The sequence below is a fragment of the Nilaparvata lugens genome, chromosome 5, assembly GCF_014356525.2.
Source record: "Nilaparvata lugens isolate BPH chromosome 5, ASM1435652v1, whole genome shotgun sequence".
Lineage (NCBI taxonomy): Eukaryota > Metazoa > Arthropoda > Insecta > Hemiptera > Delphacidae > Nilaparvata > Nilaparvata lugens.
Window position 1 is genome coordinate 3,199,933 of NC_052508.1, and position 118,619 is coordinate 3,318,551.

Genomic DNA, 118,619 nt, shown 5'->3' on the forward strand with positions numbered 1-118,619 from the left:
TGATCAATTATTCAGTAACTATAGGCCAATTCTTTTCAATCATTAACATATCCTACTACGAAAATGAGACTTCATTCATTCAATTGAATCATGAAATGGGATCTTGAAACAGAAAAGGGCAAGTGGTTCCATGAAAAGTAATAAATTTTCATCCATCACTACTTGATGTGATTAATGAGAAGTAAATTATGATTTTTTTAATATAAGAGTCATCTACTATTCACTATCTTGATCTCCAGCAGAGTAGACAATGAGAAGCTAAGTCTACATAGCAATAAATATTACATAATCATTATTTCACATTATTTTTTACGGACATGGTTTAGCAATCTCATAGAATTCTAGACCTTTCTCATAGACCTAAGCCATTCATTGAAGATGTGAAGGTGGCATACTGAGATACATTCATGTTGCACACTATACGTAGGTACCTATACAGAGTGATTCACCTCTAACTGTTGTAGCAATGCAATGTAAACACTGCAGCAATGTAGTATCGGTTAATATTTTCAAATGTTAACAGCAATTTGATCAGTTTAGAATATTTATTATATCATTTATATTATATGGTGAAATTCACTTTCAATTCGATTTAGTTGCTTAGGAGCGATGGTGCCATCCATAATATAGGTACTATACAGAAACTAGTTTATAACAGAAACTAGATCCAGAAACTAGTTTATAAATTTGAATTTGATGCGCTTCCCGCCTTTCTTTGCAGCTTCATTTTCCAATTTGATTTTAGAGTGAGAAAGTGTGTTATCGAATGAAATATTCATTTTATAATCAATTTTGAAAAATATCTTATTTGCATTAATCTATCTACATTCTTCAAGTTTTAATAACTTGAAAATGATAAAGTACTCAACAGCTGTTTCTATGCTTTATATCAATGAAGCTGTGAACAATCTTGAACAGACGACAGAACAATACGCATTTTCTGCGTATTCAATATTGTGTTGTTAAATTTTTAGCATCTCTTTTATGCTAGTTTTAAACAATGATCAAGTAAAAAAGTTAAATAGTAGTAGCAAAATAATATCGTTCATAATATCAGTAGTTACCATTTTTTATCGTTTTCATGCCTTAGCAAATTATGGCTTTGACAGTGAGTATGTTGTTTTGAAGGTTTTGTTATTTATAACCTTACTACTGTATGAAATGAGGTTCCGATTCAAATTTATGCAGATTATTTAAAGCATTGTTGTAGTTTTTCTTTGATTCTGCGTTTGTTTTTTTTTTTGGCTGCAATACTTTTTAGAAATTTTACCAGTTTGTACAAAAATGATAATAATTATATTACAATACATCCTTATGCATTCATTTGTTAACTTTTGAGGTCTCCAGTCTTTTGAAACTTATTGCCTACTGGACAATTCTGTCCTTCATCTTTCAAAATTAAATTTTCAAGCAAGCTTTATCAATTGAAAACTTTTCTATCTTTGGGGGCACTTTAGTAGTATATGGGCCGCGGAGTCTAGCATTGAGACCTAAGCTACATAGATCGATAGAGGAGGTCAAGACGAGATCAACCATGTATAACATTCTTGTCGATTTCCAAGGATTGGGTAAAAAACATGGCGAAAAGTTCAAAATTTTTATATCAATTTTTATTTTTTATAATTTTCTTATGGCTACTATAGGGTTTAAAATGGTGCAATCTTATGTAAAATTTGGCGAAAAATTCAATGAAACCGGTTTCAAGTTTGTAACTCCTTTAGTTTTTGAGATATTGCAAAAAATATGCAGAAAATTGCAAATTTTTTGCTTTAAATGAGGTTAACCTGTTTTCATGGTGATTAATAGGTATTTTAAACTATTGGATTTAGTAAAATCATGAATTCTAAGAAAAAATGTTTAGTCACTTGATAGCCTAAAGTTAAAATTGTTCCGAGATATTTGGGAAAATAAAAAAAATTGCACACTCAATACTTTTCAATTTTCATATTTAATAATTTTTTACTAATTTTAGTGACTATCGAATTGGCTAAATCTCATTTAGATTTTTGGAGGGAATCTATTGAAATAGATTTGAGTTTAGAAAATTGTATAAATTATCAAGATATTTGGAAAAAATGCAAGAAAATTTAGTATTTTAGCTGTAGAAGAGTTCAATATGTTTGCATAGGCATAGTGCAGACCGATATCGAAGATCACATTCTATTCAGCTTCAATGCAAATCAGAAGCTTTAAAAGATTGTGAAAATAATTGAAACAAACAAAGCTTTTTGTAACCTAAACTTTTCCTAACCTGAGCTTTTTCCTAATCTAAGCTTTTCCTAACCTAATCTTTCCCTAACCTAAGCTTTTCCCGACCCTAGCTTCTCCAATCCTAAGCTTACCCCCATCTAAGCTTTTCCTAACCTAGGCTTTTTCTGATCCAAGCTTCTCCTAATCTAAGCTTTCCCCCAACCTAATCTTTACCTAACCTAAGCTTTTTCTGAACTAAGCTTTTCCTAACCCAAGCTTAACCTAATCTAAGCTTCTCCTAATCTAAGCTTTCCCTAACCTAAGCCTCCCTTAACCTAAGCTTTCCCCAACCTAATATTGTCCTGATTCAAGGTTCTCCTAACCTAAGCTTTCCCTAACCCAAGCTTTTTTCCAATCTAAGATTTTTCCCTAACCTAAGCTTTCCTGACCATAGCGTCACCTAACCTAATCTCTTCCTGACCTAGGCTTTCCCTAACCCAAGCTTTTCCTGACCCTAACTTCTTCTAACCTAAGCTTTCCCCAATCCAAGCATTTCCCAACCTAAGCTTTTCTCTAATCTAAGCTTTTCCTAATCAAAGCTTCTCTTAACCTAAGCTTTTCCTAACCTAAGATTATCTTAGGTAGCAAATAATGGAGTTGTAATATTTTTATTTGCCCAAATATCTTGAACAATTTTGAGTTTAGACTATCAAGTGACTGAATTTTTTTCTTTAGAATTTATTATTCTACTAAATCCAATTGTTTTAAATACCTATCAATCACCATAAAAACAGGTTAACATCTTTTGAAGCCAAAATTTGTACTTTTTTGCTCTTTTTTCTGCAATATCTCAAAAACTACGGAAGTTATGAACCTGAAAACGGTTTCAGTGGATTTCTCGTCTTATTTTACATTAGATTGCACTTGCAGTTTGAAACCTATTGTAGCCATAAAAAAATTATAAAAAATAAAAATTGATGTAAAAATTTTGAACTTTCCGACATGTTTTTTTCACCCAATCCTTGGAAATCGACAAGAAATGTTATACATCGTTGATCTCGTCTTGACCTCCTCTATCGATCTATGGAGGTCCCAATGTTAGATTCCGCGGCCCATATACTAAAGTGCAGCCCAACGGATTTTTCCGCTCTCAAATAGCAGCATGCATTGTATCTTATTGGAACATTGTTTCTGATCGTTACAGAACGCATAGCTTCTACGCTTGTTCTCTACCATGGAATCCCACTTCTACAGACCTATTTCTGTTATCCCAGTTTTTTCCTTGATCTTTGAAACATCTGGAATTCTGGTGGAACTCTTTGATACTAATAAGTTTTCATCTAATCTGCAGCATGGTATCAGAGAGAATAAGTCGACTGTGACAGCAGTTTCAGAATTTGTCAGAAGGATTCAAGTAGTTTTTGAAGAAATCAACTGTCTGTTTATGATACTAAGTGACTTGAATAAAGCATTTGACTTCTAAAGCATATCTAATGAAATAGTGATTGGTGGTGCAGTTTCTTCGAACCCTGTCTTATCCAAATGATCGAAGGCCGGTCATATCTATTGGAGAAACGAATTCAAGGGATCTGACTATAGATCATGGCGTCCTTACCCACAGGGTTCGGGACCTCTATTATACTGATTACAATCAATGACCTTGACACAAAGATTGGTTTGTGCACTCAGTCGCAGTCAGGCCACCAGCACTCACAGTGTGTCTCTTCTTGGATTCATCATCGATCCAAAGCTTACCTGAGAGTGTCATATTGAGAGCATCTGTAAGAGACAGTCATGAGTCACCTATTTGCTTAAGAAGTTGACACAGTTTGTGAGCAGACCCTACTTGCTGGTGGTGTACCATGCTTTTTCCACAGCATCCTGAGCTGTGGGGTCACGCTTCTGCATGTGGAGATGTGTTGAAGCTGCAAAATAGGGTCATTCGTATTATTAGTATTACCTTCAGTGGCTTCCTGGATCATTGTAGACCTCTCTCCCAGTCCACAGGTGTAATGACCATCTACAGTCATCACAGTCATATATTTGTGTACAATGTTTGTGAGAGGAATTCTTGGAAAATTCAACACAATGAGTGGCTTCCATGGTCACAACTCTAGAAGTAGAGGACTTATAGATGTGCTATACTGCCGTTTGTCAAAGATCCGTGATGTATTTTACATTGGCCTTGCGGATCTTCAATAAGCTAACAGTGGATTTGAAGAGGTTTAACATACCAGCATTCAACTCAAGACTTGAGTGTTGGCTTAGGAGAAAGCAATTTTATTCCATTTAGGAATATTTTCTTGTTTAATCTATGCTGCCATCTCGATGGTTGTAATGTGAAAGTAATAGATTATTTATTTAATCAATGAGAATTACTCAACTTACAGAAAAGTACCACAGGCTTATACACCCAAAACGGTTCCAATTCTAATTTATACAACAGTCCAAATGTAGCTAGGTTATGTGTCACTCAACATTCTTCAATTACACACTCAATTTAAAATTCAGAACACACAAAAATCATTTTTAAATTAAAAAAAATACTTCTAAATTGAATTGAATCAATCACATTTAATTAGAAAATTCCAAACTTTGGAAAAAATATAGAATTTTGAGATCGAAAGTCAAACAAACTATTTAGAACTATTGGTGAAGAGAAAGGTAATTCAGGTAATAATTGTATAGTGTTCCCCGTAAGAGGCTTTGCGTTCTGTAATAAAAATAAAAGCGCGTCCATTCTCCCGTACAGTTAAGGGCTTTGTCCATTCCATTTCAAAAAAGGCTGATTCAAATTGAAATTTAATCTAATAATCTGCTTCTGAATAGGGATCCAATAATAATAATTTCTCTGGTCGAGGGTTCAACACGATCAGAGGAGTTTATTCAGAATAAATACATGTTAATTACACAAAGCATATTCCGTAAGCTACGATTATTTACAAACAATATAGTATTTATTTAGCGTATGGCAGATATACAACACATATAAAGCCCATATAATGCCTACATATACACAGAATATTCCTAATTTCTTTGGATGTTGTGTAGTTTTTGGTCAGGAGAACATAAGTTTGTCTGACCGCCAAATTATTTGCTAGGATATTTAGCGTTAACCAATGAGCATCATTTGATAGTATTGATACAATAGATTGATTATTTGCTGATTTGAGGAAATGTGGCCCCCATTTTATATGAATATGTGTCGGGATGCCACCATTTTTATGTAGTTTGAGTTTTTATGCAAAAATATAGTAAAGCCACATCTTGCAAATCATTAGATGTTGATAAAAACATAATATAAATACACAAATTTAAAAAATAAAATTAATAACCTATGATGTAGAAATTTTAATACCAATTTGTAGCTATGTCAAAACTCTATTTGTTAAATGTATAATAATAGTCCTACTGCAGTTTTGGAAACGTTCAGTCAGAGTAAGTGATCAAATTTTGAAAAAAGCTGCTGGTATGTGGTCTTACTTATCTTATTGCTCAAATAAGAGGCGTGCACCTGCTACCTCTGGTAACCACTTGAAAAGCCGATACTACCAAATTAATATTATTGATGAGTTTGAAATCGACCGTTTTTCATAGACACCGATTTAGCGTCGACAATAATTGCTAAAACCTAGAGTAAAGTCCTGTAACAAGCAAAATGCTCCTGTTATTACTCTGAGAGTGAAGAGGAAGCCGAAGCAGATGTCTTACACCTCCAATTAATCAGGCAGAATACAGCCAAACGCAAGCTCAGATGATCTAATGACCCCCACGATCTCACCCTCTAGGAATCGCTTCACTTATAACGCCTCAATGCAACAAAACACACCACGTGAAAGGTGGAAGTTGGTCAGATCTGTGTGTATTGACAAAACTAGAACTCATAAGCCTAATGTGATTGAAATGTCATCATTTTTAATTTACAGTACAATATTTATTAAATAGTCTACAATTTTCTGTTTGAAGTATTCATGATTACGTGGGCAGGAAACATGATTAATAGATTTATATTCTAGCTTGTACTAATGATGTTGTACGTTGTACCACATTCATTAGAAGCTAGAATTTATTTCATCTGCTGATGATGAAAATAATACTTGAAAAGTGAGGAATCATTTCAAATCTTTCAAGTCCAACCTGTTATATGATACAGTACCTTTTCAATATGTGTCTTGCGAGCTACACATTCTTTTGTACTCTTTATTTATTTTGTATTTTTGTGTATTTAAACTATGTAAAATGTGCAAAGAATGAATAAATTGAATTGAATTGAATTGAATATTCAAAATTCGACAAAACGTTTTTACAATAGCCTTTGCAGTAGTTGGCTCCACCCAGTTTTTAAAGTAATTTGCAATAATTGATAATAATTTTACGTTCTTTTTGTAACTTCTATCTTCAATGCACGTTTCCTATTCATGATTACGTTTGAGAATGTTCTTAGATATTGCCTGATGATTTAAAGTTGATCTTAATACCTTTGTCAATGTAGTTTTTGAATATAGTAACGTATGTAGGCCTACTAGTTTTCGCAAAATTATTTTGTTAATAATGTGCTATTTTTCAGGAGATAGCTAAAACAGTTCTCAAAGGCTTATGTGATAGTTTGAAAGGAACTATCACAATATTTTATCTAGACAAACATATTAAAGATAGTAGAACGCAGCACAACTCTCCTTCCAGAAATCTCAATCTTGCTCACCTTAGAATTAGCAGTAGACAGTCGCTTGTCACGTCAAAAGTCGAGTAAGTAATTATCAAAAACAAATTAATTTAATTTTACTAGTGTTTCTTTATCTATTGATCAAAGCACTCAATGTAACCCACCTACTTTAGTCCAAACCAACCCTCCTTTAGTTCCTATCTTCACACTCTCAGCCAAGTTTATCTAGTTGTCATCATATAGGATTTGCTTCCCTTTCAAGCATGGATATCTATAAAAAAAATTAATCAGAAAACAAATTAAATCGCTCTCAATTGATGTAGTAATAAGTTGAATTGCATACTTTGAATAATGCATAGTGATGTTAACATTTACCTGCATTCATAAATAATCCGGTTACTCTTCATGGAAGGAAGCTAGTAACTTAGTAGACTAGCCTACTGTAAAGCTGTAGTCGTTGTAGCCTACTCAAAATCAAACATTTCTTATGTCACTTTTTTTAATTCATGCTTATTTTTAGATAATATATTTTCTTGAATAATTTATATCGTAATTTATTTATTTATTACATACCACAATCACAATATAAAATAAAGTTCCAACGAAATTTAGAAAAGCTAAGAAAGTGGGTCTGTCATATTTTTTGTGTAAGTATGATTTCTCCATTTGCCCAATTTTGTAAATTAGTATCACAAAGTATAGCAAATTGATTTAAAGCCATCACCCAATTCTTAATAGATATTGTCCATTTCTAGAGGCATTTGTCAACGCCAAAAAGATTATTTTCTGAATCGATTTGTCATCCGGAAACACTCCTTTATTTTTAATATATTGTTGGCAATGTTAACATTATAGATAATACCACATTCCATCATATTAACCATATATATATATATATATTATATATATATATATAATATATATATATATATATATATATATATATATATATATATATACTGGCTAATTTATACTGGCTTATACACTTTTTCATAATAACTAACAATACAGCTAATCATTCAATCTATTTTATGAGTATGAACTGAAGAATTATTGAAAAATATAGAGATAAAATGAAATTTGAATTACAATGAATATAATATTATCTTTCATCTTCTGGAATCGTATTTTGGACACATAATGATTGAATACCCTTAGGGATTCTAGTTGGCGTTTCTTGTCTTTCAGAAATGATTCCTCATTCAATCTCTTCTCCTTTCCAATTTCCATAATTGTTGAATGATTTGAAATGATTTTTCTCCAGGGAACCGAAAATACTATGGAGGACATTTCAATGTTGCCTTTTGAATGGAGGAGTGTTCTGGTTGAGTCTGATTATGTTCGAGTACTTACTTCTACCAACTCTCCAACACATGCTTTTGTATTTAGAATTCAACAACTCCAGTAATATTTGGGAGATTACAAAACTATGCTTGAATTGGACTTTCGGAATGATTTGGGTATTGCCATTATTTATATTGAGCAAAGTTATCAACAGTTTGTGGTTCCAGGTAAGGATTGTTTTGTATTCATTCTCACTATTTGTATTATCAATATATTGAATTTGTTAGATCACTTTTCAAGTTATTTGTTGATCTATGAATTAAGATAATTCGATTTATGTAGCGCAACTTACTGCAACAATTACGTTTAAGTCAGAATAAATGTTTAAATAAAACTACAGTATCATACAGAAATATTGCACCAGTTTCATTGTCGATATTATGAGTAATCATGTCATGTTTTGGTACTCTAAAAATTAGGTTCTTTATTTCATTGTCAATTTTTACTTTCCTTGCCCTATTACCATAGGTAAGGAAAGTATTGCTTTCCAAAAAAAATTAAGGTACCCCAATTTCAAGTTTTCTATACGTTTCAAGGTCCCCTGAGCCCAAAAACATGATTTTTGGGTATTGGTCTGTGTGTGTGTATGTGTGTGTGTGTGTGTATGTGTGTGTGTGTGTGTGTATGTGTGTGTGTGTGTGTATGTGGTGTGTGTGTGTGTGTGTATGTCTGTGAACACGATAACTCCATTCCTAATTAACCGATTGACTTGAAATTTTAAACTTAAGGTCCTTATACCATGGGGACCCGACAATAAGAAATTCAATAAAATTCAATTCAAGATGGCGGAAAAAATGGCGGATAATTACTAAAAAACCATGTTTTTCACGTTTTTCTCGAAAATGGCTCTAACGATTTTCTTCAAATTTATACCATGGATAGCTATTTATAAGCCCTATCAACTGACATGAGTCTCATTTCTGGAAAAATTCCAGGAGCTCCGTAATATTATTGAGAAAAATGACGGATAATCACTAAAAAACCATGTTTTTCACGGTTTTCTCGAAAACGGCTCTAACGATTTTCTCCAAATTTATACCATGGATAGCTATTCATAAGCCCTATCAACTGACATGAGTCTCATTTCTGGAAAAATTCCAGGAGCTCCGTAATATTATTGAGAAAAATGGCGGATAATCACTAAAAAACCATGTTTTTCACGGTTTTCTCGAAAACGGCTCTAATGATTTTCTTCAAATTTATACCATGGATAGCTATTTACAAGCCCTATCAACTGACATGAGCCTCATTTCTAGGAAAATTGCAGGAGCTGCGTAATATTCTCGAGAAAAAAGGCGAATAATTACTGAAAAACCATGTTTTTCACGATTTTCTCAAAATTTACTCGACTGATTTATTTAAAATTCATACTCTGTATAGTTATTTATCAGCTCCATCAACTGGCATGAGTCTCCTTTCTGGGAAACTAATGGGGGGGTTCACCCCATCCTTCAGAAATGGACTTTGTAACCTCCTTCTCGTGCATGTGGTAGGTAGGTAGAGCAGTCTATAAAAATAACACATAGTCGAGATATTTCATCTGTAGAACAGCTGTTTTGACGATTTTTAAAAAATCATCGGATTTCACAATTTACACAAAGGAAAAAGTACTCTGAAAACTATTATATACACACATATACAGTAGTCTGATCGTAGTTTCAAATAATTATGTTGCCGCCAATCGTCATTATGTTATTTCTCTAAATTATTGTCGTTTAAGAATGAGGCTCCCAGTTTAATGAGCAAGGAAAGTTGTGTGAGTGTACCACACCAGATTTTTTCATTTGAATTTAGAAATGTTCGTTTTTGGTCACAATTAGATTGGACTCGTTTTTGTGTGCTCAGAAACTTCACTAGAAAAGAAACCATGAAATACTGTAATTTAGAAATTAGTAAAATGATCTAACATTTTATTCACAGTCTATATAGATTGCGGTCATTTCACTGTACTTCAAATTATAATATTAAATTCTTTCTAGATCATCTTATAATGTTTTTTTTTCAGGATATTGCAGATTCAGCCTACAGGTTTAGTAGAGGTAGACCAACACAGACATTCAGTGTCAGTAAATTAGTAGCCGACAATCTATTTAGTATAATGATACAAACGTTCTTCCTAGTCCAGGTGAGATATATTCCTCTAAATTCTTATACGGATAGCTAGTAGTGCTGGTTTTTTATCAACATAGGTTCCGGTACGTAATTTTTTATGGGGGAGGGGGGCGAAGCATTTTTAGATGAGGAGTCTGCCCCTGAACAATTTTTCTATTTAGCCTTGAAAAGGATGCTTTGAAGCTAATGGATCACTACTTATTCAGTAGTTACACAATTATGTTTTTATTTTTTGTCTCAAGAGGTGCCGGTAGCGCATACCGTCACAATAACATCACTGCTAGTGCTGTTAGTATATCAACAATAAAATGTATACAGTATATCATATTGAAAGTTTATAACAACAGTTTGTTTTTTATCAAATTAAATAAAAAAACGCACCTCTAATTTGATTCGTAGCTGAATAATGAAGCAGTGGCATTTCTATATCTATAATAAAACAAAAATATATCTTACAGCCTACAATCGTTGATCGCACACAGTGACAATTGTGGCGTCCACTAGACCTGGCCATTAGTGAAGGCTTCTAAACTTGCGTCAATAGTCCCTGTGTAGTGGCGTTTTACAATTATTGGCAGCTACTAGTGGACGCCATTATTGCTCCTGTGTGCAGAGTACTAAAGGATTACAATTATTGCGAGAGACTAAAATCTGGTCACGCTTATATTGACTTGATTTTCCGTTGCCGAGTGCTTGAGTTTCAAGACCAATTGAACAGCATTATATTCCTAACTTCAAATTTGAGATCTACAGTATTAGCTCAATATTTACTATTTGTATATATTTTATTAATTAAGTCATCCATTAATCTGTCTGCAATCTTGTCCATTCTATCTGTAATTTGCAAAACCCATGGACACCAATCTGAAAAGCAAACAGTCCTACTATGCATCAAGGAAGCAATTCTTTTCACTCTCATTACGATGATATCTAATTACTAGTGGCACTACTATTAACTTATCGTGCTCTACTCTATGTTTCAGTGTATGCTTGTCAGTAAAATACCACATTCATTGATATCGCTAGTACTATTTCACGTTCATATGAGTCTGCTGTATTCCTTGTATTCATTTGAATACAAATGGTACAACATGGGATGGGAACTTCACAAGAGGCTGACCTACATTGAGAATAACTGGTCCTACTTTCTTGGCTTCGGACTTCCATTATCTGTATTTACCGCAATTCCTTCGTCTTACTTGATAAGGTAACTACTATTTAATTATCATCATCATCATCTTGAAATATTAGTAGGCTATAATAATAATATTATACTATTATATGACTTTTGCTAGTGAAGCAACCCAAAGTGTTTCCATCTCCAAATCATTCTAAAAGTATGGAAAATACAGGTATTTAGAACCTGCTTTAGATTATACTTGACTTAATTCTTTTTCTGCGAAAAACTATCAACATCAACATAAAGGTATTTAAATTTAAGATTTGATATAGTGTGGATAATCTTCAAAATCGTTTTGCAAAAACATTTTGCAGGATTCTTTTTCTTCATAACACTTGACATTCTCAGGGCTTCACTATGTATGAGGGTCATTTTTTTAACCTTCGATTCTACATAAATAAAAGAATAATTCTTTCACTTAAAGTTACTTACACTTATGATTATTCTTCAACATAATGCCGTGGTATGGCATTTGCCATACCAGTCGGCAGCCTACCAAAACCCTCTCCATAAAATGCTGCCGCCAAATGACGGCAGATTTCTTGGGCTATGACGTTGTTTTGGAGCTCCTCGTTAGTTTGCAAGCTCTGCTCTCAAAGTCATGGTATGGTGTTTGGAAAAAAGGTATAAGTTTATACTAAGTCGTGGCTAAGTCGGGTTTGTATGGTGTGTGATCGAGTAGACTATCCACATTTGATTTTCTAAAGAAGCAGTTTAGTTGCACCAGCACTGGTGAGGCCCGAGTTGTCATGGATCACAACGATTCCGGAAGTCATTTCAATCGACGTTTTTAATTTTCTGACACCACTCAGAACGTTTTCTGTGTAAACTTGAATAATACTTAGTTGAATTGATCCTGTACTATTGCTTTTTGCTTGCAAAAACGAATAATAATAAGTATTTTTTTCTTGTTATCAACTCGATTTTGTATTGTTTTTATTTTAGATCGGATTTTTTGCGACTCCCACCAGCGGTCAAAGACTTTTCTTTTTGCTGGTGGTGCCTGAAAAAGTTTTTAGTTTTTAGTTCTCGGTAGTTAATTTTATTTTATTTTCTTGTAATAAGTGTTGATTTATAAACTTTGATTTGTTGTATTGTTAAATTCTGGCAATAAAGAATTGAATTGAATTAAAAATCCAAAAAAATCACATTATAGAAAAAAAACTAGCACTTGGCGGGAGGCTCAATTGAGGCGACCATGTATCGGGATCTATAACTCGACAAAAATTGACGATCTGACCGCACCAATCACAGGGCGTTTGGTGAGGATGACAAGCTTTTCAGCTATGTGGAAATCACCACCCTACCGCATGTATGTCTTATGATATGTGATCAGCAATGAAAAAATGACCCTCGTACATACCAGCAAATTTTCTTCTGCTGCAAATTGTTTTCAGTTTTTCTTATGAGTGTGCAGTAGCAGTTGGCCATATTTAATTGATATCCCACAAGATCAATGTAATTTGTTTGGAACACATATCACCGTTATTTATGGTCGGAATTCACGTACTATGCGTCATTGGAATAGTTATTTGTGCAACTAGTGCGCAAAGTGACAGTTTGCTGCACCGAAAGAAACGTTTACGCACGAGCCGCAGGCGAGTGCGGAATAATGGTTTCTTGAGTGCAGCAAACGAACTTTGCGCACGTATTTCACATTAAATTTTTCCTACAGTTACCATTGAATATGAAAAGTGGGTGATTATGGGTAAAATTCCCTGAAATCCATAAATTGTTTTTCTGTGTAATTTTATCAATAATAAAAACCTTAATTTATTTAAAATTAAATAATAATAATTAAATTAATCAAGTCACATAATGGCAAGGCAACGCCGTTCTCCACTGCCATATTATAACGTAGACCTCACTAAACCACAGTGTTACCAACTTAATTTTGATTTTCCTGCACCGGTGCTCCATATAACCTACTAACTATTTTGCATTGTCATGCTGCAAATCTGGAGTACGCAAAGTAATACTTTGCGCACTAGAGCGGAAAAGTGATTCTTTGCAGCCTGCAATCAGTGCAGAAATGGTCACTTTTCAAGGTATCTGTAGGAAAATATAATTATTAAATTCTTCAGTGTATGAGATCGTTACTTTTTTAATTTCAAACTGCTTTGATAAATTGAAACAAAAATAAACTTTCTAGAGATTATTTGTTTAGAGGTTTTGAAAGGAATATTTGAAAAAAGCACATACCCTGCTACATTAAATACTTTACCCAATAAGATTTTTTTTCAAGAAGTTCCAATGTAAACTGTTGAAGTGTTTTTTTCCAAAAATAATGCGTGATCTGACTGTTTTTACATTGGTCTTAAGGGACTTGCATTCAATATACAATTCATGGTGACGACTGCTACCGCGCACTCTTAATCTAAATTAGTTTGCAGCTGACCAAGCTAAAGATATAATTCTATCGAAAGCCATCCATTTAACGGAATACATAGTAAAAATATCGGGTATTTAATGTTTCATTCAGATATTTACTACATATTTGATGAGTTTGATAATCCTATTCGTTCCTCAGCTAAGGGGAAAGGAATATTAACTGATTTTAACCAGACTATGATCTTATGGAAAATCTCAATACTACATCTATATCATTATTTTCATTCCAATAATATATCTCTGAATACTGTCATACCAGAGTGAAAATATACCATAATAAATTTGCCACCAAAATTGAGTACACAAGTACGGTACCATAAGTACCGTATGTTTATTTAGAAAATAACACAATAAATATGACAATAACAATAAAATCACTTTGCTTATATGGGCTACTTGATTCAAATAAAAACAAAATATAAAAAACTTTTAGTACCCTTTGAAAAAAGGGTAATATTTTAAAAATATATATATACAATATTAATATTATATATTATTCTTAATTTTCATATTTTGTTTTTATTTGGACACTAAAAATATACATCAGTGATAACCCATGTTCAGTCTAGTTGGAAGTGTTTCATAATTTGTTGAGATTGACTTGTGATTTTGCAGTGGATGCGTGTTCTCAATGCTGTTTCCTCTTTTCATCATCAGCGCCAATGAGGCTGAACCTGTTACGAATGTTTTGTAAGTTTATAATTTCCGTACTAGTGAATTTTCCTGTTTCATTGATTATTCAATCACCAATCTAGATTTTTCTATTTGCATAAAATTAATGCCCGTTCTCAATGCAATCCACCTCGTAAGCCTTTGATGATAGAGAATCGAATTTGGTTTCAAATTGTGGACCAGGATTTTCCTTTCACGTGCATCAAATTAAATTAAGAATAAATGGTTGTGAAATCAGTTAGGTAAGTTTAGAGAAGCTAAAGATTTCAAGAAATTCATCCTCTCTCCAGAGTTGAAACCATTTTTGAATCGAACAGAGTGGTTAAAGACAAATTTGAATTATAATAGAATTGTAGAGGATTTTATCCTCTATAAACCCTGTAGTCTCAAATTTGTCTTCATCCACTCTATGGATGAGATGAATTTCTTTAATTCTTCGGCTTCTTTAATCTTACCTAACTAATTTCAAAACTATTTATTCTCAATTTAATTAAATGCACAGAAAGGAGAACTGCTGGTCCACAATTTGAGACCAAATTCAATTTTTCATCATCAAGGGCTTCCGAAATGGATGGCATTGAGAACAGAAAAAACTACTTTTGATAATAGTTTTACCGAAAACACCTGTTGTTGTTAGTATTACTCAAATGGGCATCTAGAGCGAACAACTTACATCGTGCACATTAAGGCCAGTTTCACACGGCAGAGACCTCGCTCCTGGAATATCATATTACGGAAGATCATATTTCATATTTTGCAGCTCTCCTGTACTTTCACATGGGGATCTTACGAATAAACCGACAGATCTAACAACTCCGCCGACGTTTGCTCAAAGTATATGACTCATCACTTTTTCTCAAAGTCTAACTTCCTTAAAAATATAGATAGAAGATTTCTGATTTCGGATTTGGATTCAGCGACCCCAAATTCTTTAAAGCGTAAGTCCCATTTTCAAAATACCCGAAACAAGGGAGTTATAGCTGTTTTTAATATAGCTTTCCATTATCATATGATTATATAGTACGTACTAAGATAATAATACTCCTGCCTCACAAAGGGACAGGCAAAGGTTTTAAGAAGTTTTTGAACACCTGAGAAATTTATACATAAACATTTTTAATTTTTAAAAGTTCTAGTTTTCCAAAAAAATATTGAACTATGAAAAGATGAATCCAAATATGAAATCATAAATCATCTCCACTCATCACCCAATAAAATAGGAGGAAATGAATGTTGTACAGTAAAATTCACTGAATTTCAATTGTCATTCAACAATCCAATTTATCAGGTTCAAATCGTTGAATATCACTTCAAATTCCCAGCAATTATTGACTATTTCTTTTTACAATCAGAAAAATCTATTATGAACATACAGTATAAACATTGTGCTGATCTGAATCGATCTATGGTAATAATAGGAATTGAAAGAATAGAAAATGTCATGGCATTCCAAGTAGTGATGTCTGTGTATTAGAACTGCTGAGTTGATAATGCATACTGAAAAAAGTCATGAATAGCTCAGACCAACCTGGCCTGTGATGAACCTGTATAAACAATTCATAGAATTCTTAGAATTCATAGGAACGGTAAAAAAATCAATTTTACGAAAATCGATGTACATGTAACTGGATTTAGAGATCAATACGATAATGCTCTCTATCACAATTTAATCATAGAAATGTTTAAGTGAAAACGTTGGGCGCAAAACTTCTGCCATGAGGAGACAAATAAATTTATGAAAAGCTTGATAGCTTGAATAGTGATCTGATATTTGTTACACGTTTTTATTCTAAGACATAATATTATGTCTTAGACTAATTTTTAATGTTTCTTCAATCGGCAGGAAAACTTTGGTTTTTCAAAGTTATCTTACTCCCTTATTTTGGGGTATTTTCAGAAATCAAGATAAATAACCTACCAAATTTCCTACACGAATACAGTGTTAAGTTGTATTATAATAGCTACAGTACTTACGTAGGTACTGTATAGTACAGTACCTGTTCGTTTTTACCGTATAATTATATGATAATAGAAAGCTTTATTAAAAACAGCCATAACTTCCTTGTTTTCGGATATTTTCGAAAACGGGACTTACGCTTTAAAGAATTTGGGGTCGCTGAATCCAAATCCGAAATCAGAAATCTTCTATCTATATTTTTAAGGAAGTTAGACTTTGAGAAAAAGTGATGAGTCATATACTTTGAGCAAACGTCGGCATAGTTGTTAGATCTTGCCTCTGCTTGCCTCGAGGGGAAAAGACGTGACAAAACGAGGTTCCTGGATAGGAGTCACCATGTGAAAGACACGATTTGACTCAATGTACTTCGACAAAAAAACGTGAACACTGTTCAGTGTTCAAGTTGCACGTCTCCTATCGTGTGAAAGAGGCCTAACTGGGAATTCAGGAATATAGGATACATGATTTTAAAGGGCTATCTTAAAGCTATAACTTATATACCGAACATTTTTCTGGAAAAACGGAAGCCTAATCTTTTATCAGACAAAATATAAAATTATGAGGTAAAATTTTCTGGCTTTGTATGGGAATAACTTCTTGAACAAAGGATATACGATGGAATGTTATATGCCATTAACTATTGTAGATTATTCTTCCTGAAAAGGATTAAATCAAAGTCAGATTGATATCATGTTGTTTATTTTTTCTTCGCTGCTCTATTTGAGGTAAAATTATTTTTCTATCATTATAAAATGTAATATTCCAGTGGTTTATTTATTTTTACTGGTTGTTTATTTCATGTTAAAAGCCTCTCGCTGATTTAGTGTAAGTGCATGCACGCCTCTCGCTGATTTAGTGTATGTGCATGCACGTTCAATCGTTTGTGGCCAGCCTTATGTGAGCATTGGGTCATTTTCTTACACGGAGGGACAACGTCGTCTCTGCTTGACTGAGCCTAAGGCTGGCCACTAACGACAGGACATGCATGATGAACATATGTGTACACTTTTCATGTCGCCATAACAGCGAAAAGCTTCGAACAAAATTTTATGAGGTTAGGTTTTTGTATCTTCGATTTTTTGTTGATTTTTTCTTCGCTGCTCTATTTGAAGTTGAACTATTTCTGTATCATTATTTGTAATTTACCAGTGGTTTACTTATTGTAATTGGTTATACAGAGTGTTTCAGAAGTAGTGTCGATCATTTTAGGGCAGGGGTTCCCAACAAAATTTTCCCAAGGACCCCCTCATCCATCTATTATATTTATGCGGACCCCCCTACTTCTTAAATGCACAGTAATAAAAATATCTTCATCTACCGCGATCTACCCCCCTCCCCAACAAACACTCTTAATAGTTAATAGCAGCTAATCTGATGAAATAACAGTGTGTTTGACTCTTGAAAATTCATAGTTCATAACTCAATTCGATAACGAGAAGAAGTTGACATTTCAAGAAAAATGTAGGTAGTTTTTAATAATTGATAATCATTATTTAAATTACGGTACGTTAGAATTAAAAAAACTTGAGATTTATATTTTTTGCGTGCATTGATCATAATAATTTTCGTGTTACTATTACTGTGAAATTATTGTTATTGTAAATCAGTACGGAAATTGTTTCACTAACTTGGTTTTGATATGGAGAATACGGTCCTTGTAAGTTACCTCAGCTCGAATAAGTTGCGGAAATGAAGAGTAGGTCCACTGTTCGTAATAATTATCATGATTTGTTCAATGAGATGAGTTGAATTTTTCCTTCAAGTTCATGATTCCTGAGATATCAGGCTTCATACTTGACACATTCACTTTAAAATCTGACCGCATGTCGAGTCGATTTCTAAACTTGTTTTTCATAAAACATATTGATGAAAATCATGCTTGTTCAGAACGGTAAGTCGTTGTAAAGGTAAGGATTAACCTCAATGCCTTTTCTCCAAGCTTTCATAGTTATTTCGTGCTGTTGCCCAAAATTCTACCAAAATCGAGTTACTATCAAATTGGTTTTTCATTTCACTAAAGCTGGATAAATCCACAATTTGATCTTTTTCGTTTTCTGTGAGCCCGCAAGTCTCACCTACGTATATCTTGACAGCAGAAGGGATTCTTAACCCAATTATCATCTGGGTCAGTTTCAGGAAAATATTCCCTAAAACTGATTGCTAAGCTGCGTGAATGTTCTGCTATTTTGCTCTTTATTTGATAAGTTAAATTTTCCTCAGAAGCCTCCACGGATTGCTTCAAAGTAGAGAAATTCGTGAATGATTTGTTTTCAAACTATTTTGCCCACATTCGGTACTTTTTCACCATAGCACTAATTTTATCTTCCACTTCAAAAATGTCAACATTTTCCCCCTACAAACTTTGATTCAGCCCATTCAAATGTTCAAAAACATCAGCTAGTTAAGCAACTGAGCAGAGCCAGGAAAAGTCTGTGAGCAAATCTGCGTACTTGGTTGGTATCGATGAGAAAAATACGAACCTCATCTCTATTCAATTTAAATTATACCGTACTTTCCCTAAATTTTCCTTTTATATGTTGCGGACCCCCACAACATGCCCCGCGGACCCCCAGGGGTTGGGAACCGCTGTTTCAGGGTATTGTTCCTGGATGATAGGAGACTACAAATGTCGTATTTCAAGTGTCCAAAACTCAGCGGTTATCCGCTCTAGCTGCCATTTTGTTTTTTCACTTTATTTTTATCTCAAGAACGAAATGTTCTATTGATCTGAAATTTGGCATAAATATTCATGCTATAAAGACTCTACTTTAAAAAATAAAATAGAAAATAGTCGATGTAGCCTACATATTCAAAATGGCGGTCATTTTAAATTTTTGATGGCAAATTTCACGAAAACCGTTCACTTTGTAACCCAAATTATCAAAATGAAGAAAACAATTTTTTCTACTTAAATTTCATCATTTTAATGTTATTTAAGTATGAAAATATGGTTTCCACTCATTTTCCCATCTTCATCCCTCAGGAATCAGGATGCGACATGTACGTCACATTGGGCTCCAATGGTGTAATTTCACAACCTAATAGAATGAACAGGAGAAAAAACAAGACATTTGCTAAAATACAAACTATTATTTATCACAGTCCTCAATATTTAATAAATTAACAATTTTCACTAAACATATCATGAATATACTTATATACAAAAAACAAGTCCTATATCCTAACAATATACATAACATCCAATTGGGAAATTCGTCAAAAAAATCTTATTCACTATGAGAATCAAAGGTTTATAGTACTTACTGTATTAAAATTCAATTTTCCAATCACCCCATTATAATAATTTTTACTACATACTTTATACAAAATAGCAAGTCATATATCCTAACAATATACATAACAATAAATATACTTAAAATTTAGTTTTTCAATCATCTCATTATAATGTTTTTACTACATACGTTTTACTATATCTATCACCTATTATCATAATTATTTACTACATAATTTACTGTACTACATCATTTTTTTAAATAAAATATTTTGAAGCATTTTTTCTCCACTGTCAGACACAGATGTACTTTACATTTTTCACAGTACATCTGGGTTTGAGAAGAAATGCAGACTTTACATCTCTTTCTTTCTTTGAGCATGTCAGGCAGATGCTCTACCCCATCTAACCTGACATCATCAATTGGTTTTTTTTGACAATCTTACGAGGGGGTTGAGATTGCCCAGCTTCATTATCCTGGCTTGGACGCCCTCTTTTTTTTTTGTTACAGAATGGCCACCTTCCGTCAGGGAAAAAGCAATATAGGATTGGAATTGTCTCAAAGAAAATGACTGCTTTACCCCACGCTGTTTGCAGTGGCGTCGATACAAGAGCCACACATTACAAACAGAAATACTGAAGCACCACAGAACTATTCGAATGTACCACTTTTTCGACCTAAGATTTTTCCTGTACAATTCAGTCAACATGTCCATGAGGGGTAGACCCTCCCATAAACTTGTTATACTCTGCTACTATGTTTGGCCTCTCAACATCAATAAATTTTTTCACTGAAGCACTGTAGCGCCTACATTTACCTACTGGCTCAGAGGACGTGAAGGATGACAACAAATGTATAGATTTCCTATCTATCCATCTACCTAGAGACAGATTTTCTCCTGTCTCTAGTCTCGAAACATACGAACCTCTACCCATTTTTTTCAACTCCTCTTCTGATTTCATTGAACAACCCCCCATTCGATTTGCTCGAATCGTTCCCACAAACAATATACCCCTTTCCTTCAGTTCTTTGGCTAAATTCAAGGATGAAAAACCAATTATCTGTGGCCACTTTGAAAAATTGATTTCTTGGTAGATTTTCTGTTAATTCAAGTACGATATTCCCTGAAAACCCAATCCCATAATCTTTGCAAGTGTTCTTGCCCACATATATTGAAAGTTATACATAATCCCTGACTCCCCCGCCCTGGTAAAAACTTTGTAACCCCACTTGTGAGGCTTATTTTTGACATACTGTTTTAAACTATGTCGCCCCTTGAAAGGAATAATCTGTTCGTCGATGCAATTATACTCCTCTGGAGGAATCTCCAGAAGAGCTTGTTTGATTTGTAATAGCAGAGGACGAACTTTGTATAGTTTATCATAATTTTAAAATCCAGGCTTGGGCATTTTTTGATTATCTGCTACATGAAAATAAGTCAACAGATCTTGAAATCTGTTGCGACTCATAGTGTCAGCTACAGGGAGGTATCGACACTCATGTGACCATGAAGATCGCATTGCCACGTTACCCATTTCTAACAAAATTACAATGAATTTTTTATATTCATGTTCAGTTGCATTAAGAATTTCGCCATCTTTTTGCATTGCATACATATTTGATTGATCAGTGATCAATCTGAAAACTTCATCGCTGAAAAACATCTGATGAGTGGGCTTATCTCATCAAGAGGGGGATCAGGAATGTTTCCTAACCATTGAGTATCAGGTGGAGTAAAGTCTGCCTTACGGAATTTCCAGTTATTTGATGGCTTACTTGGTCGCCTTTCGGTCTCACCACTTGTGGATGACTGCTCTATGCGTTTTCTCCTCCAAGTAGTTGTATGCTGCTCGGGAATTTGAGGTAGTTCTTCGACATCAAAACCCTGTAATTAAAAACACACAGTTTTTTGTTGAAAAAGTACAAATCCTGATGCATATTTTAGGATCAAAGAAAACACTTGTTCACTAGTAGGATTTTAGTTAGTAAATAAAGAGTTTTATTACAGAAACAAATATAAAATCTAGTCTTCTAGATTGTTGAACCCAACTAGATTCATTTATCTCATTCCAAATTATAAATTACTTGCATAAAATACACAAGAACACATAAAATATAATTGCCTATGGAATAATACAATAAATTGTAACTGTGATTCTGTCATTTCAAATTTTGAGTAGCCTACGTTACTGATTATAAAGTGCAGAAAGCGAATTCCAACAGTTTAAAAATTATTAGGTATTGATAAAACCAGAGAAAACTTCTGTGATAAAACTAAATGAAAGTCCAAGTAATAGATGATTTACAATAATCATTCCATCCTTATTTCTCTGCTCATTCAGCGCACATGAAACTTTCTACACCTAAAAGTTTTTTCAAACTACAAATATATTTAGGCTACAAGGAGAGATGAATGAATGATATTGATATATCTTACCTCTTCTTCCAATGTTTTTAGTTTTTGAAAATCATTTTCAACTTAATGAATCAATTTTCAAGCATCTTTTTCTTGTTCGCGTTTTGTAAATTTGCAATTTCATTCTCTGGTTCTTCTTCACCTTCCGATTCACTTCCTTCAGGAAAATCACCAAACTCCTCTACAAACTCTTTTTCAATTAAATTAACATAGTTTTGTAATTCAAATTTGCTAATAATATCATCCAGTGTGTACATAAACAAATTATTCCTACCTTACATAACTTAACCACGTTCCACAAACGAGTCAGACAGCTTTGCAATGTTTGTGATGTCCAATGTTACCAATACAGCCCAATGTAACGTGTGAGTAACATTCTGTTTCTTTTCAATTAAGAAATTATTGATCAAAGTAATTGGTTCAAGAATAATTGAAATGACAAAATAAATATTTTATTGTGATAAAATATTTCTTTCTTTTGTTTATGTTATTTTCAGTCCTGAAAGAAATTATAAAGTTGAACTTTTTAATCATATGCGAAAATTGGTATAAGAGCTGATAATCCAAAGGCAGTGGATGCAAATTGCTTTCTATCGGTGTATTTTGAAACTAGATGGTTGTAGCTTTCTCAGCACAGTGGGAAAGAGAAGGAAACATCTGATTATAATGAAATAGAAGCGTTTGAAACTATGCGACATGTACGTCGCACTTGGTTACAAAGGATTAACAGAAAATTTACAAAAGACAAAGTTAGTAAATTCTATCAAGATTTCAAGGATACCTTATTTATTAAGATTGGTCAAAGAATAACAGAGAAATTAGACCACTTTTTACCATTTAAACATCGATATTAAATTTTTTATTCCAATTGTATTTAAGATGAAGCTTTGAAACTCGGTATGGCTCCATAATATGGCCATACAGCTGATTTTACAATGTTTTTCAGATGATCTTGTTTGTCTTGTGCATTCATGCAGTAAGAAAAGAATCAATTTCTTTGTTATTCTTTGGCCAATCTTAATAAATAAGGTATCATTGAAATCTTGATAGAATTTGCTAACTTTTTGTATGTTGTAAATTTTCTGTAAAGTGAACGATTTTCGTGAAATTTGTCATCAAAGATTTAAAATGGCCGCCATTTTGGATAGGTACATTGACCTTTTTTATTTTACTTTTTAAATTTGAGTCTTAAAAGCTTAAATATTCATGCCAAATTTCAGATCAATACAACATTTCGTTCTTGAGATAAAAATTCCTAAGTGAAAAAAACAAAATGGATAAAATATTAAGGATAACCGCTGAGTTTTGGACACTTAAAATACGACATTTTTAGTCTCCTATCATCCAGGAACAATACCCTAAAATGTTCGACACTTCTTCTGAAACACCCTGTATATACGTGATACATGTGCATGTACACACATGCATGCCCAGCCTAAGGGAATCATCTACCATTTCCTTCTAATATTATTGCTTAGTTTGTATTCCAATTTACATTTCTACTGTACTCTGAGGATTCAAATAGAAATTAAATGCTCTTAAAATGAGAATCAATTAACATTTTCAAACATTTTTAATAGAGCCAGTACGTTCATAAAATATTAATTTAAGAAATTTAAGACAAACATTTTAATATTATTTTTTCAGTGATTTTAAGCTGCAGCTGTTCACACCAGTTATTTTAATATCGAATGGACTGTTCAACAGAACAATTGGCCCACGCCCTCAACTGTAGAGAAGACATTCAGGTGAAGAAGTCAGTCATCATTGCAATCATTATTTTTTATTTGATTCTTTTGAAAATTTTAAAACTTTTTTCCTGCATAAGGATAGTGGAGTACGAAGTTCTATGATCATGAAATATAAAGGGAAACGACAAAATTTGTATCACTGTTGCTTTGATCTGCATAAAAATTTAATCTATTTTGCCTAATACGTCTGTATTAGACAAATATTTTTGATTCATATTTAAAAATCGAACAAACTTCACAAGAAACGTAGGTACAAAATAAACTATGTTTTAACATTTCAACCGTGTTTTGGGAATAGTAGGGAAAAGACTGAAATTGTATTATCATTCACTTAACTTGTCGTATTGATATGCTTATTCTGTAAATTATATTTCCAATCAAAAGAACACTATTAATATTAATTACGAAAATGTGATAAATCAAATAATTATTAACTTTATTTACTACTACTGTAAATAGAAATGTAAATTATCGAACCAATAAGTGAACTGATTTGACAATGTTGCCTTAATTTTTCCTATTATATTTTGTAAAAAGTTGAAAAGACAAAGAAAGATATATTTTATTAATTTCATTTAGTTTTTAATTCAAATGTGTTTTGGGTTGTTGTAATGTTTGTGTTCGCACACTATAACGAATTTTGTAAATATAGACAATGTTTTACGGTAAACTATTGTATGGCAAACATTTTATTTTACCAATCCTATTTCCAATATTATTCCAACATGCAATACAGTATCATTCTGTACCATTTGAAAGTAAAAATATCACTTAGTTGAAATTATAATACTTTAAATATTGAAAATTGAGAAAGACCAACGTCTACTCAAAAAAGTATACATTCTATGCATATTAAATGTTCACACTGGTAGCCTAACTAAAAATAAGTTGCCTATTAAGAAGAAAACTTGACACTTGTTTGAACTAGTTACGTCCCTTGTTCATCAGTTCAATGTCTTCGGGATCATCATGCTTCTTGAATTGCTTATAATGATTTGTGGGCACGTCAACCAGCACCTTCACTCGGAATTTCTTGTAATAATTAGAAAAGTTTTTGAAATCATTTAGAAAATCCACGTCCTTCACTTTTTCTAAATAAATGCTGGTGTTTTCTCGTTTTGAAATAATTCTCTGAAAGTAAACAAACAATAGTATTAAACAGAAGTTTGACTAATACAACATTAGATTATTCAAGATCAACTTGAATAACTATAATTAAAAAAATATATGTAGGATTAAACTCTATAGTCCAGCCACTATATAGGCTACATTGGTGCATGCAATTTATATTGTAGTTCTGATTTTTTAATATATTATTTGGGTACATAAGAGAAGTCCAGAATCAATTTCTTCATGCAAAATTTCCTTGTGCTATATACAGAGTGGTCCACTTCATTTCAGTATTTCCTAGTGGAGAGGCGCGCTTATGGACACCTCAAGGATTCAAATTTCAAACACTTATAACTTTTGACACAATGCTCAGATTTCATCGTACTACACTTCATTCTTCCCGGCTCGTAAAGGCGGTCCAAAATCATGCATCATAAGTCAAATTCGGTTGAAAAATGGGAAATTTATTGTTGAGTGTACTTAAGCCACTTTTCCAATATACAAAAAATGGCCAGAGCAAATTTTTCTGTCCGATTACGAGATTTGGCAGAAATAGCTGAAAACTGGAAAATGAGCCGAAAATACGAGGTTTTTGGACCACCCTGTATATAGCACAAGGAAATTTTGCATGAAGAAATTGGTTCTGGACTTCTCTTATGTACCCAAATAATATATTAAAAATCTGGTGTGGCGCACTCACACAACTTTCCTTGCCGTTATGAAAATTTATCACCTGACGCTAGTGTTCACGCGCATCTCAAGTCTACTTATAAACAATGATCTAAACCAGCTGGTGACAGGACAATAACGCTGGGGACATACGAGGTCTGCTATCTGTTCATAGTGAGTCATTTAATAGAATCAACAGTTGCCAATAGTTTGCAATTGGATAATCACAATTTCTCGAATTTTGTGCTTATTTTCAATTTTAGGTGAAAATGTTACAGAACATTAATCGTAGAGATTTTCATGCTCAGTCTTTTCCACTCATTATTTTTTGTTTTAATTGTATCTGAAGCCTAATAATTGGGAATCTAAAATCAAAATTTGCATAGATGGGGCGGAGCTCCTGAAATTTTTACAGATATGGCACTTGTGGCAGTTGATAGAACTTATCAATGACTATTTTAGGTATAAATTTAATCAAAATCGTTGGAGCCGTTTTCGAGAAAATCGCGAAAACCCCTGTTTTTGACAACATTTTCTCCATTTTAGCCGCCATCTTGAATTGCATTTGATCGAAATTGTTCGTGTGCTTATATTGTAAGGACCTTAAGTTCCAAATTTCAAGTCATTCCGTTAACTGGGAGATGAGATATCGTTTACACAGACGCACATACACTCATACACACACACACACACACACACACACATACATACAGAACAATACCCAAAAACCACTTTTTTGGACTCAGGGGACCTTGAAACGTATAGAAATTCGGGTACCTTAATTTTTTTCGGAAAGCAATACTTTCCTTACCTATGGTAATAGGGCAAGGAAAGTAAAAAATCAGAACTACAATATAAATTGCATGCACACCCCCTTTTTTATGTCTATATTGACTGGACTACTAATATAACACTATTTTTCTTCAACATTATACGAATTAGAACTTTGATTGGTGACTGGCAACAACAAATCAGAACTAATCTGTCATTACAACTCAACTTGTGATTCGGAAATCACCTTGAATGCAGGCTACTCTATTTACAAAACACTCCCACATATGAAAAAATTGAGTGCATGTTGAATAATATAGGCACGAATTGAAGAATAACTCTTAGATTTATATTATTAAGCTTCTTTCAATGGTCTTGAAGATTTACAATCAATAATGAGATTATATTTTTCTGACTGAAACAGCAAAAAGGTGCATTTTTCAATAAATTATGGAAACTTTTATTGTATCTATAGATGTGATGATTATTATACAAAATATTAATACCATAAAGACAAACATTAATGAATAAATAGTGGGAAGAAATTTGAAGATTTTTCTGGAAAAAAATTCCATCCAGTGCATTTTGCTTCTGTCTAAGCCTAAGGGGTAAGTTACCGGTAGTTGAATAGTGAAATAAAAATCTGTTAAATAGTGAAAGGTTTTAATTCGTTTACCTCATTTTTTATGAATCCATTAACCGAATTATAGAATCTCTTGACAGTTTCCATGAATTCAGGACTAGGAGTGATTCCTTCTTCAACTAGTACTTTCAATACGAACAAAACGTAATTACAATCCCATTGTACGCAAGCTTGTTTCAACAAGCCTCCAAGGATTTCCACGTTTACTCTGAAAGAAAATTTTGTTTGAATAATTGATGAAAATTTACACAAGTTGAAGAATATGATGTGTTTCACTTTGTTGCTAATACATCATTGTTTAGTTTTCAATTAGACTTAATAGTGTTGAATACGTACCACTGGAATGGATACCATAATTGATTATTGAGTCTATAGTGAGGTCCAGGTTATAATGGCAGTGGAGAAAGATAGGAGATCAACGTTGCCGATCCTCTGTCTTGACAATGCCTTCTATAGAGTAGCTGATACAAGTTTATTGATGTAATATTAACTGTTCATTGTCATTTAAAATAATCATTTATTAAGCAAGAAATTATATTTTTCAATAATTTCATAATTAATTTTCATAATTGAGATGAAATATTTTGTTAATTCATTATTAATTCTGCATTGTTGAAAGACGATCTGGCAACAGAGAAAAGCGAAAAAGAGATAGCGCTATTCGCTCTGTTGAATGATAGACAAGGATAGCAATACCATTGCCAATCGAACACTGCCATTATAACGTCGACCTCATTATAGGTAGCCTACTTGAAAAAATAATGTAACAATTGATATTATTTTTCTAATCGGTTCTGGGCCCTCTCTCTTCTTTATCATTTCAATTAATGACATTGGTCTGAAAATGAACGCTTTGGTATATGTTGACGACACTACACTGATCAATAGAGGACGTGATGTACAGTTGCTGGGGCAAGCTGCTGATAGTTCTTTGAGGTCTGCTGAGAGATGGTTCAACCAAAACAAGTAGCTGCTGAACAAGGACAAGACACAGAAGCACAGGACAGGCTGGTCGAGTGGTTGAAACTGATGTGAAGTTGCTGGGTTTTTCCTTGAATACCAGAATAAGCTGGACAAGTCATATTGTCAATGTTTGCTCCAAGCTGTCCTGTGCGCTCTATCTTCTGCGAAAGTTGAAATCGGAAATTGGTGCCGGATACCTGCTTACTGTCTACTATGCCATGTTTCACAGCCATGTCTGTTATGGACTTCACCTGTGGGGTCACTCTGGACGACTTGGTGATGTGCTGCTTCTACAGAAAAAGGCTGTGCGAGTGCTGACGGGCAGTGACTACATGGTTCATTGCAGACCACTCTTCAAGAGGCAAAAATGCTTACTGTTGTAAATCAGTACATTCTTTAATGTCTGGTTCGCATCAGAGACAGAGCTAGGAGTGCTGATACTCGTGTTGAGATACATGGCTATGGAACCTGTCAGACTCACCTCATCAACATGCCAAGATGCCGTTTGGTAAGGACTCAGAGGAGTTATCCTTTCATTGCCTTCAAGATGTTTAATAAGCTGCCAGAGTGGGTCAAGGATAGTTGAAGTGATAGACAGTTCCGAGCAATTTTGAAATCACTCTTGGTGGAGCATCCATTCTATAGCCTGAGTGAATTTCTTGATAGTGAGATGACATTTTGATACTTTTTTGTGACATGTTTGTTTTATAAACCCTGACACAGTATAACCAGCAGCGCTGGTCAATGACTTAGAATAAAACTAAACTAAACTAATATATTTGAAAACACGATTTGACACTTATGACTTACGTGCAGGATGTCTTCAGCTGTCATGGCCACTTCAATAGAACAAAACATTTTCAGTTTCAAAAATTGCACTGTAAGATTTTTGTATCACGAGCAGCTGAACTTCGAGACAGACAATTTATTCTACTCAATATTCTCGAAAATGTCTTCTGTTAATGGCCAACATTGAGCTATTTGAGGAGCTGCACTTCAAGAATATTTTTCAAGAGTGATATAACCTAGAAATATATATTTCTTACCGGTATCCAACTTCATCGATGCTTTCTCTAAGTTCGATGGCCTCTTCTAAAGTTGTGCATGACAGAGACAAAACACCAAATGTTACAATATCAGGGCTCAAGTTATGTTGTCTTATCATTTTTAAAACAGCCTGGAACGAGAAGTCATGAATTAGATGAAACTTTTAACAAGTACTGTAATTTACATGCTTATATTTTGAGTAGGGGGGTTTAATTGATTCATAGAGTTCAATGCATTTTCTAGATATATTCAAATAAATTTTATGTTATTGAATGCTTGTGGATTTGCTTGTTGCAGTAAAATATATATTATTTATATAAACATTATACATAATAAATAATGATAACCATGAAATGCATAGGCCTACGGCACAAGCAAATCAAATCATTTATTGTCACACAACATTAAAATGTTAAATAAAACAACGTCATTAATAACACAGAAAACATCAGTTTAAAAATATATTACAAATAAATCTTCGACTTCATATAAACATTCATTGACCAGTACTTTTTTTTAAATATTTTCAGTAACTATTAAAGCTCATTCTTTTGATATTTTCAGGCAAAGCGTTATAAAGTTTTATTGACATGTATTGCCAGTTTTTTTGAGAACTTGTAAATTGACAATATTGAATAAGAAGACTAATAAATTGCCAAAAACCTCAGATTTATTGAAAGTTAGAAAGACCGGTTTTGGTTGTTAACACCATTGTCAATCTCTGTTTATCAGAGAAACCGAAACCGGTCTTTCTAACTTTCAATAAATCTGTGGTTTTTGACAATTTCTAATATAAATAATCACCACAATATCAACTTCTCAACTACACAAAAAATTGACAATACTTGACTTGACAATATTATGTAAAATCATCTGCTTGAGTAATTTTATAATGATGATAAATTCCTATATTTTTTACAATAAACAATAAAATACTGAAACTGAAAGTTTTCGCAATAATGATTGTGAGTTTCCATTATTTTTACTTATCCTACACAATAAAAGATAAACTTGTACAAATGCCAAAAATAAAAAATGTTGAAAAAGAAAAATAAATTTCAATGATGAAACACAAATTGATACAATTTTATAATAATTTTCCTACACAGTATAAACTTTGAACAAAAGCTAAAATATTCTATCATGCAGATGATATGTACTTCCAGACCTTATACCTTAGACCCTATATCTGCTCTAAGTTCCAGACTTCTCAAACAATTACTTTGAGTCTTATTCTCTACACATTAACAACATAACATAGAAGAACTGCAATTAATTGATATGAAAAGTGAAAAAACCCACCTTTGCATTCCTGTAGTCACGACGCATACTTCTTTTTTTAATCAATATATTGAAAAAATCTATGTCCAACGTAATATTCTTTTCAATCATTGCATTAACAAGAGCCTGAAAAAAACAATGAGTTTCAAAACATTCCAAAGTAATACAATAAATGATGGTATTCTGTTCTACAAGTGAGTAACTTCAGAATCTATATTTGAATAGATCTATTTGAAAATAAAAACACTTTCAAACTAAATACAGTATTATCCAGTTTTATCAGTGATGATTTAGTGGAATATTCTTTTTTGATTTGGTTATCAAATTATCTAAATTTTAAATTTCTAGTTTATATATACAATATATATTTTATACACAAAATTGGACACTTTTTTGGAACAGTTTTGGCCTGTTGTTCCTTTCCCAATCATTCATGAGTTGAAAATGATATTTTTGTATCTATGAATTTTTAGATAAATAAATTGGGAAATGTTACAAATTCATCCCACATTTTGTATTTCTATATTGACTGGACTACTAATATAACACTATTTTTCTTCAACATTATACGAATTAGAACTTTGATTGGTGACTGGCAACAACAAATCAGAACTAATCTGTCATTACAACTCAACTTGTGATTCGGAAATCACCTTGAATGCAGGCTACTCTATTTACAAAACACTCCCACATATGAAAAAATTGAGTGCATGTTAAATAATATAGGCACGAATTGAAGAATAACTCTTAGATTTATATTATTAAGCTTCTTTCAATGGTCTTGAACATTTACAATCAATAATGAGATTATATTTTTCTGACTGAAACAGCAAAAAGGTGCATTTTTCAATAAATTATGGAAACTTTTATTGTATCTATAGATGTGATGATTATTATACAAAATATTAACACCATAAAGACAAACATTAATGAATAAATAGTGGGAAGAAATTTGAAGATTTTTCTGGAAAAAAATTCCATCCAGTGCATTTTGCTTCTGTCTAAGCCTAAGGGGTAAGTTACCGGTAGTTGAATAGTGAAATAAAAATCTGTTAAATAGTGAAAGGTTTTAATTCGTTTACCTCATTTTTTATGAATCCATTAACCGAATTATAGAATCTCTTGACAGTTTCCATGAATTCAGGACTAGGAGTGATTCCTTCTTCAACTAGTACTTTCAATACGAACAAAACGTAATTACAATCCCATTGTACGCAAGCTTGTTTCAACAAGCCTCCAAGGATTTCCACGTTTACTCTAAAAGAAAATTTTGTTGTATAATTTATGAAAATTTACACAAGTTGAAGAATATGATGTTTTTCACTTTGTTGCTAATACATCATTGTTTAGTTTTCAATTAGACTTAATAGTGTTGAATACGTACCACTGGAATGGATACCATAATTGATTATTGAGTCTATAGTGAGGTCCAGGTTATAATGGCAGTGGAGAAAGATAGGAGATCAACGTTGCCGATCCTCTGTCTTGACAATGCCTTCTATAGAGTAGCTGATACAAGTTTATTGATGTAATATTAACTGTTCATTGTCATTTAAAATAATCATTATATTTTATTAAGCAAGAAATTATATTTTTCAATAATTTCATAATGAATTTTCATAATTGAGATGAAATATTTTGTTAATTCATTATTAATTCTGCATTGTTGAAAGACGATCTGGCAACAGAGAAAAGCGAAAAAGAGATAGCGCTATTCGCTCTGTTGAATGATAGACAAGGATAGCAATACCATTGCCAATCGAACACTGCCATTATAACGTCGACCTCATTATAGGTAGCCTACTTGAAAAAATAATGTAACAATTGATATTATTTTTCCAGTCGGTTCTGGGCCCTCTCTCTTCTTTATCATTTCAATTAATGACATTGGTCTGAAAATGAACGCTTTGGTATATGTTGACGACACTACACTGATCAATAGAGGACGTGATGTGCAGTTGCTGGGGCAAGCTGCTGATAGTTCTTTGAGGTCTGCTGAGAGATGGTTCAACCAAAACAAGTAGCTGCTGAACAAGGACAAGACACAGAAGCACAGGACAGGCTGGTCGAGTGGTTGAAACTGATGTGAAGTTGCTGGGTTTTTCCTTGAATACCAGAATAAGCTGGACAAGTCATATTGTCAATGTTTGCTCCAAGCTGTCCTGTGCGCTCCATCTTCTGCGAAAGTTGAAATCGGAAATTGGTGCCGGATACCTGCTTACTATCTACTATGCCATGTTTCACAGCCATGTATGTTATGGACTTCACCTGTGGGGTCACTCTGGACGACTTGGTGATGTGCTGCTTCTACAGAAAAAGGCTGTGCGAGTGCTGACGGGCAGTGACTACATGGTTCATTGCAGACCACTCTTCAAGAGGCTAAAAATGCTTACTGTTGTAAATCAGTACATTCTTTAATGTCTGGTTCGCATCAGAGACAGAGCTAGGAGTGCTGATACTCGTGTTGAGATACATGGCTGTGGAACCTGTCAGACTCACCTCATCAACATGCCAAGATGCCGTTTGGTAAGGACTCAGAGGAGTTATCCTTTCATTGCCTTCAAGATGTTTAATAAGCTGCCAGAGTGGGTCAAGGATAGTTGAAGTGATAGACAGTTCCGAGCAATTTTGAAATCACTCTTGGTGGAGCATCCATTCTATAGCCTGAGTGAATTTCTTGATAGTGAGATGACATTTTGATACTTTTTTGTGACATGTTTTATAAACCCTGACACAGTATAACCAGCAGCGCTGGTCAATGACTTAGAATAAAACTAAACTAAACTAATATATTTGAAAACACGATTTGACACTTATGACTTACGTGCAGGATGTCTTCAGCTGTCATGGCCACTTCAATAGAACAAAACATTTTCAGTTTCAAAAATTGCACTGTAAGATTTTTGTATCACGAGCAGCTGAACTTCGAGACAGACAATTTATTCTACTCAATATTCTCGAAAATGCCTTCTGTTAATGGCCAACATTGAGCTATTTGAGGAGCTGCACTTCAAGAATATTTTTCAAGAGTGATATAACCTAGAAATATATATTTCTTACCGGTATCCAACTTCATCGATGCTTTCTCTAAGTTCGATGGCCTCTTCTAAAGTTGTGCATGACAGAGACAAAACACCAAATGTTACAATATCAGGGCTCAAGTTATGTTGTCTTATCATTTTTAAAACAGCCTGGAACGAGAAGTCATGAATTAGATGAAAATTTTAACAAGTACTGTAATTTACATGCTATTTTGAGTAGGGGGGTTTAATTGATTCATAGAGTTCAATGCATTTTCTAGATATATTCAAATAAATTTTATGTTATTGAATGCTTGTGGATTTGCTTTTGTTGCAGTAAAATATATATTATTTATATAAACATTATACATAATAAATAATGATAACCATGAAATGCATAGGCCTACGGCACAAGCAAATCAAATCATTTATTGTCACACAACATTAAAATGTTAAATAAAACAACGTCATTAATAACACAGAAAACATCAGTTTAAAAATATATTACAAAGAAATCTTCGACTTCATATAAACATTCATTGACCAGTACTTTTTTTAAATATTTTCAGTAACTATTAAAGCTCATTCTTTTGATATTTTCAGGCAAAGCGTTATAAAGTTTTATTGACATGTATTGCCAGTTTTTTTGAGAACTTGTAAATTGACAATATTGAATAAGAAGACTAAGAAATTGTCAAAAACCTCAGATTTATTGAAAGTTAGAAAGACCGGTTTTGGTTGTTAACACCATTGTCAATCTCTGTTTATCAGAGAAACCGAAACCGGTCTTTCTAACTTTCAATAAATCTGTGGTTTTTGACAATTTCTTATTTAATATAAATAATCACCACAATATCAACTTCTCAACTACACAAAAAATTGACAATACTTGACTTGACAATATTATGTAAAATCATCTGCTTGAGTATTTTTATAATGATGATAAATTCCTATATTTTTTACAATAAACAATAAAATACTGAAACTGAAAATTTTCGCAATAATGATTGTGAGTTTCCATTATTTTCACTTATCCTACACAATAAAAGATAAACTTGTACAAATGCCAAAAATAAAAAATCTTGAAAAAGAAAAATAAATTTCAATGATGAAACACAAATTGATAAAATTTTATAATAATTTTCCTACACAGTATAAACTTTGAACAAAAGCTAAAATATTCTATCATGCAGATGATATGTACTTCCTGACCTTATACCTTAGACCCTATATCTGCTCTAAGTTCCAGACTTCTCAAACAATTACTTTGAGTCTTATTCTCTACACATTAACAACATAACATAGAAGAACTGCAATTAATTGATATGAAAAGTGAAAAAAGGCCCACCTTTGCATTCCTGTAGTCACGACGCATACTTCTTTTTTTAATCAATATATTGAAAAAATCTATGTCCAACGTAATATTCTTTTCAATCATTGCATTAACAAGAGCCTGAAAAAAACAATGAGTTTCAAAACATTCCAAAGTAATACAATAAATGATGGTATTCTGTTCTACAAGTGAGTAACTTCAGAATCTATATTTGAATAGATCTATTTAAAAATAACACTTTCAAACTAAATACAGTATTATCCAGTTTTATCAGTGATGATTTAGTGGAATATTCTTTTTTGATTTGGTTATCAATTTATCTAAATTTTAAATTTCTAGTTTATATATTATACAGTATATATATTTTATACTCAAAATTGGACAAAACTTTTGAAGTGATAAACATAACCTATTTTTGGAACAGTTTTGGCCTGTTGTTCCTTTCCCAATCATTCATGAGTTAAGAATGATATTGTATCTATGAATGTATAAATAAATAAATTGGGAAATGTTACAAATTTATACCACATTTTGTATTTTAAGACCACATTCAATAGAGAATAACGAGTTTGCAAGAGCAAACAATAAAGAAATACAGAATTTATTTTATTTTTAGCAGTAAATAACATAAACGACATACCAATGTGGAATTTGAAGAAAGTATGGGATTAGTTTGGCTAGCATGATATTTCTTATGTTTTAGTCCCAATAATTTTGAATGATATACGAAATATTGAATATATTCCAGAATGGATTTATAGATCAATGATTTTGCTTGTAATAAGTTATACTATACATTAATACTCAATAGATTAGATTTTTGAAAGGGAGATTTTGATTGCAATAAGTTATACTATAGATTAATACTCAATAAATGTTTTTGATTGGAAGATTTCATACATGTGTGATTCAGTAAAATTAAATTAGCCAGTCAAATAAATAACCATATTTGACCATCAAATAAATACCATGTTCATAATTGAAGTTAAAATTGGCAAAGAGTAAAGAAGCTTATTCAAACAATTTTGCAAAGATATTGACAAATTATAACTTATATAAATAATAACTTGATACCTGCTCTGAAGTTAGTGTGGGAGGAATCGTTTCCAGAAGCAGGGTAAACGTTTTTATATCAGGTACAGTTCTATTTGCATCCATTTGCTCTAAAAATCCTTTACATCCACCAATCAGCAACAATCTGTCGACAATTATAATAAATAATGAAAAAATCAACAGAAGTATATACTCCAATAAATAATAAACTTTCTACTGGTGATATTTTTTAAAGTTTTTTGATTAGTATATTATCAAGCAATCAAAATTAAAAGGTTTTCTCAAGAAAACATTTTTCTCCTATGATTACTTTTTGAGATATGAGCGCCTAAAGTATACATTTTTGGGACAGAACATTTCAAATTCGGTAAGAGATGAATCCATGAAATTGAGAGGATAAATTCTTCATGGTATTTTTGATTGAATAAAACAAAAAAATTCTGAGAAAATCGATTTTTGAAAAAGTAATTCAATTTACTAAAAATGACCAAAAATAACTTTTGGTTAAGTTATTTTTGGTAAATTGAATAACTTTTGCAAAATTTATATTTTCAATTTTTTTTTGTTTTATTCAATCAATAATACCATGAAGAATTTATCCCCAAAATTCAAACTTGAGGCGCTCATATCTCAAAAAGTAATGGTCGGAAAAAAATGTTTTCCTTGGAAAACTTTTTTATGTTGATAGCTTGATGATATAAAAATCGAAAAACTTTGAAAAATATCACCAGTAGAGAGTTTATTTTTAGTCTTTGCACAGCCCATAGAATGTTTAGGAGTGAAAATAATAAATACAAGAACTAATTGTACAGTAACGGAAGAAAAAACACTGTGAATGATAAATGACCTATCATAATAATTAACTAATTATATTCAATTTAAATTCAAGTGTTTACGAGTTTGTGTTTCTTGAATAGTTCCAAATTTCTTAAATAACTCAATATTATTCGTTAAAAGTGGTAAATGAGTGGAATATTTCTAATCAATTTATCAATTTAAGCCATCTAAATTCAAAATTTATAGTTTAATTGTATATTTTGGACCAAAATTTTATAAAAATTGTACACGTGAAATTCTAACCTTATCTTGGACTTTGTCATTTATAAATTTGGAAGAAAAATAGCACAAGGACTACCTTATTATTTTATCTTTCAATGTTATTACATTAGTGTTATTTGCATTGTAAATAAAATAAATAAATAAATAAGTCTTAATTACTAATGAATTTCTTAAACAGATGCAGTAAGAGGGATCGACTGTAGCATCACAGACATTTACAGTTATCATTTCTCTGGTAGCCAAGAAGGATAATACTATATAAAATTTTATACAACATTCTAAAAAATGCTGTACAAAATTGAAATTTGTTGTTTTTTGAAGTTCATTATAGAGTTAGATTTAGCAAGCAATAATAAATCCAATGCTAAAAAACGTGGAATTGTACTTCAAAAACAGATTTATAAGTGAACTATGGACCAATTTGAAAATAAAATATAATAAAGACACAAAAATGAAGCCTACATCTTGTGTTTCCATTATGAATAATATCGGAGCACCGAGCTTCGCTCGTTATTTTTATTTATTGATAAACAGAACACAATTATCTAAAATGATCGTGTTCATATTTCACACCTGGCTATACGTCATCATATGAATTTCGGGGATGCGATATTTTGATTTTTCACATATTCACTCGCTCACTCACTTTTTTACTATCCACAAACGACGAAAGTCTCAGCTGTTTCAGCCAAGGATGAATTATCCTTTTAATGTCGATCAGCGAGTTTTCCCAAGGATGAGACCTAGTGCAATCGAATTTTTATATCATAAACCTACTATGTTCCAAATATCGTAAAAATCGTTAGAGCCGTTTTCGAGATCCGTTGAACATAAATAACCATAAATAAATATAAATAACCAATATATACAGAAATTGCTGGCTTAATATAATAGGATACATCACCACATCTCACTGAACACTGTGTCAAAAATAAAATATGAGCTTACAATTCTGTAATGAAACACACCTGTGCTCCGGCTTGACTATCTCTCCAATATCGATCATGTCGCCCAGATGAGGGTATCTTGCAATGAGATTTGGAAAATTGTCAGTCATTTTTGGAGTTGTGTCTAGCTGATTCTCTACTTTTGAAGCGTTGATAAGTTGAGCGGAAACACTTGTATCACTAATGAGACCAGTAACATTCAAAGTATTGTCGTCACCAATACTTTGAGAAGAATTTGATGAACCAGCATCGATGGCGTGTGCTTTTTCATCTGTTTTTCGCATTTCAATTTGGTTCGTTAGCTCCTGGAAATTCAATTACCAATCAGAATATCATTAAAAAAGAAATTATCATAATCATACAAAATGATGCGGTTTAACTGAAGTGCATAAAGACTGTTGGTCCGTAAATAAGTGTTTCGATTAGAAGAAAAACAGTGAGTTAAATGGAAAGGGCATAGATTTTTGGTCAAAAATATTATTTATCCCTAACACAAGTCAAATACAGTATTGATATATAAGTATAACTTTCAAGATTTGAATGTTATAGTTAATTGAAAAAAATGTGTTTTACGATCAATGGAAGCATCTCTTTGAGGTCATTTTGCTTTATATTATTATTTCCACTCATCGCATTGTCGTATATCAAATAGAATAACTTTTGATGACGTGGATGAAGTTTGTTCAGTAGGCTAACATTGGAAAAATATTGCTCAGGCCACTTTCCGTTTCATATAGGCTATAACTTAAATATTATTAATGCATACTTTAACAACAAATTTTTCCAGGTCCATTGACATATTGGCATTCTACTGCATTCAATTTCACTTGTATCCTACATAGTTGTGTTACTGAAATCAAGAATCCTGTCTTTTTAACAAATCTTATTGATTGCAATAAAAAATACTGGCAATACAGTAAAGCATTCTATTCAAAAAGAAGATCAGCATGATGATTCACATTTGTTATTGATTAATATCAACGTAATATGCTTATTTTTATTGATTAACGTTGAAATGTATCATAAGTTACTTACAGGAGACATTGTCAAAATTGTTTTGATGACATCTTTAGTTGTATCAATGTTTCCAAGTCCACAGTCTCGCACACAACGAAGCATCAAATTGAAGGAATAGATTTGTGGTTTCATGCCTCTCACCAACATTCTACGCCAAACCTGAGAATTTGTATAAAAATATTAATAAATTTAATAATCAACTAACATTTTTTTATGATGTGAAATGTCACATCCACGCTACATACTACATAAGGGTAATTTATTACAAACTTATCATGTTTTTACAATAGATTTAATCAACAATCCACCATTTTTTCTCATCTATCATAAGAGTGCAGAGATTGATGAACAAATTGAGGTTGAATGTTTGAGCTTGCTGTGTTAGAGAGAAAGAGGTGAGGAGTGGGTTGCTGAGGTCAATCCCTCGTTGATGGTTGGAGTTTGATTGGAGAAAGTCTTCTGTGACTGTGATCTCTTTGTTTTTTACTACTCCTTAAAGTTGTGTGTTCAATTATTTCCTCTCATTACTATTTTTTCTCTCTCTTCCTAGAATAACTTCTGTATAATCGTAGAAACTTTTATTTCATTTCATTTTCATATTTTAATTTTATTATTTGCTGTGTTTATTTTTTCTGCTATCTAAAATTGCGTTTTACTTTTCTTTAATGTATAGCCTTTTTATCAGAAAGACTTTTCGTAAAAACTTTTCATTTCTTTCAATATTTGTATTAAATATTGCATTTTCAATTGTTTTACTTGTATTATGTGTTAAGAGAGCAATTATGAGATATTATCCTTGTGCTCTCATATGTATCTCAAATAAATAAATAAATAAATAAACAAACAAAGACACAATTAATTCATCATCATTTATCATTCAGCTCATACTAGACTTGAAATAGGTACTTATGTAGCATATCAATTTGTCCGGAATAAATCGAAATTAATATTGACTGGACATAACTGTAAAATTTCAATTTTAATTCATTCACAACACACGAAAATGCAATGAGAAAGAACAATATACAATAAAACAATTACAATAATAGTAACAATAAATATAACATAATAAAAATGAGACATTATTGCTAAAATCTTCTAAAATTTTATTTTTTATTTTACTATAATCGTTAGTTTATTTTTTCATTTCGCCTCGTCTAATCATATTAGTACCGTATTCAAAATTGTGTTTACTATTTTATTTTATTTTTTCATTCTTATTTTGCTTCAAATATAAGTAGTAACTAAGCTAGTTGATGTCAATAAGGCTCTTCATGGATTTATTCTGTGAGCTTTTGTATGTAAATAAATAAAAATGATGTGGTATGCTGGAAGAAAGAGGGGAAAAATCTTGCAAACTATGATTTCCGAAGAAATAGACAGGTAAGGTATAACAAAAAGGGAAAAGGCGTGACAGGGAAGTGAAAGAAGGTAGGTATGATAGGCAGGGCTGAGAGAGGGAATTATAGGATGTGAAATAACGATCCAGGTAGTAGTAACGGTTACAATAATTTAAAGATTTAAAAAATAATTGTTTTTTATCCAATTAATGATTTCCTGCTTCATTTTATTTGTAATGTTGGCATTGTTTAGATAATGATCCGGAATTTTATTGATTATTATAGTATAAAGATAAATAAGTTGCTAAAATTTACACTATAAACAGAGATATTGTGCAATTTCTCCATATTAAGGTGAAGTAAAACCGATGTTGTCAGTTCCACATAATTTATTTGAGCCAAATACATTGGCTCATTGGCTATTTGTGGCTCAAATAAATTATGTGAAACTGACAACATCGTTTTTATTTCACCTTAAATAAGTTGCCATCTAATTGTTCAAATACTAGTATTATATATAATATACTTATTTAATATAGGGTTAGTCGGGAAAAATTGTACTGGTAGGGTATTGATACTATACAAACTATCATTATTAATATTGAATGTGAGAGACTTCTGTGAAGACAATGATAATTTTTATACATTAATTGAATTACCAATAGCGAATGTCTGAATCCAGCCTCTTTGTCGGATGCACAAGCTTGCAGAAGAAAATTGAAGGTTTCCACAGTCAGACGTAAATTATTATCAACCATTTCATCGACAACTTTGAAGGCGCTTTCCACGTTGCCACATCTTCCATAAGCTACAAACATTAACATTATTTTTCACTATTTGAAATCATCTTGACATTTCTCTCTCTTCCTAGAATAACTTCTGTATAATCGTAGAAACTTTTATTTCATTTCATTTTCATATTTTAATTTTATTATTTGCTGTGTTTATTTTTTCTGCTATCTAAAATTGCGTTTTACTTTTCTTTAATGTATAGCCTTTTTATCAGAAAGACTTTTCGTAAAAACTTTTCATTTCTTTCAATATTTGTATTAAATATTGCATTTTCAATTGTTTTACTTGTATTATGTGTTAAGAGAGCAATTATGAGATATTATCCTTGTGCTCTCATATGTATCTCAAATAAATAAATAAATAAACAAACAAAGACACAATTAATTCATCATCATTTATCATTCAGCTCATACTAGACTTGAAATAGGTACTTATGTAGCATATCAATTTGTCCGGAATAAATCGAAATTAATATTGACTGGACATAACTGTAAAATTTCAATTTTAATTCATTCACAACACACGAAAATGCAATGAGAAAGAACAATATACAATAAAACAATTACAATAATAGTAACAATAAATATAACATAATAAAAATGAGACATTATTGCTAAAATCTTCTAAAATTTTATTTTTTATTTTACTATAATCGTTAGTTTATTTTTTCATTTCGCCTCGTCTAATCATATTAGTACCGTATTCAAAAATTGTGTTTACTATTTTATTTTATTTTTTCATTCTTATTTTGCTTCAAATATAAGTAGTAACTAAGCTAGTTGATGTCAATAAGGCTCTTCATGGATTTATTCTGTGAGCTTTTGTATGTAAATAAATAAAAATGATGTGGTATGCTGGAAGAAAGAGGGGAAAAATCTTGCAAACTATGATTTCCGAAGAAATAGACAGGTAAGGTATAACAAAAAGGGAAAAGGCGTGACAGGGAAGTGAAAGAAGGTAGGTATGATAGGCAGGGCTGAGAGAGGGAATTATAGGATGTGAAATAACGATCCAGGTAGTAGTAACGGTTACAATAATTTAAAGATTTAAAAAATAATTGTTTTTTATCCAATTAATGATTTCCTGCTTCATTTTCTTTGTAATGTTGGCATTGTTTAGATAATGATCCGGAATTTTATTGATTATTATAGTATAAAGATAAATAAGTTGCTAAAATTTACACTATAAACAGAGATATTGTGCAATTTCTCCATATTAAGGTGAAGTAAAACCGATGTTGTCAGTTCCACATAATTTATTTGAGCCAAATAAATTGGCTCATTGGCTATTTGTGGCTCAAATAAATTATGTGAAACTGACAACATCGTTTTTATTTCACCTTAAATAAGTTGCCATCTAATTGTTCAAATACTAGTATTATATATAATATACTTATTTAATATAGGGTTAGTCGGGAAAATTGTACTGGTAGGGTATTGATACTATACAAACTATCATTATTAATATTGAATGTGAGAGACTTCTGTGAAGACAATGATAATTTTTATACATTAATTGAAATAATAATTGAATTACCAATAGCGAATGTCTGAATCCAGCCTCTTTGTCGGATGCACAAGCTTGCAGAAGAAAATTGAAGGTTTCCACAGTCAGACGTAAATTATTATCAACCATTTCATCGACAACTTTGAAGGCGCTTTCCACGTTGCCACATCTTCCATAAGCTACAAACATTAACATTATTTTTCACTATTTGAAATCATCTTGACATTTTATAAATTAATTAAATACGCTCATAGGCACCCATCTTTTCAAGGGTACTAGTCAATTCATTCAAAAAATGATTATTTAGCCCCTGAAGATACCGTACATCAATTAAATTATAAAAGAAATAATCCAGGACAGTAATTTTCCGTCACCTCAAATTGAAAACTAAGGCTGAGGACTCACATCAGGATTAATTATTTCCTGGGGCATGAGGTTGATGCAATATGGATTAGTTATTCAAGTATAAAATAGTTTGAGAAAAGAATTTAAAAGAGTGAAGTTGATGTAGCCTATAACAAACGAACACAAGAATTGAATTCCACCACTATTTGCATTGTGGAGATAATAATATCGTGATAATAATAATAATGATAGAAAATCTGCCTGCCAGTTGATGGTAGGCACTGAATACATCAAGAGACATAATGATGTCGCTGGCATACTGCACCAGGACCTGGCATTAAGGCATAAGTTGATTGCGGAGAAAGCCCCTTACTAGTGTAAGAGCTGTGGCTTACTAGTTGAAAAAAGTACCCACAAGCTGTATTGGGACAGATCTGTGCTGACTGATAGAGCGATTCCACATAACAGGCCACATTTAATCCTGATGAATAAGCTGACCAGGGAAACAGTCTCAATAAATGTTGGCAATCCATGCTGCCATAACACGGAACACTACTATAGTGAAAAGATTTCCAAGTATCTTTCCCTGGCAGCTGAGATAAAGGATATCTGGCATCAAGAGAAAGTGGAAATTGTCCCAGTCATAATATCTGCAGTTGGATTGATGGGGAGAAAGTGACTGCAGCAAACACAAGTCGACTGGGTGCCTCAAGAAGCACGATCTACTTGATGCAAAAGGCAGTGTTGCTCAACACTGTATCAATGGTTAGGGCATTCTATAACCACAGCAGAAAAATTCATCAAAGTCTTGTCATAGACCTATTTGATGAAAAACTCACATAGCAATGTGATGAGAAATTGAGATAATAATAATGATATTACTGTCAGTCATTGTTTATTGTTTTTGAAGGGACGGATTCAAGGATCCAGAGGTTCAAAGAACCCCACACATCAACCGAAGCTTATTGTGTTCCCAAGTAGTATGTTAGTTAGGCAAACCAATACCTATGTCCTTTACAAAAACCAGGAGTTTTTCCCTATACTAACATTCAATTCATCACCTGGTTGCAATCCTTGTCGCAATCCAGTGTGATATCCTTGGCAGTCTCTTCAGACTGATTAGTCCTCGTGACCTACGTGAGTTCCACTCCTGTTCCACTCCTGGCCTTCTTTGTAGGTCCTTCCGCTGAGGAAGGGGCGACCAAGTTTCCTCTAGGGCGCCTGGCCACCCTTGACTCAGCCTCTTGACCCACATTTGTGCCTGGTTTTTCATCCATCACTGGTATCTTGGGTTTTTTTCTTTTTGCTCCTCCAAAACTCTACAGGGTCGAAAGCCTCACCTCTCCCAAGAAGTTTTGCCTGAATGGCCGCCCTTCTTTGAGCAGTGGTGAGTTTTGGCCTCTCCACCCACAAACTCGTGACCTACGTGAGTTCCACTCCTGGCCTTTTTGTAGGTCCTTCCACTGAGAGAGGGGACGCCAAACTGCCTCAAGGGCGCCCGGCCACCCTCGACTCAGCCTCTTGACCCACATTTGTGCCTGGAGTTTCACCCATCTCTGGTCTCTTGGGTTTTTCCTTTTGCTCCTCCAAAACTCTGCAGGGTCAAAAGCCTTACCTCTCCCAAGAAGTTTTGCCTGAATGGCCGCCCTTCTTTGAGCAGTGGTGAGTTTTGGCCTCTCCACCCACAAACTCGTGACCTACGTAAGTTCCACTCCTGGCCTTTTTGTAGGTCCTTCCGCTGAGAGAGGAGACACCAAACTGCCTCTAAGGCGCCCGGCGCCCGGTCACCCTCGACTCAGCCTCTTGACTCACATTTGTGCCTGGAATTTAACCCATCTCTGGTCTCTTGGGTTTTCATTTTTGCCCCTCCGAAACTGCCCTGATGGGGCAGATCCCGTGGGTTTGAAGGCAAGGCAACTTCTGGAGTTGCCTTGAGGTTCATTTTAGTCGCCTCCTACGACAAGCATGGATACTGTGGGTGAATTCTGGTTTTCAACACATTCTTGAGTACGACTATCGACTCAAAGCTCCCCCAACCCACAGGGGGCACTGTCAGTCATTCAAAACATATAATAACTTATGGATACATAAACATATACATAGATACAGATATTTATTGACAATATTGTAGAAATAAAACTTGATACAAGAATATAAGGTCCAATTTACACTGATGTAACGTGCCAGTGGCGTGGCGCTGACTTTTGCAAACAGAAATGGTGTGGCGAAAGGCCACTCCTGTTTGCATTAGACCATACAGCGAGTGGCGTGGAAGTGGCAAGAAGTCAGTCCCATGCCACCGCCACGTCTCTTCAGTGTAAATCGGGCCTTAGAGTTAATAGGAGAATATTCTACAGTTATAACTACTGTTAATATTCCTGATTTTATTTGAACTGAAATAACTGAGAGGAAGAATATGAAAGTCACCTTTGATCATTGCATGATAATTGAGATGGTTGAGAACGTGTCCTTTCTCCAGGCAGAGTTCTCTGAGATGTTCGATGCGTTTCAGGCCATCGTTTGGAAATGGACAATTCGCACATGCATTGAACAAGCTGGTGTAGGTAGAGGCTGACGGAGTCAATCCCCTTTGCTTCATCTGAAAATATAACAAATAATGCTTTCAACCATAAAATAATTTAAATAACATCTATTTTAGGTGAACATTTCTAGAAGCCTGTTCAGTATACCTCAGAATAACGCTAGAAACAAAACTCACCAGAAATATGAACGTCTATTCAGTATTGTAATTCAAGAATCGCTTTCATGAATCTAGGTTGACTCACAGCGCAAAGCGCCTATTGCTTAGTTTTAGTTCAAATTTGTCACCGCCTTATTGGGAAGTCTATCTCCAACACTGCTCAGAGAATTTTTATCAAAAAGCCAAGAGTTAGCGCTGCCATTCATTTTTTATTTATTTCCCATTATTTTTGACTCAACTGACGATTTTTTTTCAAAATATAAATAAAACCTTCTTTTAAACCTCTATTTCGATTCAAACGGCTTGTGATCTGGTATAACTTTGTAATTGTATAACTTTTACCGTGATTATAAAATAATGAAAGGTTTTAAGAGCCTTTAAAAATACAATAATAAATATTATGTGTTCGTAATTTTAACAGTAGTAGGCCTACATTCCTTCATTTTTCCTTTTTCTTAAATCCTTTATTTTTGTTCTGTTTTTCAATTCTCATTATTTTGCTGTAAGGAAGTTTAAAAGGATACTACATTAAAGAATGCAATTTCATTTTGTTCTTCCCCAACTCAATTGGTCATAGATGAAGTATACAGATAACCTGATGGATTCAACCCAGAGCTGTAAAACTATAAGCGTTTCACCCGCATTATTGAAGGAGTGTGGTGGTGGTATCCTGGTATGGTAGTAGTCTTTGACCGTTACAGCTTTTCACTGAGCGCTCTCTCTATCAATCCCTCTCTCTTACTCTCCCTCACTCTAATACACTCATTCCCTCTCTCCCTTACGAATAATAATTGCTGAGAAGAATGGGGCGTAGAAGTGTGGCACGAACCGGGAGGGGGAGGGTAGAGGTGCGCCGAAGACCCCTTTTGGCATCTTTTCAATGAAATAACGGCTGGAAGTCTGATTCGACTCTTTGAAAAACTAGTTCCGTATTATGAAAGGCTCATCGACAAGATACTATTCAGAAAATTACAATTTCGAAAGCAGAAATTATAATAGGTTAAGAAGGAGGAGTTCCTTAGGAGTCACAGGAAGTTGTCTCAACAGTGATAACTTTTTATTTCCTTATGTATAGAATTGAAGCGTACACACTTTTAGTTAGATATGATGAATCATGTTATCAGTACCGTACATTGATGGAACTTATTTTCTGATAAAATGACTTGAAAGAATACTTTCTGCATATTCAAAAAATGTAGACTACATAACCTACATACTCAGATGCATAGATTAATAGAATGGATTGATAACAGACAATTTCGCTACTCCCAGTCATCCCAATAAACATTCAAATTCAGCTTATTTTTCTTCAAAATTTTTCGATTGTTCTGAGAATTGTTTTCTGGTAGGAAACTGTATTTTAAAAGTTTCTCAAAACATAACTAAGTACTATCTACTGTGGTAATTGACGTTGGGTTTTAGATTGAATGTGGATTTAATAGATTCAAAGGGTATAAGCATAGTTGTTGAGATCCAGTCCAACTATTCTAAACGTTAATTCTACTATAAATGTTTATATAGTATTCGTAAATAATATCACAGAGAAAAGATAGCATTAGAACTATTTATAGTCCATACAAAAATACTTTTGAATTTGAGGGACATGCACAGCAGAGAAAGTTAGGGATACAGCGGCGGCGATGTTACCGTTCTAAACCAGCCAGCGTTCTCTAATTTCTAGTGATTGTTCAAGTGTTCATGATAAACTTACGAAGTTTCCTCTCTGAAAGCACTGAGTCGACTGAGTCTAATCGACAAATTGGCAACTGCGCTTCTACCTATGAAGAAGCTCCACATATTCACATATGTGCTCCACATATTCTTCCAAGTCAAAAGTAATTTTGTATGAACTACAAGAAGATATCCCATGGTATAGAGCGTTTGTTCCAAATTTCATCGTTAACACAAGCTGATAGTGCTAGTAGTTTTTTCATTAAGCTATGTGACGCTGGTAGTCTCTCATACTGTGCCGTTCTTACACTCTTGTCAGGCCAAAACAGTAATAATAGACAGTGGTCAACAGTAATCCGCTTGAGTTGACTTTAATTTCTAGTAATTGTTCAAGTTCTCATGATAAACTTACGAAGTTTCCTCTCTGAAAGCACTGAGTCGACTAAGTCTAATCGACAAATTGGCAACTGCGCTTCTACCTATGACTCTATTCATCACTATAATACACTCATTCCTTCTCTCCCTTACGAATAATGATTGCTGAGAAGAATGGGGCGTAGAAGTGTGGCACGAACCGGGAGGGGGAGGGTAGAGGTGCGCCGAAGACCCCTTTTGGCATCTTTTCAATGAAATAACGGCTAGAAGTCTGATTCGACTCTTTGAAAAACTAGTTCTGTATTATGAAAGGCTCATCGACAAGATACTATTCAGAAAATTGCAATTTCGAAAGCAAATTATAATAGGTTAAGAAGGAGGAGTTCCTTAGAAGGAGTCACAGGAAGTTGTCTCAACAGTGATAACTTTTTATTTCCTTATGTATAGAATTGAAGCGCACACCCTTTTAGTTAGATATGATGAATCATGTTATTAGTATCGTACATTAATGAAACTTATTTTCTGATAAGATGACTTGAAAGAATACTTTCGGCATATTCAAAGAATGTAGACTATATACATATTCAAATGCATAGATCGATTAAATAGATTGATTACAGACTAATTATACAATTTCGCTACTCCCAGTCATCCCAATAAACATTCAAATTCAGCTTATTTTTCTTCAAATTTATTTGATTGTTCTGAGAATTCTCTTTCTGGTAGGAAACTGTATTTTAAAAGTTTCTCAAAATATAACTAAGTACTATTTACTGTGATAATTGAGGTTGGGTTTTAGATTGAATGTGGATTTAATAGATTTAAAGGGTATAAGCATAGTTGTTGAGATCCAGTCCAACTATTCTAAACGTTAATTCTACTATAAATGTTTATATAGTATTCGTAAATAATATCACAGAGAAAAGATAGCATTAGAACTATTTATGGTCCATACAAGAATACTTTTGAATTTGAGGGACATGCACAGCAAAGAAAGGTAGGGATACAGCGGCGGCGATGTTGCCGTTCTAAACCGGCCAGCGTTCTCTAATTTCTAGTGATTGTTCAAGTGTTCATGATAAACTTACGAAGTTTCCTCTCTGAAAGCACTGAGTCGACTGAGTCTAATCGACAAATTGGCAACTGCGCTTCTACCTATGAAGAAGCTCCACATATTCACATATGTGCTCCACATATTTTTCCAAGTCAAAAGTAATTTTGTATGGACTACAAGTAGATATCCCATGGTATAGAGCGTTTGTTCCAAATTTCATCGTTAACACAAGCTGATAGTGCTAGTAGTTTTTTCATTAAGCTATGTGACGCTGTTAGTCTCTCATACTGTGCCGTTCTTACACTCTTGTCAGGCCAAAACAGTAATAATAGACAGTGGTCAACAGTAATCCGCTTGAGTTGACTTTAATTTCTAGTAATTGTTCAAGTTCTCATGATAAACTTACGAAGTTTCCTCTCTGAAAGCACTGAGTCGACTAAGTCTAATCGACAAATTGGCAACTGCGCTTCAACCTATGACTCTATTCATCACTATAATTGGCATTCTGCCTCCATTTCTCTGCTCCACATACTCCTCCAAGTCAAAAGTAATTTTGTATGGACTATAATAAGATATCCCATGGTATAGAGCGTTTGTTCCAAATTTCCCTGTTAACTCAAGCCGATAGTCCTAGTAGTTTTTCCATGAAGCTATGTGACAATGTTAATCTCTCATACTGTGCCGTTCTTTCACTCTGACAAGGCCAAAACAGTAATAATAGGCAGTGGTCAACAGTAATCGGCTTGAGTTAACAAGAAATCAGCTTGAAATTTGAACATGAACGATGTATACCATGGGATATCTTATGCTATCTTTTCTCTATAGTAATATTATGGTATAATTTTTTTAAATTTGAAAATCCAATCATTGTCTTTTGCAATGGTAACTAGGTCAGTCGTTTTAGACGTAACTGTGGACAAATGTCAGAGGTTCAGGTGGAGGATAACAGTAATCGGGAACAGTTTATAGGAAATTTGGTTTGTGGATTTCCTATGATAAAATTGATTAAATAAAACTGATTAGATGTTAAGAATGATTATATAGTTTTGTTATAATAGTATTATTTAGTTTTGGGCTATAATGCCTGTTGTTTCCATACCTGTATGAATTTTTGTAAATAAATAAGTGAAACATAGGATAGATATCTGAAGTTTTAAACAATCATTAAAAGCGGAGTGTTTCGAGATTTATTCATAGTTAATTATGCAATTTGCGTACCTCTAGCACTAATCATTTAAAAGGTAAGACTAAGTCTGAGAAGAAAATCTTTCACAAGTACGTAGGATGCAAAATTATTTTTACTATTCGATGCAATGAAAAGTTAATATTCTGCGGATGTGCCTTTGCATTTGCATGTTGAGGACACACGTGACTTGAGGCGAGTTGCACCTGTTGTCTGCTTATGCTCAGTCTCCCAGAACTAGTGGGTAGGCCTAGTTGGTCTACATGCAGCAGCTGCCACTGTTTCCTTCCTGGCCAGGCAGACGCTACTCCTCTACGAGTTTACATGATAGGCTATGAAACTGATCTCAGCTTTTATATTATACAATCCTTCTCTATAGAATACATAATTCCGTTTTATCCTTTGATAAAAAATATATTTTCGGCACCTTAACTACTACAGTACTATTAAATCAAGTTTTACCAATTTTTTACGCAATTCAAATAAAATATTTCAAAATAAAAACTTGATTTCTATCAAGTTGTTTCATTTTAAAAACCTATAGCGGATCAAATGAGATACGGTTAACCTTATAATCAAATCAAATGAAAATCGTCTTCATTCCACAAATTAATAATGCGGAGAGCTACAAATATGCAATAATTGAACTTTCAACCACAATAATAATACGAAGATCTATAGTTTACTCAATTCAAAAATCAAATTATTAATTGAAAATGAGAATTAAATTCAGTTCGAATGAGCTGAAACAGTAGAATATGAAAATTTAAACCAAAATATTACGAAAACTGTATTTTACTGAATTCAACAATTTACTGATCCTTAATAAAATTTTACCAATCAGAATATTATTTATTTATTCATTCTGTGATACACAAAACACAATTCATTAAAATGATTGGGAAAGGACCAACAGGCACAGCCCAAAACTGTTCCTTCCCCGAATTTTGATTCATACAACAAGTCCAAAAAGTAGGATAATTCACTTTTGAAATTATTTAAATTACCACCTATATAAATCTAACTTGGGCCCGGTTGCACAAAAGCCGGTTAAATTTTAACCGTGATTAATTTCACGAGAACCAATCAGAGCTTTTCTAAAAGAACCGGTTTTTTACAACCGGCACTTATTTATAAAATAAAGAAAACGTTAAAATTGAAATCGATCAGTATCTTCCGTCTACAGTGAGACTACCTCAACCCAGTTTCCTGTAACTTTGACAAGGGGAAGTGAAGCTGTGATGAATGAAAGAGAGAGCGAGAGAAGTTGTGACGTAGAAAGATAGAGAGAGAGAGAGAGAGAGTGAGCGCGCGCGAGCGAAGAAAGTACGAGAGAGAGGGTGGAAGAGTGACAAAGAGTGTGATAAGACTTCTGGCAAGATGAGGGTAGGATGAGCTAGCACAAGTCATAGCAAACACAGCTGCTGGTCCACGTGCCCCTAATAGCAGCTTCTGACAAGATGTTCATTCTGGATGTCTTTCAGGTTGCAGCCGGTGTCCAATCAGTCAGTTGCGCCACTCTATTATACAAAACCGCTTCGGACGGATATAGGCCTACTAGATATTAACATAAATACTATTAGCATTATACACCTTTGATGAGTGAGGATTTTTTGAATTCTAAACGGTTCATCTAGATTTGTTTTTTCGATTGATCATTTTCTTGAATAATGTGAGATTTGAATCTACTAACCGACTTTTGATCTACCAAGAAAGTTTTATGTTGCTCTTTAAATTAAACTAATTTGTAAACAATAATGCACTTTTAAGAACATTTACTATATTTTTTTAAAGAATGAAGTTCATGTTATCTTTATAAGGATTTTCTTGAACAATGTAAGATTTGAATTAACCGATTTTTGATCTAGCAAAAAAAGTTTTATGTTGCTCTCTAAAATAAACTAATTTGTCAACAATAATACACTTTTAAGAGTATTTACTATGTATGTTTTAAAGAATAAAGTTCATGTTATCTTTTTGATAATAGATTCAAAACAAACAAGAACAATATGAATTGTAAGAAATGCATGAAATGCATAGATTGAAATTTTAATTATAATTGAAATACAGATGGAAATTACGATGGAGATATTGCAATTATTCAAATGCTAATGAATTTATTATTATTATTATTATTAACATAATTTGCAGTAGCAGAAGTCTTCGGGGTGAATTACAGCATTTAATTTGGATTTTCGTTTAATAATAATGAATAATTGAAATACTTATGAAAATACTTGAATGTATGTGGAATACTTCAAGAGAATATTTCAATAGAATAATAGAGTATGACTACAACCTAGTCCAATACAACAGACAATATTCTCAATTCTCATACAGTATTATGGACCTCTCTTACGTAAAATAATATTCAAATTAACCTCACTTTGGACTATTTATGTGCCAAAATCAAGGAATTGAAGAAGTTTTGGGCAATTGCCTGTTTCTCTTTCCAAATATCGTGTTTGTGACTGTTCTAATAAATAAATAAATAAATTCAATTAAAATGGATTGGAGGCGAATTGAATGATATTGACGAGCTTGAAACTTGTAACTTAACAAAAACTCGAATTTACAGAAACTATTCTTACATTCCAAAATTTTTCGAATTTATATTCGAAAAAATAACCCGATAAGAAAGCTATGGTTAAAACAACAAACAAAGACTACTTCAAAAGATTCCTCCAAATAATGTAGGTATTATTTCAAGAAAATTGAAACTCAAACAATTTCAGTAGGTAACTATTGGTAAACAACCTACTCCAATACATCCACCCCACCAACCTCATAGGGGTCGTTCATTTTCTGATTTCGGGGTGCACTCTTGACGCGTGCCATAGCCTACACGTACTTTTCTCCCCTCACCATTACGCTTGCAACAATGCAAACAATGAGAGGCCTAGTGCAGTAAGCAGTAGCATATATGATGAAATTCACTTGGACTGTCAGAATAGTTCAAATGGTAAGCACTGATATTAGTTGCCAGAAATGCTGACCGTTTGAAGTGAATTTGACTATAGTTAAACATGCCCCTCCCTCCTCCAAGTAATGCCAACTAGTCACCGGCTGAAAAGCGAAATGACGGTTGGAAACCACCTCTTACCCTACCATCCCCTATGACAGGGGACGAAGGCTGGGGGAAGGGGCCGGGGCAAGGCACCAGGTGTTAGCAGAGCCGGCGTCGCTTCAAGTCATTGCAGTCGGCTTCAGTTCAGTGCCTTTTAAACTTCAACAAACAACGGACGCTTCACATTGTATGGATAACGAATTCGTGTAAGTAGAAATTTTTAGTGAAAAATGTTGTTTTTTGTTAGATGATTCTTATTGTTGAATTCTTTTTTGTTGCTGTTGCGGTTAAATAATTTCTGAAACTTTGTAAAATTAATCGAGAAATAATAATTTTATCGATAAATAGGTAATTAATTTTTGTTCAGATGGTTTTAACTGTTTAAAATTTGGGAAAAACGGTCACATCGGTTAGTGAATGTAAAAAATAAGACAGTACGGCAGTATAGATAGCTGTTTGTTTTGTTTTTTGTTTACGTTTTTTTTCGTTAATGTCAATTTCTAATTTGTTACTTCGGGAATCTATAGTCGACTTAAATAATCAAGAGATTGAATAACTATTAAAACATTCATTAGAATGCAATAAATACGATACAGTCAGCCAAATGTTTTGTTGTCATTGAGAATTTTGATCGCGCAATATAATCTCATGAATGTTCTTCGTGAGTTGTGAGCATGAATTTGTAAACAATAGAAATAACGGTAAAATCTGTCATTCTAATGAAATACGATATAATTGGTATAGATGAAGACCTATAGAGAATAATTTGATTTTCGAAAAATTAAAGTTTGAAAAACGTTTTCAATTTTATAAACAGAATTTCAATGAGAGAGAAAACAAGTTCAAATTGAGAAGAACTGGGCTTTTTAATGACATTAAAATTTTAATATAATTTCCTAGAATAGGCTCAACTGACTATGTAATACATTTTATTACACAATTAGTTTTGAATACTTTAAATAAAGAGGGAAAAACTAAACATTTCATTAAATTAAACCGGCTAAATCATTTCTGCGCAACAATGACGGATTATGATGCAGTTTGCTATCAAATGTTTCATGAATTTTATCCAACAATACACTGCTAATCTGACAAATTTATTCCTTTCAGATTCTACTGAGAAACAAAATCCGTTATTTCATAAGGAGGACAAAATATATTTGAATTGTGAGAGAAATGGTACAGTGCATCAACTAGTTTTTGATATAACTGTTTTGTGGGAAAATATAGCCAATTGTTTTGTGAAAATTATTCCAACTCTCCAGTTAACAAAAAAGTGGTTTTAAAATAGAGGGTTAGGACTAGTGGAAATATAAAATGGCACGCTACGAGTATCCGAACATGTACTACGCCTACAACGAGACTTTTGTGGATGATGAAGGGTTTCCATGCTTCCGAAGAAATCCACAACAGAACCAACAACAACAACAGTCGCCCCAAAAACAACAACAACAGAAACTTCCACAACAACATCAACATTTTCAACAACAAAAACATTTCCAACAACAGCAGCAATCTAATAAACAACAATACGAACCACAGCAAAGACGGTACGAGGAACTAAACTTCAACCAAAGCTCCCCCGATGACGGAGAAACAGAGTTCTTCTTAGATGACGAAGAAGACGACGAGGAATTTCTGTACGACGACCAAACCGAGCCACACTACTACGACGACAAACTCGACTACCTGAATCTGTCGGTACGACAGGGGGTCAGCGAAGGAAGCACACGTCTCAACCGCCACTCGGAATCGTCATCATCGACGGCCACCTCCAACAACCAACGCGGCAAGGGCGCTCGCCATAGATCGTCGAGTGTGCCTCGCAGCAGAGGCAAGTGCTCGCCGAGGCAGGACGTGTTGGCTCCAATGGTCGCTCAGGCGGCCGAGCGACAGCAGCAGCAGACGACTCTGCGTCGCTCGCACTCCACCATCATCCAGTCCAACAGGGACCGCGCTCGCGCTGCACCCACCCAACACCAGGTAACATTCACATTCATTTCTTTGCCATGAATACTGGTACAAATTATGAAATCAATTACAGTATGACACTACCGGCAAAGAACAACTTCGAAAAAAGCTAGATGAAAATATTTAACAAAGAAAATAAATGTGTAGAGCTCACATTGAATATTTTATTTTTAAATGATAGAGTAGACTTTCGAAACTACTCTATATATTCTAACAATCTATATTAAAAATTTCGATTTTTAGAAACAAATTCCAATTTTCGTCAAAGCAGTGAAGAAGTGATACTGCCTCAGATATCTATAGTAAAAGATAGTAGGTCTGAGGATGTGAGCATGAGTGCTTGTTCTGAATTTAAAATATTTTTTTAAGGCCTAATAATTTTAAAACCTTTTCATAAACCTATATCAGCAGAATTCAACTTAAAATGCTCTAAACTGATCCATTCGTATTATAATCACTTCCTTTTCCGTAGCTCAGGATACCTGCCTCTAAATTGGAGGCTGTGAGTTTAAATTCCACCCTAGACAAAATATTTTGGCAAATAACTTTTTACTTTTTAAAGAATCTATTTTCATATAGTTTTCAACAAAGTTTTGATGATTATTATACTTTTCAATATTGAATTCCATTGATTTATCATTTGAAAGTCTTTTCCATCTGGAGTAAAATTTAAGACAGTTTTAAATGTTAGCTTCTCGAAAGGCATTTTCTTACGTATTATTATTATCATCATCAAAATTTTCCAAGTTAACTTGAAAACACACAACCCAGTGAGTGATAATTCTATCTGTTCCACTAATATTTCGCAATTGAAAGATGAGCAACAATCTTTTAAAATTAATAATTCAATTTCTAGGAGAACTAGTCAAGAACTGGTCACGTTTAAACAAACCCATTCTGAGCAGAAAAAAATAGAGTACCGTGAATATTTTTTTCTACATTAAATAGTTACAAGAATAGGACAAATTAACGAACAAATGAGAGGAATAACAGCTGAATTATTCTTCACTAATGAGAGCAAAATAGCGCACCATCTAAAAAATTGCCTCATATTTCATAAATTAAAATAGACAATAAACCCCAATGGATTTAATGGATTTCTAATACTAAATTATTACACAATAAAAAGACTCTATTACTAATACAGTAACTAATTCCATTAGTCTTTACTGTTACCTAAAATATGAACCAAAAATATGACACTTTGGTTACTTTAGTAACAGAAAATATGACACTATTAAATTCATCAAGAACGTCAAAGCGATCCAGCAGCAAGACAATAGACGGTTGGTGCAGAGGCTCCAAAGGAGGAAACTATTTGAACTTGTGTAGTGCTTGGTCAAGTAGTTTTGAATGAAAAAGCAGAGCAGTGATTCTTGAAATCTTAATAAGTGTACATAAATGTATAAATGTTAATAAGTGTACATAACTATTTAATAATCGCAGTACGAGATTCTAATGAGAAATTCGCTGTTTTATTTCTCAAGTAGTATTGAATTGTTGGAAGCAGAAAGCAGGTCACCGTTTGTTGTGGAGGCGAATAGTTGAAAAGACTAAAGCTCAAGCTGAGTTGTAATGCAGAAAGAAGAAGAAGTATTGAATTGAGTAATTGTCTTTATAAAGGGCAGGGTTTGGACTCTAGGTCCTCTCTGCCACACAACCCTAAAGTATGTTGGGATAGAAAAAATGAGCTCTAGTTTTTAGATAGCTATAGTATAGGTCAAAAAATTACATTAAAATGTATAATAGATGAAATGAAAATAATTCTATGTTATTACAGGCGACGAGAGACCTGCGCAAACCCTTCCACCAGTTCCAAGTGCCAGTTCACGCGCCAAGACTGCAGCGACAAACCTCAACGCCGACGCGACTCAAGTCCTACTCACACCTGCTGCCACCGGCCGAGACCCAGGTGCCCCCCCAGCCACGCACCACAGCAGTCATAACTCCCAACTACCGGTCAACCCGCGACGCTCACTCTGCTCTGCCGCTGCTGGCCGGCTCGCCCGCCAAGATGCGGCTCGTCTCCAAGTCGGACTCCTGGCTGGATCTGCCAGCCGTCAACCGCCGGCTGCCGTCCGAGCCGCTCTGGTTCGCCGGCATCATTCTGCTGCTCACCGGCGGCATCACTTGTATTCTGTGCTTGTGGATTCTGTCCAAGGTGAGAGTCTACCTCTACACTCATATATGCTATTGTTTTCGCAGCAGTAGTAGTAGTCTACCTTTAGTCGTGCTCAAGTGGTGGAGTGGACATTACTTCGCCACATCATAATATAAAAAACCCATTCTTTCTACTCTGAAAGTCATTTTATTTAAAAAAGCATCTCCATTCAGTAGAAACCACAATCCTTTTTTTGATATTACCTTCATTAAAAAAATATTCTAATATCAAAAAAATTCTAATCTATATTATTTTTATAATACATTTTCCGTAGTATTTGAAGGGATTCCATACACTAACACTATTGCAGTGTTATCAAATAGATTTTATAAATAGAAATAGCCTTTTTTTGTAATCAATCTGCAGTAAATTCTGAAAAACAATGTATTAGAGGGGTTCACAAAGTAGCTGCAGAATGGTTATGTATTTTTCAATGTTTTCATAAGTACATATTTTATTAGTGAGAGAAACTATTTACTTAGGGGGTATTGGTTTTTAGAGTCTATTCTAAATAATACAGAACTATTATTTGGTTTATTGGATATCACGAAAATTTTTCAGTACTACCACTGACAATACCTCCGATATCCACCACGTTCAAAGTACAATATTTTTGGTTGCTTACTCTAACAAAAAAGTTTAATCAGAATTCTAGTTTAAACCATAAGCTGTCTCAATTGAAAAACTATTGAATGCTGCCATACACTGATTAAACGGGTTTAATAGTTGATCCAACTTTGGAGAAAGCGACCCTTATTAATAAGAGGCCACTATTTAGAGACTAAATAGTCCTCATACGTGGGGGTATATTTCAGGGACTAAATTCAAGACAACCTTTTAGAGAAAGAAGGTCTAGTCTTACAACAGACTATATCCATTGCTGAAATACAGAACCACCAATAAGAGACTGTCCTCAATGACGATATTAATTTGTAGGAATATCATCATCATTTCAGAAGATACTACATTCATTTTTCAGACACAAGCTTAATTGTTTTAAATTTTTCACCATCATATTATTTTCAACAAATCACATTATTTATTAGTGAATGGCCACTATTTAGAGGCTACCCTCATACATCTAGAGATCAGCTATCATTTTAACTGTTGAGGATACATTTTTCAAAATAGCCACATTCTTCAGAGGCTGAATTACATTTACATGCTAATCTTTAGTTTCAAGACTTCAGACTATCTACAATTATTGTCTTAGAGAAAACCTTTAGTACTCATATATTTTAGTATCCATGAAGAACTGCTAGTTGATAATTCGTTTTTGAACAATTTTTGACGATTCTACAGTCAATTTTTGAATAATAGTTAATAAAAACTATTTCTCACGTGTGGAGCGCTTTCGGATTTTTAAACTCATTTTCAACACTCTAATTAGAGAATACTAGTTTTTAATAACTATTATTCATAATATTTGACTGTATTGTCGTCAAAAATATTCAAAAACGAACAAAATTTAACTTTTAGAGACTACCTTCAATTGTGAAAGACTACTAACATTATTCAAAAACTATAATTATTAAGAGACTTTCTTCATTTTAGAGGAAATACTACCATCATTATTTGCAGAAAATAAATTGAGGATTTTGAGTAGTTTTCAACTCAAATAATAGATGATTTTGTTACTGCGAAATTGTGATCTAGTCTGCTAAAGATGAATAGGGCAGAAGACAGAGGAGTAATACTAATACAACTTGCAAGAATATTGAAAAATGAAGCAAACTAACTTTTTTAATTTTGAAATTACTTCCCAGTGGTTTGAAACTATCCTGAAATTTCAGTTTCATCCATCTCCCAACTTTGCCATCCTTCCCGTATCAATACAAAAGCTTTTAGGTATCATCTTCAGCAAAAGCGTGAAGAATCATTGAGAGGTTTTACTATCAAAGAGACTTTTAGCCTTTGCAAATTGCGACATATTTACAATAATATTTGAATTTGATTTCAGACTGGACGAAGAAAATACTATTTGGATTTTGGAGCAATATCGGGATTTGTGTGTTTGATTCTTGGACTAGTTGGCTGTAGAACAGCTCGTTGGCTACCTCACAGGCACTATGTAACAGGTAAATTACTCTTTCTCAAGTTCTCTAGATGCTCAATTCAATTTGTATTATTCAATTATCATAATTTCAACAAATTTCAGCCTTTTTGATCAAATTCCGCATGAATTTTTTAGAAGAATCTTTCTCATGTTCTCTAGAATTATTCAATTATCATAATTTCAACAAATTTCATCATTTTGGATGAATTTATTGGAAAATAAAAATAGAGCTGCTATCCGACAATCTGTCCTCTTCTACTTAAACTGTCAACTAAAACTGTGCTTGAAACTGTAGTTATGGACAGTCTGTTGAGAAGTAACATCTAGACACAAAAATTTGCTATAGGTTAACAGTTGTATGGATTCACACAGTATAAAAAAATTACATTCAGAAACATGAGTTTGATTCACATAAATCAATATTGGTCTGAAAAATTGAATTCCACAAAAGCAATTCTATGTTACTTATCTGTTAGGATATCACGGCTATTATCATCCACAGTTTAGATAATCAATTTACATGTATAAAGTGGAACTCCCCCCCCCCCTCCTACACACAGATGGATAGTATAGTAGAGGGATTCCAAAATATGTTGTATATTGTATTTCATATTCGTGTATTATGTTTTTTTTTGGAAATAAACTGAAATTGAAATATAGATAAATGATAGATTAAATAAAGCATGACTATTGTATGAAAATAATTCAAATTGTGATAACTAGTGATTATTGAGAAACTAACCTATTGTATCTTGGGCAAGTGGATAGTGTTTTGTACAATGACTTCCCTATCTCACGTCTTCAAATCTCAAGTTTAGCTATTAGAAGTTGTTGAATTGTATTAGAAATGCTTTTAATACATTTCTTTACCACTAAGTTTCTTGATAGAAATGATAAATTCACAATAAATCTTGATATTATTGACATAACTATACTTTTCTTCAATAATAATAATAATAGGATTGACACGTTGAGATGTCGGTCCCAGATGACTAAAAGCAGTCGTTAATTCATGTCAGTGGTCTTGAAATTGATCAGGCGCGACCTAAAAACTCTGACACTAGACCTGAACCAGTCGGTATCTATTCTTTTAATAACAAGACCTATTAACAATTTTGCCATATTGTTTCAGGATATATTCTTCTGAGCGCGTTCAGCTTGTTGGAATGTGGAATACTGGCAGTTCTAGCTTCGGACTCAAATCAGCTGGACAAGAACATAATCGACATCGCCGGTGGCGCCATCTGCGGTCTGTCCGCTCTGTGCATTCTGCTGGCCACACTCGGATTCGTCACATCGGCCTGCTGCAATCTGCTTCCTCCCGATTCGAGGATAGCACACTCGGCACCGGGGTTCTCAATTTGAAATTGATCACTTTTTTATCTTGTAAATATATTGTAACTTGTAAATAAATTGTGAATAAATATGTGCATAATTTAGAGAACGTTTCTCGATGAAATATCCCACTAATGGATAGCTTGTTGATTTCTACCAGTCAAAACACCTGGGCGATGAACTGTAATATTGATTTTTTCAATTTAAGCTTAAGGATATTGTTGTTAGAAAGACCTGAAGTAGGTACAATTTTACAAAATAACTAAAATGATTATCTATCCTTATATTGATTTTATATATTGTCAGGAAATATAGGTGATCTAGGAAGAAATTACAACCATACTTATTTTCAATACCAACCGCTACTGCCCTGAAGGTTATGTTCCACCTCTCCACATAACCATGTTTAGGAAAGCATAATTTATCCTTGTTAAATTTTGTTTTCAGTTTATCAGAAATTGACAATGGTGTAATAACCGAGACCGGTCTTTCTAAGTATCAATAAATCTGTGTTTTTTTGACGATTTCTTAGTCTTTTTCATTTAATTTATTAAATTTCATAATTTAGGAAATTCAACTTGCAGAACAGTTTGAGATTTCATCAAATTCATCAATTTAGAAGTTTGGAGAACATAAAGGAAAGAATAATATAGACATGGCAAGCTCGATGAGATATTAGAAAAAGGAGTAAAAAAAAGTAAAGTAGGCCTACTGTATTTCATAATTTTTGTAAAATACATAGAATCTCTGTAACATAGAATGAAAAATCACCACCACCCCAGGCCTAATCATTACCACACAAGGTTTGAACAAACAAATATAATAAAACAGAAAAATGACTGGTCCTACCTTATTGAAGAGTTGAAAAGCTTTCTTAGTGTTTCCAAATCCAGCACATGCCGATATCAGAAGATTGTAAATGTATCTATCTGGTTCAACTTTGTCCTCCTTGAGCATTCTTGTTTCAAGCACATCAATAGCATTACCCAACTGGAAAAACACGAATAAAATTGTAGTAATTCAAACAACGATCCATCTCATGCATTATTAAAAGATCTTCAAAGCTCTAAATATATTTAGAGAAAATATTTAAACTATGAACTGATTATAGACTGAATCATGTTTCATTAGGATCTTTGACTAATATCAAACTGTCGAATGTCACGATCTCGAACTTTATTCGTAAACTTGACTGACAAAAATTTTTCATTTATTTACACTAACAATATTGTTTCCAGTCTCAAGCACATTTCAACACAACTTTATTATTGAATGGAAGGTCACAGGATATTATTGCTTACGAAAGCAATAAACAAAAGTCACAGGATATTATTGCTTAAGAAAGCAATGGACAAAATAGTAAGTTACATGAAAAAATAAATGAGTTTAATTAGTTTCAAAATCAAAATAGAAAAAGGATATTCAGTTAAAATTTTAGTTCTTTGGTGAGGTATCTGTTAATTGGATTGGAAGGATACGGAGGCCAGTCTCAATTGATATAAGAGTTTCAAAGTAGTTATTAGAAACTTCATTTGAGAGATGAAAGCAATAATTAGAAAAAGTTGGGAAGATAATTTGTATTTTTTGTTGATTTCACACTTTTTAAAAATTGAAAGAATTGTTTAAATATGTAAGTGGTTGGGCCCAATCTTCAGCAGGCAAGGAGTATTAAGGTACTCCTAGCCTGCTGAATATGGGGCCCAACACCTTGGAACGCGTTAAGACTTGATAAGTGAGTTGAAATTATAGAAATCAAAGTAACCTCTTTCCAACTTTATTTTATTCCTCGCAACATGTTTCGACTTATAATGTAATTTGCATGTAGATGACACTTGATAATGACATTATTAGTCGGAGCTTGTCGTGAAAAAAATAAAGTTGAACATTTTTAAATGTTCAATTTTTACATAAATATGGTACGAGTAGCCCATACCAAAAAAGTGAAGTTGAAATTACTAATCACTTTTTGCTATTAGAAAAAACGACTAGCAGTCAGATATCTGACTGCTGACTTATCTGACTGCTAGTCTTTTTTTCTAATAGCAAAAAGTGATTAATAATAAGCAGTTCATGATGGAAAACAACTTTGAAGATTTGAAATTACTATTGTGAAAGTGGAAGGAGAGCTTCCTAAACTTCAGTAATTACCAATAGTTAAAGTCAGGATGAAAACCTTGGGAGAAATTGAAAAAATACCGTTTTAAGCAGATTTCAATAGTTTTTACCTTAAATACGGCATTAGCCACAATACATAAACTTTATTAGCATATAAATATAAAGTTTATCTACTTGATTATTATAAGTCTTTGAGCTTACCTTCTTCCTTTCTAGGAATTTCTTCATAATTTTTGCATACTGATTGATCGTCAACCTCTTCTTTTTGTTAATAACCTGCTCTTCAACATCGCCTTCCTCTGCAGGCAGTTTATCAACAAAATCGAATCTTGTACCAAAATCACTGGACAGATCACCAAATACATCAGGATCATGGTCAGCCCTTACTTGCAAATCTTCCAGTGGTTTGGGTTTATGCTTTGATTCGGAGAACTTATTGATTCTCTCCTCACTACTTTTGAATTTCGTATGCACTGAACTGTATTGTTGTAGCTGATTATTTTTAAAGTAACGGGTTAGATCTGTTACTGACACAAGTCGCATGATATCACTTCTAAAAGATGAACGGAGAAATAATCTGGTCAACATCTTTTGACTTGAGAATGCCATGCTATGCATATTCAACGTTTCAAAATCTGAAAAAAGATTGGTAAATCACATTTTAGTTCAGAGATTAGAATCAAAAATAAAAATGCGTCGTTAGCAAACTAGGTAGACTACTGATTGGAATGTCTTTTACAATATTTTTGTCGATTCCAAAAATCGAACCCAATGTAAGTATTCTCTGAAATTTTTGGCTGAAAATTTCAAGGGCGAGAGTTCAATCTTTTCGTTGTCTTAGAATTTGTTCTGTTAATCTATAGTAGTTGTAATTTATTGCGTTTTTTATCCATAAAATGTTTTCGGGGCAAACCAAGAGATGAAAAAATGAATACACTTGAACCGTTAAAAGTGTAATTGAAATATTACTCTGAGAGTCCAAATGAATTACCAAAGCGTATAAAACTTATTCAACAAGGATAAACCGGGAGAAAAATATTGATGTTGAATCTGAACCAGTGATAATTTTTGTGGCATTCATTTATTTTTGTTTTGCAGGATATGTCTACCTAAGTGATAAAATGAGATGATTAAACATCAATAGATGGCAGGATTCAATTTAAAAATAATTATTAAAATATATTAATCATCACGAAGTTATCATTAAGAAGTTACTTGATCGCAGATCCAAGCCAACTAAGAGGACAAATTAAGTATAGAAAAAAAGACACCACATACCAGTACAGGCAAATTGAATAAAACATAGCCTATAATTAAATGACTGATTCCACTCCGTCAACCTAGAACTTATTTGATAGATCGTTTTTACATTTCTAGTTGTTGGCAAACATTTATCGTTCGACACTCAGAATTGATCTCTGATTAACTGATAATGAGTGCCTGACAATCGAAATGAGTAAAAACGACCTATCGGAGGAAATTCTGGAGGTCTGAAGAAATCGTTAAGTGTAAAAACGGCCAATACAGGCCATGCTATAAATTTAAAGCAAATCATTGAGCGTTCGTAGAGGAAAAATACTATTCCCTAATAATTAGTTGAGAAGTTCAAATTATTATTAGTAGGTCTTTTACTTTAGTCATTCCTAAATTGTTTGACAGAGTTAATTTTGGACATTTAAAAACGAATGACTGGACCTCACTCAACTTATACTTGGATACAATTTGTGTGTATTAGATTATAAGTTATACTTACATTATTCCAAGAGCACAGAACTGATTAACATAAATAATTTATGAAATTGTCTCTGCCGGTACACAAGAGTTAGATAGGTAACTTACATTACTTCTAAATTATGACAAAAATAGTGACTACTAAACAACTTTTAAAATTAGAATTCATAAGGAACAGAATATTGAAAATAATTCTTTAATATCTGTGATTTCATGATCAACTGGTTTAAATGTAAGAAAGTAATGAAATATTACTGAGGTTCATGCATTGCATTGAGTAATATTTGAGGTTATGTTATTTTCATTTTGCAGGTTTGCGGCGAACCCATAGTGCCTTGTGGGAGCGAAAGTCAGCTGTTCGCTTTCACACAGTGATCACGTTTACAGCTGTTTTCTAATCATCTGCATTCTGCTTTGTTCTTCTGTTTCTCCAATATAAAAATTTTGTCAGCTCATTTTAGTTTTGGCAAATAATTTTTTATTCTCAACTTTTACTTTATCAGCCTTGCCTTGTGATTTTAGGCCTATACTGAGTTACCGGTATTTCAATACTGACTGATCTAAGTAAGTATAAGCATGAATAAACTGCCAACTAAACGTTGACTGTGAAAGCATAAATTTTATCATGACTGCCGGCATAGTATTTAACGTAGGAACTATTTTCTGTAAAATCTTGGAAAATTCTCTGGTAATCATACTCCAAATCTATAAGAATTCCAAATATTATTTGTTTACATACAGAAATATGAATATCTTTTTAATTATTCTTCAAATAGCAAGATTTAAGAATCATCTATTTTTCTCAATTTATAATTACGCGTAGTTTACAATAAATTAGGCCTGTTTCGTGTATTACCATAGCCACCTTTATGGCCCGCCGCAAAGTAGACCCATGATAATCCACGAAAAGCAACCCACGCCGTGGGACTTTCTGTAAACCATTGCTATAGAATTATTCATAATCAGCTGACAAGTGGATTATTCATTGCATGTATTATTATCATTACACAGATGTCTGGAGAAGCCTAGCAATGGTTTGCAGAACATCCCACGGCGTGGGTTGCTTTTCGTGGATTAGTGTGGGTCTACTTTGCGGCGGGCCTAATACTAGGTCCTGGCCTACGATATTGCAACGCCGCAGCGTAGGCCTTGAATATATATCTTGATTGGTGAAAAAGATTTAGAAAAATACCAGCTGATCTTTTTCACAAATCATGTATTACATTCTTGGCCTACACTGCGGCGACGTTGCAATATTGTAGGCTAGGGCCTTGTATTAGAGGTGGCTATCGTATTACAAGAGGACACCATTATGAGCTATGCTCGTATGAGGTATCTAAGTATATAAGGTATATAAGTCTAGAGGAGCAACAGGTGTCAACAGGACGCGGGGCATTAGTTCTCTTATTATTTATTACTCCAGGGACATCAGATTTTGGCAGCCGGCTAGTGTTTGTGTCGGCAGCCCGGCCACCGCTGGGACACCAGCATCGATGTCCCAGCCTGCGACACACGGACACAACTGGCGACTTTGTGGTGTCCTACTGGCAACCCAGCCTATAGTATCCTAATGTAATACGATAAGACCCGGTTGCACAAAAGACCAATCAGAGAAGGCTTTTTTGAAAAGACGGCTTCCCCGATTGTTTCTTGTGGAATTAACTATGATTAAAATTCAACCGGCACTAAGGCCGATTACAGAACTCGACCGACCGTCAGTGCGTATGTACCATCCTGACCGTACGCATCGATGAATCAATCAGTTTTACACATTCAGAGCTCGACCGACCGTCAGTGCGTATGCACCATCCTGACCATACATCAGTTTTTCTGACTCACAAAATGGACGCCTTTACAGATTGTTATTGCAGCTTATTATCTTCGTAAACGAAAGATTAAAAGACGTAGATATCAAGTTCACCCGATGGTCACCCAAAGAGCATTTCAAAGGAAATTTAGTACCATTATATACATCATTGCTTGGGGTGAAGATACATTTTTCAACTACCTCAGAATGTCCATCAGAAATTTTGATGAGTTATTTCGAGCTTGTATCACCATTGAGAATACTTGCAGTCACTTTAAGCTACGGATCAAATAAATGTAGATAATATTAATAATATATTATTTTTCAATAGAAAATTTAGAAATGTATAGAAAAACTCTGAATTCAAATATGACAATATTAATTGAATTCACTCATGAAAACTCTGAATTCAATATTAATGAATTCACAATATGACAATATTAATTGAATTCACTCATTATGCTATTCAATTCAATATCAGCTGATTGACGGGCAGAGGTGTCAGCACATTGGTTATGTTGCGATCGGGCTACTGATCAGTACACCTCTGAAAGCTTCTATTTGTTTCAATAGCGCGTCAGTCGACCGATGGAACGGATGCGCACGAGCTCGACCGATGTATAAAACGCATGGTCCTGACCGTGCGCGTGCGTGCCGTCAGTCCTGCTCTGTACGGATACATGGAATATCTACGGAAAAGACAAGCGCGACTGACGTACGAACTGACGGTCGGTCGAGCTCTGTAACCGGCCTAAGAGTATAAAAGTTTTGCGCTTTCCCAATCAAGGTGAAAGATGGTAATTGGGAGCACGGTGCTATTGGATCACGTTTTTTTTTTAATTTGAATAATGGTATTAATTATTATCTATCTACTATGTTGTTCCTACTGATTGGTGTAATCTAAGGTGACTCAAGAAATTATTCACATACGAGAAAAAAGGTTTTCGTTCTCTCATTTTCACTCTCGGAAAGAGTGGATTCATAATTTCTAATTCATTAACAGTTCAAATGGCGGCAGCATGAAATTTGAAAGTGGGATGCCTTTCAAGCTTATTTCTGTCGTGGAATTCAAAATTCCACTAAAGAGCTCAGAAAGTTTCACAGCCCTGTTCCCAATTAGGCCTACTCCAAGAAATTTACATCATAGGGCAATTGGGATCACGGCTTTTAGGGTAATAACCTGGAATCCAAGTTATTACCATTACAATTTAATCATTTTCCTTTAGCACCAAGATTTCTGAAGGTCATGTTACAAGAATTGAAAAATTTCAAAAACTATTCGAGTTAGAGGAGAAATAAAATTTTGCCCGGAGAGAGAACCTAATAAGCTATACCCCAATAGCTCCTGAATAGCACCGCATTGAGTTATAAATAAATCTAGAGTCGTGATTCCATTTGCACCATTTGATGGGGCGATTGGGATCAGTGACAGTACTTTTTTGAAAAATGTTGAATTAAAATATTGAAAAAAGTTATGCATAAAAAACATCTAAAAGTATAACATGGTTTTTTCAACATTTTCACAGCGTTATTTTAGTTGCTATGCCACTTCAAAGTTGAAGTATATGTTTTTCTGATCCCAATTGCCTAACCCCACTTGAAATAGATTTCAACTAGCAGTCTTTATCAACTTGGCACTTGTTTTAGCCAAGAGATTAGGCTACCTACTGCAAATTATCTGAATCGCAGGTAAAGAAGTTTCAATGCAACCAGACTATAATACTATGATAGAGAATAAATCCAAGTGTAGAACTAGCAATGCTTTAATCACGTTCTAGCATAAGATTGAATTAATAACTTTAAAATGGAAAACATACTTTTTCTTGTTTGTACACTTACAATATTATTATAACCTTTCCTGTTACAAATAGTTTTCTATCAGTAAGCGATTCAAAGAATTATATATTTTATTCTATTGTTTCAGGCAAAAACAATGGCCGAAACAAGTGGTAAAGTAATTCAGTGTCGTGCTGCAGTTGCTTGGGAGCAGAAGAAGCCACTCGTTTTGGAAACGATTGAGGTTGCGCCACCCAAGCAGGGAGAGGTGAGAATCAAGATCACCGACACCGCGCTCTGCCACACGGACGCCTACACTCTGAGCGGCGCAGATCCCGAGGGAAAGTTCCCCAGCGTCCTGGGCCATGAGGGTGCAGGCATCGTCGAGAGTGTCGGAGAAGGAGTCACGTCGTTCCAGCCGGGAGACCACGTGGTCCCCTTGTACATTCCGCAGTGCGGCGAGTGTAAGTTTTGCAAATCGCCCAAAACGAATCTATGCGGCAAAATCAGGACAACTCAAGGCCAAGGAGTGATGCCTGACGGTACGTCGCGGTTCACTTGCCGAGGAAAAACCTTGTATCACTTCATGGGTTGTTCCACTTTTAGTGAGTACACAGTGGTAGCTGAAATTTCATTGTGTAAGGTGGATGAGAAAGCCTCTCTGGGGAAAGTGTGTCTGTTGGGGTGTGGTGTTTCCACCGGCTACGGAGCTGCTCTAAATACAGCCAAAGTTGAAAAAGGTGCAACGTGTGCTATTTGGGGTTTGGGCGCTGTTGGATTAGCAGCTGCGTTAGGTTGTAGGGAAGCTGGCGCATCTCGTATCATAGGCGTCGATACTAACCCGGCCAAGTTTGAAGTTGCTAAGAAGTTTGGATGTACGGAGTTTGTGAACCCCAAAGACGTGAAATCGACGATCCAAGAGCACCTGATTGATGTGACCGATGGTGGGTTGGACTACACGTTCGAGTGTGTTGGCAATGTGATGACTATGCGGGCTGCCCTGGAGTCCTGCCACAAGGGCTGGGGAGTCTCCGTCATCATAGGGGTGGCTGGCGCAGGGCAGGAAATCAGCACCCGGCCCTTCCAGCTGGTGACCGGACGCACCTGGAAGGGCACCGCCTTTGGCGGCTGGAAGAGCAAGGACAGTGTTCCAAAACTCGTCAAACTCTACTTGGAAAACAAACTTCCTCTAGATGATTTTGTCAGTCATCAAATGGCGTTCGATAAAATCAATGAGGCATTCGAACTTCTGCATTCTGGACAGTGTATCAGGGTTGTTTTGAACTATTGAACATTGTTGAGAAAAAATCCATTCAACAAATAGTGTTTATATGTTTCTCAAAATAAATTATATAGTAATACATACACACAACTGCATACGTAGATATATAGACTGTTTCAATTTTAGTAAATGATTGAGCATATATTACTACTATTTTTGTAAACATTCAGCATTTATTATAATGAACCAAATATATATTATTTTTCAAAGAAGAAACTGTTTCATTAATTGGAAAACATTTTTACAAAAAATATCGATCGTCATGAGTAATAGCCTAGCCTAGACGTCTCAATTTTGTATGAAGTGAGGCATTGGAAATAATGATACATTAGGTATCATATTGCAAAAATTAAAATAAACTAGGTATTGAATAAAATAAAATCGAACGGAACTAGTTATGTGTTTGTGACAAGGATCCTCGATAAAGAATTAAGGCAATCAATTTCTCTAAAATATTTTTATTATAATCTATTCAAACAATCTTTGGTACATTACACTATGACGTCAGAATACATCTCAATATGCTTGAAAAATAACTATTATCAATAATTGAAAAATAAACTCTCAATGAACATACTTGGTCGATTGAAATTAATAACAAATAACTAGTCTACAAATATGAGAATATGCAATTATAAAGTGCAGTATAAAAGATTATGTTATTTTGGCTTCTTCTTGAAAAGATTAAAAAATGCATTCAAATTGCTCTCTGATGTACATTAGTTTCCTATAGGACTTAATTGATACCTACCATTTATCAATAAACAACAAAGTACGATGAAATCAGTCTCCATGAAGATAACGTTTATTAGTCTTCCCTGTCAGAGGAACAGTTTATCCTCAGTAGTATTGCTGATGCTATTTTCACGTTTCGAATCAAGCTGTCTCCAATTCTTTTTCCGCTTTCAACCTCATGATTAAATTTCGAGGATCTATAAATGTCTGCAAAAGTATTAAGAAACATAACAATTAAAGTACGGTAATGAATACGCAAATATTTATTAGTTGATCGAGTTTTTATCCAACTAGTCAATTGTTATTTTAAAATTGTTCGTGAAAAAGTTATTCAATTCAATAATTCTACTACAATATGAGTTGAATGTTATTACTACATTGAACAATTCATGAAATGTTTCAAAACAGTGTGAGCCGATCATTTCTCGTAGTCGTGAAGGCATCTTGTACCTTCACAGACTTCAAACCAAAGTAGGCTAGACATTTTTTTTAGAAAATGATTTTAATAGACAAAGTGACTTTTGAGATATTTCTACTTTCAATTTATAAGGTACTAGCCGTCAGGCTCGCTTCGCTCGCCATATCCGTCTAGCCAGGAGGCTCCGCCCCCTGGACCCCTGACTGGATCGTCCAAGAATGAGATCAGCAGGCTCGCTTCGCTCGCCTGCATTTTCCATTTGAGCATTTTTATCATATGTTAGGACAATCCAGTCGGGGGTCCAGACTAAACTTCTGGCTAAACGGATATGGCGAGCGAAGCGAGCCTGACGGCTAGTAATATAATATTCCCAGGATTGAAGTAGCAGTGCCCAATCAATTTTTCCGCGATAAATGCATTCAAATCTTCAACTTGGTGCCAACCTAACAAAGTCAACTCAACTTAATGCCAACCTGACAAAATTATTAATTTAGTTGCCAGTTAACAACTGTTTCGAAGAGGTACTCTATCCAGATTATAGTTCTATAGTAACATATGATATGAAAATTTCAATTATAATTAAGAGATTGGGAGAAAAAGAATATACATGCTAAAATACGAACTTTAAACCCTTAAAAACAACCCTTAGAGTTAAAATATTGCCAAAAGATTTCTTAGTGCGCCTCTAAGGGGCCAACTGAACATACCTACCAAATTTGAACGTTTTTGGTCCGGTAGATTTTTAGTTATGCGAGTGAGTGAGTGAGTGAGTGAGTCAGTCAGTCAGTCAGTGAGTGAGTGAGTGCCATTTCGCTTTTATATATATAGATTTGAACAAGTTAACTAGTATAAAATGATGGTCATTGATACCATTACAATATATTACTTTACCTTCATAATCTTCTTCTCTCGTAGCGCTACTTCCTGCAATCGCTGTTCAGCTTCCTGTAAACGCTCCTCGGCTCTTCTCTCTTTCTGTTTTGCCTCTTCCAAAGCCATAACTCCTTCCTTTCTTTGTGTTTCCGATAGCTAACAAAAAATCATTTATTTCAATTTTCGACCCACATATTACAAAATATAGGCCTACATTTTTATAAACAGTCCGAACTGTAATTAAATAGCAATGATTGAATCTGAGAAACAAAATACTTTTCATTTTGGAAATTAAGATAATTTTCTTCGATTGACCTACGATCAATAGAAATATGGGGTGATAAAAAGTGGAAAATTTTTGAATATTGTAGTATCAAATCTATTACAAAGTTTGAAACTTGAGAACAAATTTTGAGTAAAACCTATCTTAATGGGGGCATGGAACGGTCAAGGGAGAACAATACAAACATGATAAATACTGCATCCAACAGACTATAATATCAGTTGTGTTATAATAAATAGAGTTGGGTCATTCATGCTTAACTGCACTTATCGAACAAAATAGAACAATCACAGATTGACAGTGTGACAGGTAGACATTAATTGCTTGTTTTAATTCCTCAACAAACAAGTTGAACCAAAACTTTGCAAGTGTGCCCTCGCCCTTAACTGTCGAAAGGTCTCATATTTGTTTTGTTCTCTCTTGATCGTTCCATGCCCCCATTCAGATAGGTTATTCTACTGCACCCACTTTTATGAGATGTTCAATGTGCTGCTGTTTGTTGGTCAATTCGGTTTCCAACTCTTGCAATCTCCACTTCTCAGCTTCCAAGTTAATTTGCTGTTGATGCAGTTTTTGTTTGTCTTCTTCAACTTTGCACCTGACTTCCTTTGCTGCCGCCAAAGCTCCCTCCATCTCTCCTTTGGCCTGCAAAGCACAAAGTTGTCCACTACAGTTCAATCATTCAAAAATGTACATGATCGTTAATATACCGTCTATCAGAAAGAATCAACTCCGATGTGAGGTTTTTTTAATTTTTATAATCCAGACAGTGTAAAATTTCAAGATTGAATCTGTAACAATAACACTTCCAACTTTAGCATAATTATCCATTTTCTATATGTTTTGATTAATTTAAAAATATACTTTTCAATACGGAATTAGGACTTCAAATACTTTCATACCCCTTAACCTTATATAAGTTTTCATAAAAATAAACTTCATGAAGCGGCGTTCAGACTTGAAATCCCTTCATACCACACAACCTCTATCAATTCAATTCAATTCAATTCAATAATTCTTTATTGAGGAATTCAGCACACAATGATTAATGATTAGAACAAATTTTTTGATCTAGGCTAAACTACATGAATAGCTATAGTTGAATGACTAAATCGATAGACATACAGAAGAATCCAATAATCAACAAAGTCTTGAAGGTCTTATTTTGCAAAACGTAAATTAAATAAGTTACATGATAAAAAAAATACAAACCTCCATTAGAAAAAATCAATAAAAATAAACATGTAATGAATAGCCCACACAATACCCAATCAAAGTGCTCTGACCCAGCAATAAAGGTATAGTCCCACATGAGTCATAGACTTGTGTGTGGGACGAGTACCGTCATATACTAAGTAATTATTTGAAATTGAAAGTGTCAAATGAAAAATTCAAAAATGAAAGGAAAAAATAAAAAGTTTTGAGCAAAGAACAGCGGCAATGAAAGGAGATAAACAAGAATCAAGGTAGGTACATGAAAGGCAAGTCATTTATATTACAGTTTTGCAGATGGCAAAAATGTTTCCTGATTCCGAAGCTAGGGGACTTCTTAAACGGTATGTCTGAGTTACTCTTTTATGAATTAAGAGTACAAAGGCTCCAGCAGATGTTCAGAGTTACAGGCACCATTCTCTTATAACCAATTACAAATATTTTTTTGTAAGCAAGAATACCAACAGTGGGATCAACTATTTCTCTTTTTGGGGCTTTTCTTAATAGGATGTTGGAAACATAAAACGGGTTTGTGCGGTTTATTGATTTAATAATTCTAGGGACCTGTAGGCCCACATTTGCAGAGCTTCTAGTATTGTAATTATGCGTTACTTCTGTGACAATACAATCCCTATTTCTGAATGTAAAAACAAGTACATTTTTTATATATATTTGTCTGAGAGTCAGTAATCTGGAGTAATTGAAAAGTGTTTCTGTGGGGTACTGCTTCTCTAATTTCAAGCCTGCTTTAATTATCAGCTTCTGTATAATATACAGAGGCTCTAACGTAGTTTTAGCCGCTCCACCCCATGCAATTATACCATAACTAAGAATCGATTGGACATAGACAAAATAGACTGACTTAATTTCTTTTTCATTTAGTATGAAGCTAAGCTGGTAAAATATATAGATCATTTTTCGGAGCTTACGTTGCAAATTGATTATATGATTTTCATATCTAAGATTACTGTCTATCATAACACCTAGATAGTTGTAGCTTTTTACTCTCTCAATTGTCTGGCAATTGCAGTCAATGCTATAGTTATCGTCGCAAGAATGGAGTTTCAGCATCAAGTCATTTCATTAGGGGGCTCACTTGATGTTCTAAGTGCGATAGGCAGACATTTTGTCTTTCCCACTGGTCTTGTGAATCGGTATAACCTTGGCGACTTTCAGATCATCAGGAAATACACCAGTTTTCAGGCTCAGATTTATAAGGTGATTTAATGGGACCAATAGAATATCAATATTGTCTTTAATTAAACTTGTACTAATCCCATCAAAACCTGGGGCCGAGCCACCTCGCATATCTCCTACAATCTTTAAGAGCTGACCTTCCGTGACTGGCTGTATTTGAAACTGTAAATTGGGATTGTTACACAAAGTGCCTTCGTGAAGTTGTTCCTGTGAGGGGGGAGGCAACTCTGCAGCTAACTTACTTCCTACTTTTGAAAAATATTCATTAAAAGCATCTGCCACCTCTACTATGCTCTCTTCTCTGTCATCCTCAATATTTTCAAGAAAAAGTTGTATGGGGAGTTTCTGTTTTTTTACTTTAGTTCCATTGTATTCATTTATTATTTTCCAAAACTTTTTCGGATTATTTGCATTATCAGTTAATTCTTTTTTGTAATAATTAATTTTAACATATTTCAAAGTTTGACTGAGTCTATTCCTGAATGAACGAAAATTATGAAGTAATTGCTGGTCGCCAGGGTTATTTCTAACTAGTTTACTCATCCTATCCCGTTTTCTAATTTCCCTTATCAGCTCGGTAGTAATCCATGGCTTGAGTTTTTTGTGGCATGCGCGTGCTTTAAAAGGCTTTTCAGCTTTCTCCTTTAACTGACAGATTATTCTCAGAAAGTGAGCACAGCAGGTGTTAGCCTCCTGTTGCATTGTTACCTGATCCCACGATTGTGCCTCAAGCAAGGATCGAAATTGTACCTTATTGAAATAAGTTTGGTGTGTGTGCATAGGTCTAGGTTCGACTTGTGGTTGGACAATTTTGCATAAGACAGCCCAGTGGTCAGTTACATCAGATTTCAAGATTCCCGCGTTGACTGCGTTGCAGTCTGGATGCTTGACAAAAATGTGGTCGATACATGACTGAGAATAGTCGGTAACTCGGGTAGGTAAATAAATGCCTTCAGTGAATCCGTTCGAGTACATAATGTCCAAGTATCTGTCTTTATCATTATGCCCTCTGTTAACGGGTAAAGTGTCTATATTAATGTCACCTAAAAATAAATAAGATGTGTTTCTTTTTTCAAGATTACAGTAAAATGTCTCTAGATCATTAAGGAACAAATCAGAGTTCATAGCTGGACTGCGATAAATCGAAATGATAGAATAATTTTAATATCATTCAATATATCATTTAATATCATTAATAGAATAATTTCTATCATTCAACTTAAAATCTGTTTTCAAGCCAAAATGCCTCGCCTAATTTTATTTGATCTGTTTTACTGTTTAATTTGGAATCAATATAAACCACCGTACCGTCACTCCTATTCCATCCCGCAACCGTACTGAATACTTCGTATCCCTCTAATTGTGTTAAGATTTTGTCATTATCAATCCACGCCTCACTCAATGCAATGAGATCAAACTTTACCTTCAAACTCTCCAGAACAATCAAAGCCTCGTCTATGTTCTTATGATAGCTTCGTATATTAAAGTGAATTATTTTTAGACTATTCGCCCTTTCTCCCTCATAAAACTGTCTCACATCATCGTGCTCATTGAAGTATTCGCACTTTACATGGCCAAACTCATCTAAACCTACATTGCCTCTGCTCTCTCCCATATAATGTTAGGCTATATGAAATAGAAATAATGTGTTTATATAAGGCTTAGGTAAAACCTGGATATGGAACGGATAGATTGTAGATTGTAGAAAAAATAAAGAGAAAAAAATATATATCATATCATAAAAAAAGAGAGAAAAAAAATAGCTGACTGCTCAACCGTGCACAAAGAATATAATAAACAATGTTTAATGACTCTTTTCGATGAGGAAGTGATAAATCTTTATAGCTTCCCATTTAAAATGAAGTGCAGTTATCATTAATTATTCATTTCAATGTACGATAGAACATGATATAATAAAATGTTCAAAACTCAAATTTCAACTCATTCTTGTGTGTGCTACAACTAAATAATAAAAATCCATCGCATAATAATCCACAGGCATACAAAGACATTCACACCCATTCATACTCATAAATGAAAAAGACAGGCAATAGAGGAGAAAGAAGTGCTGTAGAAGTCTACTTGAATTAGGGATTAAAATCTTTATCCGAGAATGATAAGATAATCCAGCTGTGAGGAAGACTGAATATTGTGTATCGAAAACTGATTTTTAAACTTCATACTGTGTACGGGTTATGTAAATTGACACAATATCTTGTTATCATAATGATAATCATTATCCTCCGATTCTTAGCTTATTTCTTTTATACCGTTCGAATCCTACACCCCTGCCTAAGTCAGTTATATTTTGTAACTCTGATTGAATAAACAATACCTATCTCATTCATTATCACTCTCTCGCTCCACCAGACAACTCTCACTCACCCCCCACCCCCTCTAATTCACTCTTCCTCCATCCTTCCACAGATTCATTCAAGTCTAATAACAATGCCAATCTTCGGCATGGCACAGATATCACTATTTAATCAGCTAGAAAGGTGCTACTAACGATGCATTTTTCCTAAATACAGTATATTGAATTTTATCAAATATATTGAATAATCATTCATTCACTCATACACTCATACGCACATACTCATACTCATATTACACACACACACACACACGAAAAAAAATAACAATAAAAAGTAACTTAATGCTATAGTGTTCATCATTAAATTAGTCCAAGCTCATAGCACATTTATTTCAGTTCAATTTTTTTTCTGTGCTCAATTTTTTCAAGTCGTCCTCACTCCCGATTACGTAGACTCTGCCTGCATCCTCCTTCCTTACTTTGACCCGGCCGACCCGATCGGCCCACACGTGACGCACCACCTTCTCGCTCTGCGCCCTCTCAGCCATCGCGAATAGCTTCCTTCGTCTCGGTGTTAGCGACTGGTTCAAGTAGATGTTGTGATTTCCACTCATGTTTATGTTGTTAGTAGTGAAGCTCTTACACAACTTTCTCTTCGACAGTAGAGCGTCCTTAACACCTCGCTGGACAAATTTAACATTATTCCCGCAGACATATTTATATTTTTATTTTTCGGCAGGCGTCGATCGATGTATGATCCAACGCCACGTCCAGAGCTTTACCAATCTCCACCACCCTATCATAACAGTTCTCTCCCTCGGTTTCTGGTACCCCAAACACTTCTATCGTATTTCGTCGGCCATACTGTTCTTGGTCGTCCTGTTTGAACTCCCACTCGAGAAGTCTGCTATTCAATTTAATATTCTCACTGACCAGAGCGTCGATCTGATGTTGCTGCTTGGCGATTTTAGCAGAATTGGCCTCCAGTTTTTCCAGAACGGCTGCTATCTCTGAACTAAGTTTTCCCAGCAGTTCATCTTTCAGGACAGATAGTAGTTCAGTCATTTTCCCCAGCGTTACTGGCTCACCACTTCGCGAAGATGAAGTTGAAGATTTAGCGTGCTTAACGGGGGTCGAGTCTGATTCAGATCTCTGCCGACGCAACACACCAACACACTTCGCGCAATTCCAGTCCTTGCCTTGCAAAACATCTAAATCGGGGTCTTTGAGGTCGACACACTTAGCATGATACATATTATTACAGTTCACGCAGTTAATTTTTGATTTGGCGGTACGGTTCACCGGGTTATTACAAATACCACATGAACTCATTTTGATTCAGATAAACAAAAAGCACTTTTCTATTCGTACGGGTCACCCGATATTTAAACAAACGAGTCTCACAGAAATTCGAATTGTTGCACGGCTGTACAAAATGTTTTTAACAATTCATCACAGTTCACTTTCAAGTCAAACCCGAATCGACAAACAGATAAGACGAGAGCTCCGAAGAATCAACTGTTCTCAACGAGCTCCGAGCTGATATTGCGTACCGTATCTGTTTTCTGTTTTTACCGTATTCCTACATATTCATTGGTAACTATTCAATTCAATTTTATTTTCATGTTATGCATCGTATATAATACAAGTATATAATACACGAGTATATACTTGTGTATATAATACACAAGTCATAAACATCACATCAAAAATACATTACATATGTTACTAAAATATTTATATAATATAATCTAAATCATTAAAAAAATAAGCTAATATCACAGATGGAATTGAAGTTGGATGAACCAAAAACAGTGGAATCAAAAGTCTCGAATTCTGAAAAGTTGCAGATCATAGAATTAAGTGGCATTTTTAGTTTTTAATTAACCATAATTCAATTTATTACTTGTAATGGCTAAACAATGGTAAGCAAAGACAATAGTCACATACATTCAAATTTCAAAGTAACATTCATTTACAAAGTAAGACTAGATAAATTTTTAAAATTGTGAAAAAATAATATTTGAAAACTTATAAATATGTTAACTAGATAATCAAGTAAATCATGACAAATGATTCTACTCACCTGGATAATATCGATGCAACTGATGGCTGAAGGTTCTTGTCCTTGTAATTTTGCCAAAGTGTCCAATCGAGCCTGATTGGCTGTAATTTGTAATCTCTCTTCCATCGCTATTTTTTGCTCTCTCAGAGCATTCTCCTTCAATTCCTTGAATTAAAAGCAAACTTAATTAGGACTTATTTTGAAATTATAAAATTGCATATTTTGAAATGTGCTCAACACTGCAATTCGCATGGCAATGACGGGAGCGAGAGAATTTTTAAGCCAATGTTAAATGGTTGAAATATTGTCGCCGTCATGCCAATCACAGTGGTGTTCACGAGACCTAAAGTCTACAATTAACATAAAATGCCTGTAGACTAACATTGTAATTGCATTTTCAATCAAAAACTATTTATTATTGGTAAGAAAAGGCAAAATGGTTAGTTTTAAGACTAGCTTGGATAATGAAAGAAATCTTGTGATATCAAACTTCTGTTGAACCACATTAAACTTGTTCTACATTTTGCCTTTCTGAATCCTCATTGTTGGCTCTTCTTACCTCTAGTTGTTTTCTCAATGACTTGATGAAATCTTTCTCCCTTTCTTGCTCTCTCTGAAATTCCTCTTCTCTATACTTGAGAGCTGACTGCTGTTTCCTCAGTTGCCGGTTACTCTCCTCCAATGCTCTCTTCTCTTGTTCCAGTTTCTCTTCCATTTTATCTTTCTCAGCAATCAAATTCAATCTTTGCTTTTCGAGGCTGTCTTTTATCGCTGAAAATATACTCATAATCATTCAAGTGAATTATGAACAAATATATTGTTCATTTCTAACAGAAATAATTTGATTCTAGTAATTCACAATTGTGATTAGCAAAAGCTGGGGTACCTTACAGGACATTTTATGGACCTAGTAAAATATACATGATAAGCATACAATATTCTGATTCAAGTATTAATGCGTTTTGCGTTACCCAAACTGAAAAGTTGAATCCGATCATCCTATTCTTTGAAAACGTTATGGAAGATATTTAATGTGAATAATTAATAAATAAATTTATGTTTTAAAATTCAACCATTTTCATCTTTTAAGTGTGTTCTTGTGTGAGGAGTTAGATTATTAAAAACAAGGAAAAACATGCAGGGTCAAGTGAAGACTTTTATATCCATAGCGGAATTTTAAACTTGATATAATGAAAGAAAATAAAATTAATTTTCGTTCTCAAGTAGGCCTACCTGTAATTTCATTTTCTTTGTTGATCAAAGCAGCTTCTCTAGCAGATAACTCAGTCGTATCCAATGGCTTCTTTTCTTCGAATGCTTTTTTCTTCTCTATCAACCTATAAATGAAATGAGTATTGTAAATATTTAATTTTCTGATAAAGATAAATAATAAGAATATCATAGATGAGAAAAAATGGAAATAATTTTCGTTCACAAGTAGGTTTCTTAGTTCACCTGAAATTAATTGTCTTTGTTGATCAAAGCATCTTCATTTCATGCCTGATAAAGATAAATTATAATTTCATTGTTGAGAAATAACGTACGAGAGCAATGCTGCAAGATTTTATCACTAATTCAATTTCTAGTTACCTAGAATCATCGAGCAAAAGTTTACTGATGCTGGCAACTTGGTCCATAGCCAGACGATGGAATTCACCCAATTGCTTCAGATCTTCCATTTTTTCTTGTTGCAAATTCTCTATTCTGATATTGTGCTGTTGAATCAACTTCTCTTGTTGGTCCTGAAAAATATGATAAATAAATGCCTCATAAAATATGATAAATGAAAAATATGATAAATAAATGTATTTATGAAAATAAATGCCTCTCAGTAGAAATCACAAAATTAATCTCAGGTTGGGTGGAGTATCAAAGAACTATTTTTACTGTAATTTCCAAGTCTTCAAAGAACATATAGTCTTCGAAGAACTATTTCTACTGTAATTTCCAAGTCTTCAAAGAACATATATGGACAAATACAACCACCAATGAAATTTCTGTGGTAATAGAGAATATTGTGCATGTCAAAAGACTATTTCATTCACTCAGCTGAGTACTAAGGTTGAATACAAAAAAAATGATTTCTTACAAAAAAAAAATGCGAAATCTGGCAAAAAAGTATCTATGATAATAATAATAATGTCATGTGCTCTGGCTGGCTCAGGTCTGGTGTCACAGTTTTCAGGTAGCACCTGATTAATTTCATGACCTAACGACTGTTTTTAGACAGCCGGGACCGTCGATTTAATCTGTCCATCCGAAACACGGGAGTGGTCCAAGAAAAATATATTGCCTGGGCCAGGACTCGAACCCGGGCAACTGAATCATAATAAAGCCATCTGATCCACTCAACTGGCTCTATCTATATGAATCGATCCAAAAAATGTATATCGATGACAGATTTAATCACGAATAGAAAATAATTATGAAAAGGCAAATTCTTCAAACGGTATCTTCAGTGCTCAATGATAGACGTTTTATATACCAGAATACAGCTATTAATTTAATTGAAATCACATATCTTCACTTCAGAGGATTCATTTTACAACAACCATAAAAAACTAATGTAGGTTATAAGTTACATACATGTAGTTGGGTGATCCTTTCATCATAATCAGCCTTAAGATCAGCGAGACGTTGTTTTAGTTGTTCTTCTCTCTCCTCCCATGAAGATATTTCATGCCTGGGAAGAAATTCATGAATAGAATATTATTATATACAATAAATGCCAGATGGAATGGGAATCGAACCTGGTCATGGGCGCAACAAGAGCAGACGAAATTGCGACGCTCCATTGCATCTTGTCAACAGGGTAAACAGGATAAATCTATTACTCATTACACTAAAGAGCTGTCAGTCTTAATAGATAGAAAAATGGTGTAAATTCTGCGATAGTTCATTTTAACGTCACCTTTCAAATTCAATTAATGAGAGTATTCAGTACTTATTATATCACTGTACTTGATTAAGAATCACTTTAATAGTAAAGTATTATCCTGCTGTATTTATTAAACACGAAAAAATATTAATAATTTGGATATAAGGCCTAATTCACACTGAAGTGGCGTGGCGCTGACGTGGCACGGACGGTGGCGTGACGCTGACTTCCATATAAACATATGGTTCAATGCAAACAGAAGTGGCGTGGCACTCCAGTTTCATTGGACAATATGCTCATAATATACAGGAGAGGCATGGAAGTGGCAAAAAGTGAGTGCCACGCGACTTCACTTGAGTGTGACTTGGACTTTAGGATTCCTGTATCACTCTACATTGAATTTTACTAGCATGCACTAAATCTAATTAACTACTGAGGTACCTTGGGAGAATTATCACTTCTATAGAAGTTCAGAATGCCAAATGCTTGATTTATTTGTCACATTGGTACATTACCTATGAAACTTTTCCATTATCTTGATTTCATCATTGTGTCTGGATTCTTGGATTTCTAGGCGTTGCTCAAATGTAGCCTTTTCCATCTCCAGCTTATGTATTTCGATCTGAAAAATATTGGAAGATCTTGTTGATAAATCAGATGCCAAAGCACACAAGAGAAAAATTTAGCACATTTCAAGAATATGATATTAATAGAATATGGAAAATATCAATGTAAATCTTCTTTCTGGTATCTTTCAAAATTACTACAAGATATTTCAATATAACTCAAGTAATACTCAGTTCTACTTGAGATGAAAATTTCATTTTATTCCCAGATTACCAATCTAGTTTCCTGACTACCAATGTAAATTACCTACCTCTAATTCAAAGCATACAAGAGAAAAATTATTCACATTTCAAGAATATGATATTTATAGAATATGGAAAATATCAATGTAAATCTTTTTTGGCACTTTTTAAAATTACTACAAGGTATTGCAAAATAGCTCAAGTGATATTCGGTTCTACTTGAAATGAAAATTTCATTTTATTCCCAGATTACCAATCTAGATTCCTGACTACCAATGCAAATTACCTACCTCTAATTTAGATACGGTGTTCTTCAGTTTTCTTCTAGATCTCATGTTAGTGTTCGGTTTTTCATTTGTATCTTCCTGAATTCCATTCTCTGCTGGGTTGTCATCTTCATCAGAGCTCTCGTTTCTATTTTGAGAATTTAGAACTGGGAGAGACAATGAAAAGCTGATACCCTCATCGTGTTGTACATTTGGAACAGCATCTTTCCCTGATTCTGTTAGCAGGGCCTGAGAGAGAAAAACGTTCCACAATAATAAGTCAGATTACCATTCCAAATTATTGCAATACATCCTTTCTAACAAACCGAAACGATTCTATAAAAAAAAACGAAAACAATATTTTTATATGATCAATATTTTTATTCTTGTAATAATATCCTCATCATCACTTTTGAAAGCATAATTGGTCCTCATCAATTTTCAATAGGCCTACCCTTGAATGAAATATGGATAAGGGTATAGTGAATAAATAATATTCTCAATATATTTACAAGATGAACATTTCTTGATAAAAATTAGCAATTTTATAATGAAAAGAAGTCAATAGCCTAATTAAATCTTGAACTATGAAGGATAGTGTGCAATTGAAGAATTTTGAAGTGACACATAACCTCTAGCTACATTTGGACTGTTGTATAAATTAGAATTGGAACCGTTTTGGGCGTAAGTTAGCCTGTGGTACTTTTCTGTAAGTTGTATAATTCTGAATGATTGAATAAATAAAATAAATAAATAAGTAGGACATTATCAACATTTTCCACATAAAATTTACTATATTCAAATACTTATGGGCTACTTAGAATCTCACTTCCCTTCAATGAACTAATTCTAAAGTATTTGAAAGTCTACTATTGTAAAGTATTTTAGTATTAAATTCTTTAGTAACACACGAAAGTATTGCAGCTATATTGCAATGGTGTTGTCCATTACAGGTCTACCTCTGAGGTATTCTGTTTTTATGTTTTAGGTTATGTTTTATGTTTTTAGGTTGGCAGGCCTGGACCGCCTGTGATGTTTCAAAGTTGTATCTGTTCCGAAACTTTTACGTAACTTCAAGTATTACTCACGTTATAGAGAAAAATCAGTTATGGTAGGACTAAAGTAAAGTGTTGAGTTCATATTGCAGTTACTAAGATATGTTAATACTGAATCAAGTTCGTGTTGTTGTGTGTTTTCTGGATCAGAGTGTTTTTAACCTCACTTTCGGATGCCGGCTGGCTAGGTCTTGAACAGTGCAATATTATCAGTCTTTGCGCCTTGCTCAGTTGCATGCCACTAGTTGCATGCCATATAGTAGTCTGCTACTGTGAGTGCGGGTGAGTTTTGATTCCTGTAACGGTGACTTCAAGAGTATAGTTGATTTTCAATCTGACTGCAAAACCTCTCTGAAGTGATAAGGACAAATAATCATCAATGAATCGTTATCAGCAAACCTTATAGACAACCCGTTACATTTTCTCAGTGTTTAACCTGTTGATTCCACGTGCCTTCTTATTATCGTTCTAGATAGCAACTTACCTACAATCTTAATGAACTTCTAGTTTCTTGTTGCTTGCGTTGTATATTGTCTCCATCTTACTCACTGTGAACAATTTTCTATAAGAATGGAAAATATTCAGCGTTTTCAGACCTCAAAGAATAAACCCGGAATAATATATAAAGGACATAAGTATAGAAAATCGTTCTCATCTACTGTTAGCAGTGTTATCACTTGGCGTTGCCTTGATAAGGAATGTGCGGCTTCCATGAAGACTGATGTGAACTGTGATAGGGTTGTTGAATTGTCTGGTACTCATAAGAATCATACTCGACTTTCAATGCTTTCTGAATCCCCTATTTCGTCATCATCCACTATCTCTGTTGGACTTACAACTGAAGTGGGAAATCAAAATATCGATTCCAATAGTTTGTCATCGATGCTCGATGGATCGGATTCTCAATTTGGTCCTCTGAATGATGAACTTTCCCTTTTGAGAATTGAAAATGAATCCTTGAAATCTCGGCTTGAGAAGTTGGAGATACAGCGTAATGCGGCTTTAGACAGATCGATTGAACTGGATATTCCATTGATGCAAAGTCTGGATGCAGCTAAAGACATTACGACACAGACCGTTCCAGCTCCAGCCAGGGACAATAGGACTAGCGGAACTCTGATTGATCGATTAAATACATTCATCGGTGATGAATTATTCACAGACAATGACATTGATGTGTATTGTAAGAAAATGTTTTCTAGATGTAAAGATTTAATTGTCGTTGACACGGCTGTAGTGTCTTTGATTATCAATGATAGTAGTTATGACCTCTCCTTTTTATGCCCCAATTCGTCGGTAAACAGAAATATTGCCTTTATTCTTAATGACAATTGCAAAGTTGATTCTGTAAATGGATGGAGTGGCTCACACTGGAGTCTTGTTGTATTTGATTACATTGATAGTACTTTCTATAATTTCGATTCTATAAGACAATATAACAACAGGTCATTGAATATTTTGGTGGAAAGAATGAAACTGGTTCTCAATTCGGATAGGATAGTTCATGTAGACTGTCTGCAACAGCAAAACTCATTTGACTGTGGTTTCTTATCGCTCTTTCACCTTGAAAGCAGAACTAAGAACAAAAGTAAATCCATTAATAATAGTTTTGAATTTGCCAGATTTGATTCAAAAAAGTATAGATTGGAGGTATTGAGTGCCATCGTTAATTTTTTAAAGCAGCAGAATGATGATATTGGTAATTTTTCTCAATCTACTGTCTCAACAAATCTTGAAAAAAAATCTCTTGCTCCGAAGTCAAAACTTGTTAAACCAGTTAGAAAAATTAAACTATTCATGAGTAGCCAGGGTCGTACTGTTGTTGATAAATTAATGCGTGACAAAGATGAAAAATGTAAAGTAACAGGTACACTAAAGCCTGGAGCTTGTTTTGAGGATGTGACCAGGGAGGGCGTGGGTGACTGCTCAGATTTGGGGCCTCTGGATGCGGCAGTGTTAATTGGAGGGGGTAATGACATTGCCAGAAATGATGCCAAAGGTTTCATATCAGTCCTGCGTAGGAGGCTGGCTGATTTAAGACACACCAGAGTATTTTTATTTGACATTCCACACAGGTATGACCTCCCAAAATGGTCTTGTGTAAATAAAGCAATTCAATGGGCAAATTCTGAGATACATAAAACATGTAAACATTTTGAAAATGTCACTGTGTTAGAGCTTTGTAAGTTGGGAAACGTTTTCATACGAAACATGGGCACCACTTGAATAATCTTGGAAAGCGGTACGTTGCCTCACAAATCTTAAAACAATTCAATAAAGACGTGATAATTCCAACCAATAAACTTATTCCTCTAAAAAACTACTAAGGCCATCAGCCGAGACTGATTTCAATCCATATCGGCTGAATTATAGGGATGATTATGCCATTCACTCTAGGAAAAGTAATATAAATATCTTACATCAAAATGTACAGAGCTTATCAAATAAAATAGGACTGCTGGAGGAGATTATTGTTAATTATAAGTTGGACATTTTATGTGTATCGGAGCATTGGATGACTGATGCTGAGCTTGAAGTAAACTCTAATATTAAGCATCTACATTTAGTAACCGGCTACTGTCGCTCAATACGAATTCATGGTGGTGTGGCCATATATTCAAATCATGATGCGTCCCAATACAAAGTATTAACTATTTAAATAACATTTCGGTTGAGTTGGACTGTGAATTAGCAGGAGTTCATTTCTTGAATATTGATATCATGGTCATTACTGTTTATAGAAGTACTCAAGGTAATTTTGAAACGTTTTGCAGGGTTATGGAACTAGCTTTAAGTTATTTAAATAAGAAAAACCGGAAATCAATATTATTGGTGACTTCAACCTGCATTTTAATAGAAATAGTAAGGATGCAGAACACTTTGTTATTTGTGTTGTATGTATGGGTTCGAAATGAGGGTTCATGAACCGACAAGGGGTACCAACTGTCTGGACAATGTGTTCACAACTTTCAAAGAAAGTTTGAGTGTTCTAGTGAGTAACTGTCATGTTAGTGATCACTTGGCCAACTTATTTCAATGAGTAGAGTGAATTATATCGATACACAGAAATCTAAGACAAACACTGAAAAGATTTATAAAATAGTAACTAAAATTGATGACAGTAATATTAATGTACTTAGGAGTTACCTGTTGATAGAAAGCTGGTCAGATACTTTCAATAATCATGCTGAAGTAGATACAAATTTTGAAGCATTTCTAAATACGGTTACATATTACTATAAATTAAGTTTCAACGTAATCATTACAATAGGAAAACTGGTTCTGGTAGACGTTCAAGTAACAATCTAAACTGGTATACACAAGATTGAAAAATCATAAGAATAGGCTTGATTTTTTATATTTCTTTCAACACATCCTCTGATTATAAAGATATGTATACTCGAGAAAAAAGTTATTACAGACTAATGATAAAAAAGCAAAAAAAGAATCCAACAAAAGTTTAATAGAGAATTCTGAAAATAAGTCGAAGACACTGTGGAACATACTAAACAAGGATAAATCAGAAAAAAAGAACTACTCAAGAACATTATATCTCCAGACAGTTTCAATAGTTTTTTTGCAAATATTGCTAATGAAATTGAGAAAAAACTTGATAAAAATGATACAGTTACATCAGATAATCTACTAAAGAATAAGAATGTTCTTAATACCTGAGAGTATTGAGATGTTTAGATTCAAGCCCATTACAGAGAATTGCGTTCTGGAAGTTGTTAAGCATATGTCACCAAAGATAAGCAAAGATCACTATGGACTATCCAATGCCCTAGTTAAACGAATCATAGATTGTAATGTTACCCCATTCACGGCACTTATTAATGAAGTCATCGCTAATGGAAAATTCCCCACTTCTCTTAAAATTACCAAAATTATACCAATTTACAAGAAGGCAAGCATGATGATATTGCCAACTATAGACCTATTGCTTTGGTCCCTATACTGTCTAAAATAATCGAAATTCTGCTTGCAATGCAATTTTGCAAATTTCTTGAAATTAATAACTTGCTCTGCAAAACACAGTTTGGCTTCCGAAAAGGCCTCTCAACCACACATGCTCTTATAAAACTGGTTGAAGAAATTCTTGACTGCTTTGAAGATAAATCCTCTACCGCTGTCTCTTTCTGTGACCTCAGTCGTGCATTCGATTGTGTGTCACATGATATCCTCCTGGCGAAATTGAAACACCTTCATGTTGACGGACCTGAGCTATTTTCTTCCTATTTACGAGGCAGAGTGCAGTACGCCTCCGTGAATGGTGACAACTCTCGCGTTTTGCCTGTGGAGTGTGGTGTGCCTCAGGGGTCTGTATTGGGTCCAGTGCTTTTTCTGATCATGATTGATGATCTTAGCATAAATGTCCCAACAAAAATCTTCATGTATGCCGATGATACCACAGTTCTTAATAAGCATAAAAGTGATGCTCAAGCTGTTGCACTGTCGTAGAGGAATCTGGAGTCGGTGCAAACTTGGTTGAATGCCAACGAACTGTTCCTCAACAAAGCCAAAACCACAACAGTCACTTTTAGGCTCAAAAAGGGATCAGCAACAAATGATACTGGTAAGGAGCAGAAATTCCTAGGAATAATTACTGACCCTACTCTAAGTTGGGCACAACACATTGCTGTTCTGAAAAGTAGGTTGAGCAGCGGCGTGTTTGCCCTTAAACGATTATGTGGGGAGTTGGATCAACATGGACTACGTCAGGCTTATTTTGGTATTTTTCATCCACACATTTCATGTGGCCTTATAGTCTGGGGCTGTTCTTCACAAGCACAAGACATTTTCATAATGCAGAAAAGGGCTGTCAGAGTCATCGCCAGGGCGCGGAATCGGGAACATTGTAGAGATATTTATAAAGGTCTTCGAATTCTAACTCTATATTCATTATATATATTGCAATGCTTACTATTCCTGAAAGCAAATCCAGAGAAGGAGGAGTTGAAAAATGCAATTCATTCGTATAATACAAGATCCAATCAGACGCTCAATGTAACACGAAGCAGACTGCATAACACTGATCAAAGTCCCTCGAATGTTGCAATTAAATTGATGAATAGGCTTCCTATTGAGGTGAGGCAACTTAATCACAGGAGGTTCAAAAAGATTTTAGAAATATTTCTCTTGAAAACCCCCATTTACTCAGTTGAAGAGTTTATCGACATGAAAATGAATGTAGAAGATTTCAATATTTAGAATTTATTAATATTACTGTTATATGAATAGGATTAATATACCATACATGTTTTTGTTGTAATGTGACTTTGTATTGTTTTTTATTGACAGTATTTGTATTGACTGAGTGTTTACTGTTATATTGACTGGCCTTTATGTCAAATTGTGACATCCTGTTTTTTGGCTAATAAATTTATTATTATTATTATTATTATTATTATGAAATTGTGCTTAATCTACTCATTTACTAGATATGTTCTTGTACGTTTATTTTTTCAATAAAGACCCTACAATACTTGTTCCAACAAGTACAATTGCGGGTGAATTTTTTAGGAATCTGTTATTTATTCTGTCTATTATCCTTCTGAATATAGTCGATAATATTGATATCGACAGATAAAACAAGTTTGGTTATCAGAAAATGCATACATGCAGGTTCTGATTCATGTTAATGAATATGTAAAAAAACATTCAAACAAGACAAAAAATGAAAAATTGATAGTAATAACTGATGTACCTGTAAGAGAACGTTGATCCTCTCCTGCTGTTTCTTCATATTGACTTCGACCAACTGCTGACGACGGGCCTGCTGCTCCATCAGCTGATTCATCTGCTGCTCCTGCACTCTGAGTATATTCGCCTGCCTGTTCACCAACTCAGTCATCAGATCTTTCTGCTGTTTCATTTGAACAACAGCCAATAAACCGCTCTCTGTCTGCTGCAGAATGGCTGCGTTGTTCTTATCCACAACTGAACTGGACGACAGCAAATCTTTCAGCTGCGAACCCTCTTCGTTTGATTTCGTAGTAGCTAGTTCATCATCTGTGAAATTTTGGTGAGAATGGGACTCATTTCAAAACAACGAAGCGGAAACATCACTGAACACTATCAAACTATTATGAAAGCTTCAAATTATAAGTGCGGTGTCAACAATGAATAAATTGAACCAATTTACATTACTGTATATCAAAGCACTTTCAAGCTCAATTAAAATAGCTTCAATCATTTAACCTTCCGGTAGTCGCGCTCTACTCAATCACACGAGCAGTCGCGTGTTGTATTTTTTACAACATCCAATTTTCCAAGTGTTATGTACTATGTTTACTATCAAAACATATTAATTAATTGTATAATTACTTTTTCCATCTTTTTGGATTATTTTACGCCTATGAACATTTGGATGATTACCATTTCACAGCCCAATAAGGTACATCAAGCAAAGCCATCAATTCTGTGTTATTGGTTCGTTTACAGTCCCCGTATACAGTTTTTCCCTATCGTATTCACAGTGCGACTTATGCACTGTCGCGACTAAATGGCACCTAAAGACTAAACCATTGCTTGGTTGATACTGCAACTCAGTGGAGTGATGAGGGGAAAGTTTTGGAATGCATAGGTGACTCATTCACTGACACCACCCCATTTAATATTTTTGTGCAGCAAAAAAACTGACACTGTTGTACTTTTTACAACAGCGCGACTACCGTAAGGTTAATGATCATTGCATTATTACAACTTGTAAACGGATTGACCAATGGAAATTGCCATTCTCATAAGCTACTTTTGATTACATCGTTTGTGAACAGGAAAAATATTTTCTGATTAGATCGACTTCGATGGAGAAAAATATTGTCCCGTAATAAGTTTCAATTCATCAACTAGCATCCATAACTTTTCTACACCAACTGCAATTTTCACAAGTTTGATGACCCCATCTTAATCGTTGAATATGAATTCATCACCAAAGACTTTAAATTCTACTGTATAAAATACTGTACACATAATAATAATATTATTATATGAAGAGGGCTTATTATTATGTGCAGGAAGACTGGGTAATTATTTGAGGAAATAAGAATTGATACATCTTTTTTTTTGAATGAAGAGAAGAAAATTAATTAGTGATCTTGATCTTTCTCGTAGCCTACAGTCATAAAATACTTTGAAACTTATAATACTTTAAAAAATGTTTTAATTTGAGATGCATTCAAAAAGTATATTGAATAAGATAGGTACTCATCGCTGATGCTGAGTTAGTTGGAAATCGTTATTAGTAAACAATAATAATTGCTGAAAATCCTCATTTGGCAGTGTGACATTCATCGCGATATAACGATATTTTTAAAACCATGTGGAAAAATTTAGTAGTTTATTATTTTCTCTAGCAGTTTACTATTGATTACTCTAATCAATAGGTATCTTTATGGTAAGATACAAACTGGTTACCTTGTTTCATTTCTTTTATGATTGGAGCTGACTTGGCTTTGGGAACTTCTATCTCAGGCTTTTTTTCCTTTTCCTGGTTCATGTCTTTCTCTTGTGGTTTCTTTTCCGGTGATTTAGGAAGAGGCTCATTGTGAGCTTTGTTTTCGCCTCCAAGCCAGGATGGCAAAGGGGCGCTCTGAACACTTTTCTTTTCTGGAAAAAGATTATTTGATCAATAAAAAATGAATATTTCAATCACATTAACTTACTTCATTCAATATTTCATGAGTTATGTACAAATGTGATGTGGATCGAACCAATAGTTCCTCAAACCAAACTAATCAGTAAAAGGATTAATTAAACAATATCTCACCTGAATCGTCATTGACTCCGAACAGCCAATTTTTCTCAGCATCATCCCTGCGAAAATTTCGAGAAAGCATTATTCATAAATTGTTATGTGAGAAAGATAAACTTATTTCAACATCAGTGTATTATAGTATGAAAACAAGGACAAGATCATTAATTTTTACAAGTTGGAGATCTTCTGTCATGAATTACTTGATGGATCTTATGGCAATGAATTTTTCTGTTACTAAAAACTCACTGCAAATATAAAGTTTTGAAAATGATGAGACATGAGAACCATTCTTAAGACTCAAATCTCAGATAGTAATAATTTATAGTTACATTTATAAAATCACTTCACTTATATGGGCTACTTCATTCAAATTAATAAAAACAATATAAAACTTTTAGTACCTTTTTATAAAAACATTTTGAAAACTTTAAAACATTTCAACAGTTAAAAGTTCATCTACATTTATCTATCAATAATTATAGAACAAATATGCTAAATTTGCACATAGAATGAGTTTCTATTATGTTCAGGCATTATCGACGCTGAAATTCGAATTTAATTGACACTTTCTACTGTGATACAAATCAATATCAACTTAACGTACCAAAGAGACTTCAACTGTAAGGCTTTTAGAATGATATCATTTTTTATTTAGACACAACTTGCAAGATTCAGAACCCTCGAATTATACTGATTGGCAATACATCAGTAGCAAAATTATAATAATAATATTGACGAAAATCTGTTCCAAAATGTAATAATTATTTGTTTACTTTCTGGCAGGGAGGATTTCAGTGGATGAGCCGGGCTGTACTGATGACAAGCCTTCTCTTCTGCGTCCGAAGCCGGTCCTTCTTCCAGAGCCAGACGACGGCAGATATTGACTCGCACCAACGCTACCTTCTCCTTTCTTTTCTACACAAAAAATTACATTTTTGTAAATAATATCGGACATATCGGAAAAAATTGAAAGAATTTTTCTAGATTATATTGCACAATAAAGTCTCATGATAATTCTATACAAAACCCATTAGAATTATTTATGAAAAAAGTATTAACTTCCCACAATAGAAACGTATTAAGGTGATAGAGGATACGATTGGAATGGATAGATAGCCGCAAATATGAAGTACATAATCAAATTATTGTAGAGGGAAGTATCTGTGAAGAGATGTGAATGAATATTAGAGAATGCATTAATTAAGAAAAATCAAAATGAATTGGTACCGTATAGTGACAATTATTGAAGCTATAATTATATTTTGTTCGTGTTCAAATGCTTTGTTTTTAGTTAATTCACAATCTATTCAAATCCACTATTCGGGTCCAGATTAAAAAATTTGACTCATTTTTATGAAGAGTGTACCATATTCAAAATTCAAACTGCTATCTAAAATTATGGCTTATATAATGTTGGAAGAGTCTTCAATAAGTAGTATTCAAGGAAAATAAAAGTAATTGTTCAACTTTGAACGACATTTGCTTGATAAAATGACTTTTGTTGAATCACGTATGCTTTGTAACTCAATGGATCTTGAGTACCTAGTAAAAACAGCATAATTTCAGAAAGCCAGGCATTCAAATAGATAATGAGTGAAATTTAATGGAATATGAATGAAACAGTAATGGGAGATGATAGGTATGATAGGATTGGAGGATCCGGCGATTCAAGTTGATAAGCCAAACTCATTACGATTATCAGTGTATGATATTAATTTTTGAGATGTAATTTAAATGTGGAATCGAGCATTGTATAATGTGATTGATATAATAGATTTCAATAATCAGCCTTACCTATTACATAGATATTGAACGAAATCTCACCTGCTGTGTTCTCGAGAAAGTCTTGTTTTGCATCACTTCCAGCCACAACTGTCGTGGATGATTTGACATCTGTGATTCTCGAACTACTCGCTTTGCCAAACAATTCATCAGTTATCTCCTTTTTCTTCAAACTTGATCTTCTTGCCAGAACCTTGTCATGGCTTACCTCCTTATTTTCAGCCAACAAATTGGAAATGTCATCGTCTCTCGAAAATATCTTAGTAACAGATGACCCTTCTTTCTCCAAACTGACTTTCGGCTTATCAGTTTCAGTTGGTACTTCAAATTCTAGCGACTTCTTTCTTATTTTCGAATCAGTAGTACTACTACTGAAGGTTTGTGATTTTGATTTGTCTGCTCCCTCATTGATTGTAACTGACTTTTTTGGACTCTCCTTTATTCCCAGCCAATCCGACTTTCTCTTATCAGCAGCTGGCTGTTCTGTTGTGGTTTCTGTCTCATCCAAGCCGAATAAATCAGCTATCAGTTTGGATTTTGACGGCTTGTCGAGATTATTAATAACGGATTTTGTTGATTTTTCTGGCCTCTCACTGAAAATTTTAAATTTAAGTCAATCACTTTACATAGATAATATAAAATATTACTGATTATTGGAAGTTTATCAAGAATGTTGACTGGATTGTCATCGGATAAGAACACAAAACCCAAACCTTAATTTTGGTTAGAATAAACTTTCTATACATATATCATTGGAAATATCTTTCAATGCTCTACTTTATAAAAAAATCTTCGTAAAGTAATCGATTTTGTGTGTAAATGTCATTTTCAAAAATGAGTGCATACTCTCATTCAGTTCCAAATATCTTTAAATGTGACAGAAAAGTGCTAGAAATGTGATATTATTATTGAGTGAGATATATAGGTAATAACTTCAAAGTTGTAACTTCTAAAAATAATTTTATAACTAATAAAGTACAATTTTTGAAACTTATATTATTAAATGATGAGACATTCATACTTTACGCTGGCTGTTAAAATAGAGCTATTCGGATTGATCTTATTTGATTGCCGTATGTCCCCGACTCCATAGAAATCATCGTCATCAGACAGTGAAATATCTCCCAAAGGATCAGAGTCATCAAATTCTGAAAGAAAAATTATTTTCACATTCTTTCAGATTATGTAGCAAATCTTTTCATTCTTCCAATCAACTCTTTTAATTTTTATTCTATTATTCTATTGTTTATTCTATTATGAATAAACAATCACAATACAGCTAAAAATTGACTATTATTGTTACCTGGCTCTATTATCACATTCAAGTTGAATCCTCTTTTCTCAACATTATGTTTAACATACTTTGATGTCAACTATTCTTCAATCTAATGTATTTTCAACTACTCCTTATAGTATCTAATATTAGGCGTTAATTTTTCAATTCTTTACATTTTTTATTGCTGATGATGCCCACTTAAGTGTTTTTAGCTTGTGCGTGGGTAATGGAAAATGCGTGGGTAATTCTATTATAGTGAGGTCCACGTTATAATGACAGTATTTGATCAACTTTGGTTCTGCTATCCTTGACTATCATTCGACAAAGCCGGTGGTACTATCCTTTTCTAGGTCCACAACGATGCCAATTATGTTTTTGACAGTGTAGAAATATAATTAATTAATGCAGAGAATCGGCATCGCTATTCTCCTATCTTTATCTACTGCCATTATAACGTGGACCTTACTATAGGTGATCAAACTTTCACGCCTACCGCGTATCCGGCGCGGGATTCGAACCTAAGACCAGGTAACATTATAAATGAAAATTTAATACTATGCAAAATTCACATAACTCTACCATAAAAATCGCAGAGAAAGAATTTGTCGTTTTTCCAGATTGATTTCTATGGGTTTAGCAGATTTGATACCCAGTAAGGTCGGACTCCCCCAGAGAGGACATACCACTTGGATAACCAAATCAAATCAAATTCTTTTATTGCTGTAACATTTTTTCAAAATGCATAACAAAGTCAAAACATATATAACAAAGAATTTCAAACGGTTCAATAAAAATAAACCTTTAGATACTCTCTTAAATAATAAGTTTAATAACAACAGTCATCCTGTGTAACTGCCAAGTGTCAAATCGTTTTTCTTTGTAGAAAAGTTTGCATCATTTATTTATTTATTAGAGCAAACAATACAATATTCGGAAAAGAAAAACAGGATAATCGTGAGGTTTACTTAAAGCCCATGACCAGGATTAATAAATTATTGAGGAGCAAGATAATTCTTACTACTCCAATCAAGATTGCTTTCTTGAGATTTGAAAAAATATTTTGATCGCTAATGCAATCTCATCTCTTCAGCCTGTTGTTTGTAAAAAAACGGCTGAATCCTGGATACTACAGGAATATAACTCCACATCAAGAAAGTATAAAAATGGGCCGATTATAACTGGCATTGAATAGGTTATTCATTTTATTATCTAAGAAAAATCAGGTAGAAAAATAATGATTAAAAACAATACAGTTGAAAAACTGTCATAGAATAGTTATTAATCAACAAAATTATTGTTGAGATAAAACTCACCACCATATCCAACCTTCTTCTTCCCTCCATCTTCAGTAGAAAAAGCGGATGTCTAGGGAAATAGAAAATAATCAATATCAGAAGAACTACTGAGATAGCTTAATTATACAAATTGGAGGCCAAAGGAAAATACTACTAGAAGTTTTTTCAAGAGGATATTTGAATTACTGATTAATCTATTCATATTTCCAAAATTCAGGAAACGAGAAAAGTTTTTAATAGTATCTATTATAAAATGTTTCAGATTAGTGGAGAAACGTGCGTTTGGTAGGCTAGACGGCCATCTTGGTAGCACAGATCTTAAACAGGCACCTGTCATAATCCTCGTATTCAATATTGATTGGAAGCTGACCTGGGAGCATAATATTCTTGAAGTGTGCATAAGAAGCTGTCAGGAGTCATGATATACAGGTGTAACAGCCGAAGACCATGGATTTCGCATTGAATTTGCAACAAAAAATGTCCAGTAAAATTTTCTTATATCGACCTTAGTTTTTGAGATATATCGAGAAATTGATATTTTTGAAAAATTTCAATAACTGGAAAACTATCGGTCAAAATCTAATTCCAAGGACATGGTTGGAAAGAGGAAGAAATTTCCAATCAGATTCATATAATTGATTCCTTTATTTGACGTTTTTGAACTTTTTATGAGCGTTCAAAGTTGAAAAAAGTACATTTGTCGAGTTCAAAGCCAAATTTCAAACAGTTTAAACACTCATGAAAAGTTCAAAAACGTGAAATAAAGGAACAAATTATATTAATCCTATTGAAAATTTATTCCTCTTTCCAACCATGTCCTTGGAATTAGATTTTGACTGATAGTTTTCTAGTTATTGACGTTTTTCAAAAATATCGAAACATCGATATATCTCGAAAACTAAGGTCGATATAAGAAAATTTTACTGGACATCTTTTGTTGCAAATTCAATGTAAAATCCATGGTCTTCAGCTGTTATACCTTTCGTGGGACACCCTGTATATTTCAAGAAAGTTGAGAGGGTTGATGAGAATTGAGTTTGAAATTTGTTGATGTTGTACCATGCAATTTTTGGTAGCTGCATAAAGTGTGGCATTCTGATCTGGGGTCATTCACCACATACCAATGACATTCAAATGTCAGCTGAGGGCAACTATTTTAGCAAAAATTAACATACATAGCCTACTACCTATTATGTTGTTTCTTCTCTACATAGATCTTTTATACGTGATAGAAGTTGAAGAACTCATGGTAGAATTTTATTTGCTGTTTTGATGATTAAAGTGGAATTTTCTTAGAAGAGGAAGGGGAAAACTATAAATGAAGAGAAAAAGTTCAATAAGTGAAAAACTTGACTTTTTCGCCAATAAAGCTTTTAATACCGCGGTACTCACCTTTTTTGAACCTCGGTTTCCTCGCTTTAGTGCTCCAAATAGTTCATCATTCATATCATCAGTATCCTGGGACAAAATTAATATTAGTTTATAGACAAGGTGTCCCACGAAAGGTTAAACATCCGAGAATAATAGATTCTACATGAAATTTGCAACAGAAACCTGTTGTAAAATTCTCTTATAAACCAAGATTTCTAGATAACTTATATAGATTTTTTATAGTTTTGAAAGACGTCGATAAATAAATGAATTATATTAATTACCTTCAAGCTTACATTGTAGCAAATTAGTTACGAATTAAGATATATTAAATTTCTACGATTACGTTACGTAGCGAATAACTAGAGAACTATCAGCCAAATAGTTTGAACGTTTATAAAAAGTTCAAAAATGAAAAAATTGGTAGATTTTGACTGTGAGTTCACTAGTTTTTTTTTCAAAAATATCAAATAAGTTAATCAATATAAAAGAATCTCGAAAACTAATAAGGTCAATATGAGAAAATTCAACTTGACATTTTCTGTTGCAAATTACATGTAGAATCTACGGTTTTCACATGTTCCAACTCTTGTAGGACTCCGTATTAAACAATAAAATCAAAAGCTCTTGTCTCCAGAAGCCAAATACTTTATAGTGCTGCTGAAAAGCTTAAATGTACCGGTACAGCATGTTTAGATGACTGTGTAATGTTACGAGCTTACGGCGCGTTTTGTATCTTAAAATACTTATATTATTACAAAGATTTTATTTGTTCTATATTCGAGAATTGATTTGAGAAAAATATGAAAGTTATAAATTGAATACGGTACCAATAGGTTTGTATGAAAAACAATATTCTTGCAATGTACCAGAAGCATAGATTTAGAATAATAGCCAACGATAAGTAATCTTTAAATTCAAAGTATCTCTCAACTAAAATTATTGTAAATAATATTATAAAATATTAATCCCTTATTCAACGATTCAATAAGGATTAATGTCAATTTGTTGAATTTGTCAATAATAAAAGTACTTAATTGAATGATTTTCTAACCTTCAAAATACTAGTGGTCATGTCATAGTTATCATCAGGGACTTTTTCCATGATTTAATAAGAGCACACACTTTAATTTTACTTTAATTTTATTTCAAACTTTAAGAAACTCTTTTTAGAATATGACTAATCCTAAAAATGAATATTTATTCGATAAGATTAAATAAAAATATTATTCAGGATTCTAACCTATATTAGTTCAAAAGATTATTGAAAAATGTGTAAACAAAGTTCGTAACCAAGGTAACGAGTACTGCCAACAGGAGCATCATGAAATTTGATAATAATAATGGATTCATGGAATGTCCAATAAAATCAATTCTGTGATTTATTTGGAGAAATAAATTACATAAAAAAGCTGAAGATTATTTTGATATTCATTTATTCGATTTCTGACGTGATCTCGATCACTCAATATGGAATCAATATAACACTCATTTATGAATTTTTGAATGATTGTGATTTAGGAATATTTTATCAAATTCATTATTTTTAAAATATTTTTCTCTGTTTCCTTTTCATTCATTCTTTATTTTAAAAGATATTTTCTAATTCCAGAATTGTTTATTGTGTCATTATCAAGAATAATCTAGACGCTCTTGAAATTTCATTTCCGTGTTTCCGTTCTTTTCGTTTGTCGGGTTTTCTTGTACACCACAGGAACAAGATGGTTAGTATTATTTTTCATTATCGCTTTTCATCCATTTTCATCGTCTCACTTTATTAATGAATTTGAAAACTGATTTGAAACTTTTTCTTAATTTTTGCAGGGAATTGATATCAATCACAAATATGACCGTAAAGTTCGGCGTACCAAGCCGAAATCAGAAGACGTGTACCTCGCTCTTCTTGTCAAAGTAAGTTTTACTATTATTCACACATTGGATTATAACTAGATAATTAGTTTTTCATATTGTTCTTACTTGACTTATACTTTTCTTACAGAAAATAGCATAGCTTTTAATAAGCTATAAATAACATAGCCTTTTTTTATTTAACGACCTAACCTCAATTTACCATGTTTCTTCATTGTTTGGGTTGTGAAAATTAAATTTCTTATTTTGAATCCAGTGCCAAAGCAAAATATGTCATTCATCACCACTACTTTTTTATTATAATTTATTATTGTCGCTTAATGTATCATAAATATCTGAAAAGTTTTTTAGGTTATGCTACTGCTTGGCCTAGCGAGTAGCGAGACTAAGATTAGTATAACCAAGGTGGATTACAAATTAATCTTCCGGTAGTCGCGCCCTACTCAATCACACGAGCAGTCGCGTATTGTAATTTTTATCACATCTAATTTTCCAAATGTTATGTACTCTGTTTAGTGTCAAAACATAATTAATTGTATAATTACTCTTTCCATCTTATTGGACTATTTTACGCCTACATTTGAACATTTGGATGATTACCATTTCATAGCCCAATAAGGTACACCAAGTAAAGCTATCATTTCTGTGTTATTGGTTCGTCCATAGTCCCCGTATAGTCTTTCCCTATCTTATGCACTGTCGCGACTAAATGGCACCTAAAGACTGAACCACTGCTCAGTTGATACTGCAAATCAGTGGAGTGATTGGGAGATATTTTTGAAATGCATAGGTGACTCATTCACTGACACCACCCCATCCAATAGTTTTGTGCAGCAAAAAAACTGACACCAATTTACTTTTTACATCAGCGCGACTGCCGGAAGGTTAATAACCCAAAAAGTCTATTTGATTGAAAAAAGTTACGTTACAGCTAATATTTTTAAAAAGAAGACCTAGGAAAAGTTATTTGAATTGATTTTGAATTATTTGTTGACAACAAGTTTCCGAATCAGAGTTGTTGAGAACATATTTGGTTGTGGAGCCTGGCTCCAATAATAGATTAGTATGTGCTTGTGCACGAAAGACCTTGCGTTATAACGCAAAATGAAAAAAAACAAGATTTAGATTTTCTAAAATGACTGTTCTGTTGTTGCTCGTACTAAGCTCATACTAAGTGCACGCATTCAGTGTGTGTGTGTGTGTCTATGGCTCTCCTCAGATTTTATTTTTATCTGCACGCGTGGTCATCTATTGTCTTGCTTGCGTGCACTTGAACATACTTGCATTCAAGGTGATCCTATCTTACGGCTGTAATGTATCTTCAATGCAAATGTTCTTCCTTAATGTGCATAGTAAACCTATATTGTTCAGTATGTTTTTTAATTTAGGCATTTGCATCAATTGAAATGAAAATTTCACAATTTATTATATAATACACACTACTTCAAAACCAAACTATTGATTTGGGTCGGGAATATTTCCAGTGTGAATAAACCAATGATTTGGGAATATTGAGGCCATTTTCAAGGAAATTGTTAAGAATATAAAAACATTCTAAATTATATTTTATGATTGATATTTGATACTCGATACTTATATTATACTCGATACTCGATATTTATGATTGATATTGATACTCGCTTGATATTTTCAAACTTTTTTTATTGACTTGAGTAAACACTTGGATTGCCTGGATCATGTTTCCTTGAGCTTTGTTTAGTAGATTTAAAAAATATGCTGTTATATTCACTTAACATCTCCACGGTAGTTCATCACAATCTCAATTTACATAGCACGGTATTCTCATTCAGTTACTACTTTTAAAAATTGTACCATTTCACTTTTAATGTGTGATTATGTTTAAGTTTTTGAAGGGACGGTTTCAAAGGTCCAAAGGATAGATGTTATAAAACTCCCTATTGTATCTAATAACGTATACCGTGTCAGTTTTCTTTCATTTTAAACTAACGCTATATTTTCCCAAATTAGAATGTAACAGTTTGTGTATTTTCCAGCTGTACAGGTATCTGGCGAGGAGAACTCACTCGAAGTTCAACAAGATCATCTTAAAACGTCTGTTTATGTCAAGAATTAATCGGCCACCGATTTCTCTGGCCAGGATTGCACGGTTCATGAAGAAGCCGGGCCGTGAAGGTCTGATTGCTGTCGTAGTCGGAACTGTCACCGATGATCTTCGTATTTGGGACTTCCCCAAGATGACAGTAAGAAGTCTTTGTGTTATTCTATCTAATTTTATCCAATGTAATTGGTTTTATGATAAATTGCATCACATCCTAAAAAATATCACCCCAAACGCCATACTCAGCATGGTGACATATTTCATGTTGGAGTGCCAATTCATTGTAGGGGGAAATAATGTCAAATAGGAAGCATCCTGAACTTTCTAATATTCTGAGATGTGCCGAAAAACTTGACTATACATTCATCTAGCACATACATTCATCGAGCACTTAAGTTGAACTATCACCTGAATAAGTGTGGGATTGAAATATGATATTATTGAATTCAGCATTTTAATCTTTCAGTATATTGAATTCCATGATTAGAACGATCACCCCAAACGCCATACTCAGCATGTGATTTCTTTCATGTTAGAGTGCCAATTAATTCAAGGGGAAAATTAATGTCAAATAGGAAGCATTCTGAACGTTGAAATGTTTTGTGGTGTGCCGAAAAAACTTGACTACAAACGTCATTTTGCTATTGATATAATGATTAAGAGATTCTATTGATTTAGAATAGTTATCACCCCAAACGCCATACTCAGCATGTGATTTCTTTCATGTTAGAGTGCCAATTTATTCAAGGGGAAAATTAATGTCAAATAGGAAGCATCCTGAACGTTTAAAATGTTTTGTGGTGTGCCGAAAAAACTTGACTACAAACGTCATTTTGCTATTGATATAATGATTAAGAGATTCTATTGATTTAGAATAGTTATCACCCCAAACGCCATACTCAGCATGTGATTTCTTTCATGTTAGAGTGCCAATTTATTCAAGGGGAAGATTAATGTCAAATAGGAAGCATCCTGAACGTTTAAAATGTTTTGTGGTGTGCCGAAAAATCTTGACTACAAACGTAATTTTGCTATTGATTTATTAATAATAGATTCTATTGATTTAAAATAGTTTTTACCCCAAACGCCATACTCAGCATGTGATTTCTTTCATGTTAGAGTGCCAATTAATTCAAGGGGAAAATTAATGTCAAATAGGAAGCATCCTGAACGTTTAAAATGTTTTGTGGTGTGCCGAAAAAAACTTGACTACAAACGTAATTTTGCTATTGATATATTGATTATAGATTCTATTGATTTAAAAAACTTCTTACCTTATACGCCATGAGCGTGTGATTTATGTCATGTTTGAGTGTCAAATTATCAGAGGGCAATGCTGATAATGTTGTCAATTAGGATGCATCCTGAACTTGTTGATGCTCTGAAGTGTGCTAAAAATCTTGGCTGTGATCTCCGTATTTTCTATATTCATTTTTATTGGATAGAGCAAACATTACAATTGTCGGAATAGAGAAAACAGGCTATTGCCCAAAACTTCTTCAATTTCCTAATTTTGTCTCAAATCGTCCAAATGTTATGCCAATTTCAATTGTTATTGTAATGTTATTTCAATTTCTACACCAAAAACATCAATCTGAAACTAAAAATCAGAATAAAACAAACAATTTCAAATTTAGATAGATTGCTACTAAAACTTTCATAAAAACAGGAAGCAAACTTCACAAAATATAGAATAAAAGCACATACATTTTTCTATCTATTGCTTTAATAGATGATACTTTAATCTTGCTAGTAATCTACTCAAGTTATGGTTGAGTTGAATCTTGTATTCTAATGATACCTCTATTATAAAGTTGACAGTAATAATTACTCAAATTATCTTGTTGAATTGTCTACAGTATTACAAATTACATAATGTAAATATTAAAAGTGCAATTGCAATTTGCAATAGAAAATTAGTCTGTTGTCTAGACTAATACCGTTTGAAAAATCTATCGGTGCGTACAGATCCAGATTGGAAGCATTCAATAAGAACTTTCTAATTGAAAACAAATTCTAGTAGAATGGTCAAATTTGAAGTACCCTTTGTCAACTGGAATTAAATATTAGTAGCCTACTCTTGACTTTATTATTTTCAATTGGAATAGTTTATTAGTTAACCCCGATCGCCATACTCAGCATGTGTTGTATTTCATGTTGGAGTGCCAATTTATTCAAGGGGAAAATTGATGTCAAATAGGAAGCATCCTGAACTACTAATGTTCTGAGGTGTGCCGAAAAATCTTGACAACATGCGTTTTTTTAATGAAATTTATATAATTTTAACATAGTTATAATTTTTTGTAATAAAAGAATTTGAGTTTTATATAATAAAATCTGATTTGATGCATGATTTGAACTTGAGGAAAAAGCATCACCCCAAACGCCATACTCAGCATGTGATCATTTTCATGTTAAGAGTGCCAGTTTTTGAAGGGGAAAAGTAATATTGCCAAATAGGAAGCATCCTGAACTTGGAAATGTTCTGAGGTGTGCCGAGAAATCTTGGCAACAGAATTATAAAGCCTAGAAGAAATTTATTTGTTGATTTATTCCATTAAATTGTTAAAATAGTGTTGAGATTTTGTTTGAATAAGCTTAATATGTTCATCAATCAACCTTTAATTTCATTCGCTCGAAATATTTTTGGCTTGTGATGAAATGTTTCTGACTGAAAATCAATCACCCCACACGCCATACTCAGCATGTAAATACTTTCATGTTAAGAGTGCCAGTTTATGATGGGGGAAAATAAATTGTCAAATAGGAAGCATCCTGAACTACTAATGTTTTGAGATGTGCCGAAAAAACTTGACTACATTTTTATTGAATAGGGCAATTTTCTTTTAATTAAATTTCAGTTCAAATGAGTGACTGTAAAATTTCAAGTTTATTATAAAATCTTGGATACGATTTCATTAACCCCGAACGCCATACTCAGCATGTGATTTATTTCATGTTGGAGTGCCAGTTTATGAAGGGGAAAAACAATTGCCAAATAGGAAGCATCCTGAACAGCTGCTAATGTTTTGAGGTGTGCCGAAAAATCTTGGCTACAAGACAATATCATGTTTTTTTTCGTCTATAATATATTGAGTCTTTGTTGTGTATGGAATGTATTATCTGTTTGAAATGTTAATTCTTGGAAACTTGAACAAATGTAGATTATAATAATTGTTCTTGTTCATAACTTGAATAAATTAATTGTCAAATGAAATAATTTATCGATGTTATAATTATAAGCTCAATCCATTCCTTTTTCTTTCCAGATTTGTGCTCTCAGAGTGACTGAGAAGGCAAGGGCGAGGATTCTGAAGGCTGGAGGTGAAATTCTAACTTTCGACCAGCTTGCGATCAAAGCTCCAACTGGAAAGAAGACAGTCCTTATGCAAGGTATGCGTGTGTGTGTGTGTAATACCAAAACTAGTATATAGCTTATTAGTGCCAATATTGGTCGAATTAATTTAGTTTTTTTCATCTCAGTGACGTGAGTGAAAGATGATAGCATAAATGCCAGACGGAATAGGAATCGAAACGATGGCCGGTTTAGCAATAGCACACTGCTGTTGCGGTACTCCAGCTACTATAGTGAGGTCCACGTTATAATGACAGTGGATGAAGATAGAAGAATAGCGATGCCAATTCTCTGCATTAATTATATTTCTACACTGTCAAAAACATAATTGGCATCGTTGTGGACCTAGAAAAGGATAGTACTACCGGCTTCGTCGAATGATTGACAAGGATACCAAAACCAAAGTTGATCAAATACTGTCATTATAACATGGACCTCACTATAGGCTACACCTTATCGCCAGATCCAGAATTATAATCCGAATGTGTAGTTCAAACTAGAAAGATCAAACTATATTTTTGTTACTCCGACAAATTTTTAATGGAGTACAGTTGACAATTTCAACATCTACGGTCATTTTTACCAAATTTCACTTTATGTAGAAACTTGCCAGGACCTTGATTCTAAAGATTCTAAACGATCTGATGTATGTCATATTACTCACTTAGTCAATTCCTAGTTTTCAATTCATATATTGTCTATTATTAGGATTGACTGGAGATTTTGCTACTGTATCAATCTGCATTTTCTATAAATTATGCAATTATTTCACTTTTCTTGAGTTTATAGTAATTCTTGCTATTCAAGTTTTCATGTTTCCCATAATTAATCTCTACATTAATAGATAGGCACCACTGTAATATGTTATTGACCTAAGGCAGGTCAATATTATGAATCATGAGGTCAAATTTATAAGCGACGACTCTAGGCGCGTTGCATCACTGTAGTCTGTATAATGTCGAGCATTTTTTTCGTCTGTCATGTAAACCATGTTATTTTAGGCACAGTATAGCCTGCAATAATGTGAACGACAGTAGCCGTTTATGCAGCGCGACTTGAGTCGTTGCGTAGGAATTGTATCTTCACTGTTCCACATTTAAATTCAGTTAGTTAATGGGCTTTTGATTTGTAGGAAGACGCAAGGCGCGCGAAGCAGAGCGTCACTTTGGTCTGGCTCCAGGTGTGCCACACAGTCACAGCAAGCCGTACGTGCGATCGAAGGGCCGCAAATTCGAGCGGGCTAGAGGCCGAAGGCGTAGCTGTGGTTACAAGAAATAATCTGTTATACTTGTTTAGCGTTAACATCTTTTGCTAAATAAACGCTCTATTGCTAAATAGCGGTCAATGGTTTTCTCCTCGCACATTATTAATATTAGAATCCCTTAGGGCCGGTTTCCGAGCTCGGGATTCAGGTAAGTTCTAGACTTTAAACAGCTGGAGTCAGAAGATTTACTTTCCAAAACGGGGCGTAGTCACAGTAATTAGTTGCAGCAAAATAAATTTCTATTTTCTCATTTCTATAATTTGAAACGTTTCGCTTGACAAGAAGAAACATTACTAAATAATTCAAAATAGCTGAAACTTTACACTATTTTCTCTTTATTTTATTTTGTGTTAAATTTTCTAGTTTTTCGAAATTTAATTTGAATGTGGCTCTGACTACAATTACGCCCCGTTTCGGAAAGCCGATTTTCTGACTAGCTGTTTAAAGTCTAGAATTTAGCTAAATCCTGAGCTCGGAAACCGGCTATTAGAATCGCAATATTATCCTCATTCCTCTTGATTAAAAACCTTGATGACAGTTTTGAATAAATTTGGTGACAGTCACTGAAGCCGTACTATTGGGACAATTTACTCGCAGTTTGTGCCAGCGTACATGTTGACAGAACTGCAGAACAACCCAGGTCAGGTTGATAATATAATATTGAATAAAGCGGCGGATAATCGGCGCCTTGCACTAGGACTCAAAAATAGAATATTATATACTTATTAAACTTGAGTATCTTGAATGCTATTATGATGTAAATGAGGATACTCACATATTTCAAACTGAAGTTGGCATGCTTCGTTTTGTGCACAAAGCTACGTCTGCCTTGGGGTCTGAGGGTAGGAATGCTACAATAAAATGAAATGCCACCAAACCCCTTCTCATCTCATATATACATTTATTTTAATATTCAAGTATTCAATTCATGCTCAAATAAGTGGGCTACATAGACTAGTGGCAAAATTCCTTCACAGAGGGACAGTTGCAGCGTCCAAACCCCTTCTCATCTCATATAGTTATGGACAATAGACGGAATTTTATTGGTCTTTTCGACACTATTTCATCTTGTGTGCAGTGGGCTAAAATGATAAGCTATAATACATGGATCACATGCCCAACTGACTGGAAGCTCCAATCACACTAACTGTGTGCACGGCCGAAGTAAAACACCGTAAATAATATCTGCCCTTGAGTGCTAGTATATGAAATTAGCTAGTATATGAGACTAGCCGTCAGGCTCGCTTCGCTCGCCATATCCGTCTAGCCAGGGGGCTCCGCCCCCTGGACCCCCGACTGGATTGTCCAAGAATGAGATTAGCAGGCTCGCTTCGCTCGCCTGCATTTTTATCATGTTAGGCCAATCCAGTCGGGGGTCCAGACTAAACGTCTGGCTAAACGGATATGGCGAGCGAAGCGAGCCTGACGGCTAGTAATATATTCCCAGGATTGAAGTAGCATTGCCCAATCAATTTTTCCTCGATAAATGCATTTAAATCTTCAACTTGGTGCCAACCTAACAAAGTCAGCTCAACTTAATGCCAACCTGACAAAATTATTAATTTAGTTGCCAGTTAACAACTGTTTCGAAGAGGTACTCTATCTAGATTATAGTTCTATAGTAACATATGATATGGAAATTTCAATTATAATTAAGAGATTGGGAGAAGAAGAATATACATGCTAAAAGACGAACTTTAAACCCTTAAAAACAACCCTTAGAGTTAAAATATTGCCAAAAGATTTCTTAGCGCGCCTCTAAAGGGTCAACTGAACATACCTACCAAATTTGAACGATTTTGGTCCGGTAGATTTTTAGTTATGCGAGTGAGTGAGTGAGTCAGTCAGTCAGTGAGTGAGTGCCATTTCGCTTTTATATATATAGATTATGCTAGTATATGAAAAAATCAACAGACGTTGATTACCGGCACCTGAGCCTTGCTCGATGACGCACTATCATGTCAGTAAGCACTTAGTACTTTGGGGCCGTTTGCACAGTCAAAGCTTAAACTGAATTTAATCAGCTGTTGGCTTAAACTCAAAATGAAACACATAATAACAAACGATAGACAAGACTCTAAATCACTTTGGCAGGGAATAAAAGAATTCGGGCTTGGCAAACAGAAATCGAATCCACAAATTGACTTACCATTGAATAATATAAATGACCATTTCGTTTCACACTCTAACCAACGCGACGAAATTGTCATTGCTAATCATATAGACGATCTTGAAGAGCAGGTTACCAACTTAGATTTACCAATCACTGATCAATTTCATTTCCATCCAATCTCAGAAGAAGACACTTCAGAGCAATTCAACGTATTCATAGTAATGCTATGGGTGTAGACAAAATTCCTATTAAATTTATCAAGAAGATGTTATTTGCTGTTTTACCAACCATTACATACATTTTCAACAAGTCACTTGAAGAAGGCATTTTCCCTGAAAACTGGAAGTTTGCTCTAGTTCGCCCTCTAAATAAAGTTCCATCACCCAATAAAGTTGAGGATTTTAGACCAATCAGTATTTACCTGCATTGTCCAAAGTGCTAGAAAGACTCATTCATGCTCAAGTTGTAAAATTTCTAGACAACAATAGTAAGCTTCATAACTTTCAATCAGGCTTTAGAAAATTCCATTCAACTGAGACAGCTCTGCTTCGTGTCACTGATGATATAAGGTTAGCTATGGACCAAAGAAAATGCACCATCCTCACCCTATTTGATTTTTCTAAAGCATTCGATACTGTTGATCATACAGTCCTTCTGAATAAGTTGGCTATTCTTGGTTTCAGTCACAACTCGTTAGTTTGGTTTAAATCCTATCTATTAGGTAGGAAACAATGTGTATCTGTCGGTGACAAAAAGTCAACTTGGAAAAACGTTATGCATGGAGTACCACAAGGTTCAATTTTAGGCCCTCTCCTCTTCACTTCGTATGCTAATGACCTTTCTTCCATTATCAAATTCTCCAGTTTCCATACTTATGCAGACGACCTTCAAATCTATTTAAGCTGTCCCATAATAAAATTAATGAAACAGTTGGAATAATGAATCAGGATATCAATTCGATAGTGGAATGGACAAAGAAAAATGGCCTTAAGCTTAATCCCATCAAAACACAACCCATTATAATTGGATATTCTCGTCTTATAAACAATATTGACCTTGAATCGATTCACAAAATTAGTGTAGACGGTAATGACATTCCTTACTGTAGCTCAGTTAAAAATTTAGGCATTATTATGAATAATACTCTTGACTGGTCAGAACAAGTGAACAAAACTTGTAAAAAGGTATTCTCAGCCATGCATGCATTGAAGAAATGCACGATATCCTCCCTAGAAACATTAAATTATTATTGGTTCAATCTCTCATCTTCCCACATTTAATGTATTGTAATTCTGTTCTTAATGATATGCAAGTCACTCTGAATGATAAACTACAGCGTTGCCAAAATTATTGTCTACGTTTCGTCTACTCTCTCCAACGCCATGATCATATCACCCCAGCCCACATTGCTAGTTCAACATTGAAGCTTCCCGATCAGAGGCTTTTTCGAATAGTCAAGCTTGTTAGAGATATCTTGAAATACGGTAATCCTGGGAAACTAATGGGGGGTCCACCCCATCCTTGAGAAATGGACATTGTAACCTCCTTCTCGTGCATGAGGTAGTTAGGTAGAGCAGTTTATAAAAAGAACACAGTCATAGTCAAGATATTTCATCTGTAGAACAGTTGTTTTGACGACTTCTATAAAAATCATCGAATTTCACAATGTACACAAAAGAAAAAGTATTCTGAAAACAATTATATATACACATATATAGTAGTCTGATCGTAGTTTCAAATATGTTGCCGCCAATCGTCATTATGTTATTCCCCTAAATTATTCTCGTTTGAGAATGAGGCTTACAGTTCAATGAGCAAGGAAAGTTATGTGAGTGTACCACACCAAATTTTTCTATTACGATTTGCTCAAAATGGCTCGATCAAATTTGTTTCATTTTGATAGCTTGATAGTATCCAAATCAAAAAGCTATGGAAAAATCAGGAGCAAACGGTAAAGAGTTTCCAAAAACCTGTTGCACGGCCTTAATATAATGCATATTTTATTAAATAATGTAAAATATTTTGTGAATTCTTAGGAAAATAAAATTGATTTTTTTGTAATTTGTACACTGGAGTGATATGCGTTCAAATGCTAATAAATACTCCATTATAAAAAAGTACTTTCATATTCTTCATTAGTATAATTAAAAAAATCAAGTTATTCAAGGAAAAAACTCAATTTATTTCAGGAAAAAACTCAAGTTATTTCAGGAAATAATTGAAGTTATTTCAGGAAAAAAGTTTGGGTCTTATAGTTTGTAGGATTTCACCATCATTTAAAATTGTTCACTGAACGAAATCAAGTGGAAATCGAAGTAACTGAATAACATGTTCAATTTCATACACTAAAATTACTGTTACATTTCACTCATTGAGGTAATATTTTCACTCATTGGATAATATCACAAAATAAGATTCTATTTTTGGTTAATCAGTAATAATTTCACTGTTTTTCTGTTGTTAACTTGATACACTCCACTTTTTTGAAATTATAATCTGATTAGCTCTCGTTGGTATCAGAGATTTGATCAGAAATTTCAAATTTAGGAACTTGAGAATAGCCATTTTCTTCTGATTGGTCATTTGAGATTTCAATTATCTCCATGGTAGACGTGGTTGGCTGAAAAAATTCTTCCAAAATGTCATTTGTGGAATCACTGCTTTTAATGGTAGATGTAGTTGGCTGTGATTTTTCTAAATTATTAGTTTTGGATTCATTCCTCTTAATGGTAGATGTTTTTTTCTGTGATTCTAGCAGCAATCTGTAATTAGTTTCAATACTACTTTTAAAATCATGGATTGCTTTTACCTCTTTCATTTTTTTAAATAGTTTCTCCTGCATCCTACTTTTTTTCTTGAGATCAAGAAATCGTTTTCTCAATTTCAAAATTGTTTCATGATCTTTTTTCCGAACTTGAACTTGCACTTCAACATGTCGAGTCGCCTTAGGGAAGAATGGAATTGACACATTAGTCTGTACAGCTGCAACTCTCTTCTCAACTAGTTTTAGAGGAGAGAGAATTTTGTTTTTTGAAGGAACTTCAGGGGCATAATAATCATGTTCATCATCTTCATCAAATTCAACGTCTTCGTCTGCATCAGGCACAATGAAAATTGAATTATCACTAGAATCTTGTAACATGATGGGCTCATCTATTACAATGCATATGTCTTGTGGTGGTGAATGAGAAGAAATTAGTTCTTGACAACCATCTTCTTGTGATGTACATTGCTCTATTTCTCCTGGAGATGGAATTTTCCTCCTGAGAATATTCACTTTTTTTGACATATTAAGTAGTTAAATGCACTGAATATGGTTGGCGGTTGGCACAGAGTCAAAGATGTGCACTGCTACGGTTTGGTAACTTCAAATCTTCTTCAACAACTGCCGCCAGTCATTTACATCAAAACAGCATTGCATGAGAATCTGTGAAAAAATTAAAAAATAATCAATACCAAGGGTTCATCTTTCATGTTATAATATGCCATTTCAATTTGATAAATTCATAATTCAACTTCTACCCTACATCTACATGACATGTTTATAACCTACATGACACGATCTTTCCAGAAAATCCTGGAGCTCTAGCTATTAATTATATTGGATAATTTCGTCAGCTCAACTAATAAAATTAACCATGATAAGCTAAAATAGATTTATAAATTAATAAAATTAACCAGTTATAGCTAAGCTGATAAAATTATCCACTATCATGATTATTACTAATAATAATATGATGATCGTGTCATGTATGTTATAAACACACATAATGCAATTATGAATTTATCCCTGGGTGATTCATCAAATTATTTCTTGATTGCAAACTGAAGCCCTATAACATATTGCAAACTTGAGAAGAGTTGACATTATACAGAGTGATTCTTAATTACGGAAAAATAATTTAATACCTGATAGTAGAGGTAAAAATAAGAGAAAAAGTTCTTATAAGCATATATCCATGAACCCTTCATTAGCGAGCTATACAGGGTGAAAGATTTGGCCCGGAATTCAGTTCCTCTGGTGAAATACACCGATGCTAAATTGTTTGGGGACTAGTTTTTGAAAAACTTATGCTGTCTTCATATGGAAAAATATCTGAAAAATTGAATAAAACTAGTCTAGAAGCTGTAGTGTGAGTAGTTTTTGAGAAAAAAGTTGAAATATGCAAAAAATATAAGTAGAAAAACACAGATTTCTACGTTTGATGCTCAATAACTTTTTTTAATGACCAGTAAACAAATAATTTTTCGAAATAAAAATTGTAGAGAATTCAATTCTGAAAAGAATTATGTAAGCTGTGTAAACTAAATTTAAATAATAGTTAAATGGAAATATGTAATCTAATGTAGTACATTTCACCACAAAACTTTGCTGTTTTATGAGGAGAGAACTAATAACTCATAGGTTGTAGCTGATCGCAAATAAAACATGGATTTAAATAACAGCTGTTCCAAAACAGCTTATTCATTTTGTTTCAAATAAGAAATCATTAAAAAGAATTTATCAGCTGAAAATAATTTTCAGAAATATTTTAGCTCACTGTTGAACAAAACAACAAATTATTGTAAGTTGTACCTACTGTAATCGCGCTGTGTTTTTTGTTTAATCTATTAACCAGTTAGTTGTAACCATTTCACTTTGCTTTTGTGTTAAGTGTTAATTTAAAAAAAAATGGCAGGTAATTTTAGACATTATCCATACTCCAAATTAGCTGACATGCATTTAATGTATGGGATGGAACACTGTAATAGTACTGAAGCAAGACTTTTGTATCAAGAGAGCTTTCCTAACCGAGTATGTCCAAGTTCAAGGTTTTTGCCACCATTCATCAACGTCTGTCTGAAACAGGTTCTTTGATGTCCAAAGAACACATATATGCAGGCTGACCCCGATCTACTAAGACTGTTGAGTTAGAAGAACAAGTTCTTAATAAAATTTATGAACATCCAGAGAAGAGCACGAGAGAATTGTCAGTGCAGTTTAATGTCAATCTATCTATTATTTGGAGGATACTAAAAGAGCAACAATTACATCCATACCACCTCCAGGAAGTTCATACTCTATTGCCACGAGACTGTATTTCTCGTGCTGGTATTTGCCGATGGTTTTTAGAAAAACTTGTTAACTCAAACTTTTTAACAATGGTTTATTTACCGACGAGGCACACTTTACAAGAACAGCTATCGTTAACGTCCACAACCAACATATTTGGGCAGATGAGAATCCTCATGCCATCAATCCTAATCGTCCACAACATCAGTTTTCAGTAAACATCAGTTTTGGGCAAGAATCATAGGAGATAATCTACTTCTGTTCGAGCTTCCTCCCAGGCTTAATGGCATAATCTACTTAAACTTTTTGAGAGATGAGCTATTTATCTTACTTGAAGATGTACCTCTTCAGTTGCGCGGTGCGCCAAAACATTTGGTTTATGCATGATGGAGCTCCAGCACACTTCAGTGTTGCTGTTCGTGAACACCTGATTCACAGCTTTCCAAATCAATGGATAGGCCGAGGTGGGCCAGTTTTTCCTGAGAAACTTTTTACTTTCCTTGCCCTACCTACTAGCATAGGTAGTAAGGAAAGTATTGCTTTCCAAAAAAATAAGGTACGGTTTACCCCAATTTCAAGTTTTATATAAGTTTCAAGGTCCCCTGAGTCAAAAAACATAAATTATACTTTGGGTGTTGGTCTGTGTATGTGTTTATGTATGTCCGTGAACACATAATTACTCCATTCCTAATACCTTTACGATACCTTATACCTCCATCCCATACCTAATACGATACCTCCATTCCTAAATCGTTAATAATTAACGGATTGACTTGACAACCGAAGGTCCTTATACCAACTTATATCAACTGACATGAGTCGTCTCATTCCTGCAAAAATTGTTGGATCTGCGCAATATTATCAATGGAATATTGGGAGGAAATGAGGATTCTGTCGTTTTTCTATTACGATTTGCTCAAAAATGGCTCGATCAAATTTGTTTCATTTTGATAGCTTGATAGTATCCAAATCAAAAAGCTATGGAAAAATCAGGAGCAAACGGTAAAGAGTTTCCAAAAACCTGTTGCACGGCCTTAATATAATGCATATTTTATTAAATAATGTAAAATATTTTGTGAATTCTTATGAAAATAAAATTGATTTTTTGTAATTTGTACACTGGAGTGATATGCGTTCAAATGCTAATAAATACTCCATTATAAAAAAGTACTTTCATTTTCTTCATTAGTATTATTAAAAAATTCAAGTTATTCAAGGAAAAAACTCAATTTATTTCAGGAAAAAACTCAAGTTATTTCAGGAAATAATTGAAGTTATTTCAGGAAAAAAGTTTGGGTCTTATAGTTTGTAGGATTTTACCATCATTTAAAATTGTTCACTGAGCGAAATCAAGTGGAAATCGAAGTCACTGAATAACATGTTCAATTTCATACACTAAAATTACTGTTAAATTTCACTCATTGAGGTAATATTTTCACTCATTGGATAATATCACAAAATAAGATTCTATTTTTGGTTAATCAGTAATAATTTCACTGTTTTTCTGTTGTTAACTTGATACACTCCACTTTTTTGAAATTATAATCTGATCAGCTCTCGTTGGTATCAGAGATTTGATCAGAAATTTCAAATTTAGGAACTTGAGAATAGCCATTTTCTTCTGATTGGTCATTTGAGATTTCAATTATTTCCATGGTAGACGTGGTTGGCTGAAAAAATTCTTCCAAAATGTCATTTGTGGAATCACTGCTTTTAATGGTAGATGTAGTTGGCTGTGATTCGTCTAAATTATTAGTTTTGGATTTATTCCTCTTAATGGTAGATGTTTTTTTCTGTGATTCTAGCAGCAATCTGTAATTAGTTTCAATACTACTTTTAAAATCATGGATTGCTTTTACCTCTTTCATTTTTTTAAATAGTTTCTCCTGCATCCTACTTTTTTTCTTGAGATCAAGAAATCGTTTTCTCAATTTCAAAATTGTTTCATGATCTTTTTTCCGAACTTGAACTGCACTTCAACATGTCGAGTCGCCTTAGGGAAGAATGGAATTGACACATTAGTCTGTACAGCTGCAACTCTCTTCTCAACTAGTTTTAGAGGAGAGAGAATTTTGTTTTTTGAAGGAACTTCAGGGGCATAATAATCATGTTCATCATCTTCATCAAATTCAACGTCTTCGTCTGCATCAGGCACAATGAAAATTGAATTATCACTAGAATCTTGTAACATGATGGGCTCATCTATTACAATGCATATGTCTTGTGGTGGTGAATGAGAAGAAATTAGTTCTTGACAACCATCTTCTTGTGATGTACATTGCTCTATTTCTCCTGGAGATGGAATTTTCCTCCTGAGAATATTCACTTTTTTTGACATATTAAGTAGTTAAATGCACTGAATATGGTTGGCGGTTGGCACAGAGTCAAAGATGTGCACTGCTACGGTTTGGTGACTTCAAATCTTCTTCAACAACTGCCGCCGTCATTTACATCAAACAGCATTGCATGAGAATCTGTGAAAAAATTAAAAAATAATCAATACCAAGGGTTCATCTTTCATGTTATAATATGCCATTTCAATTTGATAAATTCATAATTCAACTTCTACCCTACATCTACATGACATGTTTATACCTACATGACACGATCTTTCCAGAAAATCCTGGAGCTCTAGCTATTAATTATATTGGATAATTTCGTCAGCTCAACTAATAAAATTAACCATGATAAGCTAAAATAGATTTATAAATTAATAAAATTAACCAGTTATAGCTAAGCTGATAAAATTATCCACTATCATGATTATTAATAATAATAATATGATGATCGTGTCATGTATGTTATAAACACACATAATGCAAACTGAAGTTGGCATGCTTCGTTTTGTGCACAAAGCTACGTCTGCCTTGGGGTCTGAGGGTAGGAATGCTACAATAAAATGAAATGCCACCAAACCCCTTCTCATCTCATATATACATTTATTTTAATATTCAAGTATTCAATTCATGCTCAAATAAGTGGGCTACATAGACTAGTGGCAAAATTCCTTCACAGAGGGACAGTTGCAGCGTCCAAACCCCTTCTCATCTCATATAGTTATGGACAATAGACGGAATTTTATTGGTCTTGTTCGACACTATTTCATCTTGTGTGCAGTGGGCTAAAATGATAAGCTATAATACATGGATCACATGCCCAACTGACTGGAAGCTCCAATCACACTAACTGTGTGCACGGCCGAAGTAAAACACCGTAAATAATATCTGCCCTTGAGGGCTAGTATATGAAATTAGTGTCTGTTGATTACCGGCACCTGAGCCTTGCTCGATGACGCACTATCATGTCAGTAAGCACTTAGTACTTTGGGGCCGTTTGCACAGTCAAAGCTTAAACTGAATTTAATCAGCTGTTGGCTTAAACTCAAAATGAAACACATAATAACAAACGATACTTGATACCAAAGACCTTAAAGATGCATAGACTCACATGCAGCGCTAGTGTTGTACTTGGAATTGAAATCCGCCATTGAGGGGGCAACCCATAAGACTATTACATACCAATGCCTTTGTGATCTATAGTATTACAAATATATATAATATCTCGTGCTAAAATACCCAATGGTTGCCTTCAATTTCAAGTAAGAGCTATCATTGGGAAGGCATAGGCATTGTGGGTCTATATCTCTTTAAGGTCTTTGCTTGATACGGATTTAATCCAGTTTAAAATGAAATTTAGTTTAAACTGTCACTGTGCAAACAACCCTTAGCAGTCAGTGGGTCACCATCATGTATCTGAGCAAGTGCTGTGGAGCATAGCCTACATTTTTATTGTGCTCATTACAATAGGGTCGCCAGATTTTGGCGGCCAGCCCTGCAGCCAACCCTGGTGTCTCACTAGTTTCCTAGCGTGCTTTACATCCGGCCGCCAATAGTGGCTCAATATATATACCATGGATAGCTATTTTTAAGCCCTATCAACTGGCATAAGTTTCATTTCTGGGAAAATCTCAGGAGCTCCGTAATATTCTTGAGAAAAATGGCGGATAATGACTAAAAAACCATGTTTTTCACGGTTTTCTCGAAAACGGCTCGAACGATTTTCTTCAAATTTATACCATGGATAGCTATTTATAAGCCCTATCAACTGACATGAGTCTCATTTCTGGGAAAATTGCAGGAGCTCCGTAATATTCTTGAGAAAAATGATAGTTACTAAAAAACCATGTTTTTCACGTTTTTCTCAAAAACGGCTCTAACGATTTTTTTCAAATTCATACCCTGTATAGTTATTTATCAGCTCTAACAACTGGCATCGCTATCTGCTTTGTCGAATGATAGACAAATAAATCAACACCAATGTTAATCAAATACCGCTAATCCTGGGAAACTAATGGGGGGTCCACCCCATCCTTGAGAAATGGACATTGTAACCTCCTTCTCGTGCATGAGGTAGTTAGGTAGAGCAGTTTATAAAAAGAACACAGTCATAGTCAAGATATTTCATCTGTAGAACAGTTGTTTTGACGACTTCTATAAAAATCATCGAATTTCACAATGTACACAAAAGAAAAAGTATTCTGAAAACAATTATATATACACATATATAGTAGTCTGATCGTAGTTTCAAATATGTTGCCGCCAATCGTCATTATGTTATTCCCCTAAATTATTCTCGTTTGAGAATGAGGCTTACAGTTCAATGAGCAAGGAAAGTTATGTGAGTGTACCACACCAGATTTTTCTATTACGATTTGCTCAAAAATGGCTCGATCAAATTTGTTTCATTTTGATAGCTTGATAGTATCCAAATCAAAAAGCTATGGAAAAATCAGGAGCAAACGGTAAAGAGTTTCCAAAAACCTGTTGCACGGCCTTAATATAATGCATATTTTATTAAATAATGTAAAATATTTTGTGAATTCTTAGGAAAATAAAATTGATTTTTTTGTAATTTGTACACTGGAGTGATATGCGTTCAAATGCTAATAAATACTCCATTATAAAAAAGTACTTTCATATTCTTCATTAGTATAATTAAAAAAATCAAGTTATTCAAGGAAAAAACTCAATTTATTTCAGGAAAAAACTCAAGTTATTTCAGGAAATAATTGAAGTTATTTCAGGAAAAAAGTTTGGGTCTTATAGTTTGTAGGATTTCACCATCATTTAAAATTGTTCACTGAACGAAATCAAGTGGAAATCGAAGTAACTGAATAACATGTTCAATTTCATACACTAAAATTACTGTTAACTTTCACTCATTGAGGTAATATTTTCACTCATTGGATAATATCACAAAATAAGATTCTATTTTTGGTTAATCAGTAATAATTTCACTGTTTTTCTGTTGTTAACTTGATACACTCCACTTTTTTGAAATTATAATCTGATTAGCTCTCGTTGGTATCAGAGATTTGATCAGAAATTTCAAATTTAGGAACTTGAGAATAGCCATTTTCTTCTGATTGGTCATTTGAGATTTCAATTATTTCCATGGTAGACGTGGTTGGCTGAAAAAAATCTTCTAAAATGTCATTTGTGGAATCACTGCTTTTAATGGTAGATGTAGTTGGCTGTGATTCTTCTAAATTATTAGTTTTGGATTTATTCCTCTTAATGGTAGATGTTTTTTTCTGTGATTCTAGCAGCAATCTGTAATTAGTTTCAATACTACTTTTAAAATCATGGATTGCTTTTACCTCTTTCATTTTTTTAAATAGTTTCTCCTGCATCCTACTTTTTTTCTTGAGATCAAGAAATCGTTTTCTCAATTTCAAAATTGTTTCATGATCTTTTTTCCGAACTTGAACTTGCACTTCAACATGTCGAGTCGCCTTAGGGAAGAATGGAATTGACACATTAGTCTGTACAGCTGCAACTCTCTTCTCAACTAGTTTTAGAGGAGAGAGAATTTTGTTTTTTGAAGGAACTTCAGGGGCATAATAATCATGTTCATCATCTTCATCAAATTCAACGTCTTCGTCTGCATCAGGCACAATGAAAATTGAATTATCACTAGAATCTTGTAACATGATGGGCTCATCTATTACAATGCATATGTCTTGTGGTGGTGAATGAGAAGAAATTAGTTCTTGACAACCATCTTCTTGTGATGTACATTGCTCTATTTCTCCTGGAGATGGAATTTTCCTCCTGAGAATATTCACTTTTTTTGACATATTAAGTAGTTAAATGCACTGAATATGGTTGGCGGTTGGCACAGAGTCAAAGATGTGCACTGCTTCGGTTT

General features: G+C 33.8%; 6 protein-coding genes across 6 annotated transcripts; 4 read left to right on the forward strand and 2 right to left on the reverse strand.

Annotated features, from left to right (window-relative positions):
* The first annotated feature begins 879 nt into the window (after positions 1 to 879).
* On the forward strand, positions 880 to 24,579 carry LOC120348725 (etoposide-induced protein 2.4 homolog). Its single transcript, XM_039429724.1, has 7 exons — positions 880 to 1,108; positions 6,758 to 6,936; positions 8,118 to 8,364; positions 10,203 to 10,322; positions 11,293 to 11,516; positions 14,496 to 14,570; positions 23,806 to 24,579. Exons 1-7 carry the CDS (start codon positions 1,097 to 1,099, stop codon positions 23,891 to 23,893), a joined length of 945 nt encoding a protein of 314 aa, XP_039285658.1. The 5' UTR covers positions 880 to 1,096; the 3' UTR covers positions 23,894 to 24,579.
* On the reverse strand, positions 23,806 to 64,532 carry LOC111049388 (pentatricopeptide repeat-containing protein 1, mitochondrial-like). Its single transcript, XM_039429722.1, has 12 exons — positions 64,248 to 64,532; positions 62,696 to 63,129; positions 61,229 to 61,369; positions 45,233 to 45,404; positions 42,491 to 42,639; positions 38,841 to 38,981; positions 37,827 to 38,110; positions 35,821 to 35,944; positions 34,762 to 34,866; positions 33,454 to 33,584; positions 31,476 to 31,650; positions 23,806 to 25,040 (listed from the first exon to the last, which is right to left on the reverse strand). The coding sequence occupies exons 2-12, from the start codon at positions 63,110 to 63,112 to the stop codon at positions 24,834 to 24,836; spliced, it is 2,046 nt and encodes a 681-aa protein (XP_039285656.1). The 5' UTR covers positions 63,113 to 63,129; positions 64,248 to 64,532; the 3' UTR covers positions 23,806 to 24,833.
* On the forward strand, positions 52,915 to 60,485 carry LOC111049393 (basic-leucine zipper transcription factor A-like). The gene is made up of 5 exons (XM_039429723.1): positions 52,915 to 53,062; positions 53,967 to 54,839; positions 56,608 to 56,988; positions 58,949 to 59,066; positions 60,177 to 60,485. The coding sequence occupies exons 2-5, from the start codon at positions 54,174 to 54,176 to the stop codon at positions 60,407 to 60,409; spliced, it is 1,398 nt and encodes a 465-aa protein (XP_039285657.1). The 5' UTR covers positions 52,915 to 53,062; positions 53,967 to 54,173; the 3' UTR covers positions 60,410 to 60,485.
* A 49-nt stretch (positions 64,533 to 64,581) lies between the features above and the next one.
* Positions 64,582 to 69,736, forward strand: LOC111049392 (alcohol dehydrogenase class-3). Its single transcript, XM_022335441.2, has 2 exons — positions 64,582 to 64,789; positions 67,957 to 69,736. The coding sequence occupies exon 2, from the start codon at positions 67,966 to 67,968 to the stop codon at positions 69,097 to 69,099; it is 1,134 nt and encodes a 377-aa protein (XP_022191133.2). The 5' UTR covers positions 64,582 to 64,789; positions 67,957 to 67,965; the 3' UTR covers positions 69,100 to 69,736.
* A 1,374-nt stretch (positions 69,737 to 71,110) lies between these two features.
* On the reverse strand, positions 71,111 to 97,948 carry LOC111060806 (fas-binding factor 1). The gene is made up of 18 exons (XM_039429725.1): positions 97,730 to 97,948; positions 96,697 to 96,762; positions 95,323 to 95,374; positions 93,755 to 93,881; positions 92,776 to 93,326; positions 91,725 to 91,866; positions 90,964 to 91,010; positions 90,612 to 90,803; positions 88,903 to 89,207; positions 82,165 to 82,389; positions 81,581 to 81,687; positions 80,774 to 80,870; positions 79,778 to 79,929; positions 79,421 to 79,524; positions 78,747 to 78,958; positions 78,209 to 78,352; positions 71,868 to 72,044; positions 71,111 to 71,272 (listed from the first exon to the last, which is right to left on the reverse strand). Exons 1-18 carry the CDS (start codon positions 97,778 to 97,780, stop codon positions 71,126 to 71,128), a joined length of 2,898 nt encoding a protein of 965 aa, XP_039285659.1. The 5' UTR covers positions 97,781 to 97,948; the 3' UTR covers positions 71,111 to 71,125.
* Positions 97,949 to 98,138: 190 nt separating this feature from the next.
* Positions 98,139 to 105,319, forward strand: LOC111060696 (60S ribosomal protein L18). Its single transcript, XM_022348368.2, has 5 exons — positions 98,139 to 98,399; positions 98,500 to 98,586; positions 100,560 to 100,766; positions 103,894 to 104,017; positions 105,112 to 105,319. Exons 1-5 carry the CDS (start codon positions 98,397 to 98,399, stop codon positions 105,255 to 105,257), a joined length of 567 nt encoding a protein of 188 aa, XP_022204060.1. The 5' UTR covers positions 98,139 to 98,396; the 3' UTR covers positions 105,258 to 105,319.
* Positions 105,320 to 118,619: the final 13,300 nt, after the last annotated feature.

What these genes read in the sequence shown, in the direction of transcription:
- LOC111049393 (XM_039429723.1), top strand. Translation starts at nt 54,174, where the DNA reads ATGGCACGCTACGAGTATCCGAACATGTACTACGCCTACAACGAGACT. An exon ending in CTGCACCCACCCAACACCAG is followed by an intron (nt 54,840 to 56,607) that starts GTAACATTCACA and finishes ATGTTATTACAG; the next exon opens with GCGACGAGAGACCTGCGCAA. An exon ending in GCTTGTGGATTCTGTCCAAG is followed by an intron (nt 56,989 to 58,948) that starts GTGAGAGTCTAC and finishes ATTTGATTTCAG; the next exon opens with ACTGGACGAAGAAAATACTA.
- LOC111049392 (XM_022335441.2), top strand. Translation starts at nt 67,966, where the DNA reads ATGGCCGAAACAAGTGGTAAAGTAATTCAGTGTCGTGCTGCAGTTGCT.
- LOC111049388 (XM_039429722.1), bottom strand. Translation starts at nt 63,112, where the DNA reads ATGCATAGCATGGCATTCTCAAGTCAAAAGATGTTGACCAGATTATTT. An exon ending in CAATTTTGACAATGTCTCCT is followed by an intron (nt 38,111 to 38,840) that starts GTAAGTAACTTA and finishes TTGAATTTCCAG; the next exon opens with GAGCTAACGAACCAAATTGA. An exon ending in ATGGATTCATAAAAAATGAG is followed by an intron (nt 25,041 to 31,475) that starts GTAAACGAATTA and finishes GTTTACTTTCAG; the next exon opens with AGAATTATTTCAAAACGAGA.
- LOC111060696 (XM_022348368.2), top strand. An exon ending in ACCTCGCTCTTCTTGTCAAA is followed by an intron (nt 98,587 to 100,559) that starts GTAAGTTTTACT and finishes TGTATTTTCCAG; the next exon opens with CTGTACAGGTATCTGGCGAG. An exon ending in GAAGACAGTCCTTATGCAAG is followed by an intron (nt 104,018 to 105,111) that starts GTATGCGTGTGT and finishes TTTGATTTGTAG; the next exon opens with GAAGACGCAAGGCGCGCGAA.
- LOC111060806 (XM_039429725.1), bottom strand. Translation starts at nt 97,780, where the DNA reads ATGGAAAAAGTCCCTGATGATAACTATGACATGACCACTAGTATTTTG. An exon ending in TGACCACTAGTATTTTGAAG is followed by an intron (nt 96,763 to 97,729) that starts GTTAGAAAATCA and finishes ATTTTGTCCCAG; the next exon opens with GATACTGATGATATGAATGA. An exon ending in AAAGGATCACCCAACTACAT is followed by an intron (nt 79,930 to 80,773) that starts GTATGTAACTTA and finishes CATATTTTTCAG; the next exon opens with GACCAACAAGAGAAGTTGAT.
- LOC120348725 (XM_039429724.1), top strand. An exon ending in CTTGTCACGTCAAAAGTCGA is followed by an intron (nt 6,937 to 8,117) that starts GTAAGTAATTAT and finishes ATTTTTCTCCAG; the next exon opens with GGAACCGAAAATACTATGGA. An exon ending in AAACGTTCTTCCTAGTCCAG is followed by an intron (nt 10,323 to 11,292) that starts GTGAGATATATT and finishes TCTATGTTTCAG; the next exon opens with TGTATGCTTGTCAGTAAAAT.